Source organism: Oncorhynchus gorbuscha, linkage group LG02 (genome assembly GCF_021184085.1).
Source record: "Oncorhynchus gorbuscha isolate QuinsamMale2020 ecotype Even-year linkage group LG02, OgorEven_v1.0, whole genome shotgun sequence".
Taxonomy (NCBI): domain Eukaryota; kingdom Metazoa; phylum Chordata; class Actinopteri; order Salmoniformes; family Salmonidae; genus Oncorhynchus; species Oncorhynchus gorbuscha.
Genome location: NC_060174.1, coordinates 31,935,358 through 32,079,536, shown reverse-complemented (window position 1 = coordinate 32,079,536; position 144,179 = coordinate 31,935,358). Strand labels below are relative to the sequence as shown.

The following is a 144,179-nucleotide window of genomic DNA, read 5'->3' as shown; positions in this document are numbered from 1 at the left end:
TAAACCCCTACAACTCATCCAGAACGCCGCAGCCCGTCTAGTGTTCAACCTTCCCAAGTTCTCTCACGTCACCCCGCTCCTCCGCTCTCTCCACTGGCTTCCAGTTGAAGCTCGCATCCGCTACAAGACCATGGTGCTTGCCTACGGAGCTGTGAGGGGAACGGCACCTCAGTACCTCCAGGCTCTGATCAGGCCCTACACCCAAATAAGGGCACTGCGTTCATCCACCTCTGGCCTGCTCGCCTCCCTACCACTGAGGAAGTACAGTTCCCGCTCAGCTCAGTCAAAACTGTTCGCTGCTCTGGCTCCCCAATGGTGGAACAAACTCCCTCACGACGCCAGGACAGCGGAGTCAATCACCACCTTCCGGAGACACCTGAAACCCCACCTCTTTAAGGAATACCTAGGATAGGATAAAGTAATCCTTCTCACCCCCCTTAAAATATTTAGATGCACTATTGTAAAGTGGTTGTTCCACTGGATGTCATAAGGTGAATGCACCAATTTGTAAGTCGCTCTGGATAAGAGCGTCTGCTAAATGACTTAAATGTAAATGTAAATGAAAGACTTTCAAGTTTGTGAAAATGTGAAATTAATGTAGGAAAATATAACACATTAGCTCTGGTATAAAAAAACATTCACATTTGTCTTTTATTTTTTAATTATCTTTGAAATGCAAGAGAAAGATAAAAATGTATTATTCCAGGTTAGGCGCAATTTCGATTTTGGCCACTAGATGGCAGCAGTGAATGTGTAAGGTTTGAGACTGATCCAATAAACCATTGCATTTCTGTTCAAAATGTTGTATCAAGTCTGCCCAAATGTGTCTGATTGGTTTGTTGATACATTTTCAAGTTCATAACTGTGCACTCTCCTCAAACAATAACATGTTATTCGTTCACTGTAATAGCTACTATAAATTGGACAGTGCAGTTAGATTAACAAGAATTTAACCTTTTTGCCCATATAATATATGTCTATGTCCTGGGAAATGTACTTGTTACTTACAGCCTCGTGCTAATCACATTAGCCTATGTTAGTTCAACCGTTCCACGGGGGGAGACCGATCCTGTAGAGGTTATTAAGGAAGTAGTACAGTATTTTTCTCTACTTCTCATTATTTCTGAGGTGACTGCTTTCAGCTAAAAGCTGAGAGAAGAGGTTGGTTGTCTCCTAAGCAGAGGATTGGTTGCTTTAATGACATATACAGTAGACCTACTGATTGTGGTTGGCTCCCTGTCCATGGGAAACTGCTGCTGCTGCTATTTTAGATTTATGAACCAATGTATAGACGTACAGCTTAATAATAGATTTATTAAGTTTTAAGAAATGTTGTCACATACAGTATGCAACTGTCAACAGTGAGCACATAGCCTACTTCCTACTCTCCATTGAAAATATGTTTTTATGTAAAGCCGGTTGACCGGAAGCTCCCTCCGCTGTGTTTGTTCTTATGCAAATAAATCTTCTTATGGACTTAGCTCACACTTACTTTACATGTTTGATAATTCCACTTACCCCTGATACAAGGTTGTGTTAAGAAACATAGAATGAAAAGGAAATGAAAGGCCTACAGTGGCAAGTAAGCCTGTATGAAATGTACATTGAATTTGTAATTCTCTCTGAAAAATCCTGCTGCAAATTAAAGAGACTAAAACTGAGCCAACTGCAGTTGTGATATGATGCCATATTAATTTGTTATTGGTAAAGCCTTGGCTTCAACAAAAATATCTCACAGTCCTGATGTTCTTTTGAAACCAGGCAATGATTATTCAGATATCCCACATTTAACTGCCATTGTAGGCTACTCACCTGACTGGCTGTGTCCAACTCATCCTGTAAGGACACTAGTGCAGAGACACCTGCAGGACATCTTACATTTACACATACATTTCACTGAGAACAGTATTTTAGTGGTATAGTTATGTTCTGTCTTGCAAGTGATACTTTTGACGACGAAGGTTAGATATGCAAAAATCTTTAAAGTCTAGACTCTGTCAGAGTCCGGAACATTGTGTTCTGCGGCTTTCTCTGTTGCCATAGATTAGATTGTATATTTTCATTGACGTTTTCAGCAGGGCTTCCTCGCCTCCTGAATTGCAGGAACCATTGATTTCTCTGAAATATCGTAATGCCTGTGCCTTTAAGATAAATATGCGGCTAGGGAAAGCAATGTGTTTGCCCGTCTTTACAAACTGATCAAACAGCTGCCATAATGGATGGTGCATTATGCTGAATTATTGGACATATACTATTTCACGACTAGCCAGGACAACTGAGTGTAGCCCTCTGCTATACATCACACCACTGCTCGGTCCCTGACTGCACTGTACACAGGCAAAGCCATAAACTAGAGGGAGGGAGTTCTTTATCACTGCAGCCCTGGCTAGGGTCATTTGTCCTCCTGAGAGGTGGAGCTTCAGACAGGCTGAGTGAATGACAGCCCCACAGATCCTCCCAGGCCACTGAAGGAACCTGACTGGTCTTCATCCATTCATAAGTCACAAGCTTCCCTCTTGATTTATGTCTTTAGGATAATTTATTAGGCATTTGAATCTCATATACTGTAGGCTTACATCTGATTCCTTTCTGATTCTAGCTACAGGCTTCCTTCTCCAGCTGTACTGGAGTCTAGCCAACCGATTTGCTGTAAAACCTTCATGCAAAATGTCATGTTTGCTGTTTGTTTGGTGATGCAACAAAATCAGGGTGCGCATGAAGCCAAATATGTATCTTTGTAGTTGTATTATTTCCTGATAAAGATGCTAAAATTGTTGGACTTAATTATGCAGTAAAGCATTATGTTGGAGTGCCTCTTCAGACTTAAACCAAAGAACAGTTTTTTGGACCAGTTGCTAAATTCATTTTTGAACTTATAAATGAATGATATTTACCCATTGTCTATTGAAGAATATAACTTATAAATTCCTCATGAGCTTAGCTCACCTGTCATACCCCATCAGAACCCCAAACATAAGCTTGTTTTACTTCAAAGTGTGTAAATAATGTAAATGTAAACAAACACTTTATAGCCTCAAAACGTGGTTAAAACTATATTGTTGATCTCATGGATGGTCAGTTCTTGCATCCATAGTTCTGTCTATGAATTTGAGAATTGTTCCTTTTCTCCAGGCCCATCCCTCAGCTTTTTACCAAAACAAGGGTCAGGGAGAACTGTTTCTAATTGTTTCTACTGCTGATTGCAGCTTTAAAGACATAATTCATCAGAGGCAGCTGTTGCCTTCATTAGACAGCTGCAGTACATGCAGGGTTGGATGTAAGGGAGGGAAGAGGAGGCTATTTGCATGTCATTTCCCCATCAGGAAAGAAGCTCTCCCAACTGGCAACTTCAGGATTACAGGCTGAGCAGAAAGGACTGGACCACCCTGTCTTTTCATATGCAGCTGAAAATACATTTCTGCTCAAAGAGGGGGGAGGAGACTCAGTATCTTCAGTGTGTAAATATGCTGTTCATGTGGCGATGAGTCTTTTATTATTTTCTGCAAAACTCACACAGATGAGTCCGCATAATATAATAGCTATGAGATTGTGGTTGTGGGTAGGGAATTGGGTATTGGGTGATCTCAGAACCATCTACTTGATAGAATTAGAATGGTAATGGTAAAGCTATTGTAAAAATGGCATATAACATACTTACGATTAGTCATTTCAGCAATGAATTATGATAATATGAAGTCAGAATGCATGAAGACTGTTGAACACTGCTTTGTTACTGATGTAGTCTTAAATTGCCTCAAGGAAATCCCCGTTCCAGGCTGTCAATCTATCCCTGGCTGACTTCACTTGTTGCTTTTAGTTCAGTTGCACTTGACTTCTGAAATGGTTGTTACTCAGGGAAAAGCAGCCAATGAATATTTTATGGCATAAATATGGTAAGTGTTTCATAATGGTCCCTAAACGGTCCCTAAAATTACCCATAATACCCTCCCCCACATTCCCTCTCAGGTTGCATTCCGTCAGATAGGCTGTGTGATTGATTTACTGCAACAACACCAGTTTTTCTTTTCAGTCACTCTAAACTAGTACTGTTTGACATTCTGCCAGTGTTGGGGAGTAGTGAACTACATGTAGTTAAACTAGTAATTTAACTACATTTTGTAGTAGCTTGGGGGTTGTTGAACTAAATTCTAATTTAGGTAGTGTTTTCATTAGTTAATTAATTTTTTGCCATGTAGCAGTCAACTAACTAACTACTGGAACTACACCATTTTTTGTGTTGCAAAAAAAACTGAAAATATGGGTGTAGTAGACAAGAATTTCCTTTATTTTTTTAAAGATTAGAACTGCCTAATTCACACTTGGAACATAGGTTTTGTGTGTAATAAGCTAAATTATACATTCTGTTAACTGCTAACTTCAGAGTGATCTGTTCTTGCAATTTGTAGCCTATGACATTTCAGATTTAGATATGATAATTTTTCACAAAGTAGTTTGGATGTAGTGAACTTCCTTTTCAAAGTAACTTTGGTTAAGTAAACTTAATTTTTGTTAAGGGTAGCTTTAGTGTAGCTTAAAACGTATTATATTGTGAAGTAACTGGTAGTTTGTTAAACTATATTTTCAAAGTAGCTTCACCAACACCACATTCTCACTAGTCAAACCTAAACGCTTTCACTGAAACATGCATAGATGTTTGAAAGGTAATCAGGAGGAGACTCAACACAGTCGAGAAACTAAAGCTGGCTAACGCTGCCTTTTTCCCTAAGTGTGTTCCTTCCCTGTCCAGCATAGAGAGATTTCTGACATGGTGAATAAAAGGAAGAGTCTCAGTTAACTAGCACTCACTAGATTCTCATAAGTCATGGTGGGAGTAATCAAATGGTCCATGTTGTCTTCCCAGTCAAGCATCACTGAACCTGCTATTAAAACAGAGCAGAGGAGTGATTGTGGATGGAAGGCAGTCTGGCTCTTGTCACATTGTAAACAATGGAGGCTCTCTTGGAGGCTCTCTTACCATGCCTGCCCATTTATCTAGACAATTTTACTTAAGTGGTTTGGAATGGATTGGGTTGACAATCGCAGTGGTGTAAAGTACTTAAGTAAAAAAATATGTTAAAGTACTACTTAAGTAGTTTTTTTGGGTCACTTTATTTTCACTGTTTATATTTTTGACAATGTTTACTTTTACTTCACCACATTCCGAAATAAAATAATGTAATTTTCTCTCCACACATTTTTCCTGACACCCAAAATTACTCGTTACATTTTGATTGCTTATCAGGACAGGCAAATGGCCCAATTCACAGACTTATCAAGAGAATATCCCTGGTCATCCCTACTGCGTCTGATCTGGCGAACTCCCTAAACACAAATGCTTAGTTTGTAAATTATATCTGATTGTTGGAGTGTGCCCCTGGCTATTCATAAATAAAGAAATAACAAGAAAAGTTATTTATACTTTTACTTTGACTTTTGTATATACTTAAGTATATTTTAGAAAGTATATTTTAGCAATTACATTTACTTTTGATACTTAAGTATATTTCAAACGAAATACTTTTTTGTATTTTACTGAGTTACTTTTACTTGAGTCATTTTCTATTAAGGTATCTTTACTTTTACTGAAGTATGACAATTGGATACTTTATCCACCACTGGACAATCCTCCCTGCACTGTAGTCATGGAGCTAGAGGCAAAGGGAGAACAGTCAGCAGCTTTGAAAACTCCTTGTAAATTTATAGCAGATTTTTTGGAGTGAGACCCCCCTGAATCATTAAGCATGTATGCCTCCAGTTCCCTCTTTTAGTCTAGTCTCCATGTTGAATGCTAGCTGCAATCATACCAACTGGAAGTTTAGTCTGTGGGAATTTATCATATTTATTTGCAAAACAAAAGTTGATTATACACTTCAATAATGCCCCATTACAAATCTACAATTACATGCTGATGCAAAGATTAGTCACTTTGTGTTAGAATGTAGGCTTATTGTACATTGTACTGAAACTCATCTTGTGTCCACATGGAGGGATCAAGGTCTATTTCCATACATTAAGTGAAAATATGTTACAGGCTTGCTGTTACTGTGGCAATGTATCTACAGTACAACTCTTATATATCCAAGTTTGTCATCATAGTAACGCAATGCAAAAATTCTTGACACAGTGAAGTCCAGGAATAGCATAGCTATTAGACATACATCATACATTTCCAGTTATTCTAATGGACTGCAGCTGAGAAAAAGTAGTCAGTAAACCTCATGAAATATTAAGCAGCGCACGGGACAGCTTGCAGGGTTTTGTGTCTACTGTGACAGTGGGCTTTTTGGATCTGGTGTCCTCTTAAACGTCTTTTCGACATTAATTATCACCACTCATGTCACACGCCAAATGCATACTGCCTGTCAGTCGATGACCATACTCGGGACATGGAATCTTCTGTTACCAAGGAGATTATTAACCTTTCAAAACTCGACAACTTCACAATTATTTTATACCCTCTTATGATCTAACACTATATCGCACGTGGCAATGATAGTTTGACACTTCTTCCCAGAGAGACCTTGAAATTCCACCCACTTGGTGGGATAATGCCTTCGGTCTCACAAAAAGCTTAGCTCTAAGTTCCCCTCTGAATCCCTTGGATGGCTGAGGAGACAGTTGATGTATAAGTCTGTTTCTCCTCATTTGCCAGTTCTAACTGTGCTCAGTGTGCCGGGTGGGGAGGGTTTAATTAAAGAGATTACTGGTCCATTGAAATTAAAATTTGGGAATATGTCCAAACTCCACGTTGCGGAAGTGTCGTTCCTGCAGTAAATGCCTAATATCCCTCTTAATCATTTTTATCCAGAGCTCTGATATACCATTCTGATGTCTCATTACTGCAGCCAAATGTACACATAAGCAGAGAAGAGCAGTGTTGATAGGGACATCCTTTCCCCCTCTCATTCTGCAGCAATTAGTGCACTTCAAAAGAGGTGATCCACGGTAGTTAAGTCACAAAGCATGGGGGTTTTCTCCAAGGAACACTTACCTTTTACCTCAATAAACAAACCACATTTGTTTCTTATTAATTGCCTCTAAATGTTATAAGAAATACAACTGATTTATAGACTTCAGTCCAGTAATATGGATGTATTGCTACTTGAATCAAGTGAAACAGCCACGTTTGAGGGCCTTGTTCATGCATCAGTCCTTTTTTTATCATCACTGGACCAGAGGAAATCAAATCAAATCAAATGTATTTATATAGCCCTTCGTACATCCGCTGATATCTCAAAGTGCTGTATAGAAACCCAGCCTAAAACCCTAAACAGCAAGCAATGCAGGTGTAGAAGCACGGTGGCTAGGAAAAACTCCCTAGAAAGGCCAAAACCTAGGAAGAAACCTAGAGAGGAACCAGGCTATGTGGGGTGGCCAGTCCTCTTCTGGCTGTGCCGGGTGGAGATTATAACAGAACATGGCCAAGATGTTCAAATGTTCATAAATGACCAGCATGGTCGAATAATAATAAGGCAGAACAGTTGAAACTGGAGCAGCAGCACGGCCAGGTGGACTGGGGACAGCAAGGAGTCATCATGTCAGGTAGTCCTGGGGCATGGTCCTACGGCTCAGGTCCTCCGAGAGAGAGAAAGAAAGAGAGAAGGAGAGAATTAGAGAACGCACACTTAGATTCACACAGGACACCGAATAGGACAGGAGAAGTACTCCAGATATAACAAACTGACCCTAGCCCCGGTAGGAGGGGTCAGGAGACACTGTGGCCCCATCCGAGGACACCCCCGTAGTGTCTCTCTGTATAATTCTCCGTGACAGTAATATATGACAGATCTGCAACCGATGTCCCTATTTGTGAATGAGGTTACAGCTCTTCCAAAGCAGCCCTTTTTGCTATTGTTTTCACTGAGGCCCTCTGGTTATTCAAGGTACCATACCAACAGGTTTATAATCTAGGTCCTGGACTTTCCCCTTAGCTTAGCACTTCACTTTGACTCCTTACATATGCAGTTCAACTTGTCCTTCTAGTCCAGTGGATTTGCATTTCGTCTTCTCCTCTACCTGCTTCATAATATCATGGTCATTTCTCTATGCCATGTCCATGGAACAGGCATGTGCTGAGCTAGAATGCCCACGATCATTTGGCTATGAGCCAAAACAAACAAACACAAGCATTTTTTGACTATTTCTGCTGGGCTTATAGTACACCACAACCATTGTAGAGTAAGTATAATAATGAGGTGTTTGTGAGTGTAGCCTGAGAGGACTTAGTCAAGGTACAGTAGCCCAGCCAGATCACTGGGAGATGGGATGAGTAAACAGCAGGCCATCCCATCTCTGTGGAGCTGACCTGCATCTGGAAATAAGCACTGAATCCCATGGTTTAACCTACCCTGGGGAGGAAATCAGACCAGGTTGCTAGTTCATTTGAGCTACAGGGTATGTGCCATGTTTTAAACACTCACCTCAGCAGTGCAGGCGATAGAAGTTGAAAACCACACGCTGCCCCTTTTACTGATACTAGTCTAAAAATAGACAGAAAAGCCTCAGCTTGACATGGTTTGAACATAGAACAGACACTGACACACTATTTTAAGACAGGCCACAATCACTAAGCCTGTGTTAAGTAACTTACTAAGCTGCAAATAGCATTTTTCTGTCTTTATAATAATTGAGTATTTATGTGCCTCGCAGAACTCTCTGATTTCTGAAAGAAAAAAGCTGAACTCCACATTTAATTGCACTTTTGGTCAGTACTATATGTTATACAATTGGGTACAAATGGAAGGCAGCACACTTTTGTACTATGAATCTGATATTATTGTCTGCGTTATACACTGAGTACAAACATTATGAACATCTGCACTTTCAAATCAAATCAAAGTTTATTTGTCACGTGCGCCGAATACAATAGGTGTTGTATCACCTTACAGTTAAATGCTAACGTGCAGGCTCTAACCAATGGTGAGGTAAAAAAAATAAAAAATAAAAAATGTATGTGTGTGTGTGTGTGTGTGTGTGTGTGTGTGTGTGTGTGTGTGTGTGTGTGTGTGTGTGTGTGTGTGTGTGTGTGTGTGTGTGTGTGTGTGTGTGTGTGTGGGGGGGGGGGTTAAGTAAAGAAATAAAACAACAGCAAAAAGACATTTGAAAAAAGAGTAGCAAGGCTATATACAGACACCTGTTAGTCAGGCTTATTGAGGTAATATGTACATGTAAGTATCGTTAAAGTGACTATGCACATATGATGAACAAAGTAGCAGCAGTGTAAAAGAGGGGTTGGGGGGGGGGGGGACACAATACAAATAGTCCGGGTAACCATTTGGGCACCTGTTCAGGACTCTTTTTATCCTACACTTGGCACTCCGGTACCGCTTGCTATGCGGTAGTAGAGAGAACAGTCTATGACTGGGGTGGCTGGGGTCTTTGACATTTTTTAGGGCCTTCCTCTGACACCGCCTGGTGTAGAGGTCCTGGATGTCAGCCAGTGATGTACTGGGCCGTACGCACTACCCTCTGAAGTGCCTTGCGGTCGGAGGCCGAGCAATTGCCGTACCAGGCAGTGATGCAACCCATCAGGAGGCTCTCGATGTTGCAGCTGTAGAACCTTTTGAGGATCTCAGGACCCATGCCAAATCTTTTTAGTTTCCCGAGGGGGAATAGGCTTTGTCGTGCCCTCTTCACGACTGTCTTGGTGTGTTTGGACCAATCTAGTTTGTTGTTAATGTGGACACCAAGGAATTTGAAGCTCTCAACCTGCTCCACTACAGCCCCGTCGATGAGAGTGGGGACATGCTCGGTGCTCCTTTTCCTGTAGTCCACAATCATCTCCTTAGTCTTGGTTACGTTGAGGGATAGGTTGTTATTCTGGCACCCCCCCCCTCCAGGTCTCTGACCTCCTCCCTATAGGCTGTCTCGTCACTGTTGTGTTGTCAGCAAACTTAATGATGGTGTTGGAGTCTTGCATGGCCATGCAGCCGTGGGTGAACAGGGGGTACAGGAGGGGACTGAGCACGCACCCCTGGGGAGCTCCAGTATTGAGGATCAGCGTGGCAGATTTGTTGCTACCTACCCTTACCACCTGGGGGTGGCCTGTCAGGAAGTCCAGGATCCAGTTGCAGAGGGAGGTGTTTAGTCCAAGGATCCTTAGCTTTGTGATGAGCTTTGAGGGTACTATGGTGTTGAACGCTGAGCTGTAGTCAATGAACAGCATTCTCACGTAGGTGTTCCTTTCGTCCAGGTGGGAAAGGGCAGTGTGGAGTGCAATAGAGATTGCATCATCTCCGGATCTGTTTGGGCGGTATGCAAATTGGAGTGGGTCTAGGATTTCTGGGATAATGGTGTTGATGTGAGCAATTATCAGCCTTTCAAAGAACTTCATGGCTACGGACGAGAGTGCTACGGGTCTGTAGTAATTTAGGCAGGTTGCCTTTGTGTTCTTGGGCACAGGGACTATGGTGGTCTGCTTCAAGCATGTTGGTATTACAGACTCAATCAGGGACATGTTGAAAATGTCAATGAAGACACCTGCCAGTTGGTCAGCACATGCCCGGAGCACACGTCCTGGTAATCCGTCTGGCCCTGCAGCCTTGTGTATGTTGACCTGTTTAAAGGTCTTACTCACGTCGGCTATGGAGAGCGTGATCCTGAACAGCTGATGCTCTCATGCATGCCTCAATGTTTTTTTGCCCCCGAAGCGAGCATAGAAGTCATATAGCTCGTCTGGTAGGCTCGTGTCACTGGGCAGCTCGCGGCTGTGCTTCACTTTGTAGTCTGTAATAGTTTGCGAGCCCTGCCACATCCGACGAGCGTCTGAGCCAGTGTAGTATGATTCAATCTTAGCCCTGTATTGACGCTTTGCCTGTTTGATGGTTCGTCGCAGGGCATAGCGGGATTTCTTGTAAGCTTCCGGGTTAGAGTCCCGCACCTTGAAAGCGGCAGCTCTACCCTTTAGCTCAGTGCGAATGTTGCCTGTAATCCATGTCTTCTGGTTGGGTTATGTACGTACAGTCACTGTGGGGACGGCGTCCTCAATGCACTTGTTGATAAAGCCAGTGACTGATGTGGTGTATTTCTCAATGTCATCGGAAGAATCCTGGAACAAGTTCCAGTCTGTGAAAGCAAAGCAGTCCTGTAGTTTAGCATCTGCTTCATCTGACCATTTTTTTATAGACCGAGTCACTGGTGCTTCCTGCTTTAATTTTTGCTTGTAAGCAGGATTCAGGAGGATAGAGTTGTGGTCGGATTTACCAAATGGAGGGGGAGGGAGAGCTTTGTACGCGTCTCTGTGTGTGGAGTACAGGTGATCTAGAATTTTTTTCCCTCTGGTTGCACATTCAACATGTTGATAGAGATTTGGTAGAACTGATTTAAGTTTCCCTGCATTAAAGTCTCTGGCCACTAGGAGCGCCGCCTCTGGGTGAGTGGTTTCCTTTTTGCTTATTTCCTTATACAGCTGACTGAGTGCGGTCTTAGTACCAGCATCTGTCTGTGGTGGTAAATAAACAACCACGAAAAGTATAGCTGAGAATTCTCTAGGCAAGTAGTGTGGCCAGCAGTTTATCACAATATACTTCAGGCGAGCAAAATCTAGAGACTTCCTTAGATTTCGTGCACCAACTGTTGTTACCAGTTAGTCTGTCTTACCGGAGTGTGCTGTTCTATCCTGCCGGTGCAGCTTGTATCCCGCTAGCTGAATACCCATGTCGTCATTCAGCCACGATTCCGTGAAGCATAAGATATTACTAAATCTGATGTCCCATTGGTAGGATATTCGTGATCTTACCTCATCTAGTTTATTGTCTAATGATTGCACGTTGGCGAGTAATATTGACGGTAACGGCAGCTTTCCTAGTTGTCTTCTGCGGGTCCGGACGAGGAATCCGGCTCTTCATCCTCTGCGTCGCTTCCTTTTGAGAATAATTGGGATGTCTGCTCTGTGGGGTGTTTGGAGAATATCGTTTGAGTCCTTCTCGTTGTTGTTGTTGTTGTTGTTGAAGAAATCTTTGTCTAATCCGAGGTGAGTGATCGCTGTCCTGATATCGAGAAGCTCTTTTCTTCCGTAAGATACGGTTGCAGAAACATTATGTACAAAATAATTTACAAATATCGTGGGAAAAAAACACATAATAGCACAATTGGTTAGGAGACCGTAAAACGGTGGCCATCTCCTCCGGCGCCATTTTCTCCACATTATGAACATCTGCACTTTCCATGGCAGACTGACCCGGGGAATCGAGGTGAAAGCTATGATCCCTTATTGATGTCAATTGTTCAATCCACTTCAATCAGTGTAGATGAAGGGGAAGAGACAGGTTAAAGGAGGATTTTCAAGCCTTGAGACAAATGAGACATGGATTCTGTATGTGTGCTCTTCAGAGGGTGAATGGGTAAAGTAGTAAGTGCCAGGCACACAGGTTTGTGTCAAGAACTGCAACACTGCTGGGTTAACACTCAACAGCTTCCCATGTGTATCAAGAATGTTCCACCATTCAAAGGACATCCACCCAACTTGACCCGACTTTGGAGTCAACATGAACCAGCATCCCGTTGGAACGCTTTCAACACCTTGTAGAGTCCATGCCCCACCAAATTGAAGTGTTCTCTCACTGTCATGAGTGTTGTCGCAAAGGGTGTGCACACTGTACACCATGCACTCAGTGATCTTTTAATTGTAAGCTGCAGTCCACCGCCACTAGAACTCATTCCAGTAGTTGAAATACTGCATTTCTGCCCTGACTTGATACACAGCAGTCTTTATACTTACACAATACAGATGGTGCCTAAACTGTTTGGTTTTTAAAGAAATACAGCAGAGTGATGTTTATAAAAATCCTGAGTTTGTCTAAGCAACAATTTGCTGCAGGCAAAAACAGATCATAGATGAATGTGCCATAATATACCGTGGCCAATGCAAGTCAGGAACATTTATATGCCTGGGTATGAGTGTAGTTAAATTATCTTTGGGAGAAGGAGTTGTGGGGAGTTAGAGGCAGGTAGGATTGATGCTGTGGGTGTCCTACTAAAAGCTTTGTGCTGGTTATCCATGGGGACAATGAGGGCCTGGGCCTGGCTCACTCCTCCCTCCAGGTGAAATTCCAGCTCTGCTGTGGAGCACTTGATTATGTAGTGCCTGAGGCCCTATTGGCCCAGTATCTCTGTGCAACGGCGGAGAGGGGAAGCTGTCATAGTCTGCGTATGAACATGCAATAGAGTCAGTCCACTTCAACGACAAAATAAAAACATTATAAAAAGCCACAGGATCTTAAACCTTAACGATCAATAAATAAACCTCAGATATGTGACTAACTTATAATAAATATGAAATGCATATTCTATTACTGCTCATGTTCTTTTTATGGAATGAAGAAATGTTTCAGGTTTTGTTATCAGTGACAGCGGATTGAAGCTTTGATGAAGTGTTTGTAGATTTCTGTTGACGAGGCCTTGTTGTACAGTGGCTTCATTTGGGTCTGAGAATATGATATGTAGCTGGTAATAGCATCCTTGTGTTTGCTCTATGGAACACATTAGTGTAATGGTAGAGTTGATCCAGATATCTGGATTGTCATTAGTGAAGCAAGTGCTTGTGAATGCCCAATGTTTACATTAAAGATCTCTGTTGACTGTCAGATGGGCTATTCCAAATGTATAGTAGGGTCAAGACCTTGAAGTTTCTCATTTGAGAAAAATAAATAAACACTTAATTTTGTACAGGTTTATCAGTGTTGTTCATAACACTACACTTCCTGTTTTATGACATTGTCAAACAATAGCAGGGTGTGATTACCTTTTCACATTCACACAGAGGTGAAGGGAACTTTACTGACCCTCCCAATTCTAAGATGTGAACACACAAGGTATGAGTCAATGCTGGTCATCTTATCTCTACAGTGTGTGCTTGAACAGTCAGGTCATCAGCACTGATAGAAAAAGCCCAGGAACCATTTGCACATAGAGAACCCACAGTGCCTTAGGTCCTGCATGGTTCACTGCATTACAAAGTTCTCAGAGGGAGGCTGGGAGTTTGAACGATGTCTCCTCCTAAAGAGCCTTGCTGGACAGAGCAGTCAGCCTCTCCTCCCCTTATCCCTCTCTACTCAGCTGTCAGCCCGGTGTTTGCCTCTGCCACCATGGTAACCTGGAAACACACACAAGCAAAAAGAACAAAAATATGGCGGCATGCACATGGAAAACACCTGGACTGCTGAGACTTTTACTGCCAACTTTATAGTGGAAATTTTTGAGGAAAAAGGCACACCAGTAGCTGGTTTTTTGGTTCATCTAGGTTCAGCAGTTGGATCTATTTGACATAGTCTGCTGTATGCCTAATGTCTGGCTGTGCAGCACTTGCATATACTTTATAATGCCAGTGTTGAGAAATCAGCATTTGACAAATCAGCACTTCAGAGGACAAAAGTAACTTTGTTTGACATGTTTGCTTTTACATTTTCTTTGTTGCATATACATTGTACACACATTTTTCATACACGGTACTGTTTTTGCACAGTAGTTTCCAAACAAATACTGTTTTTTATATACATTACATATGTATAGGGAGTACTCAGACATTTCCAGCATACATTATAAATAGTGTTTTCAGTCACACCGATTACACATCACTATCCTTTAATCCCACCCTTCAGCTCCTCTCATCCCATCCCACATACACTATATATACAAAAGTAAGTGGACACCGCTTAAAATTAGTGGATATGGCTATTTCAGCCACACCCGTTGCTGGCAATTGTATAGAATCGAGCACACAGCCATGCAATCTCCATAGACAAACATTGGCAGTAGAATGGCCTTACTGAAGAGTAAGGCGTGGCACCGTCATAGGATGCCACCTTTTCAACAAGTCAGTTAATCAAAATTCTGCCCTGTTAAAGGTGCCCCGGTCAACTGTAACTGCTGTTATTGTGAAGCTGAAACGTTTAAGAGCAACAATGGCTCAGCCTAGAAGTGGTAGGCCACAGAATCTCACAGAACGGGGCCGCAGAGTGCTGAACCCCGTAAAAATGGTCTGTCCTCGGTTGCAACACTCACTACCGAGTTCCAAACTACCTGGAAGCAACGTCAGAACAAAAACTGTTTCTCGGGAGCTTCATGAAATGGGTTTCCATGGCCGAGCAGCTGCACACAAGCCTAAGATCACGATGCACAATGCCAAGCGTTGGCTGGAGTGGTGTTGTCATGTTTTGTCATATATTGTCTTGTCATTATGCTTTCCCTTCTGTTCGTTTTCCCCCTGCTGGTCTTTTTAGGTTCGTTCCCCTTTTTCTCTCTCCCTTCCTCTCTCTCTTCTCTCTATCGTTCCGTTCCTGCTCCCAGCTGTTCCTATTCCCCTAATCAATCATTTAGTCTTCCCACACCTGTTCCATATCTTTTTCCCTGATTAGAGTCCCTATTTCTCCCCTTGTTTTCCGTTCCTGCCCGGTCGGATCCTTGTCTATTGTTCACCGTGCTGTGTTTGTGTATCGCCCTGTCGTGTCGTGTTTCCCTCAGATGCTGCGTGGTGAGCAGGTGTCTGAGTCTGCTAAGTTCAAGTGCCTTCCCGAGGCAACCTGCTGTTCAAGATCGAGTCTCCAGTCTGTTCTCGTCATTACGAGTGGAAATTGTGTTTTTTGATTGTATTTTACTTTACTGGATTAAAGACTCTGTTTTCGCCAAGTCGCTTTTGGGTCCTCATTCACCTGCATAACAGAAGGATCCGACCAAGTATGGACCCAGCGACTATGGATTCTCTCTACTCTACTCTCGAGTTCCAGGGAGCGATGCTCGGCAGACACGAGCAGGAATTGTCTGCTGCTCGGCATGCCATTGAGACCCTGGCCGCTCAGGTCTCCGACCTCTCAGGACAGTATCAGAGTCTTCGTCTCGTGCCACCAGCTACTTCCGGGTCTTCCGAGCCTCCGGAACCTAGGGTTAATAACCCACCATGTTATTCTGGGCAGCCCACTGAGTGCCGCTCCTTTCTCACCCAGTGTGATATAGTGTTCTCTCTCCAACCCAACACATACTCAAGAGAGAGCTCGGATTGCCTACGTCATATCACTCCTTACTGGTCGGGCTCGGCAGTGGGGCACAGCTATCTGGGAGGCAAGCGCTGAGTGTACTAACAATTATCTGAACTTTAAAGAGGAGATGATAAGGGTTTTTGATCGCTCAGTTTTTGGGAAAGAAGCTTCCTGGTCCCTGTCTTCCCTATGTCAAGGTAATCGATCCATAACAGATTACTCTATAGAGTTTCGCACTCTTGCTGCCTCCAGTAACTGGAACGAGCAGGCTTTGCTCGCTCGTTTTCTGGAGGGACTCCACGCTAAGGTTAAGGATGAGATTCTCTCTCGGGAGGTTCCATCCAGCGTGGATTCTTTGATTGAACTCGCTATTCGCATTGAACGACGGGTAGATCTTCGTCACCGAGCTCATAGAAGAGAGCTCGTGTTAACTGTGTCTCCCCTCTCTCCGACACTACCGTCTTTCCCCACTGACTCAGGTGTTGAGCCCATGCAGCTGGGGGGTATTCGCATCTCAACTAAGGAGAGGGAACGGAGAATCACCAACCGCCTCTGTCTCTATTGCGGTTCCGCTGGTCATTTTGTCATTTCATGTCCAGTTAAAGGCCAGAGCTCATCAGTAAGCGGAGGGCGACTGATAAGCGCTACTAGACGGTCCTCTCCGTCAAATACATGTACTACCTTACCGGTCCATCTACGCTGGACCGGATCGGCAGCTTCCTGCAGTGCATTAATAGACTCTGGGGCAGAGGGCTGTTTTATGGACGAAGCCTGGGCGCGGGAACATGACATTCCTCTCAGACAGTTAGGGAGCCCACGGTCATGTTTGCCTTGGATGGTAGTCCTCTCCCCAGTATATTATATGAAACACTACCTTTAACCCTCACTGTATCTGGTAACCATAGTGAGACCATTTCTTTTTGATTTTTTGTTCACCTTTTACACCTGTTGTTTTGGGTCATCCCTGGCTAGTGTGTCATAATCCTTCTTTTGATTGGTCTAGTAATTCTATCCTTTCCTGGAACGTTTCTTGTCATGTGAAGTGTTTAATGTCTGCTATTTCTCCTGTTTGTTCTGTCCCCTCTTCTCAGGAGGAACCTGGTGATTTGACAGGAGTGCCGGAGGAGTATCATGGTCTGCGCACGGTCTTCAGTCGGTCCAGAACCAACTCCCTTCCTCCTCACCGGTCGTATGATTGTTGTCCTGTTCTCTTCAAGAAGCGTTTTGCATCCGCTCCTATCCTTGTTGCACCTGACGTCACTAAACCGTTTATTGTTGAGGTTGACGCGTCGGGGGTGGGCGTGGGAGCCATTCTGTCCCAGCGCTCCGATACTGACGATGGGGTCCACCCTTGTGCGTATTTTTCTCATCGCCTGTCACCGTCGGAACGTAACTATGATGTGGCTAACCGCGAACTGCTCGCCATCCGTTTAGCCCTAGGCAAATGGCGACAGTGGTTGGAGGGGGCGACCGTTCCTTTTGTCGTTTGGACTGACCAAGAGAACCTTGAGTACATCTGTTCTGCCAAACGACTGAATGCGCGTCATGCTCGTTGGGCGTTGTTTTTCGCTCGTTTCGAATTCGTTATTTCTTATTGCCCGGGTACTAAGAACACCAAGCCTCATGCTTTATCCCGTCTCTTTAGTTCTTCTGTGGCTTCTACCGATCCCGAGGGGATCCTTCCTGTTGGGCGTGTTGTCGGGTTGACTGTCTGGGGAATTGAGAGACAGGTTAAGCAAGCACTCACGCACACTGCGTCGCCGCGCGCTTGCCCTAGTAACCTTCTTTTCGTTCCTGTTTCTACTCGTCTGGCTGTTCTTCAGTGGGCTCACTCTGCCAAGTTAGCTGGCCATCCCGGCGTTCGGGTACGCTTGCTTCTATTCGCCAGCGGTTTTGGTGGCCTACTCAGGAGCGTGACACGCGCCGTTTCGTGGCTGCTGTTCAGACTGCGCGCAGAAGAAGTCGGGTAATTTTTTTTCTGCTTCTGCTCCTGGTCTTGCTGGGTCTCAGTCTGTTCCCTGCCATCGCATCTCTCCTGTTCTTGTTCCTGCCCTTGCTGTGTCTCAGTCTGTCCCTAGTTGTTACTCTCCTGGCCTGTTTGGTTCTGTTTGCTCTTAAGCTTTCAGTTCTCTACCCGTGTCTCATTTTTTTTTTAGAGTAGTACCCTAGTTTCCCTTTTTATCGTTTTCCGTTACGGTCCTGAGGAGAGGAGTTGGGTTCTTTCTCGGGACGTGCTGGACCGTTTGTGATCTATGATTTCCTCCGTTGCCGCCAGTGTTCCTCCTCGAGAGCGCCAGGAGGCGCTCGGTGAGTGGGGGGGTACTGTCATGTTTTGTCATATATTGTCTTGTCATTATGCTTTCCCTTCTGTTCGTTTTCCCCCTGCTGGTCTTTTTAGGTTCGTTCCCCTTTTTCTCTCTCCCTTCCTCTCTCTCTTCTCTCTATCGTTCCGTTCCTGCTCCCAGCTGTTCCTATTCCCCTAATCAATCATTTAGTCTTCCCACACCTGTTCCATATCTTTTTCCCTGATTAGAGTCCCTATTTCTCCCCTTGTTTTCCGTTCCTGCCCGGTCGGATCCTTGTCTATTGTTCACCGTGCTGTGTTTGTGTATCGCCCTGTCGTGTCGTGTTTCCCTCAGATGCTGCGTGGTGAGCAGGTGTCTGAGTCTGCTAAGTTCAAGTGCCTTCCCGAGGCAACCTGCTGTTCAAGATCGAGTCTCCAGTCTGTTCTCGTCATTACGAGTGGAAATTGTGTTTTTTGATTGTATTTTACTTTACTGGATTAAAGACTCTGTTTTCGCCAAGTCGCTTTTGGGTCCTCATTCACCTGCATAACAGGTGTAAGGCTCGCCGCCATTGGACTCTGGAGCAGTGGAAACATGTTCTCTGGAGTGATGAATCACGCTTCACCATCTGACAGTCCGATGGACGAATCTGGGTTTGACGGATGCCAGTTGAACGCTACCTGCCTGAATGGATAGTGACAACTGTAAAGTTTGGTGGAGGAGGAATATTGTTCTGGGGCTACTTTTCACGGTTCAGGCCAGGCCCCTTAGTTCCTGTGAAGGGAAATCTTAACGCTACCGCATACAATGACATTCTAGATGAGTCTGTGCTTCCAACATTGTGGCAACGGTTTGGTGAAGGCCCTTTCCTGTTTCAGCATGACAATGCCCCTGTCCGTGCACTAAGCGAGGTCCAAACATAAATGCTTTATTGAGATCGGTGTAGAAGAACTTGACTGGCCTGCAACAAACCCTCACCTTAACTCCATCGAACACCTTTGGGATGAATTTGAACGCTGACTGCAAACAAGTCCCCACAGCAATATTCCAAAATCTAGTGGAAAGCCTGTTATAGCAGCAAAGGGGGGACCAACTCCATATTAATGCCCATGATTTTTGAATGAGATGTTCGACAAGCAGGTGCCAATTACTTTTGATCATCTATTGTATCTCTGTAGAACACCCTGATTTGATTTCCAATTGCCATAAACAAGCTACATGGTGGATAATACGTATATACATATATTTTTTATAGTTATTATTTGAACTTATACATATGAACAACAACTTACAGACACACACAAACAATGATTACATCCCATCTGCCCAGACCCACATGCTCACACCCCCATCCCTAGTGCCTGCATTATTGTTTGCCACTTGGCCTTAAATTGTACCAATTTGTTTTTCTCCGTGCTATTTCAATATTTAAATACTAAATCGTTATATTTTTCCATTGTGTCTATCGAATAGATTGACTCCCAAGTTTTTAGAATAAATTATCTAACGTTTGTCATTTGCAGCAAATGGTTGTATGCCAACATCCTGTTGGCAAGAATTTTGTAATCAGCATTAATACTCTTGTTGTATGCCCCTCCTATTTTGTCTCATCAAATATTTTAATGCACAGTAATTTGTCTCTAACTTTGGCAGCATTACACTCGGATGGTCAGTTAGGGGAATTTTACAGTGCAAGCTGTAATTTGCAAGCCATATTGCGGCCTGTATGTATTTTTGCCTCTAAGATATTTAACAACCAAATGGATGCTCCATAATCCTCATCTCATCTGTCACAGGATCCCAGCATCCCCCTGAAAACCTTCAGCCCCGCTCGTTCTAATGCCACAGCAGTTGCCATGGAGATGGCTCTAGGAGGGGATGGGCAGTGGTATAGTATGCAGGGACTTTAGGCTTCTCTTGTGGACACTGCTGACATATTCAATTGGAAACAGAATGTTGAGGTTTATAGTAACACTGTATGAATTATGCCCTTTTTGCTTCATTGAAAGTGTTATGCATATTTGCGAAGACTGTACAATCAGCCAGGTCGCCTATGATACAAGTCAGCATTCGATGTCCATCCATGTCTGAGGACGTCGAGAGATGCCGTGGAAACCGGCCACTAGGGGCAACCGTGAGTGCTGTTACCTTCAAGTAGGCTTTGGAGTTGTGGAAGAAGACAGCGGACAGTCATAAGCAACTGCCTCTGATTTCAAATGTTGCATGTTCAAATCCAGCGAGATACATTTATTTTTGTTTTAAGCCCATCCCAAACCTTAACCCTTACCTTAACCATTCAGAGTTAATGCCTAATCTTAATTTGGTGTTAATGCCTTAACTTAACTTTACTTTGATGATTGGAACAACTTCAAACTTTGACGTTTGAGAAACATGGATGAACGTCTAATACCGTGAGAGCTAGTTGGTACAATTATACACTTTGCATTAGTATCTTACTCATCTGTGAATTCGAATGACAATCACATAAATAAGGCCAATAGATTCCAGGTGATATTAATTGATGGAGCAATATGAATGCATATACATCATGAGTGGTGTCAGTCAAGCATAATGATATGTGAGTTGAGTCAATACTGTGTATGACACACCATCTCCATTGGAAATAAAAGGTCAAACATCTTGATGTGTGTGGACACAGGAGTGGATTACGTGAACCCCAGAGACAGAAAGCTATTTGCTATCTCTTTGACAACTCTTTGTCACATCCTTTTCTAACTCACACTAAACATACGTGTGCCACATAGAGCATCATCAAAAGGTTAATGATGTTTTTGTTAGAATGTCTCCTCTTTACTCTCTGACTCTTTTGTATGCATGCATAGACTAGACCCCACATTGGGTTCTCTCAGAATAATGGCTGTTACAGTTCATTCTGTAGCATGTCAAACCCTGACTTCCATCTATTGTTTATCTTGTGCAATTGAATATAAAGCATGTACTTTAATTGACTCTCTTTGTTATGTTGATTTGATTAGTAGTGTAAGGACATGTTATGCCTCATCTTACAGGTATGGTAGTGGTTTAGGTGTGCACATAGACCACAACAACTGATGACATGAGCAGTGGATAAATGCTTTTCTTGGCACTATTACAGCCCCCAGGACTGTGTGTGAATAAGAAACTCATTGAGAAGCAGAGTATGTTTTGTGAACGCATTCACTTCTATGATGTCATATCTCCAGGGTCATACTGATCCTGTAAAATACCCCAAAAGGCACTGTGTTAAATTGCCTTCTCTTCAGCATCAGTCTGAGAGGTGCAGATAATGACGACAGTAATTCACCTGTCGCCACCTGAGGGCAGTTGGGGAATCATAATGCCTTACTTACCTACGTACTTTATGGCATAATTATTTAAATGTCCTTTTACCTTTCAATATTTAACACAAACTTCCATCAAAAAGAGATGAACACTAAAAACAAATGGTTCTATATTGTACCAAATAAGAGTTATTTGGCTTGTAACCATAGCGGAGCCCTTTTAGCACTATACATTTTATTTTATTTTATGGAAGTTTCTATAAAGAACCATGCTCATAAGGTTCTAAATGAAGCCTGTATGGTGCTATAAAGAACCCTTTCCTAAAGTTCTATAAATAATCATTAAAAAAAGGTTCTATATAGCACCAAAAAAGGGTTATGTTATGGTTATAACCCTTTTTGGGGCTTTTTAGAATCCTTTTTTCTGGTTCTTTATAGAACCTTTATGGAGAATGGTTCTATAAAGAACATTTCTCAGTCTCAAAGGTTCTTTATAGATCCTTTTGAAGAGCCATACAGTGTATTTTTTTCTGGTGATCCATATTATATTGTTAATATTCCATAAGTGTTATTATTGTTTTAATTGACAAGTTGAATCAGATGTTTTAGCTCTGGAACTGGGGGTTGCTGAGGAGAGAATAGAGAACCACTGACTTAGTCTAACGTTCTCAACTGACACAAGGCCATATGTGACTATTTCACAAGACACCTTCCCTGGTCATAGTCATATATGAGAGGTAATAGCATAACACAACAGATTACGTGAACTGGAATGACACTCTCACTCACGGTTGCACAAAAAGAGCCATGAGCAAACCAAACAAGCAAATATTCTAATGAGCCACCATCCCTACATTTTAATTATCACAAAAAGAGCAAATAACACTTTTGTTAACAGTAAAGACCAATTGAAGGGCTCAAATATGTATTTAAGTCATTATGTTTCCTCATAGAACCATCACCCTTCCCAAATAACCCTTGAACCCTCTTTTCTTAGTGTGTAGCAATGATTTACATTATGTTTGAATGAAGCACATAATTGGTGTGGTACCTGTGACACAATAAAGAGCACCTTACCTTGTCCCATATTGTCATAGATCATGAAAGTAAAATTACATTTCAGGGCTCTTTCCCCATTCTCACTCCAGCTGAAATATAGAGCCCATTGGGCACATTCGCCACAGCCCTCATAGCAATAACATAAGAGCAGTGATTGTCATTCACAGAATCAATGTGAAACCTATCTTGCTTTTTGGTTTAATAACCTAACTGCCAAACAACTCTACGCAAGTTAATAACAACTGTGTTTAGGAATTCTGGTTCTGTTTATTATGTTTTTTTAAATAACAAATAATGACAGAGGATGTATTAATTAGTGGATTAATTAATTCTAAGCTTACAATTGTATGTAAAATCACTGTGTTTTCAGAGTACTTTGAGTATTTATTTAGTCATTGTTCCTCCTTTTCCTGCTTTTCCCTGATGGGACCGGACAGAAGGGCTGGGCTGTTCTTTGGCGGTCCGCCCTTTTCCATATCCTATAAATAACAGCTATTCCAGAGAGCAGCAGCATTTTCCATTCATACATTCCTGGCAGTACCAGTCAAGTCCACCCACTCACTTCTGCACCTCCAACCTGACTCATGTACTGAGAAGACTGTTGGGAAAGGGTGTGTGGCAGGATGCTTGAACACAACACACACAGGCAAATAGGCAGGCGTACCACACCCATATGCAAACAGACACAGACTTTCTATAAGCTTTTCCATACTCTCACTCATTCATGAATTCATTTATTATCTTATCTATTACATACATACATCTAACCACTAAAACAAGCAGCAAACAAGCTGAAAGTCTAACCCTCTAAAATTAGAGGTTGAATTACAAATGACAAATTGACTAAGTGACAAACAAAATCAGTGAACCGTAGATTGATTATTGACACACCAAATGATCTATTGGTGTCTTCTTATTGATTAACTGTAGTTGAATAATGTTGATCCTGACAAGTGAAATTACTGTCAGAAGTTAGTCATCGAACAGCACTTGTGAGGACTCTACATTAATGAAAAACTATTTGCAGAATAGTTCTGTTGAATATTGATATATGTCCCACTTGATAAATGACCCCAAACGTTGACCCAGAGTAAGTGATTTAAATACACAAGTAATTGGCAATGTGCCAATAAGTGGTCAGAGTTCATGAGATGTTTATTATTGAAGGTTAATCTTTCACCTGTGTTTTGTTTTAAATGATATAGCATTGCCTGAGTTCTCCTCTCTCTCCATGCCCCCTACACCATAACATAATTTGAATTAATGGGCACCCAACAGAACATGATCTTCTAGTGTGCAGGCAATTATTAATCGCTGGCATAAACAAATGACCTTCCTCTATTCACCTCAGTGATGTTGTTACTCATGCAGAAAAAAGGGTAGAGGGAAGGAGGACGTCCATGTGTTTTAAATTACAGAATTGATTTCATTATTTGCAGCATTTGCTTCAACGTGTTTCACTGAAAGAACTGTACACAGATTAAAATAAATTACTTTGCACTGTGAAATCACACATAGGCAGGCATAACAGTGGAACAGCATTTCAGTTGGACTGTGACACACTGTTATAATTGACAAAATCTCACCTCTAGAATTGTAAATGAAATTGCATACGTTCCATTCGTATCTCTATCATTTCCTTAAGTGCTGTCAAAGGATCAAAGCATTATTATTTAGGAACAGGCACACATGAAAGCAGTAGAATGATAATCAGCATTTGTATACTTGTCTCACCATGAAATGCTACTGTTGAAGGCCTTATTTATCACATCACGTACCAAAAAAACCACGAACAAATCATGTGTGGGAAAACATCATGGGACTGATATTGGCTTTTTTACGCATCGTGATCAAATCGTCTATTACTGACTTTGTTGAGCTTCACAATCAATTTGAGGTACTTTCAGATGATTTGGACATGATGGAAAAAATGCTAATATCAGTCCCATGACTTGGGATCTGTACTATAAATGCTAAAACTTTAGCATGTGGAAACAAAGGCAGGGAAATTAAACCAAAGCATTCATTGCTGTCATACCATGTCCATAGACTACTTACAGGGTAAGGAAACAAATGTATAATTTTGCAATTTGGGTGAACTATCCCTTTAACAAGCACTAGTTATACTGACCAGGTTTATGGGAAAACAAACACTAAACTACTATATATTTTCCCTTTGTAGATTATCACCTGTCATATGGCTCTCTGTTGGACACGTCCACTGCTTGGGGGCTCGGGTACACATAATGACAGTGTAAAAAGGTAGAAGTTAGAGGTTGCTGGAGTGTCAGATAAGAGAGTATTTTTTGCTCATAGAAGACCAGCTGTGATATCATGTCGAGGCAAAAGGTCATGGTCCTCAGTCCTGTCTACTTCTCACTTAAAGACCATTGACTAAGCTAAATCTAATATAATCATCTCAGACCTCAGTTATGTGGGCAAACAGAATAATAGGATGGATTATTTAATGTGTGCATGTATATCATACCGGAAGGATTTGTTACGGTAATTGTTGGCATCATGTGGGCCATTTATTTAATCATGTTGTTCACAATATTGGGTAATCCATAGCAACACACAGTGTGTTGCTAATATCTTGAAATGGCCTTTTTACTTTAGGCTCTATGTGAAATGATTACTATTTTAAATAGGCCTATAACTTAGAATTAACAAATTCCCTATATCAACGTGTGTTTTATAGAGAGAGAGTCTATTCGAACGCAAGTCAGTTTAGAATATGGTGCATGCTACACATCGCCACTATAGGCCACGGCTCTTAGTGGTTGGAAGAGGCGCGGACTCAGAACATACTAGTAGGCTACACAAGTGGTGGAGGGAGTGAGTGTATGCTCGCATACTGTACAGCAGGCTACAAGGATCATGCCAAGTATAGCTGGAGCAGCGACACCGTGGCAAGGTTCTTATCGATTATTTTTAGAATCTATGCATTGTTACGCTTAACATTCGTAAACGAGCGTCAATATTCGTAAAAGATGTTATTTGAGAGAAAACCCGGCGTCTGTTATTCTCGTATGCACATGAGAAAATCGTCGGTGAGTTCATGTGTCTTATTCGACGAAGTGGCAATTTTTAAAGCTTGTGGAGTGGAAGACTTTTGGAGTCTGGCTGTATATTTACAGTCATAGTTTGTAAGATGTAAAGCATAGGTTGAAAGAGAAAATAGACCGAGACCGTGCGTCAGACACCCACTGAATGTAGCCTACAGGGGAAACATAGTCGGTGTCTTCTATGTTTATCTCCGGGCTGGCCGGTTACCCTCTGGCTTTCGTTTCTCGCTGTGATACAAAATAGCTTCTCAAAAGGATGCAGGTGAAAAAACAAATGTGTTCCGACAGGAGCCCTGGAGAGAGCATCCGTAAAAAGTCATCATGCTTCTCAAACATCAAGATATTCTTGATATCGGAATGTGCCCTGATGCTGGCACAGGGCACTGTTGGAGCCTACCTGGTGAGTGAAACATTTTAAACTGTGTCATTGTCTGTCATGTCTCTCATGAGAACATCTTGCCAGACGCGTGTTTTATATGCATTTTAGTATTTGGGCCGTTTTATCTTAGCTATAACTCTATATCCGTGCCAGTAGTGTGCGTGTAAGCAAAGTGTCTGTCATGAAACGTGTAACAGCTATGACATAATGAGATAATGTGTAGCTAACCGGTTTAAGAAGGCTTGACATCAAACCGTTTTTTTATACGCAGTAGCCAGTGCCCATACACATCTGGGAGATGCAACACATTTTCGTCTGGTTGCAGTTGAACAGTGACCGTTTGTCAACAGCAAACATAGCATATTTCTCCTCTGTCAACAAAACAGTTGTTGATGATTTAATCTCATAATGCCGCACCTAAATAATCCAATTGTCCAAAACAACACTCCATAGAGGACAAGAATGAACCGGTGACTTGGTGGAAGTCTATGCGGCAAAGGGCTCCTATAGCTGTAATATACAGTAGTGTAATGTACTGCAATAACACCATTTATTGATGTAGATGAGTGAAATGTTAGGTCCCTACCTGTAATATCAGTGTCAGGCTTAAAAAGCAATCTAATCTTGATTAAGATGAGCAGGCAAGACTATTCAACTCTTATCTCTAGTTCAAACTTGATGGTTTTGATATTCTGTAGGCCTACTTGGTTAAGGCTTTTACATTGTTTTAGTCCTGTGGTGATCAACATTTTTTTAATCAAAGTTCTCATATCAAATGAAACAACAAATGATGGATGAGTAGGTTATTTTACATATGCATTTTTGTCACATGCTGGGCTAGTGCCACTTCCCAGGGGAATCAAAGATGTAAACTGAAATGCTTTAGCCTTATTTGGAGTGGAACATGTCATCTATTCTGTAGCACTGAACTGAAAGCCTCCTCCTGGCCATGGGAATGTTCATAGCATGTTGGTATACAGTCAGAATTTCCCCTGTAAGGAGAGAACTTTGATTTTTAAGCCAAAAGTACAATTAACGAGAATCCATCACATCCTGCTTTTGATAATGAGTTTAATGACCCCAAATTATTGAGTGGAATGTTTTCCCAAATACTTGGTACTTTTTTTCTTCTTTTTTTTTCGATCTCTTTATTCTATTTTTATAACATGTTGTTATATATGTTTCTTAAATCTATTTGATTTGACTAACTTTATAACAATACGTGCATGACAAGTAAAGTTCTTGCGAAATTAGACCCAATAGTCTCCACCCTTTCTCTCTCACTTGGATTGAACATTGCAGTCATTTTTCTGTGATGTGTCTCTGCTATGTACACACTTGCCAGTCACAGTGGAAGAAATGGTTATATCAGGACTCCTCTGTGATAATTGGTTCAGTCATGTCTCATTTTATTCAAATGTAGTTGAAACAGAATATGGCACATCTGCAGTAGTGCCTCCATGGGACTGATGGCTTTGTGTCCTCATTTATACATAGGCACTTATAGCTTAGTTAGGCTCAAATGTTGACACCTACAGTAGAACTGACATTTAAAGCCCTGTTTCACTTTGAGAATGTAAATGTTTTCAACTACACTTTTCAGGAGGTTATTCTAAAGAAGGTTAACAAACATTGAACTAAAAAGGGTGTACTTTAAATTGGTAAGCAAAGATGAGTTGGTGGAAGGCTAGTCACTCAGCAGGTATGTCTGCTTGTAAAGTATACTCTGGGGCTCAGGCAGGAATTTGCCAATGATGGATCTGAGAGGGAAGCGCATGACTTGCCTAAGCAAACAGGACAGGCCTTCTGCATGCTCTATGGTCGTCAGCACAGGTAGTCTCTTTCACATGGCACCTGCTCCATTTGCATGGGCTGGAAACCAGGCACCAGCTCCAGCTACAGGGACAAGTTGATGACCCTGTCATGACCTCATTAGATGTTCTCCTGTCAGAGGTACTCTTGTGTCCATGATAGGATGAGGCTACTTAAAGTGTTTTTGTGCTGCCAGGCAGCCAGCCTGGAAGTTAGGGGTCGTGGCCTATGCTCTTGCTCCACGTTAGCAGCTTACAGTGGACAGGCTCTTTTCCAGGCAACCTAGTCTCTGGGTAAACAGTCAGTGCACATACCTGAATGGACAATTACTCTCAACGCTATGGGGTTGTGATATGACTGTCAGCTTCCCTAGTTCATTTTGAGAAGTATCTGGAAATGGTGTGTAGGCCTACCTTTAGTTCTCAGTTCTCGGAAATTCAACTGAATGTGGTTTCAGCTTTTGTAGTCAGTCCCATGTTCTATGTTGTGGTAATGAGTGACAGTGGTGAATGTGTTTCCTGTTATGTGCTCCGCCTACTCGTGGGAAAACAGGCTGAACTATCTATATATTTTATAATTTTTCCCTCATATATTCGATTTTCAAACCCAGCTTAATGGTTGATTATGATAATTAGACACCAAATTTTTCGAGACTTTAATCCATTCAGGTTAGGTGTTAGTTAAAGTTTGTTGTTACTACCATGCAGTCTCCAATCTTGCAACTTGCAGATTGGTAAAGCTTAGAGAGTACAGACAGTCAGTGAAATATTTAATTGCCAAGGGATCAACTCCATGTTTTGGAATTAGATAGGATTTTGTCAGAAAAAGAACTCTGGCTGACTCTGAATTGTCCTCTTGAAAGGGCTTCTATACAGAATAGGAACCTGAGACGCACTTCAACACTTTTATTTAGCAATTGGCTGTTGTTATGTCTCATACTGTGCTTACACAAGCCTCATCCTCCTGTTTAAAAAGGGATGTCTGTGTGGGGCTTGGTTCCTCTGAGGTAATGTTGAGGTAATGTTGAGGTGACAGTCACATTGTCCACGAAAACGCAGCCAGACAAGTTTACATTGTAACCATGCTGCAATAAATAAACACACTTTCGTGACTGACTGTTTAGTTTTAGTTCAAGGTTCCATGTCTATCTTTAACTAGCTTACTGTAGCCAGAGATACTCTTCTTTCTGGAACTAAAGGTATTTTTGTCAATTATTGAGTATCTCGGAATGCTGTGCCTACTCTTTGGTAAAATGCTTCACTGGCAGACTGCATTTGAATTTAGGGGACAGGTACTCTTCTAAATTCACTGCATTTTTCAGGGCTCACTAAGCTGTCAGTCCAAATGCTGCCTGATTCTGGCCTGGGCAGCAGATGACATGACATGGTCTACCTGGCCTGGCTGCCATTCCTCTGCTGTGGTGTGGTGGTGAGGTGGAAGTTCAGTAGTCTGTGCTGGTGTCTGCTGAGTGCTGAGAGCTCCAGCTGTGCTGTGAGCAGGTTGCATTGGCTTGGAATGGGTTCTGAGGACAGGAGCAAATGGTGATGTTTCCAACCCAACTCTTCAAGCTTCCAGTATTGCTGGGAAGCCACATTACATTCTCTGGCAACTCAGATGAGACTGCAAGCCCATTTTGAACACCCATAGCATCCCTATTGCTGAGCTGTAGTTTTAGGAGAATAAAACATTTTAAAATAATAGGCCTTGTGCAAAGGATGACATCACTACATTGATCATCCTGTTGTTGTGTTCACATTTAATCAAAGTGTAGCTAGTTGTATTAGTATAGTTATTACTCAATCACGCCTTCCATTTCATGTAATTTAAGTCACTTTGTAATCACAGAGAAAATATCTCCTGCTGGCATCTACGTTAGCTTCTATTTTCCTGTCTCCAATGGTCCTTAGAGGAGCTTAACTTAGCCTATTAGCCTGTTTGACATTGCTGTGGGAATGGAACAGGACCATGCCCTTTCAAGGGCATTTTGGGACACATCTGAAAATAGTTTGATACATTTGTGAAAATGTGACGGGTGGGATATGGCTCAGCAGTTGGTTCTCAGACATTACAAACCCACATTATTTGTTGACCAATCCTTTCAGGCAATACTTACCAATTGAATTAAAGGCAGACGAGGATGCTGCATGCAAAATTAGATAAATCGGAGGATACACACAATTGAGAATAGGCAGCGTATTATACTTCCTGCAGAGTAAGGGATATTGCCCCTCTTCTTTATGGTAGAGCATTTGTGTGTATTCCATACATTTCTGTTTCAGAGTCTTGTCTTGGTCTTTCTATACATCGTTGTTGCCTGTACAGTGTTGATACAAATGTGTGGGTGGTTGTTTTTGGCTATGTTCTTTAAGAATCTTTCTACCCTATTAGTTGGGGGTGTTCCGTATCACCAACTAGGAGGCAACCAATGCAGGTAGCTGGGCTTCAACCATATTCTTCTACCAAAAACAGAAGACTCAGTTGGCCAGATTCACCAAGGTCATTGCTATCAAACTATGTACAGTCCTCCTGAGCCTGTGTGAAGTTGTTTTTTATCATTCAGGTTGCGTTCATCATTGAAATCAGTGCCTTATAAAAAAAAAAAACTGGTCATTCACTGTCTGCTTTCATGACAGTCTGTGATGGAGCGCATATCACATGAAGAAAATCTAAATGAAATGGAGATCAATTTGATCATGATATTGAGTTAGGATCTTATGAACTAAAATGTAATCCATAATGTCTGACTTCCATGTATTTTACCAACAATGGCAGAGGGGAGACACAATCCCCTGCTGCCCCAGCTTCTATCCGGAGACAGTGTTATGCTCTTATCTTTCACTTGCATTAAATGCTGCACCATTAACTCAGAGAGAGAGAGTGAGCGTTAGGGGAGAAGGCACTTTCAATAAAGCCTTGGGAGTAAGTGCTGCAGAGCCCAGCTAATGAAAGACAGGGATGGATCTTGGCAAACGGGATTTTACTCAGACCACAATGAGAAACATCTGAAGAGGTCTGTGAGTCAGTAGATCCAAAGGAAATGGATTATGTAAAAGGACACAACCTCCATAACATGGTATTTTCATAGCCGTTCTTCATTTCTCTCATCTGCTCTAAACCCTCTTGCGGTCTGTGTGCTACTTGATTCAAAATTCCACCATGCAAATAATATCATATTTCCTCTCATTTACATATACCGAAAGTTTGGAAACCCCTCGGCACGTTAACCCTTATTATTCCAATATATAGAGTTTTATGTCATTATTTTGTATTACTTTTGGTAGAATGACTTCTTTCAGAGAAGTGTAATATAGAAACATTTAATTTGACTTATATGAAGTTGTTCTGTAATAACCAAAATCATATGACACTTAGTCGGAATTCAAAAATACCCTAAATACAAATGTATTTCTTTTCTCAATGTTTAGGCCTACAGTCTTGGTTATTTGTTTTTAAATGTCAACTGCATGCATCTGTGATGCTATTCCTTACACCAAAGGCCATTCATTCAAATGCATCAAATGTTTCAAGTGATTCTAATTTTCTTACTCATGGTAAAACTGTAACCTATTTCTTTAGTTGCTATTTGTAAGCTAGGTGTTTTCATGTTCCTCTCAGTGACATTATTCTCAGCTAGTGTGAAAGCAATAGGCTTTAAGACTGGTCATATTTCAGCCTCATAATGATGATGCCCTGCCATTTACAAAGTTAATCAGTTTTGTGAAGTTAGTTATGATTGCCTTTTATGAGTAACATATTTCCTCCGCTGTTGCTTTCTCAGGTGAGTGTCCTGACAACCCTGGAGCGACGATTCAATCTCCAAAGTGCCGACGTGGGTGTGATCGCCAGCAGCTTTGAGATTGGAAACCTGGCTCTCATCCTATTCGTCAGCTACTTCGGGGCCAAAGCCCACCGGCCAAGGTTGATTGGCTGTGGGGGTATCGTCATGGCGCTAGGAGCTCTTCTGTCAGCACTGCCGGAGTTTCTAACCAAACAATACGAGTACCAGCCAGGGCAGACATGGAGGACTGAGGTGGGCAGGAATGGGTGCGCCAACAGTACCAGGAATGGTGGGCAGTACATAGAGGAGATGTGTTCCAACAAGGCCAACACCAACATGATGTACCTGTTGCTGATTGGGGCCCAGATGCTGCTGGGGATTGGAGCCACCCCAGTTCAGCCCCTGGGTGTGTCCTACATAGATGACCATGTGAAGAGGAAAGACTCCTCTCTGTATATAGGTAAGTGAGGTAGATGCATGAATACAGGGGTTTTCAAACGGGGGTCCGTCGTAAAAAAAATAAATAATAATAAATTAGGGAGAACCTACGAATTCTCAAAACCGGGCAATCAGGGCACATATCCATTGGTTGTGTTGTAATGTCTGAGAAGAGGAACACAACATGAGCTATGGCAAAATGCATTGAATTGCAGGAAATTAGCTTTGAAACTGAAAAACTGTCTCTCAGCTCCATGACAAACTGTGTAGAATTACTGGATAGTAGCTTCAAAATGGCAAAAATGTTGTGTGGTCCTCTGTAGCTCAATTGGTAGAGCAAGGCTCTTGTAATGCCAGGATAGTGGGTTTGATTTTCAGCACCACCCATACTTAAAAAATGTAAACACGCAAGTCGCTTTGGATAAAAGTGTCTGCTAAATGGCATATATTATATATTGAAATAATATTTATTATAAAGACATTGTTATCACACTACCATTTCAAAATGAATTTGTTCCAGCGCTAAGGGATTCACAAGACTACTTAAATTGGTACATCTCTATGGTGGAAGGACTAACAGTGGTCGTGTTTTGTCTCACTGCGGGAAGGTGCAGTGTGTACACATCCCTGCCTCTGAGTCAATACAGCGTGAATGTATTCTCTGTGTTGTGCTCAGTCTTTCTTTTGTCCCCAAGCACAATCTGACCTAAGTGACCGCAAGGTGAGCAGATCTGTGAGGGGTTTATAATCTCAATTACATTTGTGCTTGAGTCACAGTCAAGTGCAGATGCCAGGGATGGAAAAGGAGCATTAAAGTGCAAAATATCTCCACTCAGCTGACTTGCTGTCTGACGCAAGTATTTCACTGCTGACATGGCTTTTCAAGGTTTTACAGTGCATTCAAAGCACTTCCTGAGATAACCTTAAATAGCAGATTATTATTTGTGAATGTACCTTAAGGATACTGTAAAGGCCCGTGTTTTGACATCATTTTTGAAGGCACTTGATCACTAATGTTTTTTCTGCCTAACTGTAAAGCTGGCTGGCGTACATTGAGCATTCAGTATGTGTGTAATCTTAACATGAGACCATCTTGTATGACCACAATTACACACCATGGCTTAATACTCCATTCTGATTGGCTGAAGGTCGTACACAGGGCATGTTACAGCACAGCCATTAGGATAGATGCAGGCTGCTGGCTCAAATCTACTGCAAGAGGAAGACCACCTACAGAGATAATTCACAGTCAGATGAAGCACAACTCATTTCTCTGACTGCAGCTCGCTTTGAAGACCTACAGTTGTCAAGGTGATAAATCTTTGAGGGATTATTGGACATTTCCCTGCAACATGTGCTCTTTCTTTTTTATTATAATTATTATTTTTAAAATTATAATAATAATAAATTACACCCCTTTTTCTCCCCAATTTCGTGATATTCAATTGGTAGTTACAGTCTTGTCCCATCGCTGCAACTCCCGTACGGACTCGGGAGAGGCGAAGGTCGAGAGCCATGCATCCCCCAAAACTCGACCCTGCCAAACCACACTGCTCACTTAACCCAGAAGCCAGCTGCACCAATGTGTCGGAGGAAACACCGTACAACTGGCGACCGTGTCAGCGTGCATGTATGCCTGGCACGCCACAGGAGTCACTAGAGCACGATGGGACAAGGACCTCCCAGCCGGCCAAAAACCCTCCCCTAACCCAGACGACGCTGGGCCAATTATGAGTCATGTCATGGTCACCCAGTTGCGGCTGGCTGCAACACAGCCCAGGATCGAACCCGGATATGTACTGGCGTTTCAAGCGCTGCAGTGTCTTAGACCACTGCGCCACTCGGGAGGCCCGACGTGCACTTTCTTCTGTATTATTTGTTGATAGTGAGAGAGAGAGAGAGAGAGAGAGAGAGAGAGAGAGAGAGAGAGAGAGAGAGAGAGAGAGAGAGAGAGAGAGAGAGAGAGAGAGAGAGAGAGAGAGAGCATTGTTAACCTGTTATATACAGTACCCAATTATCTTCAAAGCAGGCATGTTTTGATAGAGGCATGGCCATAACGTGTTGTCCATGTATGCACATTAGTAGCCTTTGGTGGGATAGAGACGAAGTGCCTTTGTGAATCAGCTTCTGGCTGCATACATGGCCATGTTTGATATCTCAGCAGTACAGCAGACTGAAAGTACGGCTGAATGGGAGACAACTTCCGGAAACACTCACAACATTAGTAGTGGAGATTATATTTGTTAGTGTAACTAGGATGTGATGGTCAAACTCAAGGATAAAGGCCTTCAGTGTCTTGTGTGATCTTAGGCCAGCAGCGTAGACCTCCCTAACTTTCATTCTTACTCATATGCACTTTGTTTCGAGTCCTAGCTATTTTTCACAGTGAGTTATGTTTTTTGCTAGAAGTGACAGAAACAAACAAGCACAGAACACAACAGCTTTGACGTAATGCACAACTGCAGCGCCTTGTTATAACACTGTACAGTAGGAAGTGGACTCTCATTGATTAAAGTTTGGCAGGCACAGAGGGAGATTTGGTGCTGTTCTCCTCAGATAAGCTGCATGGAGAGTTGGAGGAAAACAAGTGGTGAGCGTTGGAGAACAATGTGTTATTGAGTTGGGAGCATGTGCTCAGCTGATCGTTCTAATCCTCATGCTGTGGGCATGTCATGTGCTTGTAGCAGCATGAATGGACGAGATTGTCTGAATCTCTCAAAGATTTTTTTTCACATGCTGATAATGTATTCAATGATTGTTCATTAATGTACACATCATTGTACGCAGGGAAAATACACATTGTTAAGGTAATCAGAAAAAAATTATCTTAAGTTGTAATTTGCCGTATTTTTCCTTTGTAAAATATTTTTCAAACACTTTTGCAACACACTCCGATTCAGCATGACAGCATTGAATTTCACTGCCTCGAAAAACTGAAATAATGTAGATGCTTCTATATTTCCACATACAGAAATATATCTTTTTATTTTTCTTTACCCCAATTTCATGGTATCCAATTGGTAGTTACAGTCTTGTCTCATCGCTGCAACTCCTGTATGGACTCCGAAGAGGCAAAGGTCAAGAGCTGTGCATCCTCCGAAACACAACCAACCAAGCCACACTGCTTCTTGACACTATGCCCACTTCACCCGGAAGCCAGCCACACCAATGTGTCAGAAGAAAAACACCGTACACCTGGCGACCGTGTCAGTGTGCACTACACCCGGCCCACCACAGGAGTTGTTAGTGCACAAGGACATCCCTGCCGGCCCAACCCCCCCAACCCAGATGACGCTGGGCCAATTGTGCACCGCCCAGTGGGTCTCCCGGTAATGGCCGACTGCGACAGAGCCTGGACTCAAACCTAGAATCTCTAGTCGCATAGCTAGTGGCATAGCCTTAGACCACTGCGCCACTCGGGAGGCCCTACAGAAGTATATTATTGTTGACGAATGTAGACCAAACACACCCATAGATGTTACAACAACAACAAGCAACTCAACATACAGCACCTACACGGGGGAAGGCTGAATATGTTGTTTTATATGGGCTTAATACATCCCAAAGGCCCACAATATGAAGGTTAATAGCTGGTGTTATGGTAGCCTAATTTATTCTGTATGTTAAATGACTAAAACAGACAGTCAGCATAGTGATTACCCTTTAGCCCCCTAGTCTCCTGTCTCCTGCAGTCTCTGTGTTTGTCCATCTGTCCAGCCTAAACAATTCTGTTACATGCTAGCCATGGCAGATTTAACTCTTTATATTTCACTACTATGCATTAATGCTGTAAGGATAACCTGAATGAACAGCCTCACATACTGTCCATAACATGGATGGAACATTGCGGTGCATTTAAAGGGTTAAAGGGCATGGAAACCGTTGACAGGGGAGATGGGGATGGGGATGGTAGTAGGATAGGCAGTCAGAGAGCAGTGAGAGAGGATGGTACTCCTGCAGAACTATGCAGTGTGATCCTTGTAAAGGGCGAGAAAGTCGTATGTACTATTTGAACATGTTAAAGAAAGCTGCTGGCAGATTTATCACTGTCTTGAGTCTGTTCTTAGTCTGACACAACCAGGTTCATACTGTACATCAATGTGTCAGGAGACATGAATATTAATCTGCAGCTCACAGTAACATATTGCCTTGTCTCCTCGTAGTGCAGTGGGACTCAGAGTGTGAGATGAAACTATGGTGATTAGACTAATATACTACCACTATCACACCATTGGTAGAAGTCTGCTCAGATGTATGTTCTGCTGTGATATGTTCATTTCTAAATTACCATCATCACAAAATGAGCCACTGGGATAAACTGTTGAGGTAATGGCAGGATGACATCAGTGTGCCTGTGTAAGTGTGAGAGTGTGTTATGGGGAAGAGAGAGCAGAGAGAGCAGTGGTTTGTAGGAGTGGAGCCATAATTACAGAGTGAGGCAGGAATGCCAACCAGCCAGCCATGAGGTGGGTCTGACCGGCTCGACTGCACATGCATACCACATAGCTCTGTGAAAAACAACTCCTACTAACTCAGTGGCTGGGCTGGCCTGTCGACCAGGCAGGAATTATAGTGCTTTAACAGCAGATAAAATGGCAGTTAAAACTATGTTAGCATTTTCTATATTGTTTTTACTTTCAGTTTTGTGATCGGTCACTGTTGAATTTGCAGGTTCAGTCATGTTGATCACTGAACATTGTATTATTTTGCTCAAATGTATTATTGAGGGTTGAAAGGATTTGTCTAGGAAGGAGTGAAATGGCTACCATCACGTCTTGATGTTGAAAGTGGTGCTGTGGATAAACACTGTGTTTTACGAGTTGATCTTGTTTTCCATGTCATTTGGGCCAAAGGAAACAAATAGGATTAGAGAGTTAGTGTCAACAGGATATCTGTCCGTTCCCACTGCTCTATGACCCTTCACCATCTCATTCTAACTATGGCTCTTCCCACAGGGCCTCAGGTTGAAAAAACATACTGTACATACATGTATGACCTGACTATAGCTTAGCAATGATGCTCCCTCCATAAAGCATCAACTTAAAACCACCCATCCACCTCTCACAGCTTTTGAGTCTTTTTTCATCCTGGGTAATCTCCTGTAACACGAGAGGACCTAGATAAAGACTGAAAGGATCACGTTTGTTTATTCAGTGTCAACGTATAAATTGGATATGTGCTTTTTAAGAGGCTGTGTTTCTATGATATGGGGTCTATAACACATAGTTGTTTGATGATTGGAAAAGTGTTATCACTGCTGTCCATCTTGTAACTGAAGATCATAGTAACTTCACAGGTTTCAGAGACGTTCTCCTAGATGTGAGGGGAGGTCATAATAGGATGAACTCTCAAGCTTGGATCTTTTCGATCTTGTCTTTTTCAGTTAATGCTTCATGCATTTTCATTGATAAAGATATAAGGTTCAAACAAAAGCCTCTATCAGAGAGGTGTCGTGAAATGTGGTCTTTTGAAATGCAATTCCATTGTGTGTCAAATCGGCACTCTTAAACCTATGTTACACCAATGCAATTTGGATGCAATTTCTGTTGCAGATGCTAGTTGCAATTGACCATCATCTCAAGCAACTTTGCTGACACACGAAGAAATTCAAAATGCAATTGAAATTGATTGCAACATCCAATCCTGTCAAACATCACATCATGGTTTCATAAATGATGTGTTTTACCAAACGTTTGGTAATTGTAACAGCATCAATATAGACAATATCCTGACTGTACAATTTCGCTAGCAAGCCAAAATGTTGCTTATTTGCCAACCATGCTTTACCAAGCTTGAGTAAAATAAAAAGGAAACCGCTGCACACTTCATCAGGCATCCATATTCTTCAGCTTTTTACCAAGCTTACATTTAACATTTACATTTAAGTCATTTAGCAGACGCTCTTATCCAGAGCGACTTACAAATTGGTGCCTTCAGAAGTATTCATACCTCTTGACTTATTCCACATTTTGTTGTGTTACAGCATGAACTCAAAATGGACATTTGCACATTATTCTTTTTAAAATTCTTCAAGCTCTGTCAAGTTGGTTGTTGATCATTGCTAGACAGCCATTCTCACGCCTTGTCATAGATTTTCAAGTCAAAACTGTAACTAGTCCACTTACTCTTTACCTATAGATTTGATAGGTAAAGACCTTTTAGAGTTTAATTCGGGAGTTTGTTAAATGATTAATTTAAAACGGTCTTATTTAAAAACATATACAGTGCATTCAGCCCCTTGATGTAACGGCGTTCGTCTGTTGAAGGAGAAGCGGACCAAAAGGCAGCGTGGTGGTTACTCATGTTCTTTAATGAAGAATCGACGATACATGAAATAACTATAATATACAAAAAACAACAAACGAAACGCGAAACCTATTACAGCTTATCTGGTGAACACTAACACAGAGACAGGAACAATCACCCACAAAATACACAGTGAAACCCAGGCTACCTAAATATGGTTCCCAATCAGAGACAACGAGAATCACCTGACTCTGATTGAGAACCGCCTCAGGCAGCCAAGCCTATGCTAGACACACCCCTAATCAGCCACAATCCCAATGCCTACAAAAAAAACAATACGACAACACAATAAACCCATGTCACACCCTGGCCTGAACAAATAATTAAAGAAAACACAAAATACTAAGACCAAGGCGTGACAGAACCCCCCCCCCCCCTAAGGTGCGGACTCCCGGACGCACCTCAAAACCATAGGGAGGGTCCGGGTGGGCCTCTGTCCATGGAGGCGGCTCCGGCTCCGGCTCGGGACGTGGACCCCACTCCATTAATGTCTTAGTTCCTCCCCCTTGCGTCCTGGGATAGTCCACCATCGCCGCCAACCATGGCCTAGTAGTCCTCACCCAGAACCCCACTGGACTGAGGGGCAGCTCGTGACTGAGGTGCAGCTCGGGACTGAGGGGCAGCTCGGGACTGAGGCAGCTCGGGACTGAGGGGTAGCTCGGGACTGAGGAGAAGCTCGGGACTGAGGGGAAGCTCGGGACTGAGGGAAAGCCCAGCACTGAGGGAAAGCCCAGCACTAAGGGAAAGCCCAGCACTGAGGGAAAGCCCGGGACTGAGGGGAAGCCCAGTACTGAGAGTACTGAGAGGAAGCTCAGGCAGGTAGTTGGCTCCGGTAGATCCTGGCTGGCTGACGGATCTGGAAGAGTCTGTTTGACTGGCAGATCTGGAAGAGTCTGGTTGACTGGCAGATCTGGAAGAGTCTGGTTGACTGGCGGATCTAGCTGCTCTGGCTGCTCCATGCAGACTGGCTGCTCCATGCAGACTGGCACCTCTGGCTGCTCCATGCAGACTGGCAGCTCTGGCTGCTCCATGCAGATAGACAGCTCAGGCTGCTCCATGCAGGCTGACAGCTCAGGCTGCTCCATGCAGGCTGACAGCTCTGGCTGCTCCATGCAGACTGGCAGCTCTGGCTGCTCCATGCAGTCTGGCAGCTCTGGCTGCTACGTGCAGTCTGGCAGCTCAGGCTGCTCCATGCAGACTGGCAGCACAGGCTGCACTGAACAGGCAGGGGGCTCCGGCAGCGCTGTAGAGGAGGAAGGCTCTGGAAGCGCTGAACTGGCGGGAGACTCCGACAGCGCAGGAGAGCAGGAAAACGCTGGCTGTGCTGAACAGGCGGTAGGCTCCGACAGCGCTAGAGAGAAGGATGGCTCTGGCTGTGCTGAACAGGCGAGGCGCACTGAAGGCCTGGTGCATGGTGCTGGAACTGGTGGTACTGGATCAAGGACACGCACAGGAAGCCTGGTGCGGGGAGCTGCCACCGGAGGACTGGTGTGTGAAGGTGGCACAGAATGGACCGGACCGTGAAGGTGTACTGGAGAGCCTGAGAGCAGGGCTGGCACAGGACGTGCGAGGCTAGATAGGTACACAGGAGGCCTAGTGCGTGAGGCTGGCACAATTTTCACCAGCCGACTAACACGCACCTCAGGACGAGTACGGAGCGCTGACCTAGGTGCCATTAAATCCCCGACACGCTCCGTCGGACGAATATCGTACCTATAGCACCATACTAGCAACTCCCTCATTACTCTCTCCTCCACTTTCCCCATTAACTCCTTCACAGTCTCTGCTTTGCTCACCTCTAACACCGGCTCTGGTTCTGGTCTCCTCCTTGGCTCCTCACGATAAACAGGGAGAGTTGGCTCAGGTCTGACTCCTGACTCTGCCACACTCTCCCTGAGCCTCCCCTCAATACATTTTTGGGGCTGACTCTTGGGTTTCCTTTTGCGCCGTCGTGCTTGTCTCTCCAACTCCATTCTCCTATAACCCTCTTCGCACTGCTCCAGCGAATCCCAGGCTGGCTCCGGTACCCTCCCTGGGTCGACCGCCCACCTGTCTATTTCCTTCCAAGTAGTGTAGTCCCGATATTGTAGCTCCTGCTGCCGCTGTTGTTTCTCCTCGTACCAGCGTCTCTCATCTCTCGCCGACTCCAGTTCTTCTTTGGGGCGGCGATATTCTCCCGGCTGATCCTAGGGTCCTTCTCCGAACAATTCACGACCAAAATGCAGCGTGGTGGTTACTCATGTTCTTTAATGAAGAATTGACGATACATTAAATAACTATAATATACAAAAAACAACAAACGAAACGCGAAACCTATTACAGCTTATCTGGTGAACACTAACACAGAGACAGGAACAATCACCCACAAAATACACAGTGAAACCCAGGCTACCTAAATATGGTTCCCAATCAGAGACAACGAGAATCACCTGACTCTGATTGAGAACCGCCTCAGGCAGCCAAGCCTATGCTAGACACACCCCTAATCAGCCACAATCCCAATGCCTACAAAAAAACAATACGACAACACAATAAACCCATGTCACACCCTGGCCTGAACAAATAATTAAAGAAAACACAAAATACTAAGACCAAGGCGTGACACTTGACTTTTTCCAGATTTTGTTACATTACAGCCTTTTTCTAAAATGTATTAAATACATACAATACCCCATAAAGACAAAGTGAAAACAGGCTTTTCAAAATGTTTGTACATTTCTCAAAAAAATGTAAAACAGATACCTTATTTTTGTAAGTATTCAGACCATTTGCTATGAAATTGAGCTCAGGTGCATCCTGTTTCCATTGATCATCCTTGAGATGTTTCTACAACTTGATTGGAGTCCACCTGTGGTAAATTCAATTGATTGGACATGATTTGGAAAGGCACACACCTGTCTATATAAGGTCCCACAGTTGACAGTGCATGTCAGAGCAAAACCAAGCATTGAGGACAAAGGAATTGTACGTAGAGCTCTGAGACAGGACTGGGGCGAGGCACAGATCTGGGGAAGGGTACCAAAAAATATCTGCAGAATTTAAGGTCCCCAAGAACATAGTGGCCTCCATCATTCTTAAATGTAAAAAGTTTGGAACCACCAAGACTCTTCCTAGAGCTGGCCGCCCGGCCAAACTGAGCAATTGGGGGAGAAGGGCCTTGGTCAGGGAGGTGACCAAGAACCCGATGTGGCAAGGTTCACCTTCCAACAGGACAACAACCCTAGCACACAGCCAAGACAATGTAGGAGTGGCTTCGGGACAAGTCTCTGAATGTCCTTGAGTGGCCCAGCCAGAGCCCGGACTTGAATCTCCCTGAAGAGACCTGAAAATAGCTGTGCAGTGACGATCCCCATCCAACCTGACAGAGCTTGAGAAGAATGGGAGAAACTCATCAAATACAGGTGTGCCAAGCTTGTAGCGTCATACCCAAGAGGACTCGAGGCTGTAATCGCTGCCAAATGTGCTTTAACAAAGTACTGAGTAAAGGGTCAGAATTCTAAAAACCTGTTTTTGATTTGTCATTATGGGGTATTGTGTGTGGATTGATGAGGAAAGCAAACAATTTAATCAATTTTAGAATAAGGCTGTAACGTAACAAAATGTGGATAAAGTCAAGGGGTATCAATACTTTCCAAATGCACTGTACTCTCCTGAGATATCAAGTTACTTCACAAGACAATTTCACTATTATATTGTACTGTATCTATGTACTATAGTACTGTATTTACAGTATCAGCATCCACCACATTTTGCGACATAACGTATGTTCATGTTAGCTCTGTTACAAATGTCACTTCAGCTTTGGTTCTGTTGCAGTGGCATAAACCTCGGAGGGATCCTAGAAAGACACGTCAACATTCTGCTAAAATGTTCTGAATCCAATCAGTGGCTTCCGCGGGGCATGTTTAAAAGCTACTTAAACTCAGCTCTGTTATGTCATCTTGAAGGATTAGATTCTAAATGGGTTTTTCCATCTCTGTGATAAGCTCCATGTTGAGAGTGCCCTAGCAACACCAGTTTGTTTTATTCTTAGGCAATAAACAGCATGGATTCATCAACAGGCAGCAGAGAAGTTCTCTTCATCTTTCTGTTCTGCGTGGACCTGCACTTCCACTAGACTGATGGCAGGCTTGTCATCACCTGCTTGGCTGCATAATTCCCTGAATGCTTCAGAGGCACCACTATAGTAACTACACAACAGTTGTCAGGGCACAGTGGCCTTACTGAGCCATGTCAATTGGATCTAAACGCACAGCAACATGAGAGCATGTGAGGAGAGCGCCTTGAAATTACAGCTACACATACGTTGGAAAATGAAATCATGGGAAGCAATCACATAATGCTGTGTTTGAGACAATAAGAACAGGAATCATTACAGCTGCCCATGGCACAACTTTGTTGTTGTGTGTCTGGTTTGGCTGCTCTTAGTGAAATGTTAGATGGTGTCACTAAATTGCTTTGTGTGCTGTTAGGGTGTCTGGACACAGAATTGCTGCATACTTCTTAATCCTCAGATTCTGTATGAGATGAAGCCTGGGATACCCTTAAAAAAACACATGAAATATCATGTGAAAAAACATGTGGTTTTCAGAACACACTAGGGCTGGGAATTGCCATGGACCTCACGATGCAATATTATCACACTACTTTGGTGCCGATACAATGTGTATTGTGATTCTTATCATTTTATATCTATTGCGATTCGATACTGCGTTTTTATTGTGATTTCAAGTTCCAAACATTTTGATCACTGTATGTTTGCTACAGAGAGACGAGAGAGGGCATGAGAGCTAGTTTTGATCAGGGAAATATAAGTACTGAAAACATGTTGACTCACTATTTAAAAAGAAGATGGAAAACAAGCTATAGAATGAAAATACCAGAGTTTTGGTGCAGGTACAGCCACCTAGCGCTAGCTAATACTACCTACAGTAGCAAAAGAATACAAATACAATTATTTAGTTTTTTTTATGAATCAATACTTGAGTAAAATATCGCTACAATATCGTTGCAAAATAATATTGCGATTTGTAACTGTATCAATTTTTCCCCCATCAGTAGAACACACTTGTGAACAAATCACATGAAAAATGTCACATGTGAAAAGGTGGTGTTAACATTTAATATATGTGAACATTTCAGATGTGAAATTTAAGCTCAACATGTGAAAACCACATGTAAAACGTTTCACGGGATTTGTTCACACGTGTGTTCTACTGATGTACGGGTAGCTGCAGCAGTAAGGCCTGTATCCGCTGTATGAACCTGCGTTCTGCTGTTGTCCCTTATGTGATACCACATTGTGTGAAGGCTATACTTTCTGAGTGGCCATGAACATATGACAAATATGGGCATTAACTTGTCACCCAAGCAATGATGTCGCAGTGCTCTGTGTAAATTTATATGAAGGTGAGGGATAAGAGCTGAATGGTTTCTTTATTCATTTATGCTATTATATCTTTATTGATGCCAATATAAGACAGCACCTTTATTGCCAATGTTTATAGCTATGTATCTAAAAGATGTCCTTCAACATGCCTTAGAATTATGCTTTAAAAGGTCTGTGTGTCATCTCCCTTGTAGCTCTTGCTAGTGCTTCTATCATTTGAGTTAGAGTCTAGTCAACCATGAAGAGTTAAAGATGACTGACCAGAGCATGTTGCACTGCTGTTAAAAGGTTGTCTGCAGCCTTGACCATGCCCTACTCCCCTGCCCTCACCAGACCCAGAGCACTGAGCACTGACCCATGTATGTTCTTTGGCAGGGCAGTTTCATCAGAGCAAGGAAAGAGCTTCACCAGACATGCTGCTGTCCAGATGCCCTGCTATATCTCTGCTTTGGAGACTTTGAGCACTTTACTCAGAGCCTAAAAGCTCCAGTGTGGCTCACGGGTGCTGGGCAAGCCAGATGAGCACCATGCATCCGTCCCTTGAATTCCAACTGGTCTCACCAGAGAGGGATGTGGAGGTTGAGTTTGAAGCCTCAAAATAGGTCAGACCTTTGAATGAAGTGGGTCAGTTTTGGATAACAGATGTGGCCCAGAGCCCCAGATGGAGGCCTTAACACGTTAACACCAGAGCAGTGTGCTGCCTGCCACCCATGGCCTGCCTCTCAGCATATCACTCACTGTACTGTATAGGCCGCCATCTGCAGCACCGGAGAGTAGGGCCAGTGGCCTGGTCCACTGCCCGCACACTTCCCACCCATCCCAAACCACCGCACCCCATTTCTGGCCCCTACTGTATCACTCTGAGCCCTGTTACTGTAAGGCCCGGGCCAGCTCTGTGTCTGAATGCTTAGGGAAGGTAGAGTGGATGTGTGTTGGGCTAGGCAGAGGGGTGGACGTCATAACGTCCTCATCTCCCTCTCTATCTCTAGTCCCATCAGTAAACCACCATGCAGCCTTCTCAAGGCAATCTGGGTCAGGCCCTGTCGTAGGGCTGGCCGATATATCAAATGAATTTGATTAATTTGCATGTATTTTTTATTCCAGACGCCTGTATCGCATTAATACATTTTTGTATTTGTGTGTTTATGTCCGCTGGTTCTCATATTGTCTTTTTGGTCTCGTCTCCTTTACTCTTTCTGTGCTGTGTCAGGGGCCTGCATATAACGATGAGAAGCTCATGTCGCCAACCTAAAAATGGGAGTCGTTGTTCCAAAGGCAGGAAGGCAGTTTGACAAGCTTGTGTCACCTGGGGGGAAAGTGAAACCTCTCACTTCACCTCATCCTCTAGCTGTGTGCACCTTCCGCTGATTAAAAAGGGGACATTGTTTTCGGTCTGGGGGGGTCAAAGGGATAAAAGGGGGCAGAGGCAGACCATAAACACAACAACATCAGCAAGCCATTGCCACGGAAATGTCTGTTTGTCTTGCTGGTTTTGACTATTGGATTGAGATACTCAGCCTTTCCCTGGAACGGCTGTCGGCTCTGGCCGTATGCCTGCTGGGAAGGATGCAGCTGTCAGAGGGCTCAGGCTGATGTGAGAAGCGAGCCTCTGCTCACAACCCAGTGACACAGAGAAGTGTTCACAAATCCCAGCCCAGGAACTGGCCCTTCCGCTTTAGAAGATCGTAAGATCCACACAGGCCTCTGGTTAGATCAGTTCTTGGATGCACGGTAGCTGTTCATTTTCAGAGGTTGGGTTGACCTTGTGGTTGTTGGTCAAAGTGTGCAGATACACTGTCCTCTCATGGCATTAACACAAATCCCCAACCTCATTGATTGAGTGGTCTGTAAGTAGTGGCTCTGCAGGATCCAAGGATTACCCAGTAGCATGTTCAGCACTTCATCCCTGTATCAATGCTGACGTGGAGCGCAGGATAACATTGCCTAATTAAATGGACTTGAATCAATAGGATGGGCAGTAATTATTACAAACAATCAGATGTTTGACTGAATCAACTTTTATTAAGTAGCCAGGGTTAGGAGATCCCTCTCACTGGTCCTCCTGTATTCTGTTGGTTTTCAATTAATTCACAGGAGTTTAGAATGTGTAATCTGAGAAAGAATTATATGTGATACAAAACCCGATGAACAGTAGGCCTATCTATTTTCCATTCAATAATGCCTTGGGGGAAAATATTCTGGCCTCACCACATTACAATATCACTTCCATATTTCACTTTCAAAAATGAGCTCACTGTGGATAGTCAATAGCGCTGAACGCTCTCCACATTACAGATCACTGCCAACCTCACATTTGGCAAACCCCATCAATTTACCCTCTTCCTCAGGATGCAGAAAAATGACTACTTAATTGTAATTTGTGGCAGATATTCTCTTGTCCAAGCAGCTTCATTATATTTTCCTGGTTGAGGAAGGAGGAGCTCTGCTGTTGGCATCTTTAGCCTGGTAATTAGGCCAAGCCACCTGCTGAAGGAGCTGCTACCAGCTGCAGTCAGTCACTGATCCCTTTACCCTGCACTGGCTCCTCCTCTCCTTCTATGTGGCAGCTGGGGGCACTCCAGTAGAAGAGAGCAGAGCGCTGCACCCCGCCTTAGCCTCCCATAGACCGCCTGATGTTCTGCCCTGCCTGCCTCCACCCATAAGCACAATGGACACTGTGTGTGTCACACTCCAGGCCTCAGGAAAACATCTGAGTCAGCATAACAAACAGATCATACAAATTGCCCAGCACAGGGTTGCTATGGATGTTAAACGGTGCCCTCCTCCCTCTATATTCTTCTTCCCCTCTCTCTCTCTCTCTCTCTCTCTCTCTCTCTCTCTCTCTCTCTCTCTCTCTCTCTCTCTCTCTCTCTCTCTCTCTCTCTCTCTCTCTCTCTCTCTCTCTCTCTCTCTCTCTCTCTCTCAATTCAATTTCAATTAAATGTAATGGCTTTATTGGCATGGGAAACATATGTTAACATTGCCAAAGCAAGTGAACTAGATAATAAACAAAGGTTAAATAAACAATCAAAATTAACAGTTAACATTACACTCACAAAAGTTCCAAAATAATAAAGATATTATGAATGTCATATTAAGTGCAAACAGTTAAAGTACAAAGGGGAAAGTAAATAAACATAAATATGGGTTTGTTCTTCACTGGTTGCCCTTTTCTTGTGGCAACAAGAATGACACACTGTGGTATTTCACACAATTGATATGGGTGTTTATTAAAATTGGGTTTGTTTTCAAATTCTTTGTGTATCTGTGTAATCTGAGGGAAATACAGTATGTGTGTCTAATATGGTCATACCTTTGGCAGGAGGTTAGTAAGTGCAGCTCAGTTTCCATCTCATTTTGTGGGCAATTTGCACATAGCCTGTCTTCTCTTGAGAGCCAGGTCTGCCTATGGCGTCTCTCTCACTTTCCTTCTCCCCCTCACCCTCCCTCCCTCCCTGACCTGGTGCTGACACAGAAGTGGCAGTCTGACAGTCCACCAATGTTCCAGTTCCACATCAATGCCCTGTTTGCAAACATGCTGAATCTGTTTATGCAGTCTTACAGCACAGAATGACTATAAATATCATTGTGAAAGGGCTCTAACCTAACATTATTGAAATAATTGCAAATCACAGGCTGTAAACAAGAGAATATCTATTTTTTTATTTCTCAGCAGGAACGTGCACGTTTTGATTTTTGCCCTAGCACTGCACAGCTGATTGAAATAACCAACTCATCATCGAGCTTTGATTATTTGTATCAGCTGTCTAGTGAGTTTGGGAAACCCTGAGTGTGGTGACACAAGTTTATGATGTTGACTTACAGTGTTTAGAAGATCAAACTCTTCACACGTATGTAGGCAGACAACAAACAAAACAGGAACACACACACACAGACAGTATGTACGTACACATAGACATACACACACAGACAGTATGTACGTACACAGACAGTATGTACCGTACACATAGACATACACACATACAGTATGTACACACACAGACATACACACATACAGTATGTACGCACACAGACAAACACACAGTATGTACTCACACATACAGAATGTACGCACACATAGACAAACACATATCTGATTGATGCTAAAAGCATGAAACATGACATGAATGTATGACTCCTTTTTGAAATAAAAGTTAGGAACTATGTGGTTTAGTATATACTCTCCCAGATTAACACACAGGATGACACTTCAGTGACTCATTTTTATCTCTGGAGCCAGTGTGACTGAAGCGTCCCCCCAGTTCTTCAGTCGGGTGTGTGGATGAGACTGTGGCTCACAGAACATTATCCCTAACCAAACAAACAGAAACATTCTGGGAACCAATATCCTAGCTGGGTATCGTCAATGCGGGGAGAGGGATGGCTTAGGACTGCAAGCCATTGTCCTTAAATGGTCTCTCTGGTTTATGCAGGGTCATGTTGCTGGTGTCAAGCTCTGTCTTCACTCAAACTGGATTGTTAAATGTTAATGACAATCCACGTTTAGAATGTTAACCCGAAGGTGATTTCTAATCATAGCAAAGACTCGATACAGACAAAAAGTGCCTGCTACTCTGTTTCTGTCTTGCTCTGGATGTGCGACATAATCCTTCTGTCCCTGTTACGTATTATTATTCTCCCTTAAAGGAAGCCCCACACAAAGTACATCAATATCATACATCCTAATGCAATAGCCGCACACTGTCTCTGAATGACTTCAGTGGACATGTTCTTTTATAGATCCAAAGAGCATTTATTGCCATGACAATGTCCTGGAGTGTGTCATGTGTCCATTCAATCAATTGCTGTTTTTAGCCTTCGGCAGCTTGTAGTGTCTTACTTCAGTGATTTGATTCTTTATTGACATCCACTCTATCACAAGATGGTCACAAGCTATGGTGTTGCATTCCCAAAACAATGAAATAGGACTGATTCAAATAACATGTTATTTGTCTTATTCTTCATAAACAACAGATGTAAACTAACAGTGACATTTTTACCTACAGGTCCCTTTCCAACAATGCAGAGTTAAAGATAAAGGTGCAAAAATATAAAATAAAAATACAAATAGTGACACATGGAATAAATAAACAGTTAATAACGAATAGCAATAACGAGTAAAAAAGTAAAATGGCTATTTACAGGGAGTACCAGTGCCGAGACTATGTGCAGGGGTACGAGGTAATTGAGGTAGATATTTACAAATACAGGCCCAGTCAAAAGTTTGGACACACCTACTCATTCAAGGGGTTTTCTTTATTTTGACTATTTTCTACATTGTAGAATAATACTGAAGACATCAAACTATGAAATAACACATATGGAATCATGTAACCAAAAAAGTGGGGAGAACAAGTATTTGATACACTGCCGATTCTGCAGGTTTTCCTACTTACAAAGCATGTAAAGGTCTGTCATTTTTATCATAGGTACACTTCAACTGTCAGAGACGGAATCTAAAAGTATTTGATACATCAGAAAAGCAGAACTTAATATTTGGTACAGAAACCTTTGTTTGCAAATACAGAGATCATACGTTTCCTGTAGTTCTTGACCAGGTTTGCACACACTGCAGCAGGGATTTTGGCCTACTCCTCCATACAGACCTTCTCCAGATCCTTCAGGTTTCGGGGCTGTCGTGGGCAATAAGGACTTTCAGCTCCCTCCAAAGATTTTCTATTGGGTTCAGCTCTGGAGACTGGCTAGGCCACTCCAGGACCTTGAGATGCTTCTTACGGAGCCACTCCTTAGTTGCCCTGGCTGTGTTTCGGGTCGTTGTCATGCTGGAAGACCCAGCCACGACCCATCTTCAATGCTCTTACTGAGGGAAGGAGGTTGTTGGCCAAGATCTCGCGATACATGGCCTCATACATCCTCCCCTCAATACGGTGCAGTCTTCCTGTCCCCTTTGTAGAAAAGCATCACCAAAGAATGATGTTTCCACCTCCATGCTTCAAGGTTGGGATGGTGTTCTTGGGGTTGTACTCATCCTTCTTCTTCCTCCAAACACGGCGAGTGGAGTTTAGACCAAAAAGCTCTATTTTTGTCTCATCAGACCACATGACCTTCTTCCATTCCTCCTCTGGATCATCCAGATGGTCATTGGCAAACTTCAGATGGGCCTGGACATGCACTGGCTTGAGCAGGGGGACCTTGTGTGCGCTGCAGGATTTTAATACATGACGGCGTAGTGTGTTACTAATGGTTTTCTTTGAGACTGTGGTCCCAGCTCTCTTCAGGTCATTGACCAGGTCCTGCCGTGTAGTTCTGGGCTGATCCCTCACCTTCCTCATGACCATTGATGCCCCACGAGGTGAGATCTTGCATGGAGCCCCAGACCGAGGGTGATTGACCATCATCTTGAACATCTTCATGATTCTAATAATTTCGCCAACCGTTGTTGCCTTCTCACCAAGTTGCTTGCCTATTGTCCTGTAGCCCACCCCAGCCTTGTGCAGGTCTACAAATATATCCCTGATGTCCTTACACAGCTCTCTGGTCTTGGCCATTGTGGAGAGGTTGGAGTCTGTTTGATTGAGTGTGTGGACAGGTGTCTTTTATACAAGTAACGAGTTCAAACAGGTGCAGTTAATACTGAGTGGAGGACAGGAGGGTTTCTTAAAGAAAAACTAACAGGTCTGTGAGAGACGGAATTCTTACTGGTTGGTAGGTGATCAAATACTTATGTCATGCAATAAAATGCAAATTAATTACTTAAAAATCATACAATGTGATTTTCTGGATTTTTGTTTCCGATTTTTGTTTCCGTCTCTCATAGTTGAAGTGTACCTATGAGAAAATTACAGACCTCTACATGCTTTGTAAGTGGGAAAACCTGCAAAATTGGCAGTGTACGAAATACTTGTTCTCCCCACTGTTTTTTATATTTGAGATTTTCAGAGTAGCTACCCTTTGCCTTGATGAAAGCTTTGCACACTCTTGGCATTCTCTCAACCAGCTTCTCTTGGAATGCTTTTCCAACAGTCTTGATGGAGTTTCCACATATGCTGAGCACTTGTTGGCTGCTTTTCCTTCACTCTGCGGTCTAACTCATCCCAAACCATCTCAATTGGGTTGAGGTCAGGTGATTGTGGAGGCCAGGTCATCTGATTCAGCACTCCATTACTCTCCTTCTTGGTTAAATGGTCCTAACACAGCCTGTTGAAAAACAAATTATAGTCCCACTAAGCTCAAACGAGGTGGGATGGTGTATTGCTGCAGAATGCTGTGGTAGCCATGCTGGTTAAGTGTGTAGGGGTAAAGTGACTAGGCAACAGGATAGATAATAGACTGAGCTGTAGCAGCAGCGTATGTGGTGAGTGTGAAAGTGTGTGTGTGTGTGTGCGTCAGTATGCATGTGTATATGTTATGTGTGTGTGGACGTATGTGTGTTGGGGTGTCAGTGTAAGTATGTGTGAGTGTGTGGGTAGAGACCAGTGTGTGTGCAAAGCGTCAGTGCAAAATAATTAGCTCCAAGAAGGGTCAATGTAGGTATTCTGGGCAGCCATTTCATTAGCTATTTAGCAGCCTATTTTAGCAATCGCATGACTTGGGGGAAGAATCTGTTCAGGGTCCTGTTTGTTCCAGACTTGGAACCAACCTCCTGGTAGAGAGGTCCTGGAAAGCAGGGAGCTTGGCCCCAGTGAGGCACTGGGCCGTACTCACCACTCTCTGTAGTGCTTTGCAGTTGCCGTACCAAGCGGTGATGCAGCCAATGAAGATGCTGTCAATTGTGTAGCTGTATAACTTTTTGAGGATGCTACATCATTTCAGCCGCCTGAGGTGGAAGAGCTGTCGTGCCCTCTTCACAACTGTGTGTGTGTGTGTGTGTGTGTGTGTGTGTGTGTGTGTGTGTGTGTGTGTGTGTGTGTGTGTGTGTGTGTGTGTGTGTGTGTGTGTGTGTGTGTGTGTGTGTGTGTGTGTGTGTGTGTGTGTGTGTGTGTGTGTGTGTGTGTGTGTGTGTGTGTGTGTGTGTACCATGTTAATTCCTTGGTGATGTGGAACCAAAGGAACTTGAAGCTCTCGACCTGCTCCACTACAGCCCCATTGATGTGGATGGGGGCGTGCTATCCCCTCCGTTTCCTGTAGTCCACGATCAACTCATTTGTCTTGCTGACATTGAAGAAGAGGTTGTTGTCCTGGCACCACACTGCCAGGTCTCTGACCTCCTCCCTATAGGCTGCCTCATCGTCGTCAGTGATCAGTCCTACCATTGTTGTGTAATCAGCAAACTTGACGATGATATTGGAGTTGTGCACCACTGTGCAGTCATGGGTGAACAGGGAGCACAGGAGGGGACTAACCACACAACCCTGAAGGGTCCCCGTGTTGATGGTCAGCGTGGTGAATTTGTTGTTGCCTACCCTCATCACCTGGGGGGGGGGCAGCCCGTTAGGAAGTCCAGGATCCAGTTGCGGAGGAAGGTGTTCAGTCCCAGGGTTCTGAGCTTGGTGATGAGCTTGGAGTGGACTATGGCGTTGAATGCTGAGCTGTAGTCCATGAACCACATTCTTACATAGGTATTACTTTTGTCCACGTGGGTGAGGGAAGTGTGGAGTGCGATAGAGATTGCGTCAGTTGTGGATCTGTTAAGAGCGGTATGCGAATTGTTGTGGGTCTAGGGTGTCTGGGATGATGTGAGCCATGATCAGACTTTCAAAGAATTTCATCCTATAGATGTGATTGGAGACCTGATCAGTTGAGGGGCTATTTTGACAAATATAGGCCACACTAAATGATCCCTCTCCTTAGGTTACCTCAAACTGGACATTGGTTCAAGTGACTGAAAATATTTGCCTTTTAAAAGAGCTGTTTACGGAAGGGTATATAGTTTTATTTGACTGGCTATATTGCATATAGCTTTAGAGATTTAGTTGTGTACAACAGTTATTTGTTTAATGTCTAGTTAAATGACTCTGTGCATGATGATGGCACAGGGGCACAGTCACAAGTATCAGCATAGAATTTGCTGCTCTGTGCTGCATTTGGGCTTAAAATAGCTGATGTTGTCCACTTTATGTGATGCTTTCAACCCATCAGCAAGCCCTGACACTGAACTCCCATTCAGGGTTGTGATCTCTTTGAGGTTTACTGTATATCCACACAGACACAGACACTGGACTGCAGGGGCCTGCAGGAGACTGGTTAGTTTGGCCCAGCACTTGAAAACTCCCCCTGAAATTCCTGAACCAGACTTGTGTCCTCAGGCTAATGCACAAAGGTGCAAGTTGTAGAGAACTATGACACTCAAAGGCACTCGCATATTTAGGCTCATAGCCCTACAAGGGAAAGGCATGTTGGAGTGTGCTGTTTTAGTAGAACACAGTATGGAGTTGGGAACATAGATAATAAGGATAAATGGAATGATAAGTTTATAACATTAATGTGCAACCACAGTTTTCTTTTATTAGCCTTTAAACTACTACTACTAGTTTGATTTTTATAGCCATCAATTGCCTCATTAACAGTCACCCATATTAGTAGACTTGTTGCATTTCAAACTTCACACTTTGTATAGGCTACTTATTGTAATGAAAGATATAAGCAAAACCGCTTGCGATAAGTGGTCTGTGTGGTCGGTGTCGATAATTTTGGGTTTATCGTCCCAGCTCTAGCATAGTATTTTGTACAGTGTTGCAGTATGTGTGTGTCTGTGTGACGTTTCCCAAATTGCCTACGCCAGGTCATTTGCTGAAAGGAATGGTTATCTATAAAGTTATGCTTATTATTGTTTTTTTATGTATTTCAAATGTACACTTTTATTTTCCAGTCAGCTAAATAAAATACCAGACTTATCACTTCCACAGAAAGCCTCAATCCCCCTCCTCTCCTCCTGACCTACACAATACTGCACAATAACTAGCTAAAACACCCTGAGCAGCAGGCTGGTTTACATGCTGATGGTTTGACGTGAGTGGTGTCTAGGGGGGCAGCAGTAAGCAGGATGATCCTGATGTATTGTAATGGCATTTGACTATGAGTTGAGAGCCTACTTTAGTTCTTTGGCTTGTTATTTAGGTCAACATAGTTGTGGAGTGTTGTACTGGTAACATTATGACAGTTGATTAACATATCATCCCAAATGTGAAAAAATGTGCGTGGTCAACCTCAAAACAGGACAGTTAGGAAGTTCTCAGTTAACACCTGTGCTGTTTACAAAACAACTGACTGAAACCCAACCTAAATCCTTATGTTGAAACAATGATCCTGTTGCACAAACTATATGTATAAGACCATGTGTGTCTGGAGGCATATCCGGACACATCAGTAAGATACATTTGTCTGTGTTTAACTCGGTCTAAAGCAGATGCCTGCAGAACAACATGTTGACATTATGATACACCATAGCCTGAAGACTTTACAGGCCAGGCAGGGTAATGCTGTTAGTTGTGACTGGTAGACAGGATGCAGATCGGGCTAGGCCTAATCCCCTCTTATACGGTGTACTCGATGAAAATAGACGTCCTCACCTAAGTTTACTCAGCGGGTTCGTCCGTTATTTGTCCTGTTTGCTTGGTCTGAGCGGTCACTGTTGACATCCCTTATGAAAAAATATTGCAGTCAGAGTGCTGTATAACTGCAGTTAGAATGCAGCATAACTGCAGTATGCTGCAAATACAACAATTTACTGCGGTAATTTGGCAGTGTAACTGCAGTTACAGTGTAGTATTACTGCAGTACACTACAGTTATTCTGCAAATAGTTTATTCAAAATACCACAGTCAACTGCAGTTACAGCAGTCTTTTTTTTGTAAGGGATAAATGCGCTTTTTACCAAACTAATGAATGACACTCCCACAGTCTGTACTCTTTTGGACAGGTTGGTTGTATGTTTGAAATGGTCAAGTACGTTACAGCAAGGAGAGAAGCCATTTTAGTGGCTGTGAGAGACAGAGAATGTGGCAACTCTGAAGACCTATGTCCTTGAGCAGGGCATGAAATGAGCATCTCTATTCCTGTTATAATTACCTCAGTTATCCTTTGGGGTTGGTCAGGGGACCTTGCATAACTAATGAGTTACAGGGAATCTCCTAATATCAATGAAACAGCTGGCAGCTACTGCAGAAAGACAGAGTCCAATCAAAAATGAATGTCTACCAAACAGTGTTGTTGCTGCTGATTCACCTCACCAGTGGCAGCACTTTCTCACACTGCTTCCCATAGGAAGATTCAAGACAGTTTGCTTTGCGCTCATATCAAACAACAGTAAAAATGCTTTCATTAAGTTCTGATTACCCCTCTGTGACACAGGGATGGTGCAGCCTGCTCCGTCATTGTGTAGACAAATGTATTTCAGGTAAGACATATAGTATGTTTCCTTTCAAAATGTTACAGTACAGTATGACTCAACGGCACAAATGTAGTAATCTATTTGAAGTCTCAACCAATATGGATATTATCCAGGGCTGTTCTAGCTTTTTTGGGTACCCTAAACAAGATTTTATTGGATGTTGCATGTTGTGTATTCTATTATTCTAACTAACAGTTAGTTGAGATCCCCAAAAGCGGTTGCTTATGTTGCTTATGTCTAGAAACGACACTGATATTATCACACTATTCTATGGGCTTGTCACGCCTGCTCCCGCTCTCCAGGCTGCCCTTCATTACACATACCTGTCACCATCATTACGCGCTGCAGTGCTCATCGGACTCACCTGGACTCCCTCCCTTTGTTGATTGCCCCGTCTATAACTGTCTGCTCTCCCATTTGTTCCCGGTGTCTGCACTGATGTCGTTATTTTTCCCCTGTCCAGACGCTGTTCCTGTCCTGTTTCATGTCCGTTGTTCATTAAATGTTCTCCCTGTACCCGCTTCCGGTCTCCAGCGTTGATCCTCACAGGGCTACCATTTGATAACCAGAGGTTATGGCATCTCACCATCTTCCACCTTCTTATTAAAACCTCTTGAAACTAGGGGGCACTATTTTCATTTTTGGAAAAATAACGTTCCCAAAGTAAATAGGCTATTTTGTCAGTACAAGATGCTAGAATATGCATACAATTGACAGCTTAGGATAGAAAACACTCTAAAGTTTCCAAAACTGTAAAAATATTGTCTGGGAGTATAACAGAACTGATATTGCAGGCGAAAGCCTGAGAAAAATCCAATCAGGAAAGGAACTCTTATTTAGAAAGCTCTGCGTTCCTATGCATCTCCCTATTGAGCAGTGAAATGGATATCAACCAGATTCCTTTTTCTATGGCTTCCCTAATGTGTCTAGTGTCACAATATATAGTTTCAGGCTTTTATTTTGAAAAATTAGCCTGAACGACAACATTGCGTCAGTGGTCAGTTGGAGGCTCTCAGAGTGATTTGTGCGTAATAGACAAATGTGGTTATTGTTTCTCTCTTTCCTACTAAGAAGCCACCTGTCCCGGTTGATATATTATCAAATAGATATTTGAAAAACACCTTGCGGATTGATTATAAAAAACATTTGCCACGTTTCTGTCGATATTATGGATCTAATTTGGAATATTTTTCGGCGTTGTCGTGTCCGCAGTTTCCGGTGGATTTCTCAACCAAACGTGAAGTACAAAAGGAGGTATTTCGGCTATAAAAATAATCTTTATGGGACAAAATGAACATTTGCTGTCTAACTGGGAGTCTCGTGAGTGGAAACATCCGAAGCTCATCAAAGGTAAACGATTTAATTTGATTGCTTTTCTCATTTTCGTGACCAAGCTGCCTGCTGCTAGCTAGGCATAATGCTAGGCTAGGCTATCGATAAACACAAATGCTTGTCTTGCTTTGGCTGTAAAGCATAATTTCAAAATCTGAGATGACAGGGTGATTAACAAAAGGCTAAGCTGTGTTTTAATATATTTCACTTGTGATTTCATGAATATGAATATTTTCTAGTAATATTTTTTGTCCGTTGCGTTATGCTAATTAGTGTCAGTTGATGACAATTCTCCCGGATCCGGGATGGGTAGTTTGAATGATACATTCAGAAATGATTGAATGTGGAGCTACTAAGACCACCGAAAATATAAATACATGCTCTAATAAAACCAGGGTGCTAGCAGCAGCTTGTAAATTATGTAATGTGAAGATGATGTAGAGATGTTTGGACTTTTTGATGCGTTATGTGTTGACGGTCAAGGAAGTCAGCTCTCAGACCCAAATGATATCAACTCAGGGTCAGAAGTGAAAGTGAAAGTTGCTCTCTAAGGAATGCTGGGTTAGGGTTTCTGGGTGAATTGTTATACGCTCCAGTATTTATTTGCCTCTGATATATTCTCATGAGTGATTTTTAAACTCTTTCTAATATTCCCATGGGAATCCTACATAGAAAATTAGAATGTTTCATTTGATACAGTATAATACTATATTTACCACAATAATTTATCGTAATAACTTCCTCATGTACAACAAAAGTGCATAAATAATATAATTAGCAGGGTATTGTTCTGGCTGTAGGCTTCTAATGTCAGCTACACTGACATTATATCTTCTAAGGCTGTTTGGGGTATTCAATTAGAGCACAGTCAATTTTCTAACCAGCTCAGTAATGTGTGATTATATTTTCCACTCAAAGGCATACAGTATACTCTCCATCTGACAAGAAATCAAAGTCAGTGTGATTTACATCTCTTAATACAGTGGTGAGCTCTGAAAACAGACCCATGTTTCACTAGAATTGATGCTGACTTAATCACCAGTCTGAATGGGACAGACTCAAGCAACTGTGAAAACACCCCATCTCCTTAATAATCCAGGTTGAAAAGAACTGTAGGCTACAACAACATTTATGTTACTAGGTTTATCGTTCAAATACGCAATACGCAATACCTAAAATGTTAGAATGTTATTGCACTGCAATTTTGGTCTGTATGTTAAGGAGTCTTAATTTTATTTTAATATACTATATTTCATACCTATTTTCTCTTAGAATGTTAGAATTTGAAAAACATTGGTGGAAATGTTTTGTTTGAAAACAGATAACTTCATAGGTAGGGCATTGTTGGAGAGCTAACATCAGCAGCAGTTGAATACAGAAGTTTGGCAACTGTCCATTTTGGCAACTGTCCTTTCCTTGTTAGAAAAGCAAAGACTCATAATGTATTTAGTTACATTTCCCCTATCCTAGACTACCCTTAACAAAATGACTTGACAGAACAATAAGGTGCAGTTTCAGTGCACATTTAGCTCAGTGGAGAGAGAGGGAAGAGGAAACGAGTTGGGCGAGACCAGGGAGCACATTGTGTAAACTATATGTGACAGCTCTAGAAAATATGGCGCTTTCTCTCTTCACATAGCTCCGCATTCCCCAGAAGTATGGTGAAGTTGTGGATACAATTTTTATGTCTGACAACCGCCCTTGGTTGGGAGTCTTATAGAGCAACACACAATTGGCCCAGTGTCGTTAGGGTTTGGCTAGGGTAGGCCATCATTGTAAATAACAATTAGTTCTTAATTGACATGCCTAGTTAAATAAATACATTTTGAGGAAGTAGATAAATTCATTGCCTAGATCCTGAAGTATCCCTTTAATCACTCCAGGCAGCAGGAGTTCACTGTACTTAACACTCATGGCTTTATCTTTATCTGAAGGTCAATAGAAAGTGATATTACTGAAGCGAAAAATGTTACAGTAAACTAACATGTGTTTTGTGTCCCGTCCGGGTAGTTGTACAAATGCCCTCCAGCCCTTCCTCACCTATACATTGTGTTGCTTTTTTGTGATACCCATCCGGTGTATACCCTAATTCAGAAAGGTCTCAGACTCTGAAACACTGGCAGTTGGCACTAGCTTAAGGATGATCTCTGTCTCTGCCTCTCAATCTGGTCCCATGTGAAATTGTGCTGGGCTGGGCAGGATGTTGCTTGGCCTCCCACGTTGCACTGCGTCCCCAAGCTCTAACTGAGCTCAGGAGGATTACTCTCCTGGATGCTTAGTAAACTTGAGCAGGATTAATGGAGGGAACAAGGATTGCCCTCTGCAGAGAGAGCAAGGCAAAGAAATGAACTAAGGCTAACGGCATAAGCTCTACGGGCTATTAGGTTCAGCAGCCTTTATTATGTTCACACTTCCTTATATTTTTCCCCAACGTGTAGGCTAATGATCGCTAGCCTGTATTTAGAATATAAATGACTCATATATAATGAACAAAAATATAAACATGTAATAATTTAGTTACAGTCCATATAAGCAAGTCAGTCAATTTAAATAAATTCCTTAGGCCCTAATCTTTGGATTTCACATAACTGGGCAGGGGTGCAGCCATGGTTGGGCCTGGGAGGTCATACAGTAGGCCCACCCATTTAGGAGCCAGGCCCACCCACTGGGGAGCCAGGCCCAGCCAATCAGAATGAGTTTTTCCTCACAAAAGGGCTTTATTACAGACATAAATATGCCTCAGTTTCATCAGCTGTCCGGGTGGCTGGTCTCAGATGATACCACATATGAAGAAGCCAGATGTAGAGGTTCTGGGCTAGCATGGTTACATGTGGTCTGCGGTTGTGAGGCCGTTTGGACGTACTGCCAAATTCTCTAAAACGATGTTGGATGCGGCTTATGGTAGAGAAATCAACATTCAATGCTCTGGTAACAGCTCTGGTGGACGCTCCAAGCTTGGCACACCTGTATTTCTCTGGTGGACACTACAAGCTTGAAACACCTGTATTTGGGGAGTTTATCCCATTCTGCTCTGCAGATCCTCTCAAGCTCTGTCAGTTTGGATGGGGAGCGTCGCTGCACAGCAATTTTCAGGTCTCTCCAGAGATGTTAGAACAGGATCAAGTCTGAGCTCTGGCTGGACCACTCAAAGACATTCAGAGACTTGTCCCGAAGCCACTACTGCGTTGTCTTGGCTGTGTGCTTTCGGTCGTTGTCCTGTTGGAAGGTAAACTTTCCCCCAGTCTGAGGTCCTGAGCACTCTGGAGCAGGTTTTCATCAAGGATCTCTCTGTACTTTGCTCCATTCATCTTTCCAGTTCAGTTTGTCCAGGCGACCAGCTCAAAGAAGAGTCTTGGTGGTTCCTAACGTCTTCCTTTTAAGAATGATGGAGGCCACTGTGTTCTTAGGGACCTTCGATGCTGCAGAATTTTCTTAGTACTCTTCTGTGCCTCAACACAATCTTGTCTCGGAGCTCTTTGGACAATTCCTTCAACCTCATCGCTTAGTTTTTGCTCTGACATGCACAGTGAACTGTGGGACCTTACATAGACAGGTGTGTGGCTTTCCAAATCATTTCCAAACAATTGAATTTACCACAGGTGGTACCAATCAAGTTTACCAAGTTGTAGAAACATCTCAAGGATGATCACTGGAAACAGGATTTTCCTGAGCTCAATTCCAAGTCCCATAGCAAAGGGTCTGAATACTTATGTAAATACGGTATTTCTGTTTTTATTTGTGGCATGGGGAGTGCTTGTGTGTAGTAGAGGTCTTCATGCGTCCAACAGACCCAAAATTCAGAGATCCGACCCGGGACCTCAGACTTTTGTCTCAGATCTGGGTTGGGTCTGATATAATTGCCACAGGTCTTGAGTATGTGCAATTACAATTGAGTTACTTCCTGGACCCGATTGGACCTGTCCTCTGTTAATTTAATTTGTCTGAGGTGATGAGAACTGCGCGAGCTTGCTATATGTGTCAGCCAATTGCAACTCAATAAAACATATAGTTTACAGTGCCTAGCAAGAGTATTCATCCCCCTTGACGTTCTTCCTATTTTGTTGCATTACAACCTGTAATTTAAATAGATTTTTATTTGGATTTCATGTCATGGACATACAAAAAATAGTCCAAATTGGTGAAGTGAAAAGAAAAAAATTACTTGTTTAAAAAAATTATACAAAATAAAAAACGGAAAAGTGGTGTGTGCATATGTATTCACCCCCTTTGCTATGAAGTCCTTAAATAAGTTCTGGTGCAACCAATTACTTTCAGAAGTCACATAATTAGTTAAATAAAGTCCACCTGTGTGCAATCTAAGTGTTACTTGATCTCAGTATATCTACACCTGTTCTGAAAGGCCCCAGAGTCTGCAACACTACTAAGCAAGGGGCACCACGAAGCAAGAGGCACCATGAAGACCAATGAGCTCTCCAAACAGGTCAGGGACAACGTTGTGGAGAAGTACAGATCAGGGTTGGGTTATAAAAACAAATTGAGAAACTTTGAACATCCCACGGAGCACCATTAAATCCATTATTAAACAATTTAAAGAATATGGCACCACAACAAACCTGCCAAGAGAGGGACACCCACCAAAATTCACAGACCTGGCAAGGATGGCATTAATCAAAGAGGCAACAAAGAGAACAAAGATTACCCTGAAGGAGCTGCAAATCTCCACAGCAGAAATTGTAGTATCTGTCATAGAACCAAGTTAAGCAAGTTGTCATTTTGTAGTGGACAAAGCTGGACTGCATGTGTGCAACACGCTATTCAGGTTTGATGCAATTTTCTAACTTTTATTTATTTATTTCTGTATTTTTTATTATTTGTTTTATCATTACTATTATTGTGTATCATTATTTTTATAGGGCTGTTTAAGAATTAAAAAAATTCCTTTAAATATGCTAGAAGTGTTTTGTTTCATTGTGTTAAGACATTCGTTGGCTAGTTTATGTTTGAACTGTCTTTTACATTATTTGCTCCGTATTTAGCTTAAGACAGGTTACAAGTAGGCCTGTTGTAAAATAAATGGCATTAGCCTATTATTGTAATTTGTTGGGATGGCCTACGGTAAGCACTTGCCTTTGTTGGTAATTGATTCAATATGAGCCTGTTCAAAACTTTTGTGATGATTTAAACCAGTTCTTAAATATGCAACACGTGTTTTGTTTAATTCTGTTGAGCCATTTTAATTTTCAAATGAAGTTCCATCTGTAATGGCGCGTTTGCCGCAATATAATATAATTACCAGTAGGCATACTATAGGGCTAATAACACTCAAACCATGAAAATAAAATACCAAAGGGTTAGATCCAAAAGTTAATTTAATGCTGCAATATAATAACCTGTTTGAATGTTCCCTATATACAATGACTTGACTTACTTTTGATATTACCCTAATAAAGTTAGGAAACTTTTGTGAAGGTTTGGTGTTGTATGGCTATTATTAGGCTTAGCTACTGCAGGCCAATGAAGGCCCGTGCACACCAGGGCTCCAACTGACTCTGACAGTTGAACTTGATGTGAATAAGAATGTTTTAGGCATACCAGAGTTACTCCTTTAATCTTGAAATATAATTATTATGTTAATAAAAAATATTCTGATCGAAAATTAACAAATTAGCCTCGTTCTGTACACATACAGTTGAAGTCGGACGTTTACATACACTTAGGTTGGAGTCATTAAAACTTGTTTTCAACCACTACACAAACGTCTAGTTAATTGTGACAATACAGAGGCGGATGCAAGATGCAAGCAACGATGGTTTAATGAATACAGTTTACAACAGCAACAGGACAGACAGACTGTACTCAGACGGAATCCGACCCAGGGACTAGGGCGCATCTTCCAATGATAGCGTGCTGAGAAATCCAGGGGAGTGTGTCCGGATGGGTAGGAAGGAGCACAGCAGATAATCCACACAAGGGCGGCGAGAGAAGAGCACAGACACACGACACAACCTCAGGGAAGTAACAACGATCTGACAACAAGAAACACTGGTTACAGAACATATAAAGGGAAGATAAGTGGTTCCAGCTGGCGCAGACAATCAGGCCGAGATTGGGAACCACGCCCACACAAACACGGGAGAGAGAGAGAGAGAGAGAGAGAAAGAGAGAGGGAGGCAGTGGATTCATGAACCGTGACAATACCCCCCCCCCCCCTGTCGATTGAAATCGATAAGGGAGTGATCCAGAATGTCCCTAGCAGGTACCCAACTTCTCTCCTCCGGGCCGTAACCCTCCCAGTCCACCAGGTACTGGAATCCGCGTCCCCTCCTTCTAGAGTCCAAAATACGATTGACAGAAAAGGTGGGTTCCCCATCAACAAGTCGTGGCAGCGGGGGAACCGGGACCGGCGGGTTAATGCGTGCCTGAAACACAGGTTTTATTTTAGACACATGAAAGGTAGGATGAATTCTCCTATACGCCGGAGGAAGCTTGAGCCGGACCGCCACCGGACTAATGATCCTGGAGACTTTGAACGGGCCGATAAATTTGGGGGCAAGCTTGTTCGAAACGGATCGGAGTGGAATGTTCTTAGTAGAAAGCCACACTCTTTGGCCAACGACGTATACCGGAGGCTTCGACCGGTGGCGATCGGCCTTAGCCTTGGTGCGCGCCCCCACCCGGAGAAGAGTCTCACGGGCTCTGCTCCATGCGTGACGGCACCTCTGGATGAAAGCGTGAGCAGAAGGAACAATGACCTCGGACTCCGTACTGGGAAAGATAGGTGGCTGGTAACCTAAACTACACTCAAACGGAGAGAGACCCGTAGCTGCCACTGGCAACGAATTGTGAGCGTACTCAACCATAGAGAGTTGTTGACTCCAGGAAGAGGGATTCTTAGAAACCAAACATCGCAACACTCTCCAAATCTTGGTTGGCCCTCTCCGTTTGACCGTTGCTCTGGGGATGAAACCCTGAAGACAGGCTGACACTCGCTCCCAGTAACCTACAAAACTCTTGCCAAAACTTGGAGACAAATTGGGGCCCCCTGTCAGAAACTACGTCCATCGGCAGGCCATGTAAGCGAAAGACGTGATCCATGACAGCTACCGCTGTCTCCTTGGCAGATGGTAATTTAGGCAAGGGAATAAAATGAGCCGCCTTCGAGAACCGGTCCACCACGGTCAACACCACCGTCTTGCCCTGGGAGGGCGGGAGGGCGGTAACAAAATCTAGCGCGATGTGGGACCAGGGTCTCGAAGGGACCGACAGCGGTTGGAGTAACCCATCTGGGGGTCGATTAGAAGTCTTCCCAGTGGCACAAACCAAGCAAGCCAAGACAAAACTGTGAATGTCACGAGCCATCAGTGGCCACCAAAAGCGTTGCTTAACCAAAAAGCTAGTGCGGCTGACTCCTGGATGACACGCTACGTTGGATCAATGCCCCCACCGAATAACATCGGACCGACACCCCTCCGGCACAAACAACCGATTAGGCGGGCAACCGGGCGGAGACGTTACCCCTTCTAAGGCCGTTTTGACCCTTGATTCAACCTCCCATGTGAGTGTGGATACCACTAGGGTCCCGGGTAGGATGCACTCGGGAGTGGATGGGCGTTTGGAATGGTCAAAAATGCGAGAAAGGGAATCGGGTTTGACATTCTTGGAACCCGGGCGATACGAGAGAGAGAAGTCAAAACGTCCAAAAAAGAGTGCCCACCGCGCCTGCCTGGAGTTGAGTCGCTTGGCAGTTCTGATATATTCCAAATTTTTGTGATCGGTCCAAACTATAAAAGGTACCCCCGAACCCTCTAACCAATGGCGCCACTCCTCCAGTGCTAACTTCACTGCCAACAACTCTCTGTTGCCAATGTCGTAGTTGCGTTCCGCAGGTGATAACCGATGGGAAAGGAACGCACAAGGGTGCATCTTGTTGTCAGAAGAGGAACATTGGGAAAGTACCGCACCTACCCCCACCTCTGAAGCGTCCACTCTACTACGAACTGACGCGAGGGATCGGGAGCTATGAGGATGGGAGCCGAAACGAAGCGGCTCTTGAGTTTGGCGAATGCTTTCTCGGCTGTATCGGACCACCTGAACGTCACTCTGGGGGAGGTTAAGGCGGTAAGAGGAGCGACTAGCTGACTAAAGTTGCTAACGAAACGCCGGTAGAAATTGGCGAATCCCAGAAACCTCTGTAGGGCCTTACGGGAATCTGGGCTTGGCCAATCCACCACAGCCTTAACCTTGTCAGGATCCATGCGAATACCTTCAGTCGAGACGATGTAACCTAGGAATGGAACGGATTGTGCATGAAAAATGCATTTCTCTGCCTTGACAAAAAGTCCATTCTCCAACAACCTCTGAAGCACTCGTCTGACGTGCTGAACGTGTTCCTGGAGAGAAGAAAAGAAAATCAGTATGTCATCCAGGTAAACATATATGAACTGATCAATCATATCTCTCAGCACGTCATTGACGAGTGCCTGGAAAACCGCTGGGGAGTTGGATAGCCCAAAAGGCATGACCAAATATTCGAAGTGCCCTCTGGGGGTGTTAAACGCAGTCTTCCATTCGTCCCCCCCCCCCTTATGCGAACCAAATGATATGCATTACGTAAATCCAACTTAGTGAACACGGATGCTCTCTGTAACCTTTCAAAGGCTGAGGACATCAACGGTAAGGGATAGGTATTCTTCACTGTGATGTTATTCAACCCACGGTAATCAACGCAAGGACGCAGAGATCCGTCCTTCTTCCCCACAAAGAAGAACCCCGCCCCCGCTGGAGAAGAGGAAGGACGAATGAATCCAGATGCCAGAGAATCAGAGATGCATCTCTCCATAGCCTCCCTCTCAGGAACAGAGAGTGAATATAACTTGCCTTTAGGCGGAGACTCACCTGGCAATAATTCTATTGCACAGTCATAGGGACGATGCGGAGGAAGAGAAGCAGCACGGGACTTACTGAACACCTCCTTCAGGTCGAGGTATTCAACGGGCACGTTAGACAAATCCACTGCCTCCTCTAGAAACACAGAATCAGACACAGACGAACAGGCAGACACTAAACAGGACTCAAGACACTTGTTACTCCACATGGATATAGAGTTATGACCCCAGTCAACTCTGGGGTTGTGTTGGGTGAGCCAAGGGTGGCCGAGAACTAATGGTGCAAGGGGTGAGTCCATGAGTAGAAATGATAGTGTCTCAGTGTGATTGCCAGAAGTGATGAGTGTGATAGGTTCAGTGGTGTGAGAAATGTTGGGGAGTTCTTGACCATTGAGAGCGTTGACGGATATCTTGTGCGTGAGTGAGGTGATAGGAATCTGGAGTTTGTGAGCGAGCTTGAAGTCCATGAAATTACCCTCTGCTCCTGAGTCCAGTAAGGCTTGGGTGTCGTGCATGTGGGTGGCCCATCTTAGTCTTACCGGGAGGAGAGTAGATGATGAGGTCTTCTCTGTGGTGACACCACCCGATAGTAGCCTCATGTTTACTACCGGGCCTGATCTTTTACCGGGCAGGAGTGGATAAAGTGGCCCGCTCTACCACAGTAGAGAGAGTCCTTGGAATCTCCGCCTCTCCCTCTCTTCCCGGGAGAGGCGAGCTCTCCCCAGCTGCATGGGTTCGTGAGCGGAGGCTGAACTGGCCGTGTTCCCGCCGCTGGCATGCCCGCCCTCCGTGTCGTTATACGGTCTGTTAGGGCTTGCTCGGCGGCCAATACGACTCAGACGAGCGTCGACCCTCAAGGCTAGTTCCACTAGTCCATTTAAACTCCTGGGAAGGTCCAGAACATAAATCTCCTTCTGGATCCGGTCCTCCAGCCCATGCAGGAACATGTCCCACTGCGCCTCCTCGTTCCACTGACACTCTGCGGCCAGAGTGCGGAATTGGATGGAGTATTCCGATACTGAACGGTCTCCTTGGCGAAGGTCAGCGAGTAGTCTGGCCGCCTTCCTACCCGCCACGGCCCGATCGAAGACCCTTCTCATCTCCTCGGAGAGTGTCTGGAAAGAGGTGCAGCATGGGTCCTGGTTCGCCCACACCGCCGTTCCCCAAAGAGCCGCTTTGCCTGATAGCAGTGTGAGTACGAATGCTACCTTAGACTGTTCACGGTTGAAGGTCCGTGGCTGCAACGAGAAATACATGGAACATCTTGTAAGAAAGGCTCTGCAATAGTCAGGATCACCTGAATAACCCTCTGGTGTCGGTAGCCGTGGCTCTAGCTGGGAATCCGGCTCTGGCGGGGCGGGTTGAACTGCCGGTGTAGGTGGCGCAGCGGAACCCCTCAGATGTTGTAATTTTTGGATCAGCTGGGATACCTGCGTCGCAAGGGCTTGTACTGCCCGACCTGTGCTGGAGATGTTCTCCTCTTGTTGATCCATTCTCGTGATACTGCGGGAAATGAATTCGGTCAGACTCGTTGAACTCGCTGCATCCATGGTCTGGTCAGATCGTTCTGTGACAATACAGAGGCGGATGCAAGATGCAAGCAACGATGGTTTAATGAATACAGTTTACAACAGCAACAGGACAGACAGACTGTACTCAGACGAAATCCGACCCATGGACTAGGGCGCATCTTCCAATGATAGCGTGCTGAGAAATCCAGGGGAGTGTGTCCGGATGGGTAGGAAGGAGCACAGCAGATAATCCACACAAGGGGGCGAGAGAAGAACACAGACACACGACACAACCTCAGGGAAGTAACAACGATCTGACAACAAGAAACACTGGTTACAGAACATATAAAGGGAAGATAAGTGGTTCCAGCTGGCGCAGACAATCAGGCCGAGATTGGGAACCACACCCACACAAACACGAGAGAGAGAGAGAGAGAGAGAGAGAGAGAGAGAGAGAGAGAGAGAGAGAGAGAGAGAGAGAGAGAGAGAGAGAGAAGAGAGAGAGAGAGAGAAAGAGAGAGGGAGGCAGTGGATTCATGAACCGTGACATTAATAAACTATAGTTTTGCAAGTTTGTTAAGACATCAACTTTGTGCATGACACAAGTATTTTTTCCTACAATTGTTTACAGACAGATTAGTTAACTTATAATTCACTGTATCACAATTATTAGTGGGTCAGAAGTTTACATGCACTAAGTTGACTGTGCCTTTAAACAGCTTGGAACATTATGTCATGGCCTTAGAAGCTTCTGATAGGCTAAATGACATAAGTTGAGTCAATCGGAGGTGTACCTGTGGATGTATTTCAAGGCCTACCTTCAAATTAAGTGCCTCTTTGCTTGACATCATGGGAAAATCAAAGGAAATCAGCCAATACCTCAGTTAAAAAATTGTAGACCTCCACGAGTCTGGTTCATCCTTGGGAGTAATTGCTCCAAACCTGCCATAAAAAATGCCAGACTACAGTTTTCAACTGCACATGGGGACAAAGATCGTACTTTTTGGAGAAATGTCCTCTGGTCTGCTGAAACAAAAATAGAACTGTTTGGCCATAATGACCATCTTTATGTTTGAAGGAAAAAGGGGGATGCTTGCAAGCTGAAGAACACCATCCCAACCGTGAACCACGGGGGTGGCAGCATCATGTTGTGGGGGTGCTTTGCTGCAGGAGGGATGGGTGCACTTCACAAAATAGATGGCATCATGAGGAGGTAAAATTATGTTGATATATTGATGCAACATCTCTAGACATCAGCCAGGAACTTAAAGCATGTTCGCAAATGGGTCTTCCAAATGGACAATGACCCCAAGCATACTTCCAAAGTTGTGGCAAAATGCTTAAGGACAACAAAGGCATGGTATTGGAGTGGCCAACACAAAGCCCTGACATCAATCCCATAGAAAATGTGTGGGCAGAACTGAAAGAGCATGTAGGACCATGGAGGCCTACAAACCTGACTCAGTTACACCAGCTCTGTCATGAGGAATGGGCCAACATCCACCCAAATTATTATGGGAAGCTTGTTTACGGCTACCCAAAACGTGTGACCAAAGTTAAACAATGTAGGCAATGCTACCAAATACTAATTGAGTGTATGTAAACTTCTGACCCACTAGGAATGTGATGAAAGAAATAAAAGCTGAAATAAATCATTCTCTCTACTATTATTGGGACATTTCAAAATTAAAACACATTTGTGATCCTAACAGACCTAAGACAGGGAATTTTTAATTGGATTAAATGTCAGGAATTGTGAAAAACTGAGTTTAAATGTATTTGGCTAAGGTGTATGTAAACTTCCGACTTCAACTGTATGTCTGTGCAGTAGATAAGTATAAAGAAATGCATGTCTGTGTCGGGAACATGGAGCCGGCATATCTCTGACAATTATTGTTTTAAAAACAATAGGCTATAAAACAATAGGCTATACAGTTTTGATTTTGCTACACATCGAAACATAATTCATTGTTTTTTTGTAATTTGCTATATTCCGTTTTTAAGGACACATAACTGTGGATCATTTGGCCAATATCACTTGTTTATTGATCGTGCTGGCAGCGCCCAATCTGAGGTTTCTTTTTCTCTCTCTTTCTACTCTCGGATCTGAACAGGTTTCTCGGATCTGAACCAGCACGGACTATTTGGTTCTGTTTTCCTTGGGCCTTTTCGGAACAGGTCCTACTGTCCTTGGGTCTATTCAGAATGGGTCTCTTTAATTTAAAAAAATAATTTATGCATATTGATTCGGGTGGGAAAGCCACAGGTCCTTTCCGGATCACCTGTGAAGACCTGTAGTGTGTAGGCTTATGTGTTTTATGGTTGCATAGCTTTGAAATGTTTGTCTCAAGAGGTTTCATTTGGCTCTGGAGCACAGGCGGCAGTGGCACTTTAATTGATGAGGATGGGCTCATAGTAATGGCTGGAACAGAATTAATGGAATGGTATTGAACACATCAAACACATGGTGTCCATGTGTTTGATACTATTCCATTCACTAAATTCCAGACATTATTATGAGCCGTTGCAAGGCTGCTCACTGCAAGACTGTGCAAGGCTGCTCACTGCAAGATAATCACTGCAAGGCTGTGGGTAGTATAACTTTTTCATTATATCTCGGTTTGATTTGTCTTATCTTAGCAATTTCTTCTCCAGCTAGCTACATAGCAAGGCTGCTCACTGCAAGGCTGTGCAAGGCTGCTCACTGCAAGGCTGCTCACTGCAAGGCTTCTCACTGTCTCTTTGTGACCTGCATTATGTTTTAGCATAGATGTTAAGTTCCCTATATAGGAGACTTTGAGTGGTTCTGGACCGGTTGCGACGGATATTTCTGTGTACAGCGCCCTCTGTGAACGTCCCAACATCAATTGCTTTAGATTCCCTAAAAGCGTAGGTTGTCCCGACTCATATGCACTATTCTTGCAAGCGCAGCTGTGAGGTTCACAAACGCAGGGAATCGTCTCTTTGAATAGTGAGCGGCACGTCACATTTTCTGTCCTATCCAGACAAAAGAACAATTTCCTGTGCCTGTGAATCTCGTAGCTGCAATAGCGCATATGAAACGGGAGACTAGCTGATACAACAATATCAGTTTAATCTGTAAACAACTGTAAAAAAATACAAATCAAATTAAAAGGTTGTTTAGGAAATCTGTTCCCAAATATTCCCACAAATAAAATAAAAATACATCTGTGATCATGTCTCAATGTAATCAAGGTATAAAATGACTATTTTCAAATACTTTATGGGCTTAGTTGTGGTCAATTTGCAGTGTACAAATTATTAGAATTATGTTCCGGGCCCCCCGACCATCCACTCTAACAAAAATGTAGTTGCCTACCCATGCTCTACCAAGAGTAATTCACAGGATACATACATTCTTGAACAAAATACAACAAAAATAAATGTATTTGTTTTGTACTTGTTCCAAAGGGGATTTCAGACGCATTTAAGGGAAATACTATGGACGTTTACAAACAAGCCCATTTGGCTCTGACCATGGCTTAATTAAGATCTATTTCATTAAACAAAAATGCCCATGCCCCTAGCATAGTATTATATAGCAGTTTTGTCTTAACTGCTTTCATGAAATCAATGGAATTATTTTTCTAGTTTAAAGTGTTTCAGATTTTATTTCTCAATTGCTTGTACTGTAACCTCCCCATGCAGAGTAAAATGCTTTCTATCACATTCATCTATCAATGCACAGATCTAGTGGAAAGACTTGAAGTTTGTAAACATTTGAGCTGCTTCACCCACAAGATGGGTGGGAATAACCAGAGGCCATGCTAAATGTAAAGACATCCGCATGCTTCCCAGCCGAAACAGTTCAGGGAGTGAATTACAGGGAGTGAGTTAAGTACAGGGAGTGAATTTAATAAATAAACGAACATGGAACAAAACAAGAAACCCGAGTAGCGTACAGACATGAAAGAGATCAACAGAAACAATAACGCCTGAGGAAAGAACCAAAGGGAATGACAGATATAGGGGAGGTAATCAGGAAGGTGATGGATTTGGGTGAGTGTCATGAGGCACAGGTGCGCGTAACGATGGTGACAGGTGTGCGTAATAATGAGTAAACTGGCGACAACGAGCGCCAGAGAGGGGGAGCGGGAGTAGACGTGACATCGTGCATATATTAAGACAACATTTTCTGATTTTTGTTTTGTTTTGGACTTTGGTGAGGGATATTTTGGCTGTTCGGGCTCAGTAGTGATTGTTCAATAAAGTCTTTGTTGTCGTTCAGTGAGAGACGACTCGTTTTCATGCAAAAAATGTCATTAAGAAATACTGCACCAAACATCTTAGTTAGATGTCAAATTGTGCAACTAAATTAATGACAGATTTCTTGAGTTATTTTACATTCATTCTGACTATTTTGACGAAGTGTATACCGGCTATGGCGTCTCAAAATGGACAAACGGTACTATTACCATTTGTTTCTAATTTTTCAAGCAAAGGTCTTTTAAGGGAGTACGTGAGCACATTCGTTCGGTTCGGCTAGGTGAAGCAGATATACCAATGAAGACAGACTTTTTTAGGAGAAACTGTAGCATCTTGTTATACATGCTAACTGGCCTGTTGTGCATCAAATGAATACTGTGCAGGCACTGTTTCAAGTGTTTCCTTAGAAACAGCGAGTGTTGTCTCCTCATAGCAACAACACCATCCTTGCTTTCACCACAGGAAACCTCATAGAGGAAACTCAGTTAGTGAAATCACCTTCCAGGAGATGACGGTTAGGGTGAGTCTACAACTACTCACAGGCTAAAAGTTTCCACCTCTCTTAAACCTGTATATAGCCATAATATTACATTTGAAATCTCTCTATTCCGTTGGAACTTTTGTGAGCGTAATATTTACTGTTTATTTTTGATTGTTTATTTAACTGTTTTTAAATGATCTATTTCACTTGCTTTGGCAATGTAAACATATGTTTCCCATGCCAATAAAGCCCTTTGAATAAAGCCCTGAGAAAGAGAATTAGATGGGGGCTGCCTGCATGTCCTCTGTTGCAGAGGAGTAGGCTCATGTGGTGCACCTTCCTGCATGGAGAGAGGAACAGGGCGTGTTTTTGCTCATCCTCAGAGATTTTTTTCTGACAGCTCAAAACAATAAAACCTCTCCTAGACCTGAGTATCTGGCCATCTCATGTCTTCCAGATAAGACTCCCTTGGAGTCCCAGATACAGTACTAAGAATATCTTCTGCTCACTGCTATTTCCCTCATCTGGAACGGTTAAACCAGCAGGATGACAATAACATCTTCTCAATACAAGGTATTAAAACTGTCAGATGCACAGAACGCGTGGTCCTTGATAGGTTGAAATATGTTAGGTTCATGACATGTACTGTGCACCAGATGTAGGATAGTTGAGTGTGATTACCAAGGTGACTGTACTGTGTTTCTGTAAGCACTCAGAGGCGGAGAGTTTGGTGGAAACTTTTAGCCTGTGAGTGGTTGTGGTCTAACCGTCATCCCCTGGAAGGTGATTTCCCTAACTCGGTTTCCTCTATGAGGTTTTCTGTGGTGAGAGCAATGATGGTGTTGTTGCTATGAGACAACATTCTCTGTTTTAAGGAAACGCTTGAAACAGCACATGCACAGCATTCATTTGAATTTTTAATCCTAAAAAAGTCTGTCTGACTGCATAAACAATTTCATTGGTATATCTGCTTACTGTGCTAACTCTCCTGTTATTATAAAAAATGTACAACAAAAATGTACTATTTTGAGCATAGTTTGTTCCATGTAGTATTTTTTAAGACATCCACTTACTATAGAACACCATGGTGAAGCTACCAGTGATGATTTGGTGCATAAGTTACTGTTTCACTGGAATTGATTTGTAGGCTATCCAATCCCAGTAAGAGATGGCTTCAGATCAGCAGTTGTTGTTACAGCTGGTTGGAGAAATAGACAACATACTGTACTAGACTAGAGCCAAAGTGATTGATCGTAGAGTAATCTAGGAGGCCTATGTGTGATACATGTTGTACGATTGACTTAGTGATATAGTCACTCTGGAACAGGAAAATGATCCTGCTGTACAATAGTGTTTTAAGGATACATACATACAGTAGCTCCCACTATGCACAGACGTCAGTTCAATGTCTAGTTTTCATTTACATTTGGTTGAGTTGTCAACTAGCGTGAATTCAACGTGAAATCAACTAAAAATGTCACCATGTCATAGGATTTAGGTTCAAAGTTGGGTGAAAAAAAACACAAAATTCCCATATGTTGATGACGTTCTGCAAATCCAGTTTTCCACATTGATTCAATGTCATCACATAGATCTTTTGGGTTGAAATGGAAACAATGTTGATTCAACCAGTTTTTGCCAAGTGTGCTGCATCTATATTTGCCTTCAACCAACAGACCACGTTGGCCTTTACCGCCAACCTTCCAGACAACCAGGGTTTGCCTTAGGTCTCAGGAAGAAGCAATATATTTTTGTTCCAGCTTGACAACCGTAAAGCGAACACTCTAGACTCCCCTCTCTTTATCCAGAAAAAGTCACTTGATTTGTCCTGTGTTATGACAGGAACAGTGTGCAGTACTTTATTGCTGTGCATTGCCTTGCGTAAGATAAACATAGTCATTTATTGAGAGTATAACTTTATAAGCAGCTAAGTAAAACATAGCCTGTGGGATATAATGAATAGGTGGGCAGTATGGTGGTGTGGTCAGGAAGCAGGGACTCATTGTCAGTGTTCACAGGGATGTACATTATATACAGCTTTGACCTGAGCCAATGTAATTAAGTGAATGATGAAACTGACTCATTCATTGGCTGCTTGAGGTGTATGCGTAACATCTGTCATGCTGACTGTAGCTGTGGTTCCTATCGGCAGCAGTGCTAAGGCCGACCCAGAGCCAGCACGGGCTAATGTCAGGTTCAACTTAATGGGTCTCCCGCTCCCTACCTCCACCACCTCACTTTGATGGACCACAACTGCAAAGGGAGCTGGGATAGCAAGGAGTGCTACTGCTTTTGAGTATCTCTGAATCACCCTAATTAGTCAACCAGCCCGAGCCTAATGCCACACCCGCTGCTTAAGTGTTTTCAGTACTTGCTAGAGAGGATTGATTTGTGATAATCAAGAACATTTGTTTTTTGTTTGCACATTTTCTAATTTAATTCCAGGAAACACATTGCTCGATTGAAACATTTTAGGGCTTAAACCCATTATGCATATTAATCATGTTGGGATGAAAAGACTTCTTACTATCTGTAACTTATTAGTAGTAAATATTTAATTGTATTATTTGTAACAATAAACGTTTTTAATGTGACTACTACCATGCATTAGTGGGAAATGTGAAACACACTCTGCAAACATACTGTATCTTGTACAGACCTGATGAAAATGAACGAACCACACTTCTATCTTCTGACATTTACAGTATCTATGGTTTTTGGGCTGTGAATCGACTTGTGTTAGTTGAAGTGCTGCCTGTCTACCCACCTCCCATTGTCTGTCTGTCCGTCAGGCATTTCAATCAGCGTCTGCCAAAGCTCAGTATTATGCTAAGCAGGATTTTATTTCAGGAATGACATGACCATGGGCTTTGAGCCTCCCCAGCACAAGACCCAACTGGCCTGTGCCTGAGCCTAAGCCAGAGCAGGACTGAGGGGGATCAGCAGGAGGCTCTGGCGAGTATCAGTTGGTCCAAGAGCATCCTTCTGCTCGTACCCAAGTTATCCATATTATCCATTGCCCTGTATAGCACTGGCTCACTAACATATTCAAATGTGTTTTTATGTTCCACTTTGAATGGATCAATTTACACTAACTGAGATGTGTTGAAAGGTGAAACAGGATATTTGGAGGCCAAATAGAGCCTCCCAGGTCCTCATGAGCTCTGGCCCTTTGTCTTCCCCTGTCTGTCTGACTCCCTGTGCCAGGCTCTCACCCTCTGACAATCAGCACTTTAATGAGGATTTGTGGTCACACAGTGTTGCTCCAGCTGGCCACACTGTTAGACTCAGGCTTTTTTGGAGTAGGTTTATTTTAGTAGGTCAACTGAATCTTTTTCATGATGTATGTAGCTAGCGCAAGTATATGTTTCTCTCCTTATTGTATGGCATCATCAGTGATGATGATTGTCAAGATCTGGATAGTTAGGATCAGAGCTGATACACATATTTAAGTGTAGTTCAATTCAGCTTCCTTAAAGCTGATACATTTGTTTTGCATAATTATTTGCATAGCATGCATTTAAAAAAATCCGCTCTGAGCTTGCCTCATGCTGCCCTCTGGAAAAGGCTGTGGATTAGTGAACAAGGTGCGACACCTTGTGGTTAAATTAAGAATTGTTATATTTCACCCAGGAACTGGTGATAACTTGTTCATACCTGTGTTGTCTAGTGAACTAATCTCTCCATGTCATCCCAGGGATCGTCTTTTCTACTCTGGTGTTTGGACCTGCCTGTGGTTTCCTCCTGGGGTCCCTCTGCACCAAGTTCTATGTGGACTTTGTCTTCATCGACACAAGTAAGTCACTGGGAAATACAACCGACCTCACCTCACACCAATACTGTGGAAAAAAACACAAACAGAGCACAGGCTATACAAAACTGCATTCATTAAGAAGTTAAATGAACTAGCAATGCATGGAACTTTCTTCCATCTCATATTGCTCAAATAAACAGCAAACCTGGTTTAAAAAAACAGATAAAGCAACACCTCACGGCACAACGCCTCTCCTCTATTTGACCTAGATATTGTGTGTATGTATTGATATGTAGGTTACATTTAAAAAAGTATTTAGTTCTGTCCTTGAGCTGTTATTGTCTATTGACATTCTGTATTATGTCATTCTGTATTATGTTTCATGTTTTGTGTGGACACCAGGAAGAGTAGCTGCTGCTTTTGCAACAGCTAATGGGGATCCTAATAAAATACCAAATAATTAGAACTAAGTAGTGTGCTATTCAAGGTTGACCAAAATAACATTCATCTGTAAATTAATTATGGGGAAATCACTGAAATATGTGTTTGATGTTAACAATACTTGTATGTGTTTTTTTCTGTCCCTCCACAGGTAAGCTGGACATTACCTCTGATGACCCTCGGTGGATCGGAGCCTGGTGGGGGGGCTTCCTCCTGTGTGGTGCCTTACTCTTCTTCTCATCCCTCTTCATGTTTGGCTTTCCCCAAACCCTGTCAGACCGAGAGAAGGACAGGGACGGTGGAGGGGAGAGTGAGCAGGCCATGCTCCCCTCTTCCTCTCTGCCCCTGGACTATAATGAGATGCCTAAGTCCAGCAACGGGGTGGGACGCAACAACCATGAGCCCATCAATGGTCCCACCTGCTTTCAGCAGCTCAGAGGTGAGAATTGTTTTCTGTCCCTTTATAGTACATGTAGTATTTGTGCAGTTAAATGAACAATTGTTATGCTATTGTTTATACCGTATCACGTCACTTATTCTCCATCTCTATCCCACCATGATTTGTTTGGCTATTATGTGCCCACACATAGTTCCATACAATACTCATGTCAATGGTGGAGAATTCAGTGTATGACCAAATAAACATAATGTAGTCCCCACAAACTATATATTCATTTAACACCTGTGCAAGAGAGTAGACACTAAATGGGAACATTTACCCCATCAATGTTGGGGTACAAATCTCAGTACCGTATATGCTTGTATGGGTGTCACCAATCAACTACATTACACGTAAAAACAGCTTCAACTAGCACCACCGATTCTATATGGCTAGCCAGTCTACCAGCTTAAAGGAACAGAAGTTAGCATTTAGCAGACTTTTTATAATCCTGAAAAGGACAACTTGTAAATATTATGCAGCAAAAAAAGCAATACATATTAAAATCCGATTTTAATAACCACATTGTGGGCTTGTTAGAACACATAAATCAGTACGGATTTTACTAATGTCGATTTTTTGAATGCCTGCCAATGATGGTGTCTTTGGGATTTCCCCCATAAGTCTGCGTTTCATTGACCTCTTTACAGCATGTATGTTTTTTTCTAAAAAAAATAAAGATTTTTTTTAACCAAGTTTCAGATGCTGTTTTGTAAAGTGTAGACCAGGGCTCTCCAACCCTGTTCCTGGAGAGCTACTGTCCTGTAGGTTTTCACTCCAATCGTAATCTAGCCCACATGATTCTAATAATTAGCCAGTTGACAAGCTGAATCAGGTTAGTTACAACTGGGGTTGGAGCGAAAATCCACAGGAGGGTAGCTCTCTGGGAACAGGGTTGGAGAGCCTGGTATAGACTATTCTCTGATAAGCCAGGGGTAGTGTATGATTTATGCTGTCTGTTATGAGAAAATAAAGGGAATTAAATCCTCTGCTTCCACAGATACTATTTAACTTTTTACTAAATATGAAGAAAGAGAAATATACATCTACATGAGATTACAAAATGTTTTCAGATTTTGATATTACCGTTACTCCAGTTAAATCCAGTTTTCAAAAATATATCAGAAATAGCAAACGATAGTTAGACTTGATAGCAGTTGTCTGTGTCCATGTGGCACTTTGAAATTAAGGATCTCTTCATCTTCGCTTCTCAGTGATCCCTAAGGTTACCAAGCACCTTCTGTCAAACCCGGTGTTCACTTGCATCACGCTGGCAGCCTGTATGGAGATCGGTGTGGTGGCTGGCTTCGCTGCCTTCCTGGGGAAGTACTTGGAGCAGCAGTTTAACCTCACCACCTCCTCAGCTAATCAACTACTAGGTTAGGGCTAGTGGCAAGCACATGCATGACACACACAAATACACACAGCCACAGACCCCCTGGTGCAACACAGTACACAGGGAGCAGTACAGTGAGAAGCATCAGTACAGTATATGAGAAGGTGATAAGGTTAACATATGGCGGTATTAACTCTCTTCAGGAATGACTGCCATCCCCTGTGCTTGTCTGGGGATATTCCTGGGGGGGCTTCTGGTCAAAAAGCTGAACCTCTCAGCGCTGGGGGCCATTCGCATGGCCATGCTGGTCAACCTGATCTCCACCGCCTGCTACGTCTCCTTCCTCTTCCTTGGCTGTGACACAGGGCCTGTCGCTGGGGTGACCGTCGCCTATGGCAACGAGTAAGAACAGCCTGTACCTACACCACTGGTTTAGCATATGTAATAGCAGTGCTTCTCTTGGGGGAAGGGGGTTTGATGAAAGTAGGAACAAAGTCAGCCACACACTGACTACAGAAACATTAGTCAATATACAAGTTACTTCAAATCTGTTTGGAAATAGTGCTTTCACTGATTTCTGAGATAATAGCTGAGATAGTAGCTTATAATGTCTAGTTCCAAAGAAATGTGATTTCCACCATTTAAAACATGCTCAAGTAGATACATAGTAGCTACAGAAACTTTCAGAAACATTTGTGCTTTTTAATCCTTTCTGATATGTACACAGCATAGTCTAAACAGCATTCTCTATCTCTTTCTCTCTCACGCTCTCCAGGACACTGCGGGTGGGCGAGAAGCCAGAGGTCCCCTGCATGAGTAACTGTAACTGCTACACCTCATCAGTCAGCCCAGTATGCGGCTCCAACGGAGTCACCTACCTGTCCTCCTGCTTCGCAGGCTGCACTACAACAGTAAGTACAGGCATCTACCCTGGAAGGCTTCCACCCTCGTCTGAGCGTTTGAATAATAGAATACACAAGGTGTGATTTAGAAATGTGATTGTGCATCAGTAGTTTTTCTCTTGTTATGTCAGTCACGGACAGTCACTCAATTGGCCATGTTAGCTAACAATTTTTAGATTGGTAAGTTAGTCTTGCCAGTTATCTAAACCTGTAGTCATTATGACCAAACACCGACCGGGCCCTATTGATTTTGTTAGTCACTCTCACTCAGATATCATATTAACATGGCATAAGTCATGGCAAAATGTGTAGAGTTGCAGGAGATTAGCTTTAAAACTGCAAACATGTCTCCACTTCATGGTAAAATGGATACAATTGTAGTAAATTAGCTACAAAGCTGAAGGAAAATGATCTCTGCCCCATGGCAAAATCAGTAGAATCGCATGAGATTTTGGTGTAAAATTGCCCAATTTCTCTCCACCCCAAGACAAAATGCATACAACTGCAACACTGTTTCTATGCCTCATGGCAAAATTGCAGGAAATTTACTTACAAACACTAAACAATTGGCCAACCAAATCTTGCTTAGAGCACCCAAAAGGCGAGGGCTAACCCTGGCTACTGGTATAATGCACTTAGGTAAGAGAGTTAAGTAGTTTATCTGCACAAATAGAGTACCAGTCAAAAGTTTAGACACACTTTATTTTACTATTTTCTACATTGTAGAATAATAGTGAAGACATCAAAACTATGAAATAACACATATGGAATCATGTAACAAAAAAAGTGTTCAACAAATCTAAATATATTTTATATGTGAGATTCTTCAAAGTAGCCACCCTTTGCCTTGATGACAGTTTTGCACACTCTTGGCATTCTCTCAACCAGCTTCTCCTGGAATGTGTGTCCAACAGTCTTCAAGGAGTTCCCACATATGCTGAGCACTTGTTGGCTGCTTTTCCTTCACTCTGCGGTCATCCCAAACCATCTCAATTGGGTTGAGGTCTGGTGATTGTGGAGGCAAGGTCTTCTGATGGAGCACTCCATCACTCTCCTTCTTGGTCAAATGGCCCTTACACAGCCTGGAGGTGTGTTGGTCATTTTCCTGTTGAAAAACAAATGATAGTCCCACTAAGTGCAAACCAGATGGAATGGCATATTACTGCAGAATGCTTGGTAGCCATGCTGGTTAAGTGTGCCTTGAAATGTAAATAAATAACAGACAGTGTCACCAGCAAAGCACACACACACCATCACACCTCCTCCTCCATGCTTCTCGGTGGGAACCACACATGCGGAGATAATCCGTTCACCTACTCTGCATCTCAAAAAGACACAGCGGTTCTAAAATTTGGACTCATCCGACCAAAGCATAGATTTCCGCCGGTCTAATGTCCATTGCTCGTGTTTCTTGACCCAAGCAAGTCTCTTCTTATTATTGGTGTCCTTTAGTAGTGGTTTCTATGCAGCAATTTGACCATGAAAGCCTTATTCACGCAGTCTCCTCTGAACAGTTGACGTTGAGATGTGTCTGTTACTTGAACTCTGTAAAGCATTTATTTGAGCTGCAATCTGAGGTGCAGTTAACTCTAATGAAGTTATCCTTTGCAGCAGAGGTAACTCTGGGTCTTCTTTTCCTGTGGCGGTTCTTATGAGTGCAAGTTTCATCATAATGCTTGATCTTTTTTGCGACTGCACTTGAAGAAACTTTCAAAGTTCTTGAAATGTTTAAAATTGACTGACCTTCATGTCTCAAAGTAATGATGGACTGTTGTTTCTCTTTGCTTATTTGAGCTTTTATTTCCATGATATGGACTTGGTATTTTACCAAATAGGGCTATCTTCTGTACACCACCCTTACCTTGTCACAACACAACTGAATGGCTCAAACGCATTAGGAGGGAAAGAAATTCCACAAATAAACTTTATCGAGGCACACTTGTTAATTGAAATGCATTCCAGGTGACTACCTCATGAAGCTGGTTGAGCGAATGACAAGCGTGTGCAAAGCTGTCATCAAGGGAAAGAGTGGCTAATTTGAAGAATCTCAAATATAACTTATATTTTGATTTGATTAACATCCACAATGTAGAAAATGGCAAAAAATACAAATAAAATAAAAACCTTGAATGAGTAGGTGGGTCCAAACTTTTGACTGGTACTGTAGATTGGTTGCACAATCAGTTGACTGCATGTGTGGGGAAGGATGTGGGTACACAGACCCGTGAGCCACTGAGGTCCCTTATGAGTTCAGATCTTTTGTGGTCCCCACCCCTATCAAAGTGGCCCATCCCTGGGCTATATGGTCTTCATTGTTACACCTTGCTCTGTAGTCAGATGCTTATCCCTGTGCAGTGAACTGAAGCCCCAAAAACCTACCTATAGAGAGATGGGAGACTGTTTTATTGTCTCTTTGTTAATCTGGCTTTTTGTCACATAATTTAAGACAGTAATACTAACGCAGATGCATCTATTCTCCTGTCTTCAGAATCTGACAGGGTGTACATGTATATCCAGTGACAGCGAGATGGCCACAGCTGTCCCAGGGAAGTGTCCCAGTCCAGGCTGCCAGGAGGCCTTCCTCACCTTCCTCTGTGTCATCTGTGCCTGCTGCATGATCGGCTCCATGGCTCAAACACCCTCCGTCATCATCCTCATCAGGTAACCCCACTGGCACTCACCTTACCACCATGCTATAACTTTCCCAGTAGAACCCAGTCAACCTGTAGAGAGGGTTTACATTACTCAGAGACAGCTCTCTCTTTTCTGTGTGTAACAAATACTGTTGTCTCTTCTTCCTAGGACTGTGAGCCCTGAGCTGAAATCATATGCTCTTGGAGTTTTGTTTCTCTTGCTGCGACTACTTGGTAAGTTACAGTACTGTTAGACTTGCATCTGATCTAGTCAGGTTGCACTATTACATTATTTTGTTTATAAATCAAACATACTGAGCTTTCAGGTGCTATAGTATTGATTTCTCTACACACCTGTACTGTAGGATTCATCCCCCCTCCTCTGATCTTTGGTGCTGGGATTGACTCAACATGCCTTTTCTGGAGTACAGAGTGTGGGGATAAGGGAGCCTGCCTGCTGTACGACAATATCGCCTACAGACATCTGTATGTGAGCCTGGCCATTGGTCTTAAGGTCACCGCCTTCATTCTGTACACCACTACTTGGTACTGTTTACGCAAGAACTATAAGAAATACATAAAAAATCACGAGGGCTATACAACACCAACCGAACTGTTCCCCTCCAGTCTCACAATGGACAACATGAAGGATGGGAGTCAGAACCCAAACAGGACAAAGTTTATATACAACCTAGAGGACCATGAGTGGTGCGAAAATATGGAGTCGGTTTTATAGTTTCTGAACCATCAAGAGGACTATCTGCTACCTTCATAATTCTCTTGAAGGATTATCGTCTTTCTGTCTTTCTTTATTTATTAAATGATAGAACATTTTTTATCTGAAGTCCTATTCAGGCTCTGGAAGACTGTTGCTGCTCTCTTCTCCAAATTGGTAACTTTTGATAGAGGCCATTTTGTTTGTAGAGGTGTTATCAGCGAGGATGTCGTCCAGTGCCAGTGAACTCTGTTGTGATTGTTAGTAGAAGACAACTACTGTCTGGTTCTGTCCTGCTCATAGCTGATTAGATGGTCAATATTATACTACTGTGGGCGCCATACTCGCTTGAGTATAACATGGATCCAGTCAGTGAAAATGACAGGTCCTGTTCGGTCAGTATTACTATGTGTTACATCTCGTTCCGCCAGGGAACTAATATATAAGTGTAAATGATTCGGTGTTGTGTAATTTACGTTTTACTTTGATGAAACGAACAGAGCACTTTCTCATGTACTCTATATAGTAGAGGAAGTAGAACGCTTATATAGGATGTTATTCTGAAGTTACTGTATGCTTTCAGAGTCAGAATGCAGTTCAGAGGAGGTAGCTGAAATTGTGTTAATGTCAGCATACATTGTACAAAAACAGTACTCTTGCTGGAACAGAAACACTGTTTTTGACTATGAACATAGAATACAGTTTGTCTTTCTATGGGTTATCTTATATTAATCATATCCATTTCTATCATTGTGAAAGAGATACTGTATATCTGTCTTTTTGCAGACTCATTTCTGAAGGGTCTTCAAGTTGTAAACACTTCTTTGCTTTTTATTTGCCTAGTTTATTAAACCCTAATATTTTTTAACATGAGGGATTACTAGATAAGAATATTATTTATGTTGGGGGGGGGACCATAACTTTTGGGTCATAGTGGGAAAAGCAAAGATTGGAAAATCAACAAGTATTTTTGTGTGTGTTATAATGACATACCATATCTCTTCAAGCTAAACCATGAATATTAAAGTTTATATATTTGTACTTGTGAGGTTCAGAATATTTAATTAGAGTTAACTAAACTGAGATGATAATATAATAATTTGATATTTAATTATTAAGACATTTTTAGTTGGAATCACATATCAGATGGGAGCCAATGTCATAACCAGAAAGGAATAAGAAACAAAACAATGAACAAGATCAAAGCAAAGTAAAACAGGGCTTTTCATAGGGCAGAGTAACACTGCTTGTTGCTTTAGGCATGCAGAATCTACATGTGAAGTCTCACAAAAGGTACTTGGAGTAATTTACATGCAATGGCTGATAATCCTACAAGGTGATAGGCGTTCTTATTTTGTTATCCCTTGACATATTTATTTGAAAACCCTCAAGGCTTGATGGCACATCTAACTTCTGATTTTCCATTTTCTCTACAGTTAAAGTTTTGGCATTGTCCCTTTTCTTACACTTTTTTGTATGGCAATATATCGTTTATTTTACTCTGGAAATAAAATATTTTTCAGAAAATAAACCAGACATGGTGTCATTTTCACTTTATTTCTTTACAGAGGAAATGTATGTACTGACATGCACTGTACGCGTAGACAGAGAAATGAATGATCTGTATATTTAATATGTGTCTAAAGCACTCAGCAATCAGCCCTCTTTATTCTGATGTCCATGTCCTAAAATGATTCAAATTCAGGTGTAGGGATTGATTTCAGTTTGTCAGAATATATTTAAATAGCTTCCCAGAGCATATGTATGACCTATTGGTACTTTGTACTTGATGTATGCTGAGTGTCTTTTGAAAATGTGAATGGACAACTGCACAGTGCTTTCATCTGGTCAGCTTGGTAAGTAGATTAGAGTTATTATTGATATGGCTTAGATTCTCTTTTGAGCCATTGCAGATGAACTGAGTTAACACTGGTGGAGGGGAAGAGAATGCAAGGCGGCTTAGAGCTAATCATCACTCTACTCTACACACTCGCTCTACACACTCCAAAAGGTTAAACCCAAAAGGGTTCTACCTGGAACCAAAAATGCTTTTTCAAAGGGTTCTCCTGTGGGGACAGCCAAAGAACCCTTTTAGATTCTAGATCACACGAGGTTAATGGCACCTTAATTAGGGAGGGCGGGCTCATAGTAATGGCTGGAACACTATGAATAGAATAGTGTCGAACTCACCAAACATGTTTTTCATGTGTTTGATACCATTCCATCCACTGCATTCCAGACGTTACTATGAACCCTCCCCTCAGCAGCCTCCTGTGTTCTAGATAGCATATTTTTTTTGTTGTAGCCATCAGAGCGTTTGGCAAAACAGTAGGACAGACACGACAGGATCTATCAGCCCACATGACTCTCCACTCCTCTGGCTGGAGGAAACAGGAACAATAGTCTTCACATCCCTCTATGTTTAAGCTGGAGGTTTTCCATGTGTCCTGTGTGTGCAGTATTGTGCCTCTATCTTTAAAGCAGAAAAACATTGTGCTACAAAATGGCATCACAATTTCAGTGTGTGTAATGAAAATAATAACAGAGGAAGTCGTACAACATAATAAAGATTGTAACATTATAGGATGTGTTTGATGATGCTTTCACACACACACACACACACACACACACACACACACACACACACACACACACACACACACACACACACACACACACACACACACACACACACACACACACACACACACACACACACACACACACACACACACACACACACACACACACAAACACATATACTGTACAGATAAACAAAGCAACATTTTTTGCCTGGTTTGATTTTGCAGCATCTTGAGACTGGCATTCAATTATTGGTGATTTATCAAGGATGTATTATGCTTTCCCTCTGTTTCCTGTCTTTCTCCATAGAATCAAATATTTCTTGCAGCCCTAATGCATTTTTAGATTAATCTGTATATTGCAAATCTGAAAGCACTTTTTCCACATTTCGAAGTGTCACAGCCTTATTCTGTGTTACAGCCTTAATAGATTAAATAAAGAAAACATCCTCAGCAATCTACACACACTACCCCATAATGACAAAGTGAAAACAGGTTTTTAGACATTTTTTCAACTCTATTAAAAATGTAAAAAACAGATAAGTATTCAGACCCTTTGCAATGACAATAGAAATTGACCTCAGGTGCATCCTATTTCCATTGATCAACTTGAGATGTTTCTACTGCTTGATTGGAGTCCACCTGTGGTACTGTAAATTCAATTGATTGAACATTATTTGGAAAGACACACATCTGTCTATATAAGGTTTTTGACAGTGCATGTCAGAGCAAAAACCATGCCATAAGGTCGAAGGAATTGTCCGTCGAAAACAGAGACAGGATTTTGTTGAGGCACAGTCCTGGGGAAGGGTACCAAAACAATTCTGAAGCATTGAAGGTCCCCAGGAACACAGTGGCTTCCATCATTCTTAAATGGAAGACATTTGGAACCACCAAGACAAACTGAGCAATCTGGTGAGAAGGGCCTTGGTCAGGGAGGTGACCAAGAAGCTGCTGGTCATGCTAGAAGGAAGCCACAAAAGGCACATGGCAGCATCTAAAGGACTCTCAGAACATGGGAAACAAGATTCTCTGGTCTGATGAAACCAAGATTGAACTCTTTGGCCTAACACCCTGGCAGTTCTACAATCTAAGCTAGATGCCCTCAATCTCACACAAATCATCAAGGAACCCACCAGGTACAACCCTAAATCTGTAAACAAGGGCACCCTCATAGACGTCATCCTGACCAACTGGCCCCCCAAATACACCTCCGCTGTCTTCAACCAGGATCTCAGCGATCACTGCCTCATTGCCTGTATTCGCTACAGAGCCGCAGTCAAACGACCACCCGTCATCACTGTCAAACGCTCCCTAAAACACTTCTGTGAGCAGGCCTTTCTAAACGACCTGACCCGGGTATCCTGGAAGGACATTGACCTCATCCCGTCAGTTGAGGATGCCTGGTCATTCTTTAAAAGTAACTTTCTCACCATTTTAGATAAGCATGCTCCGTTCAAAAAATGCAGAACTAAGAACAGATATAGCCCTTGGTTCACTTCCAGACCTGACTGCCCTCGACCAGCACAAAAACATCCTGTGGCGGACCTGTAGCATCAAATAGTCCCCGCGATATGCAACTGTTCAGGGAAGTCAGGAACCAATACATGCAGTCAGTCAGGAAAGCTAAGGCCAGCTTCTTCAGGCAGAAATTTGCATCCTGTAGCTCCAACTGCAAAACGTTCTGGGACACTGTGAAGTCCATGGAGAACAAGAGCACCTCCTCCCAGCTGCCCACTGCACTGAGGCTAGGTAACACGGTCACCACCGATAAATCCATGATTATCGAAAACTTTAACAAGCATTTCTCAACGGCTGGCCATGCCTTCCGCCTGGCTACTCCAACCTCGGCCAACAGCCCCCCCCCCCGCAGCTACTCGCCCAAGCCTCTCCAGGTTCTCCTTTACCCAAATCCAGATAGCAGATGTTCTGAAAGAGCTGCAAAACCTGGACCCGTACAAATCAGCTGGGCTTGATAATCTGGACCCTCTATTTCTGAAACTATCCGCCGCCATTGTCGCAACCCCTATTACCAGCCTGTTCAACCTCTCTTTCATATCGTCTGAGATCCCCAAGGACTGGAAAGCTGCCGCAGTCATCACCCTCTTCAAAGGGGGAGACACCCTGGACCCAAACTGTTACAGACCTATATCCATCCTGCCCTGCCTATCTAAGGTCTTCGAAAGTCAAGTCAACAAACAGGTCACTGACCATCTCGAATCCCACCGTACCTTCTCCGCTGTGCAAACTGGTTTCCGAGCCGGTCACGGGTGCACCTCAGCCACGCTCAAGGTACTAAACGATATCATAACCGCCATCGATAAAAGACAGTACTGTGCAGCCGTCTTCATCGACCTTGCCAAGGCTTTCGACTCTGTCAATCACCATATTCTTATCGGCAGACTCAGTAGCCTCGGTTTTTCGGATGACTGCCTTGCCTGGTTCACCAACTACTTTGCAGACAGAGTTCAGTGTGTCAAATCGGAGGGCATGCTGTCCGGTCCTCTGGCAGTCTCTATGGGGGTGCCACAGGGTTCAATTCTCGGGCCGACTCTTTTCTCTGTATATATCAATGATGTTGCTCTTGCTGCTGGCGATTCCCTGATCCACCTCTACGCAGACGACACCATTCTATATACATCTGGCCCGTCCTTGGACACTGTGCTATCTAACCTCCAAACGAGCTTCAATGCCATACAACACTCCTTCCGTGGCCTCCAACTGCTCTTAAACGCTAGTAAAACCAAATGCATTCTTTTCAACCGTTCGCTGCCTGCACCCGCACGCATAACCAGCATCACCACAATGGATGGTTCCGACCTCGAATATGTGGACATCTATAAGTACCTAGGTGTCTGGCTAGACTGTAAACTCTCCTTCCAGACTCATATCAAACATCTCCAATCAAAAATCAAATCTAGAGTCGGCTTTCTATTCCGCAACAAAGCCTCCTTCACCCAAACTTACCCTAGTAAAACTGACTATCCTACCGATCCTCGACTTCGGCGATGTCATCTACAAAATTGCTTCCAACACTCTACTCAGCAAACTGGATGCAGTTTATCACAGTGCCATCCGTTTTGTCACTAAAGCACCTTATACCACCCACCACTGCGACCTGTATGCTCTAGTCGGCTGGCCCTCGCTACATATTCGTCGCCATACCCACTGGCTCCAGGTCATCCACAAGTCCACGCTAGGTAAAGCTCTGCCTTATCTCAGTTCACTGGTCACGATGGCAACACCCATCCGTAGCACGCGCTCCAGCAGGTGTATCTCACTGATCATCCCTAAAGCCAACACCTCATTTGGCCGCCTTTCATTCCAGTTCTCTGCTGCCTGTGACTGGAACGAATTGCAAAAATCACTGAAGTTGGAGACTTTTATCTCCCTCACCAACATCAAACATCTGTTATCTGAGCAGCAAACCGATCGCTGCAGCTGTACATAGTCTATCGGTAAATAGCCCACCCATTTTTACCTACCTCATCCCCATACTGTTTTTATTTATTTACTTTTCTGCTCTTTTGCACACCAATATCTCTACCTGTACATGACCATCTGATCATTTATCACTCCAGTGTTAATCTGCAAAATTGTAATTATTCACCTACCTCCTCATGCTTTTTGCACACAATGTATATAGACTCCCCTTTTTTTCTACTGTGTTATTGACTTGTTAATTGTTTACTCCATGTGTAACTCTGTGTTGTCTGTTCACACTGCTATGCTTTATCTTGGCCAGATCGCAGCTGCAAGTGAGAACTTGTTCTCAACTAGCCTACCTGGTTAAATAAAAATAAATAAAAAAAATAATAATAATAATAAAAAAATGCCAAGTGCCACATCTGGAGGAAAACTGGCACCATCCCTATGGTGAAGCAGGGTGGTGGCAGCATCATACTGTGGGGATGCTTTTCTGCGAAAGGGACTGGGAGACTAGTCAGGATCGAGGGAAAGATGGATGGAGCAAAGTACAGAGAGATCCTTGATGAAAACCTGCTCCAGAGCGCTTGGGACCTCAGACTGGTGAGAAGGTTTACTTACATTTACATTTACATTTAAGTCAGGACAACAATCCTAAGCACACAGCCAAGACAACGCAGGACTGGCTTCGGGACAAGTCTCTGAATGTCCTTGAGTGGCCCAGCCAGAGCCCGGTAACATCCAAAGTTTGAATAATTAAACAGTATTTCTGTATTCCAAACATTTGGAATAGTCTGTGGGTATTTAAAAAGAACAATCATGTCGAATTTGTTAATAATTGGTGATGTAACTAAAGAAAGCCTAACAGCATAACTGCATCTCTGAATGTATATATTTCCCAGTTGTCAGGGTCACATCAAAATGTTGTGGAATGTATATGTTTAAATATGAAACTATTTGTGAGAAGATGTAATGTGATGTTAGCCTTCTAAATGAGATAATTGTTTTTCATATGAAGTCTTAATCAAGTCAGTGGCCATGCCCACATCAGCGTCATGGAACCCCCTTTGCCCAGAAGTGTATAAAACCCACTTCCGACAAAATTTACATTAGGCCAATGAGACCAACAGCGTGAGCTGAGAGGGACATAATGGCTAGAACTCTGAAACTTTCAGCAGAGAAGAAGAAAATCTCTACAAAACTAAAGACTACAACGGAACATTCGGTCTCTGCAGCTGTTTAAGTAAATTAGTCTGGTAAATGCGAAGGAGAACCAACGGGTGGTATTTTGATTGCTCCATTCTGGAGAACATTTCCCTATCAAACGATCATTGGTACGTCTGACATACGTATCTATTATAACAGACACTTGCAGAACAAAGGGAACAAGGGAACAAGCTACAACTAGTTTACAGACAGGCCTATTTAAATTAAGATGGCGCCGACAGAGATGGTCGCCTCGCTTCGCGTTCTTAGGACACTATCCAGTATTCTGTTTTTTTAATGTATTCTTTCTTACATTGTTAGCCTAGGAAATCTTCATTCTTATTACATACAGCCGGAAGAACTATTGGATATAAGAGCAACGTCAACTTACCAACATTACGACCAGGAATACGACTTTCCCGAAACAGATCCTCTCTTCAAACCACCACCCAGGACAATGGACCTAATCCCAGCAGTTGACTGAAAACACCGGCGACGCAGAAGGGTCAGATGGAGCGGTCTTCTGGTCAGGCTTCGTAAACGAGCACGTCGCTCACCACTCCGGAGTATACTACTCGCCAATGTCCAGTCTCTTGACAACAAGTTGGACGAAATTCGAGCAAGGGTTGCCTTCCAGAGAGACATTAGAGACTGTAACATTCTCTGTTTCACAGAAACATGGCTCTCTCTGGATATGGTGTTGGAATCGGTCCAGCTACCAGGCTTCTCCATGCATCGAGCTGACAGAGATAAACAACTCTCTGGGAAGAGGAAGTGCGGGGGTGTATGATTTATGATTAACAAATCATGGTGCGATCATAACAACATGGGAACTCAAGTAAATGCAACCTCCGGGTATAAGTCCTTCTGCTCACCCGACCTAGAATTTCTTACAATCAAATGCCGGCCATTCTACCTACCAAGAGAATTCACATCAATTATAGTCACAGCTGTGTACACCCCCCTCAAACAAACACCAAGACGGCCCTCAAGGAACTATATACCCGGAGGTTGCATTTATTGTAGCTGGGGATTTTAACAAAGCAAATTTGAGATCAATGTTACCTAAATTTTAACAGCATATTGATTGCAACACACACAACACGCATACAGAGCCCTCCCCCGCCTTCCCTTCGGCAAATCCGACCATGAAGCCATCTTGATCGTCCCGGCTCTTAGGCAGAAACTTAAACAGGATGTAATAGTGACGAGAACCATTCAACGCTGGACTGACCAATCAGAAGCCACACTCCAAGATTGTTTTTATCATGCGGACTGGAATATGTTCCAGTCAGGCTCAGAGAACGACATTGATCAATGCGCTGACTTGGTGAGTGCATTTATAAATAAGTACATTGGAGATGTTGTAAAAACAGTGACTATTAAGACCTACCCTAACCAGAAACCATGGATGGATGGCGGCATTCGCGAAAAACTGAAAGTGTGATCCACCGCATTTAACTACGGAAAGAGGTCTGGTGATATGGCTGAATATAAACAGTGTAGTTATTCCCTCCGCAAGGCAATCAAACAAATGAAATTCCGGTACAGTGACAAGGTGGAGTTGCAATTCAAAAGCTCAGACACGAGACGCATGTGGCAGGGTCTACAGAAAATCACAGACTACAAAAAAAACAGACACATCACAGATACATACGTCATGCTTCCAGACAAACTAAACACCTTCTATGCCCACTTTGAGGATAATACAGTGCCACCGTCGCGGCATGCTAACAAAGTCTGCGGCCCACCCCTCTCCTTCTCAGTGGCTGACGTGAGTAAAACATTTAAACATGTTAACACTCGCAAGGCTGCTGGCCCAGACAGGATCCCTAGCCGCATCCTCAGAGCATGCGCAGACCAGCTGGCTGGTGTGTTTACGGACATATTTAATTGCTCCCCATCCCAGTCTGTTGTCCCCGGAAGTTTCAAGATGGCTACCATTGTTCCTGTACCGAAGAAGGCAAAGATAACTGAACTAAATGACTACCGCGCCGTAGCACTCTCTTCTGTCATCATGAAGTGTTTTGAGAGGCTAGTCAAGGAGCATATCACCGCCACCTTACCGGCCACCCTAGACACACTTCAGTTTGCATACCACCGCAACAGGTCCACAGATGGCGCAATCGCACTGCTCACTGCCCTATCCCATCTGGACAAAAATAATACCTTTGTAAGAATGTTGTTCATTGACTACAGCTCAGTATTCAACACCATAGTACCCTCCAAGCTCATCATCAAGCTGGATGCCCTGGGTCTCAACCCCTCCCTGTGCAACTGGGTCCTGGACTTTCTGACGGGCTGCCCTCAGGTGGTGAAGGTAGGAGACAACTTCTCCACTTCACTGACCCTCAAGCCTGGGGCCCCACAAGGGTGTGTGCTCAGCCCTCTCCTGTACTCCTGTTCACCCATGACTGCATGGCCATGCACGCCTCCGACTCAATCATCAAGTTTGCAGACAACACAACACTGGTGGGCTTGATCACCAACAACATTGAGACAGCCTACAGGGAGGAGGTGATGGCACTTGGAATGTAGTGTCAGGAAAACAACCTCTCACTCAACATCAACAAAACAAAAGAGATGATCGTGTACTTCAGGAAACAGCAGAGGTAGCACCCCCTATCCACATTGAAGGGTCAGCAGTGGAGAAGGTGGAAAGTCTTAAGTTCCTGGGCGTACACATCACAGACAGACTGAAATGGTCCACCCACACAGACAGTGTGGTGAAGAAGGTGCAACAGTGCCTCTTCAACCTCAGGAGGCTGAAGAAATTTGGCTTGTAAACCCAAAACCCTGACAAACTTTTACAGATGCACAATCGAGAGAATCCTGTCAGGATGTATTACAGCATGGCACGGCAACTGCACCGCCCTCAACTTCAAGGCTCTCCAGAGGGTGGTGCGGTCTGCACAACGCATCACAGGGGTAAACTACCTGCCCCCCATGACACCTACAGCACCTGATATAACAGGAAGGCCAAAAAGATCATCAAGGATAACAACCACCCGAGCCACCAGCTGTTCACACTGCTATCATCCAGAAGGCGAGGTCAGTACAGGTGCAACAAAGCTTGGACCGAGAGATTGAGAAACAGCTTCTATCTCAAGGCCATCAGACTGCTAAACAGCAATCACTAACTCAGAGAGGCTGCTGCCCAAATTGAGCCCTGAACACTGGACACTTTAATAAATGGATCACTAGTCACTTTAAACAATGACACTAAAAATAATGCCACTTTAATAATGTCTATATATCTTACATCACTCATATCACGTGTATATACTGTATTTTATACCATCTATTGCACCTTGCCTATGCCGCTCGGCCAATGCTCATCCATGTATTTATATGTACATATTCTCATTCACCCTTTTAGATTTGTGTGTATTAGGTAGTTGTTGGGGAATTGTTAGATTACTTGTTAGATATTACTGCTTACTGCACTGTTGGAACTAGAAGCACAAGCACTACGTTACACTCACATTAACATCTGCTTACCATGTGTATGTGACCAATAAAATAAGACTTGCTATTTCTTTTCAAATGAGGGGTTGTTCATGCACAAAGTAATAGCATTTCCATGAGCCTAGTTAACAGCTGTGTGTACGATAGTGGAGTCCTTTGTCTTTTCTCCCGCTCTTTCTTACTTGCCCCTCCCTTTTCATTTGATATAACAAGCTGTTAAAGCGGTTTAGTCCACTAGGAACTTTTAATTGTATCATGATAATAACCAATGCATATCCTATCCTGTGTGTGTTTATGTACTTCTGTGTGATTATTTAGTTAGTTAGTAAATAAATAATTAAGCCAATTGGTATACCGTTGATTCATAATTTATGCTAGGGTTCGTGCAGACATCCAGGAGTTTGCAACATTCAGAATATGACTGATGAGGTAATATATTAATAAGTGACTGTAATCAATAAGATATGAAAATATCTGACGGGAGTTAAATCCGGGAAATAGTTTCTCTTACAACAACATTTTCCTGTGGTGCCCCAACTTCCTAGTTAATTCATGTTTACATGATTAGTTTAATCCCGTAATAATTACACATAGAGAATTGATTTGATAATATAACAGTCTTCACATTAATTATAGTTCAAGACATGACAAGCCCTTAACCAACAATGCAGTTCTAAGCAAATACCTAAAAAGAGACAAGAATAACAAATAATTAAAGAGCAGCCATAAAATAACAATAGCAGGGCTATATACGGGGGTACCGGTACAGAGTCAATATGTTGAGTTAATTGAGGTAACATGTACATGTAGGTAGAATTATTACCCTTACCACCTGGGGGCGGCCCGTCAGGATGTCCAGGATCCAGTTGCAGAGGGAGGTGTTCAGTCCCAGGGTCATTAGCTTAGTGATGAGCTTCGAGGGCACTATGGTGTTGAACGCTGAGCTGTAGTCAATGAATAGCATTCTTGTAGAGTGCAATAGAGATGGCATCATCTGTGGATTTGTTGTTCCCTGGAGTACAAACTCTAATTATATTTATAGTGCATACCAAACTGTCACTATCATCAATTCCTGTCATCCCTATCAACAACAAACAAGACCAGACCCATAGGAAATTAGGGTTATAGTCAGACTGCAATATACAGATAAGTATTGAACACAACACTGTTACCACTGGATCTGTAAAGCATTGGATTCAGTAATCTGTCATTGGTTCTACACACACACATTTGCTTTGGGTTAAGATAAAGTGTTTTCATGTAAGAATTGACAGGAAGGAATAGCTCTTTGTCCTGCTGACAGATATCTTGCTTTTTCCCTCAGGTGTAAATCATTGGCTTTGTACCACAGAAAAACAACTGCGTGCAATCAAGGATTACAATGGACAACCAACACTGTGGACATCCAACACTGTAGAATAATATGGTCTCTGAGAAATGAACTATTTTGTGTGTGTGTGTGTGTGTGTGTGTGTGTGTGTGTGTGTGTGTGTGTGTGTGTGTGTGTGTGTGTGTGTGTGTGTGTGTGTGTGTGTGTGTGTGTGTGTGTGTGTGTGTGTGTGTGTGTGTGTGTGTGTGTGTGTGTGTGTGTGTGCGTGTGTGTGTGCGTGCGTGTGTGTGGTGATCCATCAGCTGCTAGGCCATTGTATCACACTACACATAATTCATTTAGGAATTCATCGTAGAGGCTCATTTCTCCAAAGTCCTGAGCCTCTAGTTTGTGAAAGTACATACTACTACTGTAAAACATTTTATAAATCAAACTACTGCCTCTGTAATGTAGCAGAAGTCTACCCCTCAAGTCTAGTCTATTGAAGTAGTTCCAGGCCTTTTATGATTGCAAATCACCCCCCAAAAAACTTGTTTTAAGTAAATACTTATTCTATTTCATCTACAGGATATTCTTCAAACACAAACTTTTATCTTGGTTTTTAGTATTTTTTTACACATACACAATTAATTAAATCATGCAATTTGATCTGATAATTATATTTATTAACAGTTTAATCCTGCTATGGCAAGTGTTTTCGTAATCAAAGATCACAATGTAATTATAATTTGTAAGAGCTTCAAAATATTTAGGAACATACAGGACAAATTTCAAGAGCTATAGGAGTACACTCACAGTGTTACCTTGAACAAAAATAATCATATTCTCAAATTAGAGTTCACTGCTAAAAAGCAACTGATTGTAGCTAAAAAAAAATCCACCATTTTGGTAATACCAACCAATTGTTGACATAGATTGTTGAATTCTCTACTGTGGGTTTTAGACACCATTGTGTCAGACAGCACAGTGAGACCCTTCAATAAAGGAGAGAGGCTCATGAATACCAATGGTATTGGTTCGAGCATCATAGACACCTCAATTACTAACACACTCCTCGACATGTATCACACTCTGGATCACATCAAAGCCCGACAAACGCAATTATAGTTCTTCAAACAAAACCTATTTTGAATGTAAAACCCTTGCATGATCAGCCTCTGTTCATTCCACCCAGTGCTCTCAAACAAATGAATGCTTCCCCTTGTGAATCAAACACAGCATCACAAAACATGACAGTTTCAAACTGCAAAGTGCAAACAAAAAATAAGGATGAATTACCATTTTTAGCATCACACTTAAATTCAGGCATTCATATTCAAAATAATGTTTATATTTTGGCCCAATGGAGGTTGACTGGGTGACATTTAAAGGAAAAAGAGAGGTTGATGTTAATTGGGTTACTGTAGAGGTCAGATATTGATTTCAGAGAGGTTTGCATAGTTGAGATATGGCCCACAAACAATTCTGTAAACAGTGACTGACTTTTGTGATGTAAAGAAAAACTCTTCACTCTGTCTTTCGCTACAGTATGTGGTTTGGGTGACAAATAAAGGGGAAAAAAAGTAACAAAAAATATATACTGCATTTATTATTGTTGGTTTTTGAATCCAAGTCTGCTTTAGAGCCATGGCTTCATGAAATCAGATGTGGTCTAAAGGCTACAGTTGAATAAATGAATGCCTATTGCTCCCTGGAGTACAATTGGATAGACATGTGTGATACACAATGGAGACTGAGCAGAGAAAATGTGAAATTGCAGTAGACAGTGCTGGATATTCACTTGATGCTTTGTGTTACTGGCATTTCTCTCCTCTCTTGGAAAACAGATCCACGAATCTCATTAATTTAGTCAAGTTCAGCCCCCTCAAGCAGTTATTTTGTCTATGAGTGTTTTGGGATTCAAACAGGTTCTAAACATGATTCAAACATGGGGTTCAAGAATGTTGAGCTGGTACATGGTCTACTGGTAGGCAACAAAATGACCTGTCCTTAGCTACAATGCCTTAAATTACTTATTTAGTTAGTTCAAGTTGCCACAGAGAATAAGAAGAATCCCTGCAATATACTGTCACTGACTTCAAAAACACACCAAGTTCATCTCAACTGGACAGCCTTTTTTGCTCCATTTTAAATCCCAAAACATGTGATACCAAACATCTTGTAATGTTTACACACATTAAAAGAGACAGCAAGTCTTTTAATGAGGACACTACTAATCCACATCTTTAATCCCTACAGCAGCCCTTGGCGGTAGCCAGGGTTATGTCACACAGGTACAACTGACATGTAAGATGCTTACTGCTGTATCTCCTTGACCATTTGAATTGTCAACAGCTAGGACGATGATACAATGAAATAAAGTGGCTGTTCTCTAGGTCAGCCATGAAAGTTCCTCCTCATTAAGATCGTTTCATTTCTATTTCAATCTTTTGACTCAATCTCATTTTCCCGAATGAGGCTAATTAGTACGGAAATTCTCTCCACATTAAACAGCTGCTACTCCACCATGCACTGCTCTGAGCTGATGAGCTAATTTGTATAGAGTTCCCATTAACAAGCACTGTCCTACAACAAAACTTTGAATTTATACGACAAACTAACAATTACTCCCCAACAGTTACCCCCCCACACACACACACACACCCCCCTGATGGCAAACATTTGTTGCTACCCAATACATGCTCTTGATTTTGATGCATACAAACTGATCACTCTAAAAGTGTTGTTTGGGAGTCTGCCAAGTAGGTGCTGTTGAAAAATCAACCTGGCTCAGCTTGAGTGATTGTGCATTTTACACATCAATTTATTGTTTTGTCCTTAATCTTATGACAGGATGAAATATAATATATTTTATAACATACTTTAAATCAAGGTCAGTGTTGTTATTCCCACTGCATAACAGACAACAGTTCAAAATGTTCAAATCGGTGGACTTGAAGCAAAACCAGACAGAGAAACGGAGGTAGGTCGGTATTGACAGGCTGTCTGCTGATATCAGAATGCTGAACATTTAGAATGATTTGGAGACGCTTTATGTAGGTCTTTCAGATATACTTTGCAGGATGTTTTTGTGCTGACTCACAGTTGTAGAAAAATCATATTCATTTACCTCAGTATCACAGCCCATACAACCCATATCACTCCATGCAACAAAATCCTTAAAAGGTTTTATGGAGCAATCCATTTCCAATGTCACTTTACAGATTTATTGGAATGCTGTGCTGAAAGAGCACTATTGGTTTATGAAATAAATCAAATACAGAATACCAGTACGCTGAGCCAGTAAAGTGACCAAATGTATATGCAAATGCATATGATTTGAGAACATGCTCTATTTCATTCCTCTCTTAAGTCTTCAATCCCTCACCCTACCATCTGCCTGACAAAGGACATTTTTTACTGACTCAACATGACTATAAATAAGACAAGACAACCAGGCAGTAGAAAACTGAAAGGTTTTGCATTGATCATATTGGGGTGAGGCCAGTAATACAACTCAGACAGGACAGTAAGCTATTCAAAGGACAATTTAAGATATGATGAAACCAGAAGGCTACCCAATAAACTTCTTTATGATACAAAATTCGATTTTTTAAAACATTATCTCAACAAACCTGACCTCACAAAGGCACCAATGACAGATTATAGTATTATGTGTCTATTATAATGCTATTCACATGATGAATGGTTGAATATAGAAGGTGAATAATAATTTGATCACATATGCTAGTCTACTAATGCCTGATGGTCCTTTGAACCTGGTTATCAATGTCATGCAGCAATAGTGATTCCAATTCAATGATGATCAGACAAAGGTAATAGATAGTATCCAATAGCAGCCTAGCCTAAAGCCTCAAAGAGCAGCCATAGGCTGCCCTACAGTAGAAAGCCATAAAGTGCCTGTCCCTTTAAGGTTTGGTATTTTCCATATTGTTCGTGCGTGTCTCAATCGCAATGTAGTTTCAAACACAATCTTTCAAAGTTTGACTGGGAAATTGAGGTGAGGATGCAAACAGTGCCGCTGCCGTTTGGAAAAAGGAAGAGAAAAAAAATACGTTATAAAAATATATCAACCTGGGATTTGTTCCGAGACAAATGGTCTTCGTTCAAGATTAACATTGAATAATAATGGTGGAGATAATTGAGTAAAATCTATCAATTTCAACGATTAAAAGGATAATGTATTCAATCAATTTAGATTTTTGTCGCTTGGATTAGTTCTGCAGCCTTCTCAGTCATGCAGTTAGAATTCCGAACATTGATGTTTGGAATTGTAACACTGCTGGTTATATTTCTGATAATTGCTGATATTGCTGAAGTCCAGGAAGAAATTGGGTAAGTATAGCGGTGTTTCTGATTAGTTTTGTTCGTGATTTATGTTGCACTATAAACGTGTTATCTAGATGTGAAATTGCATTATTCAAAGAAATTGAATTTTATGTTCATGTGCAAATTGTTTTCGATGCTGCGTTATATTCACTCATTCAGTAGAACTTTAGAAGACATTGAGTGCTCCTCCAACGTTAACATTTCTCCAGTAGGCTGTAGGCTGTTAGGATACATTTGCAGTTTCCTTCCAAAACGCTATACATTTTCTGAAATGTTGGTAAATTAGCTTTTATTGTTTAAAGATATTATGAAAGAGATTAGTGTGTTTTTTCACTATCTAATCATGGTATGGGGTTGTTCAATGACAGACCTATTTGTTTAAAATCTATGGCTTGATGGTTTCTTTTGCAAAATGCTACATATCAGTTTAGCGCTCAAATATATGAGTAGTACTGCTAGGTTTTAAATAACTACATTTTTTATGAAGAAATGTACCAAATGATACATTTGTGACGTCAATATTATTATTATTTTTTGTAATACAGTAATATGAGATCTGTATGTAAAACATTTACATATGACCTTTTAGTAATTTAGCAGATGCTCTTATCCAGAACGTCTTACAGTAAATGGATTAATCTTAAAATAGATAGGTGAGACAACCACATAAAGTATTACTATCAAATATACAGGATACAAACATTTTTATTTCAAATCAAATCAAATTGTATTTGTCACATGCGCCGAATACAACAGGTGTAGTAGACCTTACAGTGAAATGCTTACTTACAAGCCCTTAACCAACAATGCAGTTTTAGGAAAATACACCCAAAAAAGTAAGAGATAAGAAAAAAAATGAAGGAGCAGCAGTAAATAACAATAGCAGGGCTTTATACAGGGGGTACCAGTACAGAGTCAATGTGGAGGCTATATACAGGGGGTACCGGTTCAGAGTCAATGTGGAGGCTATATACAGGGGGTACCGGTACAGAGTCAATGTGGAGGCTATATACAGGCGGTACCGGTTCAGAGTCAATGTGGAGGCTATACACAGGGGGTACCGGTTCAGAGTCAATGTGGAGGCTATACACAGGGGGTACCGGTTCAGAGTCAATGTGGAGGCTATACACAGGGGGTACCGTTTTAGAGTCAATGTTCCAATGTGTGGGGGCATCTGTGTCGAAGTAATTGAGGTAATTATATACATACAGGTAGGGTTATTAAAGTGGCTATGCATAAATAATAACAGAGCGTAGCAGCAGCATGGGGGGGGTGAAAATAGTCTGGGTAGCCATTTGATTAGCTGTTCAGGAATCATATGGTTTGGGGGTAGAAACTGTTTAGAAGCCTATTGGACCTAGACCTGGCGCTCCGGTACCGCTTGCCGTGCAGTAGCAGAGAGAACAGTCTATGACTAGGGTTGCTGGAGTCTTTGACAATTTTTAGGGCCTTCCTCTGACACCGCCTGGTATAGAAGTCCTGGATGGCAGGAAGGTTGGCCTTGGTGATGTACTTGGCCGTACGCACTCTGTAGTGCCTTGTGGTCAGAGACCAAGCAGTTGCCATACCAGGTGTTACATCTTCTCCTGCCACGCCCTCTACTGCTCATCCTGTGTCTCCTTAACCTGCCACCACTCCCCCAGTGCTCTCTCCCTTTCTCTCTGTGTGTGATTGTGCCTGTTTTCCTTGCCTGACACGGTTTTCCCCTCAGCTGCAGTTCTGCCCGCTCTGACTCTGGTTCCTGTCTTCAGTCCCACGTCTCCTCATCCTGCAACTCTGCCCTGGATTCTCCACTCTACTGCATCCTTGGATTCCCCTCCTGCCCTGCTTACCCTCTCACTCCAGCCTAAGCCTTCGCACCTGGTTTCCTGCAACCTGCCCAAGCTTCCCCTGGCCTGCACTCCATCTTCCCCCTGTGTTTCAATAAATACCTTGGTTACTTCATCCCAGTCTTCTCGTCTGAGTCTGCTCTTTGTTTTCCCTGTTCCACTCTGTGAAACAGTACGATCTGGCCAAAGAGATGAACCCAGCTGACTCAGATCCTCTCCACCAAACCCTCCCTGGCCAAGGCGCCCTGCTTGAGCAACATGACCAAGCCCTGAATGCCCTTTTGGAGCACATCAAGTAGTTTTCACGCAGCCTGTCTAACCTATAGGGCCAAACCTTCGCCCAGAGCTCACAACCAGTCCCAAGGCCTTTTGCCGTTTGTTCCGACTCCCGAGCGCCACGATGGCAACCTCAGAGCTTACAGAGCCTTTTTAGTACAATTTTCACTAGTATTTGAGCAACAGCCCTACTCTTATGCTAGTGAACGGACCAAGATTTCCTTCCTGTTTGGCTGCCTCCGTGGAGCAGCGCTTTCCTGGGCCACGGCGGTGTGGGATAGATAGTCCCCCATCTGCTTCTCCTACTCCAGACTCACGGAAGAGATGAAGAAAGTCTTTCGACCACCCGGTCTGCGGTAAGGATGCCGCTAAACGATTCCTGTCCTTCCGTCAAGGCCCTTAGTGTTGCTGAGATGGCATGTGAGTTTCACTGAGAGCGGCTGGAATGAGGAGGCCCTTCAGGGAGCATTCCAGAACGCACTCATTGAGACCATCAAGGATGAGATGGTGTCCAGGGATGAGCCGGATGGACTTGATGAACTCATCTCTCTCGCCACCCGCATTGACAACTGTCTCCATGAGCGATGGAGGGAGAGAGTAGGTAGGGTTGCATGCACCATAACATCTGCTTCAGCGCCTTCTCCGACTGCATCCCTTTCCAAGGCTCTTCCTGATCCTGAACCCATGCAGCTCGGTCGGGCCTGTCTCTCCAGAAAAAGGCAGCGGCGCATCGGTGCTAGGAGCTGCCTATACTGTGGCCAGGTTGGTCACTTTGTCTCCACTAATTCTCTGCGTCCATCAAAAGAGGGGGCTCGGCAGTAGTGGGGGATATACTGTTGAGCCAAATCGTCAGCCCATCTTCCCACAGACCCCTGCTTGAAGGCAACCTTGTGTGGCAGAGCCAGGCTTTCCCTCTGTCTATTCTCATGGATTCGGGCACCAACGAGAGCTTCATGGACCGAGGTGTCATTACTCAGTTGGGCCTGGCCACTGTCCCACTCGATTCACCTCTCGATGCAACTCTCTCAACAGACAGCTCCTTGCCCTAGTCTGTGAGAGAACCTTCCCTGTAAACCTGTGTCTCTCTAGAAACCACCGGGTAAAGATCAATTTCCACATAATCGACTGTCCTTACTCCCCCCTGGTTCTTGGCCATCCATGGTTAAAGCTACACAACCCACAGACTGACTGGACCACCGGAAAGGTAACCACTTGGAGATCCTTTTGTCACTCAGATTGTCTACATTCTGCTCTGCCCCTGCCTTGTCTGTGCCCCAGTCAATTCCAAAACCTCCGGACCTGTCATCAGTTGCTCCAGAGTATCACAATCTAGCTCCTGCGTTCAGTAAGCACCGCGCCCTGTCTATGCCGCCTCATCGGCCGTACGACTGCTTCGTTGACCTCCAGCCTGTAGCTCCTCTTCCTAGTAGCCGGTTATTTAACCTCTCTCGCCCCAAGCAATAGGCTATGGAGAGGTACATAAAATCAAATCAAATCAAATGTATTTATACAGCCCTTCGTACATCAGCTGATATCTCAAAGTGCTGTACAGAAACCCAGCATAAAACCCCAAACAGCAAGCAATGCAGGTGTAGAAGCACGGTGGCTAGGAAAAACTCCCTAGAAATTATTATTAAAGGCCAAAACCTAGGAAGAAACCTAGAGAGGAACCAGGCTATGTGGGGTGGCCAGTCCTCTTCTGGCTGTGCCGGGTGGAGATTATAACAGAACATGGCCAAGATGTTCAAATGTTCATAAATGACCAGCATGGTCGAATAATAATAAGGCAGAACAGTTGAAACTGGAGCAGCAGCACGGCCAGGTGGACTGGGGACAGCAAGGAGTCATCATGTCAGGTAGTCCTGGGGCATGGTCCTAGGGCTCAGGTCCTCCGAGAGAGAGGACACCGAATAGGACAGGAGAAGTACTCCAGATATAACAAACTGACCCTAGCCCCCCGACACATAAACTACTGCAGCATAAATACTGGAGACTGAGACAGGAGGGGTCAGGAGACACTGTGGCCCCATCCGAGGACACCCCCGGACAGGGCCAAACAGGAAGGATATAACCCCACCCACTTTGCCAAAGCACAGGCCCCACACCACTAGAGGGATATCTTCAACCACCAACTTACCATCCTGAGACAAGGCTGAGTATAGCCCACAAAGATCTCCGCCATGGCACAACACAAGGGGGGCGCCAACCCAGACAGGATGACCACATCAGTGAATCAACCCACTCAGGTGACGCACCCCTTCCAGGGACGGCATGAGAGAGCCCCAGTAAGCCAGTGACTCAGCCCCTGTAATGGGGTTAGAGGCAGAGAATCCCAGTGGAAAGAGGAGAACCAGCCAGGCAGAGACAGCAAGGGTGGTTTGTTGCTCCAGAGCCTTTCCGTTCACCTTCCCACTCCTGGGCCAGACTACACTCAATCATATGACCCACTGAAGAGATGAGTCTTCAGTAAAGACTTAAAGGTTGAGACTGAGTTTGCGTCTCTGACATGGGTAGGCAGACCGTTCCATAAAAATGGAGCTCTATAGGAGAAAGCCCTGCCTCCAGCTGTTTGCTTAGAAATTCTAGGGACAATTAGGAGGCCTGCGTCTTGTGACCGTAGCGTACGTGTAGTTATGTACGGCAGGACCAAATCAGAGAGATAGGTAGGAGCAAGCCCATGTAATGCTTTGTAGGTTAGCAGTAAAACCTTGAAATCATCCAGGATTCTCTGGCTGCAGGACTTATCAAGCCATCATCCTCCCCCGGTGGGTGCTGGGTTTTTCTTTGTGAAGAAGAAGGATGGGTCCCTGAGGCCGTGCATAGACTTCCGTGGGCTAAATAATATCACAGTAAAGAACAAGTGCCCCTTGCCCCTCATCAGCTCTGATTTTGCTCCCCTCCATAGTGCTGCAGTGTTTTCCAAACTCGACCTCCGGAATGCCTACCACCTTATCCGCATGAGAGAGGGGGACGAGTGGAAGACTGCATTCAACACACCACTGGGTCACTTTGAGTCACTTTGAGTATTTGGTCATGCCTTTTGGTCTGACTAACGCCTCTGCTGTTTTCCAGAACCTAGTCAATCGTGCTGAGGGACGTGATTGGGCACTTCGTTTATGTCTATATTTAGATGACAAACAAGGATCCTGAGGCTCACCAGCAACACTAGCCAAGTTCTTCAACCGCTGTTGGAGAATAAGCTTTTTGTTAAAGCTGAAAATGTGTGTTCCATGCTGCCTCATAGTCTTTCCTGGGTTATATTATTGCACAGAGACAGTTACGTATAGACCCTGCCAAGGTCTTGGCAGTCACAGAGTGGCTTGCGCCCCCCCAACCTGAAGCAGCTACAGCATTTCCTGGGGTTTGCACATTTTTACAGACGTTTCATCCACAACTACAGCCATTTAGCTGCACCTCTCACCTCCACCTCCACTCTGTTCCACTGGACTCCTGAGGAAGAGGCAGCATTCCTGGAACTCAAGCTTTGCTTCACCTCTGCTCTGGACCTTACTCAACCCGAGCCAGGACTCCAGTTCATCGTGGAGGTGGACGCCTCTGACACCGGGGTGGTGCTGTTCTGTCTCAACATTCTTCCTCTGATCAGAAGGTCCACCCATGTGCGTTCTTTTCCTGTAAGATCTCACCAGGCAGTGATGCAACCCGTCAGGATGCTCTCGATGCTGCAGCTGTAAAACCTTTTGAGGATCCATGCCAAATCTTTTCAGTCTCCTGAGGTGGAATAGGTCTTGATGTGCTTGGACCATGTTAGCTAAACAATGGATATATAGCCTTTTGCAACAACAAAAAATACAATTATACACATTTAAATTCTATGAATAAAAAATCTGAGAACAGTAATATTTTACACACACACATGACGGTACCCATAAGCAATAATGTCTGATGAAAAAACACAAATGTGAAGAATTGAGGGATATAACGTTTTGGAAATGAACTCTTCAATTGTGTCCATTTCAATGTTACAAACCGCTGTCCATTTGTTGACACATTCTACTCCTATTTCTTTACTGTACATCTTGCATTTTTAATCAAACCTTTCACCCTAGCTATACCTTTGTGATATCCCAGTATAATAGCCTAATGCAATTGACGACAGATGTTCAACAGACGCTCTAGACCTGGATCTACAAAGACCAATTTGTCTGCAGTGTAGCCTCCATGCATTATATAGTAGGCTCCAGTATCTTGAAAGACTACCTTCAGATCCTGTGTGTGTGTGTGTGTGTGTGTGTGTGTGTGTGTGTGTGTGTGTGTGTGTGTGTGTGTGTGTGTGTGTGTGTGTGTGTGTGTGTGTGTGTGTGTGTGTGTGCGTGCGTGCGTGCGTGCGTGCGTGCGTGCGTGCGTGCGTGCGTGCGTGCGTGCGTGCGTGCGTGCGTGCGTGCGTGTGTAATCTTGGCACTTTACTTATGGGGTGCATGGATGGAATAATTGCTACAAAACTAGGGGAGTCCTAACACATGGGATCAAAAGTAGGCTACATAGTATAGAGAGAATGGACTGGTAATCAGATAGTTTCAGGTCTAACTCTACACTGTTAACTCTCTTCACTGCATAATACTGAACTCTCTAACAGCTGTGTCAACTGGGTTTTGCTCAAATTGTATTGCTCTTTCATAATAAAAACTGTATAGTCACTATTTTAGAAGACATACTATCACAATAGACCAGACCATTGTATCAAAAGGAACCAGCCCAAGACTTGGAAGCCCATTTTGCTTTCCACATCAAACCCTGGTTTTGTTCAACACTTCAGTGTATCCTGTGTGCACTCCAGCTCCAGTCATGTTATGGTATACAGGGCTGTTTGGTGGGTGGATGTGTGGATAGAAGATTACTGTTTGATTTGTTACTGAGAGCAACAGACTGGAGACAAAATGAACAGTTCCCTTTCAAATCAAATCAATTTGTATTTGTCACGTGCCGAATACAACAGGTGTAGACCTTAACGTGAAATGATTAACCAGCCCTTAACCAACAATGCAGTTCAAGAAATAGAGTTATATTTACTAAATAAACTAAAGTAAAAAATAAAATAAAAAGTACCACGATAAAATAACAATAACGAGGCTATTAACAGGGGGCACCGGCACTGAGTCAATGTGCAGGGTCACGGGCCAGTCAAGGCAGTTTGTACATGCAGGTATGGGCAAAACAACCGTGCATAGACAATAAACAGCGAGGAGCAGCAGTGTGAAAACAATGGGTGGGGGGGATGTCAATGTAAATAGTCCGGGTGGCCATTTGATTAACAGCAGTCATATGGCTTAGAGGATGTCATAAGGTGAATGCACCAATTTGTAAGTCGCTCTGGATAAGAGCGTCTGCTAAATGACTTAAATGTAAATGTAAATGTAGGTAGAAACTGTTAAGGAGCATTTTGGTCATAGACTTGGCACTCCGGTACCGCTTGCCGTGCGGTAGCAGAGAGAACAGTCTATGACTTAGGTGACTGGGGTCTTTGACAATTTTTTGGGCCTTCTTCTGACACCACCTAGTATATAGGTCCTGGATGGCAGGAAGCATGGCCCAAGTGATGTACTGGACCATACGCACTACCCTCTGTACTGTCTTACGGTCGGATGCCGAGCGGATGTGTGGATAGAAGATGGATATGGATGTACTAGGCGGTGATGCAAACGTTCAGGATGCTCTCGATGGTGCAGATGTAGAACTTTTTGAGGATCTGGGGACCCATGCCAAATCTTTTCAGTCTCCTGAGGAGAAAATATTGTATTTGTGGTGCCCTCTTCACAACTGTCTTGGTGTGTTTGCACCATGATAGTTAGTTGGTGATGTGGAAACCAAGGAAATTAAAAGTCTTGACCCACTCTACTACAGTCCCCTCGATGTTAATGGAGGCCTGTTCAGCCCATCTTTTCCTGTAGTCCACAATCAGCTCCTTTGTCTTACCTCACTGCCAGGTCTCAGACCTCCTCCCTATAGGCTGTCTCGACGTTGTCGGTGATCAGGCCTACCACTGATTGTGTTTGAGCCGTGTTTGGCCATGCCGTCGTGGGTGAACAGGGAGTATAGGAGGGGACTAAGCACGCACCCTTGAGGGGCCCCAGTGTTGAGGATCAGCATGGCAGATGTGTTGTTGCCTACCCTTACCACCTAGGGGCGGCTCGTCAGGATGTCCAGTATCCAGTTGCAGAGGGAGGTGTTTACTCCCAGGGTCCTTAGCTTGGTGATGAGCTTTGTGGGCACTGGTGTTGAATGCTGAGCTGTAGTCAGTGAACAGCATTGTCACATAGGTGTTATTTTGTCCAGATGGGATGGGGCAGTATGGAGTGTGATTGAGATTGCATCATTTTTGGTTCTGTTGGGGCGATATGCCAATTGGAGTGGGTCTAGGGTTTCCAGGATGATAGTGTTGATGTGAGCAATGACCAGCCTTTCAACACCTTTTGTGGCTACTGATGTGAGTGCTACGGGGCGGTAATCATTTAGGCAGATTACCTTTGCTATCTTCTGAGCCCTGCATCAGAAGACTCTTCTATCTTACACAGATACAACTCTTGAAGCTTGGAAGATACAGTTCTGCCTTCTGATAGAACAAGAATCAAGCTTCTTGTGGCTGTAAATGTTAAGTACCTGGAACAGTTGGTACTGTAGCACTTTATTTTACAGTACAGAGATGACCTGGTATTTATTACAAATAATAATAATAATAATCATATGTATGTGGTAATTACAGAGTAATAACATATTAATTACAACCGTTTGTTTCATGAAGGAGCTTTCCGATATTGGAACATCTCTCCCCTCCAAGAACAATAGAAGAGTTTTGTTGCTCCCTAGATAGCACAGCTAGGCCTGACACCTTCATTTGAGCAGACTGAATGCTCCTGGCTCCTTGTCTGCTGCCTGGCATATTAGTGATTCTACTTGCCTCTGTAATAACTGACTCAAGATGTAATTGTACATACTTAATTGAGACACACTCAATTTGCAACATCCTTTTGCACATAATGGAGTCGTACTATTAGAGTACTGTATGTTTGCTCTAATTTAATTTCTGGAGCTTTATGGTTTTATAAACCCCATGAGAGTTGGGACTTTGTAGAAGATATGTTAGCCGACTTAATCGTCTTTTCTTTAATACATTGATGTTGCTGTCATAAAAGGCAATAATGGTCAATGTCTTGAGCAGTAGTCCATGCTGCTCATAGTGTACAGATTGTATATCATTCAGGGTTGATCTATACAAGATTTATAGAGGATGTTTAAGCAATGTTGACCAACTACAACTCTATCCAGACTCACAAGTAGAGGTCGACCGATTATGAGTTTTCAACGCCGATACCGATTATTGGAGGACCAAACATGCCAATACCGATTAATCATCCGATTTTTATTTATTTATTTGTAATGATGACAATTACAACAATACTGAATGAACACTTATTTTAACTTAATATAATACATCAATAAAAATAAATCCATTTAGCCTCAAATAGATAATGAAATATGTTCAATTTGGTTTAAATAATGCAAAAACAAAGTGAGAAGAAAGTAAAAGTGCAATATGTGCCATGTAAAAAAGCTAACATTTAAGTTCCGTGCTCAGAACATGAGAACATATAAAAGCTGGTGGTTCCTTTTAACCTGAGACTTCAATATTCCAAGGTAAGAGGTTTTAAATTGTAGTTATAGTATTTATAGGACTATTTCTCTCTACACCATTTGTATTTCATATACATTTGACTATTGGATGTTCTTACAGGCACTTTAGTATTGCCAGTGTAACAGTATAACATCTGTCCCTCTCCTCGCCCCTACCTGGGCTCGAACCAGGAACACATCGACAACAGCCACCCTCGAAGCATCGTTACCCATGCAGAGCAAGGGGAACAACTACTCCAAGTCTCAGAGCGAGTGACGTTTGAAACGCTATTAGACCGCACCCGCGAACTAGCTAGCCATTTCACATCTCGGGAGTTGATAGGCTTGAAGTCATAAACAGTGCAATCCTTGAAGCACAGGGAAGAGCTGCTGGCAAAACACACTAAAGTGCTGTTTGAATGAATGCTTACGAGCCTGCTGTTGCCTACCACCGCTCAGTCTGACTGCTCTATCAAATATCAAATCATAGACTTAATTATAACATAATAACACACAGTAATACGAGCCTTTCGTCATTAATATGGTAGAATCCGGAAACTATCATTTCGAAAACAAAACATTTGTTATTTCAGTGAAATATGGAACTGTTCGGTATGTTATCTAATGGGTGGCATCCATAAGTCTAAATATTGTTGTTACATTGCACAACCTTCAATGTTATGTCATAATTACGTAAAATTCTGGCAAATTAGTTCGCAATGAGCCAGGTGGCCCAAACTGTTGCATATACCCTGACTCTGCGTGCAATGAATGCAAGAGAAGTGACACAATATCACCTGGTTAATATTGCCTGCTAACCTGGATTTCTTTTAGCTAAATATGCAGGTTTAAAAATATGTACTTCTGTGTATTGATTTTAAGAAAGGCATTGGTGTAACGTCGTTTGTCTGTTGTATGAAGAGAGTCAGACCGAAGAGAGTCAGCGTGTAGGTTACTCATGACTTTAATGAAAATAATGGCGGTACATGAAATAACTGAATGAAAACAAAAACAACAAACGGAACGTGAAACCTATTACAGCCTATCTGGTGAACTCTACACAGAGACAGGAACAAACACCCACAAATTACAACGCGAAAGTCAGGCTGTGTAAATACGGTTCTCAATCAGAGACAACGACAAGCACCTGACTCTGATTGAGAATCGCCCCAGGCAGCCAAGCCTAACTAGACACACCCCTAATCAGCCGCAATCCCAAATAATACAGACCCCAATACGAATACAACATATAAACCCATGTCACACCCTGGCCTACCCAAACATATAACAAAAACACAAAATACAATGACCAAGGCGTGAAAGAACCTCCCCCCTAAGGTGCGGACTCCCGGACGCACCTCAAGAGCATAGGGAGGGTCCGGGTGGGCGTCTGTCCATGGTGGCGGTTCTGGCTCGGGACGTGAACCCCACTCCATTAATGTCCTATTTCCTCCCCTTCGCGTCCTGGGATAATCCACCTTCTCCGCCGACCATGGCCTAATAGTCCTCACCCTGATCCCCACATAACTGAGGGGCAGCTCGGGACAGAGGGGCAGCTCGGGACGGAGGGGCAGCTCGGGACTGAGGGGCAGCTCGGGACAGAGGGGCAGCTCGGGACCGAAGCAGCCCGGTACTGAGGGGAAGCCCGGTACTGAGGGGAAGCCCGGTACTGAGGGGAAACCCGGTACTGAGAGGAAGCCCAGTACTGAGAGGAAGCTCAGTACTGAGAGGAAGCTCAGGCAGATAGTAGGCTCCGGTAAATCCTGGCTGGCTGGTGGAACTCGAAGAGACCGGTTGTCGAGCAGATCTGGAAGAGACCAGTTGTCGGGCAGATCTGGAAGAGACTGGTTGTCGGGCAGATCTGGAAGAGACTGGTTGTCGGGCAGATCTGGAACTTCTGGCGGATCCTGGCAGACTGGCGACGCTGGGCCGACTGGCGGCACTGGGCAGACTGGGAGCACTGGCGGAGCTGGGCAGACTGGGAGCACTGGCCGCGCTGGGCAGACTGGGAGCACTGGCCGCGCTGGGCAGACTGGGAGCACTGGCCGCGCTGGGCAGACTGGAAGCACTGGCGGAGCTGGGCAGACTGGAGACTCCGGCAGCGCAGGAGAGGAGAAAGGCTCTGGCTGCGCTAAACAGGCGGGAGACTCCAACAGCGCAGGAGAGGAGAAAAGCTCTGGCTGCGCTAAACAGGCGGGAGACTCCCGCAGCGCAGGAGAGGAGAAAAGCTCTGGCTGCGCTGAACAGGCGAGGCGCACTGGAGGCCTGGTGTGTGGTGCTGGAACTGGTGGTACTGGATCTAGGACACGCACAGGAAGCCTGGTGCGGGGAGCTGCTACCGGAGGACTGGTGTGTAGAGGTGGCTCTGGATAGACCGGACCGTGCAGGCGCACTGGAGCTCTTGAGCACCGAGCCTGCCCAAGCTTACCTGGCTCGATGCCCACTCTAGCCCGGCCCATAGGAAGGGCTGGTATGTGCCGCAGTTGGCTCTGCACCCGCACTGGAAACACCGTGTGCTCCATAGCATAACACGGTGCCTGCCCGGTCTCTCTAGCCCAACGGTGAGCACAGGGAGTATGCGCAGGTCTCCTACCTGGCATAACTATTCTCCCTTCTAGCCTTCCCCCCCAAAATTTTTTTGGGGTGACTTTCCGGTTTCCAACCGCGTCGCGTGCTGCTTCCTCATACCTGCGCCTCTCCGCTTTAGCTGCTTCTATTTCCTCCTTGGGAAGGCGATATTGTCCCGGCTGCGCCCAGGGTCCTTTTCCGTCTAATTCCTCCTCCCATGACCAGAAGTCCTCATATTGCTGCTCCTCACAATTAACAGGGAGAGTAGGCTCAGGTCTGACTCCTGACTCAACCACTCTCTCTCTGCGCTTTCCCCCGTTACTTTCGGTTTTCGCTCTGTATAGCCGTGCTTTCCTTTTTGACTCCATACGTCTATAGCCCTCTTCGCATTGCTGTAGGGAATCCCAGGCGGGCGCCTGCACTCTCTCTGGGTCGGCCGCCCACCTGTCAATTTCTTCCCACGTAGTATACTCCATGCTTCTGCTGTCCATAACGTCCTCCGTTAGATCCTGCCAGTTCACACGCTGCTCGGTCTGTGAGTAGTGGGTGTTTCTGTAGGATCGTTCGTCTGTTGTATGAAGAGAGTCAGACCAAATGCAGCGTGTAGGTTACTCATGACTTTAATGAAAATAATCGCGGTACATGAAATAACTGAATGAAAACAAAAACAACAAACGGAACGTGAAACCTATTACAGCCTATCTGGTGAACACTACACAGAGACAGGAACAAACACCCACAAATTACAACGCGAAAGTCAGGCTGTCTAAATATACGGTTCTCAATCAGAGACAACGACAAGCACCTGACTCTGATTGAGAATCGCCCCAGGCAGCCAAGCCTAACTAGACACACCCCTAATCAGCCGCAATCCCAAATGATACAAACCCCAATACGAATACAACATATAAACCCATGTCACACCCTGGCCTACCCAAAAATATAACAAAAACACAAAATACAATGACCAAGGCGTGACAATTGGTGTTTATGGTTTGGTTCAGTCGTGCAACGATTGCGCTTTTTTGCAAATGTGCTTTGTTAAATCATCCCCCTGCGTTGCATCAATTATATGCAACGCAAGACACGCTAGATAAACTAGTAATATCATTAACCATGTGTAGTTAACTAGTGATTATGATTGATTGATTGTTTTTTAGAAGATAAGTTTAATGCTAGCTAGCAACTTACCTTGGCTTCTTATTGCATTCGCGTAACAGGCAGTCTCCTCGTGGAGTGCAATGAGAGTCAGGTGGTTAGAGCGTTGGACTAATTAAATGTAAGGTTGCAAGATTGAATCCCGGAGCTGACAAGGTAAAAATCTGTCGTTCTGCCCCTGAACAGGCAGTTAACCCACTGTTCCTAGGCCCTCATTGAAAATAAGAATGTGTTCTTAACTGACTTGCCTAGATTAAAAGAAAATCGGCCAAATCAGTGTCCAAAAATACCGATTTCCGATTGTTATGAAAACTTGAAATCGGCCCTAATTAATCGGCCATTCTGATTAATTGGTCGTATTCTTCTCACACGCACCGGTAACAGTCAGATTGGTAGATCATTTGGTGTGTCATGTTAAACCCCTCAGGTGTATACTTAAGATACCTGAGACATTGAGGTACCTAGCTCTACCAGGGATCATATGACACATTTTTCTCACATGCTTCTTTAACGACATGAATGGCTTTCAGCACTCATGGATCAGTGTTACACCAACAACAGGTCTGTTTCACAGTCTGACTGCGTTTTGATGCATGCTCTTCTCTTTCACGTTCATGTCAATGTGATGAGCCTACTGCTCATCTGAATACACATTAAGAGCATAGCCATGGATATTCTGACAGCCTGAATTATATGTGATGCCTGGAATTTGATTAAACCACCTCTTGCCCCTCACACGTCATGTTCTGCACGATTCCATTCATCTAAAAATCATATGATGAATTATTCTGATAGTGGCTAAAATAACTTTTTCGTTTGTCTAGGAATATTGGAGGTTCCAGAACATTGTACTTGCACAGCCTCATCCCCAAGCTCAACAGGTTTGTCAGGCTGACCTGCTCCTTCTTCCATTGCCTTCTGGTTTTATAATACTCATCAATTCTGTTATTCTAACCTTTTATTTGCTTTCCCCTTTGAGATATTATGCTTGCAGACTTGTCAAATAATTAACCGACTTAATACACATGAACATATCAGCAGTGGATTACAGAATTGTGTGTATCTAATTTAAATTATTAATACATCACCCAATTGATGTACATTCTCAGGTGTGCAAGTGATAGACAAATAGAACTTCCCTGGGGTTTGAAAATAAGTATCACAGGCGTGAAATTGACTGGCTTTCATTACACATTGGATAGCTTTACACACATGACATCGTTGTTCATTCACACTGCTTTTTCAAGTGATGATTTGAGTTCTTATGTCACATGTATCAAAGTCATGTTGCCTTTAATTTCTAATGGATGCCTCGCTGTCCTATTGTAGAAATGTAGCAGTGAAAGCCAATCCCACACCTTTAGGGAATGAAGGGGAGGAAAAGAGTCCTGCTTCTCCTTCAGGCTTGAAGAATGCCACCAGGCTCCCTTCAGATAACTGGACCTTCAACAGAACCCTCTCCAGCCTCATCAGGTAGGAATTACAATCCTCTTCTGCATTGGTCTCTTTTAGGTCTCACACTCCCATAAGCTGGGTATTCCTTCATGGATGACCTCTTTCTTCTATAGGAAGAACATCCTGGGGTTCTTTGACCCAGAGAGGGACATCTCTATTCTGAAGGGCACATTGAAACCTGGAGATGTCATCCACTACGTCTTTGACCGTCAGAGCACTACCAACATCTCAGAGAACCTGTACCAGTTGCTACCCACCGCATCCCCCATGAAGAACCAGCACCACAGAAGCTGTGCCATCGTAGGGAACTCTGGGATCCTACTCAATAGCAGCTGTGGGCCAGAGATAGACTCTCATGACTTTGTAATCAGGTGAGGTTCCCATAACAGCTATTCCATAAATTGAATTGATACAGGTGATTTTCAGTAGTGCGTTAAGGCATCTCTGTTTAATTAAGCAATCTTCTCGTATAAAAGGGAATTATGAATTTTTTGCTGTATTTTCAGTGAAATATTCAGGATAGTAATGAGTCTCTCTCTATAAAAGCACTATTCATCTTTATACTCATCTAACTGTTATGTAAGCACAGTCCCTTGGATTGAACAAATACTTCACCTTGAGGAATAAATGCCACTGAGCTAGAACACGCATTGTCCACACCTTTGAAATACCCGCTACTTTTTTGACCTTCAAGTTTGTTTGATGATTTACAGACTTTTAGAAATGAGCAGCAATTAAATTCCTTCTGGGTAAATGTGATATTTTAAAAAGCTACTGCTGTCTACCCAAAATTTAATGAGGTGCTTTAGAGAAGCACTGCCGTTAGTTCCTACGACTGCTACACTCATGTACCAGGGGAGAATGTCTGTCTGAAACCATCCGTCAGTGCTGCTCTGTGCGAGTGTGTCAGCAAATGGTTTCTGGGAGTAGGTTATTTATTGCTACTCACCGGTTTATCTGTCAGTAACAACAAAGTACGACTATGAATTGTAATGTTACAGGGGGAAGAGATCCAGTTTGCCTTACTGTGTCGCCAGTACGGCAAGGCATTGTGATTATGATGAAGAGAGAGGTATCTGAACTAATTAATGGGAATCGGGAATCATTGCCCAGTATGCAGAATTAAGTGAAACCACAAGTCCAAATTACCTATCAAATAAAAAAATAAAAATGCATTTATCACATGTGCCAAATACAACAGGTGTAGTAGACCTTAAAGTGAAAGGCTTACTTACAAGCCCTTAACCTGTTGTGACGAGCAATCCCGTATCCGGGAGCGTAATTATAGCCTCAAGCTCATTACCATAACGCAACGTTAACTATTCATGAAAATCGCAAATTAAATGAAATAAATATATTGGCTCACAAGCTTAGCCTTTTGTTAACAACGCTGTCATCTCAGATTTTCAAAAAATGCTTTTCAACCATAGCTACACAAGCATTTGTGTAAGAGTATTGATAGCTAGCATAGCATTAAGCCTAGCATTCAGCAGGCAACATTTTCACAAAAACAAGAAAAGCATTCAAATAAAATAATTTACCTTTGAAGAACTTCGGATGTTTTCAATGAGGAGACTCTCAGTTAGATAGCAAATGTTCATTTTTCCAAAAATATTATTTGTGTAGGAGAAATCGCTCCGTTTTGTTCATCACTTTTGGCTAAGAAAAAAAAACTAAAATTCATTCACTACAACGCCAAACTTTTTTTCCAAATTAACTCCATAATATCGACAGAAACATGGCAAACGTTGTTTAGAATCATCCTCAAGGTGTTTTTCACATATCTATTCGATGATAAATCCTTCGTGGCAGTTGGGTTTCTCCTCAGTAGCAAACGGAAAAGTACTTGCAGCTGGAGATTACGCAATAATTGCAACGGAGGACACCAAGCGACCACCTGGTAAATGTAGTTTCTTAGGGTCAATCTTCCAATGATATGCCTACAAATACGTCACAATGCTGCAGACACCTTGGGGAAAACGTGGAAAGGGTAAGCTGACTCCTAGCTCCTCCACAGCCATATAAGGAGTCGTTGCCATGAGGCGGTTTCAAAAAATGCGGCACTTCCTGATTGTATTTTTATCTGTTTTTTTTATGTAACATCAGTTCTGTGGCACTCACAGACAATATCTTTTCAGTTTTGGAAACGTCAGAGTGTTTTCTTTCAAAAGCTGTCAATTATATGCATAGTCGAGCATCTTTTCGTGACAAAATATCTTGTTTATAACGGGAATGTTTTTCATCCAAAAATTAAAATAGCGCCCCCTATATCGAAGAAGTTAATCTACCCATTGGATCCGATTTCAAAAAGCCTTTACAGCGAAAGCACAACATATGATTATGTTAGGTCAGAGCCAAGTCACAAAAACACACACAGCCATTTTTCCAGCCAAAGAGAGGAGTCACAAAAAGCAGAAATATAGATCAAATTAATGACTAACCTTTGATGATCTTAATCAGATGACCCTCATAGGACATTATGTTACACAATACATGTATGTTTTTTTCGATAATGTGCATATTTATATCCAAAAATCTCAGTTTACATTGGCGCATTACGTGCAGTAATGTTTTGATTCCAAAACATCCGGTGATTTTGCATAAATACTCATAATAAACATTGATAAAGATACAAGTGTTATTCACAGAATTAAAGATAGACTTCTCCTTAATGCAACCGCGGTGTCAAATTTCAAAACAACTTTATGGAAGAGGCATAATCTGAGTACGACGCTCAGAACCCAATCCAGCCAAAGAAATATCCACCATGTTGGAGTCAACAGAAGTAAATATTCACTTACCTTTGATGATCTTCATCAGAAGGCACTCCCGGGAATCCAAGTTTGACAATAAATGACTGATTTGTTCCATAAAGTTCCATAAAGTCCATAATTTATGTCCAAATAGCCACTTGTTAGCGTGTTCAGCCCAGTAATCCATCTTCGTGAGGCGCGAGCACTACGTCCAGACAAAAACTCGAAAAGTTCCATTACAGGTCGTAGAAACAAGTTAAACGATGTATGTAATCAATCTCTAGGATGTTTTTAACATAAATCATCAATAAGGTTCCAACCGGAGAACTACATTGTCTGTAGAAAAGCACTGGAACGAGAGCTAACTCTCTCGGGACCGCGCGTCACGAGCCTGATACACTCTCCAGACCCATGACTCATTCAGCTCCCATATCCCCCTCCTTTGTACCAGAAGCCTGAAACAAGTTTCTAAAGACGGTTGACATCTAGTGGAAGCCTCAGGAAGTGCAACTTTACCCCATAGACACGGTGTATTAGGTAGGCCAAGTTTAGAAAACTACAAACCTCAGATTTCCCACTTCCTGGTTGGATTCTTCTCAGGTTTTCGCCTGCCATATGAGTTATGTTATACACACAGACATAATTCAAACAGTTTTAGAAAATTCAGAGTGTTTTCTATCCAATACCAATAATAATATGCATATATTAGCATCTGGGACAGAGTAGGAAGCAGTTCACTCTGGGCACACTATTCATCCAAAAGTGAAAATGCTGCCCCCTATCCCAAAAAGGTTTTAACCCTCCCATGACTGTGTGGCCATGCCCGCCTCCAACTCAATCATCAAGTTTGCAGACGACACAACAGTAGTGGGCTTGATTACCAACAACGACGAGACAGCCTACAGGGAGGAGGTGAGGGCACTCGGAGTGTGGTGTCAGGAAAACAACCACTCACTCAATGTCAACAAAACAAAGGAGATGATGAGGGAGCACCCTCCTATCCACATCGACGGGACAGCAGTGGAGAAGGTGGAAAGTTTTAAGTTCCTCGGCATACACATCACGGACAAACTGAAATGGTCCACCCATACAGACAGTTTGGTGAAGAAAGTGTAACAGCGCTTCTTCAACCTCAGGAGGCTGAAGAAATTTGTCTTGGCCCCTAAAACCCTGACAAACATTTTACAGATGCATAATTGAGATCATCCTGTTGGGCTGTATCACCGCCTGGTGATAAGGAAACTGCACCGCCCACAACCGGAGGCAAAAAACCTGTCCTCCAGGACACCTACAGTCCCGATGTCACAGGAAGGCCAAAAAGATAATCAAGGACATCAACCAGACGAGCCACAGCCTGTTCACAGCCTGTTCACCCTGCAGTACAGGTGCATCAAAGCTGGGACCGAGAGACTGAATAACAGCTTCTGTCTTAAGCAGCCATCACTGACACAGAGAGACTGCTGCCTACATACAGACTTGAAATCATTGGCCACTTTAATAAGTGGATCACTCGTCACTTTTAAAATTCCACTTTATTAATTTTTATATATCTCATATGTATATACTGTATTCTGTACCATCTATTCTGTACCATCAGCATCTTGCCTATGCTGCTCGGTCTTCACTCATCCATATATTTATATGTACGTGTTCTTATTCCATCCCTTTACTTACATAGATTTGTGTGTATTGGGTAGTTGTTGTGAAGTTGTTAGATTACTTGTTAGATATTACTACACTGTCGGAACTAGAAGCACATGCATTTCACTACACTCACATTAACATCTGCTAACCACGTTTATGTGGATTTGATTTGATTTGACCTGAGCTCAATTTCGAGTCTCATAGCAAAGGGTCTGAATTCTTATGTAAATAAGGTATTTCTGTTTCGTGTTTTTTATAAATTTGCAAACATTTCTAAAAACCTGTTTTCGCTTTGTCACTATGGGGTATTGTGTCTAGATTTGAGTTACGTTTTTTAAAATCCATTTTAGAATAAGGCTGTAATGTAAAAGAAAAAATATGGAAAAGGTCAAGGGGTATGAATACTTCCCGAAGGCACTGTATATGGTGGAAGAGTAAATCCCCAACACCCTTGCTGCAGGAGTGTCAGATCAAAGTGGAAATTGCAAGACAGGTCAGGATAAATTGGCAGAGAAAGACATGGTTTAGCAAGGGCAGTTAGCAGGGAGGGAGTGATGAGGGATTTGCTGAGGTATTCAGGCAGGGAGATAATCCCTCTACTCACAGCAGTGCTCAGCTCCACCCACCTCTGGCTCTCACACAGTAGCCTCACATTCTACTTTCATAGATATAGGACACTTTTTTCCATTTTAGATCATTATCTCTCTGTGCATTGGCACTGTTTAGTAATCATTTTTACTGAGGTCAATCAAATAACTTTCTGTGAACGCCATACCAATACACAGCTGCATGACACATGGAATACATTAATTAAGGTTTTCAACCCTGATCAAGGTGTGTTTGGTATGGGATTATTCTTAGCTGACTGATTATGTGCCTAATTCAGGTTGAACAATGTCTGAGCTACCCAAATGAGTGTATGTGGTGTTTAGAGCTTCTGGAGGACAGTAGGATATGGACAATTTATAACTTCTGGGTATTGACCTCAATATTTCTGGCAGACTAATCAAAAGGATGAAGTGATAGCATAATAATTTATATGCATGTCTCTTTGCAGATGTAACCTGGCGCCAGTGGAAGAGTATGCTGGGGATGTGGGGCGGCGCACCAACCTGGTGACCATGAACCCATCGGTGGTGCAGCGGGCCTTCCATGACCTGGCCAGTGAGCAGTGGAGGGAGCGCTTCCTGCAGCGGCTCCGGGGCCTCAGCGGCAGCGTGCTGTGGATCCCAGCCTTCATGGCCAAGGGAGGAGAGGAGAGGGTGGAGTGGGCAATCCGTCTCATCCTGCTGCACACGGTGGATGTGCACACCGCCTTCCCCTCACTGCGCCTTCTCCATGCTGTCAGAGGGTAAGACAAGGAGGGAACACGTGTGCTCTTTGTGACACTGCAAATCAAATCAAATCAAATTGTATTTGTCACATACACATGGTTAGCAGATGTTAAATGCGAGTGTAGCGAAATGCTTGTGCTTCTAGTTCCGACAATGCAGTGATAACCAACAAGTAATCTAACTAACAATTCCAAAACTACTGTCTTATACACAGTGTAAGGGGATAAGGAACATGTACATAAGGATATATGAATGAGTGATGGTACAGAGCAGCATACAGTAGATGGTATCGAGTACAGTATATACATGCACTAATCTAGCAGCAGTTCACAGGTCCCCTGCTATTTTTAAACACAGCATTACACTTACTCTAAAGGCCGTTGGTGACCAACTTACTGCCGCTTACTGCTGCTGGCCTCTCTGTCTGCTGTTGGATTTGCAGAAGGAGGACAGTTAGACGGAGGACAGTTAGATAGGGACAGCAGGACTAGTATTTTCTGTAGTATAGTTAGGCAAAAAGCCTGCAATCTTCTCTGAAAGGGCAATAAAAGTTTTGAAATGCAGGGAAAACGCTAATCAAATGCAGTGCATGTCTATGACATTTTAGCAATACTGGTTTTTGATAAATGCTCATTATGCCAAACTGAATACTTTCCCCTGGGCTTCTGCTTCTCTGACTACTAGATGCCCTTTAAATATATCATAATTTCGCTTCCCCATTGACCTGCTAGTCCAGAGAGTCTACTGCTAGGAGAGTATCTATAGGTCCTGGTGGGACAGACTATGAGTGAGAGGACCAGATGGACCTTGCTTTGTTACTTGCGGCCCCAGACCCAATGTCTTATCACAATTCAGCTCCTCTACTCAAGTCCACTGGCTCATAAATCAAATCAAATCAAATGTATTTATATAGCCCTTCGTACATCAGCTGATATCTCAAAGTGCTGAAAACCAGCCTAAAACCCCAAACAGCAAGCAATGCAGGTGTAGAAGCATGGTGGCTAGGAAAAACTCCCTAGAAAGGCCAAAACCTAGGAAGAAACCTAGAGAGGAACCAGGCTATGAGGGGTGGCCAGTCCTCTTCTGGCTGTGCTGGGTGGAGATTATAACGGAACATGGCCAAGATGTTCAAATGTTCATAAATTACCAGCATGGTCAAATAATAATAATTACAGGCAGAACAGTTGAAACTGGAGCAGCATCACGGCCAGGTGGACTGGGGACAGCAAGGAGTAATCATGCCAAGTAGTCCTGAGGCATGGTCCTAGGGCTCAGGTCCTCCGAGAGAGAGAAAGAGAGAATTAGAGAGAGCATACTTAAATTCACACAGGACACCGTATAAGACAGGAGAAGTACTACAGATATAACAAACTGACCCTAGCCCCCCCCGACACAAACTACTGCAGCATAAATACTGGAGTCTGAGACAGGAGGGGTCAGGTGACACTGTGGCCCCATCCAATGATACCCCCGGACAGGACCAAACAGGAAGCATGTATCCAGCCAGAGATCTAAGTGAAAGCCACCACATAGGGAGGGAATGGCACTTATTGTTTGGGCTTATTCAATAGGGTCGTGGTGTGTTTACAAGTGTATGCTAGTTCAATAGATTCTATAGAAAAATGTTCAGATATTAAGGAAAACATTGAACACTCACTGATAAATAGCTCAAGCCTAAAACAAACATTCTTAAGATTTGTATACATTTTTCTTAAGACATCTGAGATTTCTTTCTTAGATGTCAAGTCTCTTGGGTGCCTTGAAGGACCATTTGATTGTTTACTCTCCCTCTTCATTCTTCCTCATCAGGTATTGGCTGACTAACAATGTCCAGATCAAGAGACCCACTACTGGTCTGCTGATGTATACCATGGCCACTCGCTTCTGTGAGGAGATCCATCTGTATGGCTTCTGGCCTTTCCCTCAGGATTCACAGGGGAAACCAGTCAAGTACCATTACTATGACACTCTGACCTACAAGTACACATCCCATGCCAGTCCACACACTATGCCATTGGAGTTCAGGACACTGAGTTCACTCCACAGACAGGGGGCGCTGCGACTCAACACTGGCTCTTGTGATGCAGGAATGTAATCTAAAAAAGCAGCATGGAATGTACACTGAGTATATCAAACATTTCGATCACCTTCCTAATATTGAGTCGCCCCCCCACACACACACTTCTGCCCTCAGAACTGCCTAAATTCGTCCGGACATGGACTCTACAAGGTGTCAAAAGCGTTCCACAGGGATACTGGCCCATGTTGACTCCAATGTTTCCTACAAAGTTGGCTGGATGTCCTTTGGGTGGTGGACCATTCTTGATACACAAGGGAAACTGTTGAGTGTGAAAAACCCAGCAGGGTTGCAGTTCTTGACATAAACCGGTGCACCTGGCACCTACTACCATACCCTGTTCAAAGGCACTCTCTGACTGGCACACATACACAATCCGTGGCTCAATTGTCTCAAGGCTTATAAATCCTTCTTTAACCTGTGTCCTCCCCTTCATCTATACTTATTGAAGTGGATTTACCAAGTGACATCAATAAGGGATCATAGCTTTCACCTGGATTCACCTGGTCAGTCTATGTCATGAAAAGACATATTGTATGAAACTGTTACAGGACACTTTAATGAAGCTATGAATTGAGTTCCATGACAGTATGTAGGATCATGCATGTCTAATTTGGGCTCATATTGTTGCCCTACAAGAGACATGAGCAGTGAATAATTTTGAAAACATGTTTACAGTAACCTGTGAAAATGATCTAAAACATAAACGTGTTGCTTTGTTCATTGTTAAATCAAACTAATTGGTGTTGGTAGGCAAATTGCTTCTTTGTCAATGAGAAGACTGAAAATGTTATTGCATTTACATGGCAAGTGTGTCATCTAAAATGAATGTAATTACAACGTTTATAAATACTTCCTCCAAGGGCAATGTGAATGTGAATTGAACTATATCAATAATACATTTTGGTCATTATTCCTTTGAATTATACAATAAATCTACTTCATCAGTACTGTTGGAGACATCATGTTATATCATATCATATTAGACAGATTGAAGGCAGGAACACCAGTCTGCAGGGCACTGGTTGAACCACAAGATGGAAGCACTTCTTCATAGGGAAGCTAGCTATATGTAATATTATTGCATTGTTTTACATTTTAAAAATCCTTAATATATCTACAGTAATAGTGAAATGATAGTGTTTAACAATATTTCCACAAAATGTTTTATTGGGCTCACACAAAATTGCATTCTAATGGTGTAGGCTTCTTATTGAATAGCAAAAGACTCAACAATGAACTGTTTCTTGTCAAATTGACTGGGGCCAGCAAATCTCTTGTTGTCAAATTGACTGGGGCCAGCAAATCACTTGTTGTCAAATTGACTGGGGCCAGCAAATCTCTTGTTGTCAATTCAACAACGGACCAGTGAATTTGACAAGAGATTTGCTGGCCCCAGTCAATTTGACAACAAGAGATTTGCTGGCCCCAGTCAATTTGACAACAAGAGTTGTGCTGGCCCCAGTCAATTTGACAACAAGAGATTTGCTGGCCCCAGTCAATTTGACAAGAAACAGTTCATTGTTGAGTTGTTACATGTAGTACCTTTAATTAGTGAACATGGGTTCAACTACATGCTAATATACATATTTGTGATGGTTTGTAAGCTTTCACTTTAAATTGGGAATTTGATCATTGAAGTAGTAGGTGTAGGCCTAGTTTCTTATCTTGCCTTAACTTCTTCCTCATCAGGGAAACTGTGTTACAAGGAATGACACAATTGCATTTCTTTCCTTCTGTTCTGTTTGGAGTTTGGTGTATAATGAGTCTTTGAATATAGTGTGTTCACGTATGAATGTTTTCATTTCATTCGATTTGGAGATAAGAGTTAACTGCACACAGAAATCCCTGGGTAAAGCATGAATGGCTGAAAATACAGCACATTCGTAATCAAAACAATCAAAACAAAAACAAGATGGTTTCATTGATCCTACAGATGATCTACAGAGGCCACAGCAAGTGTTGTAGACAACAACCAGTTGCTTTGTGAGAGGACCCTCTTCAAGCCACAGGACTCCAGTCATCCAGGGCAGACATGGGCTATTATTAGTTTACCTAGAGTGCTCAGTCAAAGGCAGTGTAACGGAGTAATGTTGAAAAGAGGCACTCAACTGGTGTGGAAAAAGTTTGAGATAATACAGTCCAACAGGGAACACACCCAGCTGTTCACACACTACTGTTTACACAGGAACAGCCAACATCTTCAACCTTTCCCTAAGGTTTTGACAATGACTTTTTTGGAATGTGCCTCTTAAGACCATTTCCAAATATAGGTGTGTTTAAGACCTTGGGTTGACATTGGCTAATGCTTTGCTGTTCAGAAGGTTGTGGTTGTTTTACTAAATGCCCTACTCATCAATAAGTAGGAAGCTGTTCCTGTGAAAATGTTTTATGTTGTCAACTGGACATCATAATCGTCAGACAACTTGTTATCAACGAATAATGTGAACATTGTTTCTTAACAAAACTGGGGCTTGAGATGGAATGTGTGTAAATATTTTGCAGTCTGTTTATATGCACCTCTAGCTCAAGGGAGCTGTGGTAAAGAAAGTTATATTTAATTCTAAAAGTCATTTCAAAGGTTTGGCAAGATGTTCAGCACTGTAGAAAATGTTTACTTCCACGGCGGGAACATGCCTCTGTTAATAGATGTTAGTAGAAGTATTTAAAATATTCGTAGTGTGGCCTACTCCAGTCGCAGCCCCTCGTGTTCTCACACACGTGATCCTTCTGCAAAAAAAGTGTTGTTTTGATAGGATTCTTCTGTAGAATTACATGTTGCTCTTATTACACTGACAATTAAGTTAAACATAGATATAGTCTTACTATAGATGTCAGAGGGCCATCCAGAGTAATAGATGCATTTATTCCTAAAAGAACTGCTGTGTTTTGCAAAAGCAGAAACGGACTGTGACCAATACAACTAAACAAATTACCCCTGAAACGGGCTTGTTGGACATACTGAAGAGATGTTCACATATCCTTCTGTCAAAATGTGATCATTATGATCTTTCTTTGGTATTCTATTTTGAGGTTTTCCCTTCACTTCCCTTCATCTATATATGTCCTCTGAAACACAGTCAACTTTGTTGTTCAAATTTCTTTGATGCACATTATTGTGTTGGATCTGAAAGTGCTTTTTGTTTCGGAACGACACCATACTAAAATTCCCTTTGTAAATCTGTTGAAATAGCCTCATTTTGTCAGGAATGGTTCTTTCTAATAAAGTTAATCTATAGTATCACAGGAATGGTTTGATAGTTGCAGAAAGGAGGAAAGGTTCATGGAAAGGTGTAGAACATGGTGACAGTGTCCCAAGAGAAGGGAGGGTATTGTCGATATACAACCCTGACTTCATATGGAACTCCATAAGCCAAGGGCTTAGCAAAGATTTGTACATTTGTCACATTTCAGTACAATAATTCATTCAAATTAATGACATGTTTCAGCAGACAGACCAAGACAGGAGATAGTTGATGGTAGGGGAGAGTCATTTTATTTGGTTAATGTTTTATATAAATGGAAATCCATGGAGCCAGCCAGTGGGTTGATATCAACTACATTTTTTGTGACAGAAAAACCAAGCGTAGACATGCTTTCAATATTTTATAAAAGAAGCGTTAAGCATGGGTTTTCTAACTGTTTTGGCTTAGAGTTGGGATGAGGGTAATTAGTGAAGGTTTACATATAGCATGGCAGATTTCATTTCATTTACAAGAGGAAAAGCTGCATAAACCAGATGATTCATTTAAAATAAAAGTTCTCAATAAAGTTCTAATGAACATTGTTACAAGACATAAGCCCCAAAATAAATTACTTGTACATTCAAACACTGCACTGAAGATCAGAAACATTCACACTATTATCCTTTTGGAGAGGATATTGTAGAAGAGATACATTGCTGAGGAGAGGGAAGATGAAGGTAGCAACAAAATATCTAAAACTAATACATCAAGAATACGATCAAAGGAACAAGGCGCCAATTGTGCATTACTGAAAACTGAAGCTAACTTAATCACACACAAAATATCTAAATAAAAATAGTCTGATGACTGAAATATGATATAGACTACAGTTTCTTATATTAGTATACAATGGGAAACATGAATCATACTGTCAATCGTAAACAGTAATGTATTTTATAACTGCAGGCTGAAATATATCAATCTAGATGTAAAACAAGTAAACAGCTTTAAATCATAATGCGCTGTGTGTCAATGTGGCATAGGAAGAATGAACAGAAAGTGGTAAATTCCTTAATGGTGTTACTTTTGACCATATAATAACAGTGAATAGAATCAATAGATTGTATTCTGAAAATATAACGTGCTTTTTATTCATAATAGAAAATTAACTGTTCATAGAATAGACTTTTCAGGGTATTGAAAATAAATGTATGATTCTCAATTGTAAAAATAAAATAATAACATACAGTGGGGCAAAAAAGTATTTAGTCAGCCACCAATTGTGCAAGTTCTCCCACTTAAAAAGATGAGAGGCCTGTAATTTATCATAAGTACACATCAACTATGACAGACAAAATGAGAAAAAATCCAGAAAATCACATAGTAGGATTTTTTATTTATTTGCAAATTATGGTGGAAAATAAGTATTTGGTCAATAACAAAGGTTTATCTCAATTTGTTATATACCCTTTGTTGGCAATGACAGAGGTCAAACGTTTTCTGTAAGTCTTCACAATGTTTTCACACACTGTTGCTGGTATTTTGGCCCATTCCTCCATGCAGATCTCATCTAGAGCAGTGATGATTTGGGGCTGTTGATGGGCAACACAGACTTTCAACTCCCTCCAAAGATTTTCTATGGGGTTGAGATCTGGAGACTGGCTAGGCCACTCCAGGACCTTGAAATGCTTCTTACGAAGCCACGCCTTCATTGCCCAGGCGGTGTGTTTGGGATCATTGTCATGCTGAAAGACCCAGCCACGTTTCATCTTCAATGCCCTTGCTGATGGAAGGAGGTTTTCACTCAAAATCTCACGATACATGGCCCCATTCATTATTTCCTTTACACGGATCAGTCGTCCTGGTCCCTTTGCAGAAGAACAGCCCCAAAGCATGATGTTTCCACCCCCATGCTTCACAGTAGGTATGGTGTTCTTTGGATGCAACTCAGCATTCTTTGTCCTCCAAACACAACGAGTTGAGTTTTTACCAAAAAGTTATATTTTGGTTTCATCTGACCATATGACATTCTCCAAATCTTCTTCTGGATCATCCAAATGCTCTCTAGCAAACTTCAGACGGGCCTGGACATGTACTGGCTTAAGCAGGGGTACACGTCTGACACTGCAGGATTTTAGTCCCTGGAAGGCGTAGTGTGTTACTTTGGTCCCAGCTCTCTGCAGATCATTCACTAGGTCCCCAGATCGAGGGACGGAGGACAGAAAGCCTCAGACAATTTACAGTGTATGCATATTTTAGTGGTTAGTGTAATATTTGGAATAGCCGAATAGTTGCCAATTAAAATAATATTTGCACCAGACTAGTAAATAAGTATTCTTTAGTGTGCAAACCATACATATGAAACTAATAATCTGAGGAATGCATCTAATATTACAGTGAATAATATACCATAAGCATTAGAGGACAGCCAGAGGATTGCCTTTACACAGAAGCCATCAAATGTTCTCTATGTATTTAGTTTTAGCTTAAAGAAGATATGCATTTACTGAGCTAGCTGGGCGCAGTATCCCTCTGAAGATGAGTCGTCTGTATTAGAAGTGTATGATGTGTACAAAATGATTGTAAATACAGCATGTTCACAATCAGAATACATTCTAGAAAACAAGCCAACCGAGCTACCTCTTCTGAAAATATTGGGTGAGATGGGTAGCTTGACTAGACTTGACAGACGTTACCAAACACTGAATACATCGGGGAACAGCTTTACGTAACATATCCATGGGTTGTGTTTCCACTGGAGAAAATGGTGGGTTCAAAATCCAACATCCTCTGTTTAATGCTGGCATTCACCTGAAAAACAAGTGAAAATACAGAATAAGGATACATATAGAGTACCAGTCAAAAGTTTGGACACACCTACTCATTCATGGGTTTTTGTTTATTTTTACTATTTTCTGCATGGTAGAATATTTCAAGAACTTTGAAAGTGCAGTCGCAAAACCCATCAAGCGCTATGATGAAACTGGCTGAGGACCGCCACAGGAAAGGAAGACCCAGAGTCACACCCTGACCTTAGAGAGCTTTTTATGTCTCTATTTTGGTTTGGTCAGGGTGTGATTTGGGTGGGCATTCTATGTTCTTTTTTCTATGTTTTTGTATTTCTTTGTTTTGGCCGGGTATGGTTCTCAATCAGGGACAGCTGTCTATCGTTGTCTCTGAATGGAAACCACACTTAGCTAGCTTTTTCCACATGTTTTTTGTAGGTAGTTCTGTTTTGTGTCTGCGCCAGACAGAACTGTTTAGTTTTGTTCCATTTTGTCTCAGTGTTCAGTTTAAATAAAGTCATGAAGTCATTACCATGCTGGAGCTTTGGTCCGATTCCTCCTCTTCAGAAGACGACACCCGTTACAGAACTACCCACCACCAACGGACCAAGTAGCGTGGTATGGAGGAGCAGAGGGTTCAGGACTCCTGGACATGGGAGGAGATATTTGACGCAAAGGGACCCTGGAGACAGGCTGGGGAATATCGCCGCCCGAAAAAGGAGCTGGAGGCAGCTAAAGCTGAGAGGCGGCGAGATGAGGCAAGGCAGCGCAGCAGGCATGAGAGGCAGCCCCAAAAAACGTTTTTAATGGGGCACACGGGGAGATTGGCGGAGTCAGGCGATAGACCTGAGCCAACTCCCCGTGCTTACCGGAAGCAGCGTGGTACTGGTCAGGCACAGTGTTATGCAGTAAAGAGCACAGTGTTTGCAGCGCGCGCTCATAGCCCGGAGCGCTATATGCCAGCCCCCCGCAAGTGCCATGTGAGAGTGGGCATCCAGCCAGGGCGGATTGTGGCAGCTCAGCGCACTTGGTCTCCGGTGCGCCGTTTTGGCCCAGGGTATCCTGCGCCGGCTCTGCGCCCTGTGTCTCCGGTGCACTGGGACTGGTCAGCTCGTCCTATGCCCTCGCTCCGCCCATGCCGGGCAAAGGTGGGCATTGAGCCAAATGGAGAGGTGCGAGTGGTAAGCACCAGATGTCCAGTGCTCCCCCACAGCCCTGTTCGACCTGTGCCTACACTCTGGAGGGGCTGGGCTAAAGTGGGCATTCAGCCTGGAGGAGTGGTGCCAAGGCTGCGTACCAGAGCTCCAGTGCTCCCCCACAGTCCGGTTCATCCGGTGCCTCCTCTATGCACCAGGCCTCCTGTAGGTCTCCCCAGCCTGGTTGGCCCTGTGGCAGCCCCATGCACCAGGCTGTCTCTGCATCTCCTCCCTCCAGAGGCGCCCTCCAGTCCGGAACTCCCAACGAGGGCGCCCAGTCCGGAGCCCGCTACGATGGCCCCCAGTCCGGAGCCCGCTACGAGGGCGCCCAGTCCGGAGCCCGCTACGAGGGCGCCCAGTCCGGAGCCCGCTACGAGGGCGCCCAGTCCGGAGCCCGCTACGATGGTCCCCAGTCCGGGGTCGGCAGCGAGGGTCCCCAGTCCGGGGTCGGCAGCGAGGGTCCCCGCTCTGGAGCGGGGTCTACGTCCCACGTCTCACCAGAGCCACCCCTATAGGTTCAGGTTTTGCTGACGGAGTCCGCACCTTTGGGGGGCGGTACTGTCACGCCCTGACCTTAGAGGGCTTTTTATGTATCTATTTTGGTTTGGTCAGGGTGTGATTTGGGTGAGCATTCTGTGTTCTTTTTTCTATGTTTTTGTATTTCTTTGTTTTGGCCGGGTATGGTTCTCAATCAGGGACAGCTGTCTATCGTTGTCTCTGATTTGGAAACATACTTAGGTAGCTTTTTCCCACAGTTTTTGTGGGTAGTTGTTTTCTGTTTTATGTCTGCATCAGACAGAACTGTTTCGTTTTGTTCCATTTTGTTATTTTGTCTCAGTGTTCAGTTTAAATAAAGTCATGAACACTTACCACGCTGCGCTTTGGTCCGATTCCTCCTCTTCAGAAGACGACACCCGTTACACAGAGTTACATCTGCTGCAGAGGATAAGTTCATTAGAGTTACCAGCCTCAGAAATTGCAGCCCAAAAAAATGCTTCACAGAGTTCAAGTAACAGACATCTCAACATCAACTGTTCAGAGGAGACTGCGTGCATCGGGCCTTCATGGTCGAATTGCTGCAAAGAAACCACCACTAAAGGACAGCAATAATAAGAAGAGACTTGCTTTGGCCAAGAAACACGAGCAATGGACATTAGACCGGTGGAAATCTGTCCTTTGGTCTAATGAGTCCAAATTTGAGATTTTTGTTCCAACCGCAGTTGGAACAAAATGTTTTGTCTGGTACTGTATAGTTTCTTGTGAAATGATTCAAGTTGTGAATACTGTACAATCGGACAGACCTGGCTTCCTATTCAATCAGCATGAGCTATCAGGAGAATATACTTGGCATGGGTTCCCAGATCCTCAAAAAGATCTACAGCTGCACCATCAAGAGCATCCTGACCGGTTGTATCACCGCCTGGTATGGCAACTGCTTGGTATCCGACCGTAAGGCACTACAAAGGGTAGTGCTTATGGCCCAGGACATCACTGAGCAAGCTTCCTGCCATCCAGGACCTACATACTAAACAGGCAGTGTCAGAGGAAGTCCCAAAAAATTGTCAAAGACTCCAGTCACCCAAGTCATAGACCGTTCTCTCTGCTACCGCACGGCAAGCGGTACCGGAGCAAGTCTAGGTACAAAAAGCTCCTTAACAGCTTCTACCCCCAACCAGTCTTTTAATCAAATGGCCACCCGGACTATCTACATTGTTTTTACACTGCTGCTACTCGCTGCTTATCATCTATGCATAGTCACTTCACCCCTACCTACATGTACATATTACCTTGACTAACCTGTACCCCCGCACATTGACTAGGTGCCAGTACCCCCTGTATATCGCCGCATTACTGTTATTTTATTATGTTACTTTTTATTTTCATTTTTACATGAGTTTATTTTATAAGTATTTTAAGTATTTATAACTCTCTTGAACTGCATTGTTGGTTAAAGGCTTGCAAGTAAGCATTTCAAGGTAAGATTTATACCTGTTGTATCCGGCGCATGTGACAAAATGCATTTTATTTGAAAACCCACATCTTACAGAAGAACAATGTTGAGAAATAATACCTATTGATTTACTACTGATCCGTTTGCATTTCTAAGTCGACGGTCCACTGGGTGTGGGAGGAAATAGCCTTGCTGAGCTGAGTTTGACTTATAAGAATACTGTAGGATATAAGGTAAACAGGAGGCCATATCTTTCTCACAGGAAATTGGGACTGTGTCAAAGAACAATTGAAAGGACGGATGGGAGAAGCCTTATATCAACACTTGAAATTTTGCTACAAATGAACGCATGTGACGTAAAGCTGTGCAGAGACCAGAAGCACTTTATTTTACCGTGCTGTTTCCATTTTCCCTGGTATTTTAGTAGCAATGGATACCTTCTTGAAGGCTACTTCAAAGAATTTAACACCAGTAACATTGGAACTAGGCTACCTGGTACCAAATGTTACATGGTGGTGTTTGTTTTATGGAATCACAATGAAACATGTTATTTATGTTACTGCTATGTAATTAACATTTTCGCATGTCATTTCTTAGATAATAGTTATTAATTACTTTCCCGTGAAATAAAGTAAAACCATAGGTTCAGTTAACTCCAAGATCTTTCCGAACCATGTGAGATGGATGATATTGAATGTATTTGGTTGAGCTCAAACAGTTCCCACTTTCATGGTTATCGTTGTTTAGTGTTTATTAAGCAGACAGTCTCAAATCTAAATATCCTACTTTCAAACATTTCCAAAATGTGCAATTATGGCCAGGGAAATGTGTGTGGCAGCTCCACACAGAAAACCTTTCATGATTAAACATCTAAGGGAAGAACATTATTGTTACCTTGTAAAATGTTTAATTTTGCTGAAGCACTGGCAATGAAAGTAGTGGAGATTAAACAAAAAAGCCAATATGATGCATTTCCGTATACTCTAATTTTGTCCTTATGTTTTTCAACTGAAATAGTATGAAGAAGGGCTCAGGGCACATGCGCTTTGCATTACGAACTGAACATATCAGAGAAAGTTACCCATTCACGGATTCAACAAAAACATATCTATAACATTCATCTAATGAGTTAATTAATGACACTGAAATATGTTTAAGTCTTCTGAAACAGGAATAATCAGTGAGCTATAAATAAAGGTAAAAAATAGAAAGCATCCTCATAAACAGGAATGTCTGAATCAAAAAGAAAAGGATGAACGGCTGTGCCACTCTTGTGGGTTTGGGAAATATTTTGGTGCTCCCTCATTTCAAGTTCAGACCGCCTTGATCTGATGAGAGTAGGCCTACCTGTACTTGACATCAAAGATGGTGGAGTCCTCTTCATCATCATTCTCCTCATTCAAAGGAGCCATTTCTACTCGCTCTGCTGGTGTCGTGATTATGTCATACTTTCGTGTTTTCCTGATTCTCCGTCCAGATCTATGAAAAAAACAGAAAAGTGTTGTGATAATTACATTTCAAGAGGGCTGCATTTACACAGGCAGCCCAATTCTGATATGTTGCCTAATTATTGGAAAAATTGCTGATCTGATTAGTTAAAAGACCAATTAGTGAAAAAAAATGATCACAATTGGGCTGCCTGTGTAAACGCAGCTGAGGTGTGTAGTAGTTTCCCACTTGGAACAAAAAGAATCTGATATGGCTGCTTTGCCATATAGACAGGATTAAAGTAGTGTATTGTGGTTGCAGTTTAGAGTTTTTCGTCATTAATCTTGTTCTGTAGGCAGCTCTGCAGAGTGGTCACTAGCTGGTACAGCCACAAAGACATCAAATCTGATTTTAACCCTAACCACAATACTAACTCTAATGCCTAACCTTAAATTAACACCAAAAAGCTTGTTTTCAGGAATTTTTACAATATAGCCCATTTTGACTTTGCAGCTGGCCCATCTAGAGAAATCGCTCCGTTGTGCCTCTAGGGTAAGATTCATGACAGTAAACGTCAACCTGCATTGTGGTTAAGGCCTAATGTTCCACCTGGTGTAGGGAATTATTATGTCATCGCTGATGTAGCCTAATGTAGTGGTGTTTAACATATTTAGATATTCAATTACTGACACAATATGATAGTTGCTGCAATATAAAGAACACCAAGACGCATCCCCTATTTGCCAACTCTCCTACTACATACTGGCTGATCGAAATCAATAATGACGCACATGCTAAGTTATTTAAGTAAGATCTTTATGAATGCTTCAATTCGATTTCATAGAATAATAGTATAGTATATTACAATAGTAATATATGTTAATTAAGATAATACAGTTGCCTATAGAGTTTTTGGTTGCTTATTGGTGTAAACATAAATCAGCCTACCTGATCACTTTGATTACCAAGCACGTGATGAGAACAGCTGTTAGCGCGCAAATAATAATTACAGTATTTTTAAGAGTAGGAAGATATTGTAACATTGAAGACATTCTTGATTCGGTCTTATCTGTGTCGTTATTTGACAAATCCCCTCCATGAATGGATGATGTTGAATTTAGCTGCGTTGAGGGTGAAGGTAGAGTTTGTGGTTCACCGATAACTTCCCATGCCACAGCAATAACCAAAGTGAATATGAAACTGTATGACACCATCCTGCTTGAAAGAATGAGCGCAAATGTCTTGTGAAAATTATCGTCTGTATTCTTTCTATCTAAATTACTTTCACGAAGCCAAGGAAGATATGTGATTGAAAATATTCAAAGACATGCTGTGACATTTCATGAAAGGTGTTTAAAATTGCGCCACCGCTCGCCAAAAGAAATTGAAACGATTCCATAAAATGGTGAAAATATCCAATCTGTATAACCCAACAATAATATCTCCTGAATGGTTGCGGACTGCTTCTTTCGCTGCTCGCTGCTTCTCCTAACTGCTGTCAAAGCAAAAGGTGCCAGGCTTCCGGTCTGGACAGCCTGATATCATAGACTAGACGTAACATAGTACACGTAAATCCGGGTAACTAATTTCTATGATATGTTACGTTTGGTATTTTTTACATAAGACATATGGTTACTGAAAGCAGGGTTGTTGGGTTGGGTTGTGCGTATAATGTGAACGTCTAGCAGCACAAAGGTTGTGAGTTTCAATCTCATCACTGACAATTTTAGCAACTTTTCAACTATTTACTACTTTTGTGCAACTTTGCAACTACTTAGCATGTTAGCTAACCCATACCTAACCATAACCGTAGCCTTTTTAGCTAACCCTTCCATAGCTACGTGAAGTAGGAGTGCTTAGGGTGCTGCAGTATCCCCTGAAAAATTGGAATAATAATATATATATTTTACATTTTATTTCACCTTCATTTATCCAGGTAGGCTAGTTGAGAACAAGTTCTCATTTGCAACTGCGAACTGGCCAAGATAAAGCAAAGCAGTTCAACACATACAACAACACAGATTTATAAATGGAATAAACAAACATACAATCAATAATACAGTAGAAAAATCTACAGACAGCATGTGCAAATGAGGTAGGATAAGAGAGGAAAATTTACAGATGAGCTATGTACAGGTGCAGTGATCTGTGAGCTGCTCTGACAGCTGGTGCTTAAAGCTAGTGAGGGAGGTAAGAGTCTCCAGCTTCAGAGATTTTTGCAGTACCAGTCAAAAGTTTAGACACACTAACTTATTCAAGGGTTTTTCTTTATTTTGACTGTTTTCTACATTGTAGAATAATAGTGAAGACATCAAAACTATAAAATAGCATATATGGAATCATGAAGAAACCAAAAATTTGTTACACAAATCAAAATATAATTCTTCAAAGTTGCCATCCTTTGCCTTGATGACAGCTTTGCACACCCTTGGTATTCTCTCAACCAGCTTCATGAGGAATGCTTTTCCATTAGTCTTATTTCATGGTTTTGATGTATTCACTATTATTCTATAATAAAATAATAACCCTGGAATGAGAAGGTGTGTCCAAACTTTTGACTGGTACTGTATAGTTTCTTGTGAAATAAGTTGTGAATACTGTACAATCGGCAGACATGGCTTCCTATTCAAGCAATATATACACATATATATATATACAGTGGAGAGAACAAGTATTTGATACACTGCTGATTTTGCAGGTTTCCCTACTTACAAAGCATGTAGAGGTCTGTAATTTTTATCATAGGTACACTTCAACTGTCAGAGACGGAATCTAAAACAAAAATCCAGAAAATCACATTGTATGATTTTTAAGTAATTCATTTGCATTTTATTGAATGACAAGTATTTGATACATAAGAAAAGCAGAACTTAATATTTGGTACAGAAACCTTTGTTTGCAATTACAGAGATCATACGTTTCCTGTAGTTCTTGATCAGGTTTGCACACACTGCAGCAGGGATTTTGGCACACTCCTCCATACAGACCTTCTCCAGATCCTTCAGGTTTCGGGGCTGTCACTGGGCAATACGGACTTTCAGCTCCCTCCAAAGATTTTCTATTGGGTTCAGGTCTGGAGACTGGCTAGGCCACTCCAGGACCTTGAGATGCTTCTTACGGAGCCACTCCTTAGTTGCCCTGGCTGTGTGTTTCAGGTCGTTGTCATGCTGGAAGACCCAGCCACGACCCATCTTCAATGCTCTTACTGAGGGAAGGAGGTTGTTGGCCAAGATGTCGCGGTACATGGCCCCATCCATCCTCCCCTCAATACGGTGCAGTCATCCTGTCCCCAACCTCACCTCGTGGGGCATCAATGATCATGAGGAAGGTGAGGGATCAGCCCAGAACTACACGGCAGGACCTGGTCAATGACCTGCAGAGATCTGGGACCAAAGTAACAAAGCCTACCATCAGTAACACACCACGCCACCAGGGACTCAAATCCTGCAGTGCCAGACGTGTCCTCCTGCTTAAGCCAGTACATGTCCAGGCCTGTCTGAAGTTTGCTAGAGAGCATTTGGATGATCCAGAAGAAGATTGGTAGAATGTCATATGGTTAGACGAAACCAAAATATAACTTTTTGGTAAAAACTCAACTTGTCGTGTTTGGAGGACAAAGAATGCTGAGTTGCATCCAAAGAACACCATACCTACTGTGAAGCATGGGGGTGGAAACATCATGCTTTGGGGCTGTTTCTCTGCAAAGGGACCAGGACGACTGATCCATGTAAAGGAAAGAATGAATGGGGCCATGTATTGTGAGATTTTGAGTGAAAACCTCCTTCCATCACCAAGGGCATTGAAGATGAAACATGGCTGGGTCTTTCAGCACGACAATGATCCCAAACACACCGCCCGGGCAATGAAGGCGTGGCTTCGTAAGAAGCATAGAAAATCTTTGGAGGGAGTTGAAAGTCTGTGTTGCCCAGCAACAGCCCCAAAACATCACTACTCTAGAGGAGATCTGCATGGAGGAATGGGCCAAAATACCAGCAACAGTGTGTGAAAACCTTGTGAAGACTTACAGAAAACGTTTGACCTCTTGTCATTGCCAACAAAGGGTATATAAGAAAGTATTGAGATAAACTTTTGTTATTGACCAAATACTTATTTTCCAACATAATTTGCAAATAAATTCATTAACAATCCTACAATATGATTTTCTGGAGAAAAGAAATCTCATTTTGTCCTATCATAGTTGAAGTGTACCTATGATGAAAACTACAGGCCTCTCTCATCTTTTTAAGTGGGAGAGCTTGCACAATTGGTGGCTGACTAAATACTTTTTTGCCCCACTGTAGCTGATATGGCTGACTTGCTTAAACAAATGTGGTTTGTAATGACAAATGAGATGTGCAAACTATGGCATAAGGGGACGACAAATGATTAAGAGGCAATCCGTAACTTCGATGAAGACATTAATGAGCGAGCATGGACGGACATAGTCAATATATCTATTTGTTCAGCACTTTTGAAATGTACAGCAACTGAATTCAGAACATGGGCCGTTCTTACAGTGTTCTCCCTGTACATCAAGTCAGAACCGTAGGATAAATAAAGGGGACAAATATGCAGATGATGAAAGCTCTTACAATATTCAATGATAACATTTCTAAAAAAAACAGGTTATAGGCTACATGTGCACCACCAAGTCAGAACAGTAGGCAAAGAGGTGAACATAGACCAAATTATTAGGGTGAGGCACATGGGCTACTAACAGTATTACTTTATTAGCTACACTATACATGTCTCCCTGGCATATTATATCATTTATGCAGCAGCATACAATACATTTTTGGACTCACCTTGTTGTGCTGTGAAGGTGGCACAGCGGTCCTTCGTGGGCAACTTTTGTCATCAAGGTCTGGGATTCTCTGAATTTATGGTGCTTTCAAGACAACTGGGTGGTCGGAAAAAAACAAGGTTGAATCATGATGACATCAGTGATCTTCAGTTTGTAGATGTAGAAAAAGGCCTGAGTTTCAAATATACAATTCTGAGTTGGATGAAAGTTCAAAACATATTTTCCCAGTCGTAGCTCCTTTTTTTGTTTTGAACTCACTAAAGTCAGATTTTGCAGTTCAGAGTTAACATTTGTTTTGAGCGTGGTACAAATCTTACTTCATTGACAGCATGGCCAATGTTGAATGTTTATCCTTTTAAACGAGGAAAAGAGACCCTTAAGCTCAGACTTTGGACCACACAGCCACTCCGCTGAATAGCAGGCTAATGATTGCTTTGCAATGCTTGCAGTTAGCCACACTGATTCCTCCAAATCACTCATTGTTGAATTTGCGATTTCCAACTTGTTGTGTAATGTTTATGTCCAATGGCCGATGAGCACCTATATGTTTTATCTATAATTTCTCTTCATATGACAAGAATTAAAAAGGATTTGCCAGTAGATTGTCGACTTGATTCATGATGATGACTGCTAGCTAAGACTTTGAAAGTATGATGTTGACATGATCAGTCCAATCAAAGCTACTGTAGATATGTGATTTGGCGTCATTTTATCTGTGGCCAATGACCTTAAGTCTTCTTGGATGGGCACTCCGCATGTAACTCTGTGGCAGCACCCAAGGGGCTTGAATTTTCTATCTCTACCTTTAGACTTGGCGGTGATGTAGTGTCCCCATGAGTGACAGAACACTGAGCCAATCACGGCGCAACGCTCTGTATTTTCTGCTGTCTTGCCCCACCTCCACAGAAAGCACTGAGCAAGGCTGAAACACCTGCATTTTGGAGCTGCCTTACTCAAGAAAACAAAAAAGAGACCATGTTTGTATGCAGCTTTATTAACTCAATGATATATATTGTTTCTGTAGTGTAGGCAAAAATATTTTTTCAGCATCTCTGCTTTAGCAAAAATAAAAATGTGTTGTATAATTAATAACAATATCTTGCAGGATTCAATCAATCCTGAATTGTAAGAGTCCCTTTATCTGTGATCTTCATTCCAATGGAATCCAGAAAGACCAAAACCCTGTCCTCAAACATTTACATCAAAAGGTGCAAAGTTATGGGCATAAAATTAAATATTTTTATTGATCAAATAACATAGAAAACAACCACTTTTTGTTCAGTATCAATTTACCATCCTTACAAACCACTGAATGTAAATGTGCATTAACATATCTTGGTTTGTACATGTAGACTTTCCATCACCATGAAGGAAAAGCAAGGAGTACATTGAGACAGCAAGTGGTTTGTGAAGATGTAATGTGATGATGTGGCTTAGTTAGTAGAGCATGGTGCTTGCAACACTAGGGTTGTTGGTTCAACTCCCATGGGGGACCAGTATGGGAAAAAAAATGTAAATGTATCCACTCACTACTGTAAATTGATCTGAATAAGAGTGTCTAGTAAAAGGAATGAATAGACCATTTCAGTTTTAACATCAGTAAGTTGCATTTGCAAACTACACTGAACAAATACATAAACACAACATTCAACAATTTTACTAAGTTACAGTTCATATAAGGAAATCAGTCAATTTAAATAAATTCATTAGACCCTAATCTATGGATTTCACATGACTGGGCAGTCGTGCAGCCATAGGTGGGCCTGTGAGGGCATAGGCCCACTGACTTGGGAGCCAGGCCCACCCCCTGGGGAGCAAGGCCCAGCAAATCAGAATGAGTTTTTCGACGCATAAGGGTTTTATTACAGACAGAAATACTCCTCCGTATCATCAGCTGTCTGACTAGTCTCAGACAATCCCACAGGTGAAGAAGCCAGATGTGGAGGTCCTGGGATGGCGTTGTTACGCATGGTCTGTGGTGATGGGGCCGGTTGGACATACTCTCTAAAACCACATTGGGGGCAGTTTATGGTAGAGAAATGAACATTGAATTCTCTGGCAACATCTGTGGGGGACATTCCTGCAGTCAGCATGCCAATTGCACACTCCCTCCAATTTGAGACATCTATGGCATCCTGTTGTGTGACAAAACTGTACATTTTAGAGTGGCCATTTATTGTCCAGAGCACAAGGTGCACCCGTGTAATGATCATGCTGTTTAATCAGCTTCTTGATATGCCACATTTGTCAGGTGGATGGATTATCTTTGCAAAGGAGAAATTGTCACTAACAGGAATGTAAACAATTTCGTGCACAACATTTAAGAGAAATAAGCTTCTTGTGCAGATGGAAAATTTTTGAGATCTTTTATTTCAGCTCATGAAACACGGGGCTAACACTTTACATGTTGCGTTTATAATTTTGTTCAGTATATTTAAAGAAACTGGAAAACATAGCATTGGCATTTGTTGTTCTGAATCACAGCCCATCATGCTATGATGTGGGCGAGCTTATGTCACATGCACACACTGAAGGGCAAACTAGCCAGCACCTGACTGGGACCTGCTCGTGCGTAATGTAGGTCAACGTGCCAGTGGCGTGTATTCACGGCTGCCAAGGGAAGCCAGTCTTCTCCAAACGGGGTCCCCTGAGAAGATCTGTAATATAATCAAACTAATTATTAAAAATGTATTATCTTGAAATGTGTATAGAGTACAACCTTTTAGTGTCAATTAAGGTCCGCGTACACTTTTAGAATGTGTTTTCATGTCACACCTACTCCTGATCACCGGTCCTGACAACCCACATTGCGAACACCTGGCAACCATCATTGCGCGTACCTGCTCCCCATCGTTAAAAACACCTGGACTTCATCAACACCCTGATTACTCTCCCTTCATATTGCCCTCACCAACCTCCGTCATCAGGCAGAGTTTGTGGACATTTAAACAGATGGTTAAAAAGAGCCAGGGACGGGACGGGAAAAGACTGGACTGTGTCGGCACTTGTAGTGCAGGAATGTGGGGTGCAAGTCAGAAAACGTATTACGGATCATCTGGCTGTTTGAAAATGGCACCGAAGAACATGGCTGACTGTTTTACATTCTCCCAACCAATTGTGCTATTTATTTATTTTTTTGCGTTTTCTGTAACTTATTGTGTACATAATGTTGCTGCTACCATCTCCTATGACCGAAAATAACTTCTGGACATCAAAAGAGCGATTACTCACCATGGACTGGAAGAAACGTTTTACTTTAACGAGTCCGGCGAGAAGGATATCCTGCTTTCACTGGAACAATCCCAGATCCATGCGCTTTGTTTGAAGAAAAGATGCCGGGAAAGGGTCCGCAGATTGGGCTTCCTTCTGAAAATACGGAGGCGAGCGAGTAAACTCGCATTGCCTTCCATTCTTCCCACTAACATGCAATCATTGGACAATAAATTGGATGACCTACGATTTAAGATTATCCTACCAACGGGACATTAAAAACTGTAACATCTTATGCTTCACCAAGATGTGGCTGAATGAAGATACGGACAACATAGAGCTAGCGGAATTTTCCATGCACTGGCAGAAGAGAGACCCTACCTCTGGTAAGACGAGGGGTGGGGGTGTGTGTCTTTTTGTCAATAACAGCTGGTGTGCAATGTCTAATATTAAAGAAGTCTTAAGGTATTGCTCGCCTGACGTAAGATGTAGACCGCATTATCTACCAAGAGTTCTCATCTGTTATTCTTCGCCATCTATTTACCGCCACAAAATTAAGCTGGCACTAAGACAGCTCTCAACCAACTCTATAAGGCCATAAGCAATGAAGAAAATGCTCAAAATGCTCACAAATGCGGTGCTCCTAGTGGCCGGGGACTTTAATGCAGGCAAACTTAAATCAGTTTTACCAAATTGTTACCAGCAAAAACTAAAGCAGGACGTACCAGTGACTCGCTCAATACGGAAGTGGTCAGATGACGCAGATGCTACACTACAGGACTGTTTTGCTAGCACAGACTGGAATATGTTCCAGGATTCATCTAATGGCATTGAGGAATACACCACCTCAGTCATTTGCTTCATCAATAAGTGCATCGACGATGTCGTCCTCACAGTGACTAGATGTACATATCCCAACCAGAAGCCATGGATTACAGGCAACATCCGCATCGAGCTAAAGGCTAGAGCTGCCGCTTTCAAGGAGCGGGAGACTAATCCGGACACTTATAAAATCCCACTATGCCCTCATACGAACCATCAAACAAGCAAAGCATCAATACAGGATTAAGATTGAATACCGGCTCTGACACTCGTCGGATGTGGCAGGGCTTGAAAACCATTACGGACTACAAAAGGAAACCCAGACTCGTGCTACCCAGTGACGCGAGCCTACCAGATGAGCTAAATGCCTTTTATGCTCGCTTCGAGGCAAGCAACGCTGAAACACGCACGAGAGAACCAGCAGTTCTGGATGACTGTGTGCCTCTCGGTAGCCGATGTGAACAAAACCTTTAAACAGGTCAACATTCATAAAGCTGCTGGGCCAGACGGATTACCAGGACGTGTACTCAAAGCATGCGTGGACCAACTGTCAAGTGTCTTCACTGACATTTTCAACCTCTCCCTGACCAAGTCTGTAATACCTACCTGTTTCAAGCAGACCACCATAGCCCCTGTGCCCAAGGAAGCGAAGGTAACCTGCCTAAATGATTACCGCCCTGTAGCACTCACATCGGTAGCCATGAAGAGCATTGAAAGGCTGGTCATGGCTCACATCAACAGCATCCTCCCGGACCCCCTAGACCCACTCCAATTCGCATACGTCCCCAACAGATCTGCAGATGCAATCTCAATCACACTCCATACTGCCCTTTCCCACCTGGACAAAAGGAACACCTATGTGAGGATGCTATTCATTGACTACAGCTCAGCGTTCAACACCATAGAGCCCACGAAGCGCAACACTAAGCTAAGGACTCTGGGACTAAGACCCCAGGTGGTAAGAATAGGCAACAACACATCTGCCACACTGATCCTTAACACTGGGGCTCCTCGGGGGTGTGTACCTCCTGTATTCCCTGTTCACCCACGACTGCATGGCCAAACACGACTCCAACACCATCATTAAGTTTGCTGACGACACAACAGTGTTTGACTCTTTGCAAACTGGAATCCATATATCCGGAGGCTGCATTCATTGTAGCTGGGGATTTTAACAAGGCTAATCTGAAAACAAGACTCCCTAAATTTTATCAGCATATCGATTGCGCAACCAGGGCTGGAAAAACCTTGGATCATTGCTATTCCAACTTCTGCGACGCATATAAGGCCCGGCCCAGCCCTCCTTTCGGAAAAGCTGACCACGACTCCATTTTGTTGATCCCTGCCTACAGACAGAAACTAAAACAAGAAGCTCCCGCGCTGAGGTCTGTTCAACGCTGGTCCGACCAATCCGATTCCACACTCCAAGACTGCTTCCATCACGTGGACTGGGATATGTTCCGTATTGCGTCAGACGACAACATTGACGAATACGCTGATTCGGTGTGCGAGTTCATGAGAACGTGCGTTGAAGATGTCGTTCCCATAGCAACAATTAAAACATTCCCAAACCACAAACCGTGGATTGATGGCAGCATTCACGTGAAACTGAAAGCGCGAACCACTGCTTTTAATCAGGGCAAGGTGACTGGAAACATGACCGAATACAAACAGTGTAACTATTCCCTCCGCAAGGCAATCAAACAAGCTAAGCGTCAGTATAGAGACAAAGTAGAATCTCAATTCAAAGGCTCAGACACAAGAGGTATGTGGCAGGGTCTACAGTCAATCACGGATTACAAAAAGAAAACCAGCACCGTCACGGACCAGGATGTCTTGCTCCCAGGCAGACTAAATAACTTTTTTGCCCGCTTTGAGGACAATACAGTGCCACTGACACTGCCCGCAACTAAAACATGCGGACTCTCCTTCACTGCAGCCGACGTGAGGAAAACATTTAAACGTGTCAACCCTCACAAGGCTGCAGGCCCAGACGGCATCCCCAGCCGCGCACTCAGAGCATGCGCAGACCAGCTGGCTGGTGTGTTTACGGACATATTCAATCAATCCCTATCCCAGTCTGTTGTTCCCACATGCTTCAAGAGGGCCACCATTGTTCCTGTTCCCAAAAAAGCTAAGGTAACTGAGCTAAACGACTACCGCCCCGTAGCACTCACTTCCGTCGTCATGAAGTGCTTTGAGAGACTAGTCAAGGACCATATCACCTCCACCCTACCTGACACCCTAGACCCACTCCAATTTGCTCGCCGCCCAAATAGGTCCACAGACGATGCAATCTCAACCACACTGCACACTGCCCTAACCCATCTGGACAAGAGGAATACCTATGTGAGAATGCTGTTCATCGACTACAGCTCGGCATTTAACACCATAGTGCCCTCCAAGCCCGTCATCAAGCTCGAGACCCTGGGTCTCGACCCCGCCCTGTGCAACTGGGTACTGGACTTCCTGACGGGCCGCCTCCAGGTGGTGAGGGTAGGCAACAACATCTCCACCCCGCTGATCCTCAACACTGGGGCCCCACAAGGGTGCGTTCTGAGCCCTCTCCTGTACTCCCTGTTCACCCATGACTGCGTGGCCACGCACGCCTCCAACTCAATCATCAAGTTTGCGGACGACACAACAGTGGTAGGATTGATTACCAACAATGACGAGACGGCCTACAGGGAGGAGGTGAGGGCCCTCGGAGTGTGGTGTCAGGAAAATAACCTCACACTCAACGTCAACAAAACTAAGGAGATGATTGTGGACTTCAGGAAACAGCAGAGGGAACACCCCCCTATCCACATCGATGGAACAGTAGTGGAGAGGGTAGTAAGTTTTAAGTTCCTCGGCGTACACATCACAGACAAACTGAATTGGTCCACCCACACAGACAGCATTGTGAAGAAGGCGCAGCAGCGCCTCTTCAACCTCAGGAGGCTGAAGAAATGTGGCTTGTGACCAAAAGCACTCACAAACTTCTACAGATGCACAATCGAGAGCATCCTGTCGGGCTGTATCACCGCCTGGTACGGCAACTGCTCCGCCCACAACCGTAAGGCTCTCCAGAGGGTAGTGAGGTCTGCACAACGCATCACCAGGGGCAAACTACCTGCCCTCCAGGACACCTACACCACCCGATGTCACAGGAAGGCCATAAAGATCATCAAGGACAGCAACCACCCGAGCCACTGCCTGTTCACCCCGCTATCATCCAGAAGGCGAGGTCAGTACAGGTATCTCAAGGCCATCAGACTGTTAAACAGCCACCACTAACATTGAGTGGCTGCTGCCAACACACTGACATCAACTCCAGCCACTTTAATAATGGGAATTGATGGGAAATGATGTAAAATATATCACTAGCCACTTTAAACAATGCTACCTAATATAATGTTTACATACCCTACATTATTCATCTCATATGTATACGTATATACTGTACTCTATATCATCTACTGCATCCTTATGTAATACATGTATCACTAGCCACTTTAACTATGCCACTTTGTTTACATACTCATCTCATATGTTTTTACTGCACTCAATACCATCTACTGTATCTTGCCTATTGCCGCACTGTACCATCACTCTTTCATATATCTTTATGTACATATTCTTTATCCCCTTACACTTGTGTCTATAAGGTAGTAGTTTTGGAATTGTTAGCTAGATTACTTGTTGGTTATTACTGCATTGTCGGAACTAGAAGCACAAGCATTTCGCTACACTCTCACTAAAATCTGCTAACCATGTGGATGTGACAAATAAAATTTGATTTGATTTGTATGCCTGATCACCGACAACAGTGAGACGGCCTATAGGGAGGAGGTCAGAGAACTGGCAGTGTGGTGCCAGGACAACAACCTCTCCCTCAATGTGAGCAAGACTAAGGAGATGATCGTGGACTACAGGACAAGGCAGGTCAAACAGGCCCCCATTAACATCAACGGGGCTGTAGTGGAGTGTGTCGAGAATTTCTTGGTGTCCACATCACCAACGAACTATCATGGTCCAAACATACCAAGACAGGAGACTAATAATATTTGGAATGGGTCCC

The 144,179-nt window shown here is 43.0% G+C and overlaps 2 protein-coding genes, 1 long non-coding RNA gene and 1 pseudogene across 3 annotated transcripts; 2 read left to right on the top strand and 2 right to left on the bottom strand.

The window, feature by feature from the left end:
- Positions 1–1,835, bottom strand: part of LOC123989948 — a 10,027-nt pseudogene extending 8,192 nt beyond the window's left edge.
- Positions 1,836–25,324: 23,489 nt separating this feature from the next.
- LOC124000925 (solute carrier organic anion transporter family member 3A1-like) lies at positions 25,325–83,209 on the top strand. The gene is made up of 10 exons (XM_046307611.1): positions 25,325–26,064; positions 31,634–32,093; positions 75,151–75,249; positions 75,800–76,087; positions 77,302–77,466; positions 77,627–77,825; positions 78,199–78,334; positions 80,814–80,986; positions 81,128–81,192; positions 81,324–83,209. Exons 1-10 carry the CDS (start codon positions 25,921–25,923, stop codon positions 81,692–81,694), a joined length of 2,100 nt encoding a protein of 699 aa, XP_046163567.1. The 5' UTR covers positions 25,325–25,920; the 3' UTR covers positions 81,695–83,209.
- Positions 83,210–97,618: 14,409 nt separating this feature from the next.
- st8sia2 (ST8 alpha-N-acetyl-neuraminide alpha-2,8-sialyltransferase 2) lies at positions 97,619–120,991 on the top strand. Its single transcript, XM_046293732.1, has 6 exons — positions 97,619–98,020; positions 112,296–112,352; positions 112,801–112,944; positions 113,040–113,297; positions 118,381–118,674; positions 120,467–120,991. Exons 1-6 carry the CDS (start codon positions 97,923–97,925, stop codon positions 120,750–120,752), a joined length of 1,137 nt encoding a protein of 378 aa, XP_046149688.1. The 5' UTR covers positions 97,619–97,922; the 3' UTR covers positions 120,753–120,991.
- Positions 120,992–125,903: 4,912 nt separating this feature from the next.
- On the bottom strand, positions 125,904–131,336 carry LOC123992521. Its single transcript, XR_006831261.1, has 3 exons — positions 131,200–131,336; positions 128,772–128,837; positions 125,904–126,730 (listed from the first exon to the last, which is right to left on the bottom strand). It is a non-coding gene; the product is annotated as an uncharacterized LOC123992521 (long non-coding RNA).
- Positions 131,337–144,179: the final 12,843 nt, after the last annotated feature.

Bases quoted from the DNA above. Each gene is read 5' to 3' on its own strand.
- LOC124000925 (XM_046307611.1), top strand. From the start codon at position 25,921: ATGCAGGTGAAAAAACAAATGTGTTCCGACAGGAGCCCTGGAGAGAGC. The intron at 76,088-77,301 runs GTGAGAATTGTT...TTCGCTTCTCAG, and splicing joins CTGCTTTCAGCAGCTCAGAG to TGATCCCTAAGGTTACCAAG. The intron at 77,826-78,198 runs GTAAGAACAGCC...CACGCTCTCCAG, and splicing joins ACCGTCGCCTATGGCAACGA to GACACTGCGGGTGGGCGAGA.
- st8sia2 (XM_046293732.1), top strand. From the start codon at position 97,923: ATGCAGTTAGAATTCCGAACATTGATGTTTGGAATTGTAACACTGCTG. The intron at 112,353-112,800 runs GTTTGTCAGGCT...GTCCTATTGTAG, and splicing joins CTCATCCCCAAGCTCAACAG to AAATGTAGCAGTGAAAGCCA. The intron at 112,945-113,039 runs GTAGGAATTACA...TTTCTTCTATAG, and splicing joins ACCCTCTCCAGCCTCATCAG to GAAGAACATCCTGGGGTTCT.